This window comes from Sturnira hondurensis, unplaced genomic scaffold (assembly GCF_014824575.4).
Source record: "Sturnira hondurensis isolate 20B ecotype Veracruz unplaced genomic scaffold, ASM1482457v3 Scaffold0024400, whole genome shotgun sequence".
Taxonomy (NCBI): Eukaryota; Metazoa; Chordata; class Mammalia; order Chiroptera; family Phyllostomidae; genus Sturnira; species Sturnira hondurensis.
In genome coordinates this window covers 5,946,620-6,090,402 of record NW_028097031.1, presented here as the reverse complement: position 1 = coordinate 6,090,402, position 143,783 = coordinate 5,946,620, and the positions used below count along the sequence as shown (strand labels likewise).

General features: G+C 51.4%; 2 protein-coding genes and 1 pseudogene across 6 annotated transcripts; 2 read left to right on the top strand and 1 right to left on the bottom strand.

Annotated features, from left to right (window-relative positions):
* The first annotated feature begins 7,512 nt into the window (after window positions 1-7,512).
* ACTBL2 (actin beta like 2) lies at window positions 7,513-8,643 on the top strand. The gene has a single exon (XM_037038506.1). The coding sequence runs from the start codon at window positions 7,513-7,515 to the stop codon at window positions 8,641-8,643; it is 1,131 nt and encodes a 376-aa protein (XP_036894401.1).
* A 55,792-nt stretch (window positions 8,644-64,435) lies between these two features.
* GPBP1 (GC-rich promoter binding protein 1) lies at window positions 64,436-128,509 on the bottom strand. Of its 5 annotated transcripts, none has more exons than XM_037038539.1 (13): window positions 128,489-128,509; window positions 126,456-127,399; window positions 99,007-99,126; window positions 90,484-90,607; window positions 90,128-90,354; window positions 87,595-87,661; window positions 86,526-86,585; window positions 81,266-81,450; window positions 80,550-80,711; window positions 78,944-79,111; window positions 78,377-78,564; window positions 72,690-72,792; window positions 64,436-65,374 (listed from the first exon to the last, which is right to left on the bottom strand). In XM_037038539.1, exons 3-13 carry the CDS (start codon window positions 99,067-99,069, stop codon window positions 65,216-65,218), a joined length of 1,506 nt encoding a protein of 501 aa, XP_036894434.1. In that variant the 5' UTR covers window positions 99,070-99,126; window positions 126,456-127,399; window positions 128,489-128,509; the 3' UTR covers window positions 64,436-65,215. The 5 variants fall into 5 exon arrangements, with proteins under 5 accessions (XP_036894434.1, XP_036894433.1, XP_036894435.1 ...); XM_037038538.1 differs by lacking the exon at window positions 128,489-128,509 and adding an exon at window positions 128,204-128,290 and having other exon boundaries at window positions 64,439-65,374; XM_037038540.1 differs by lacking the exon at window positions 128,489-128,509 and adding an exon at window positions 128,204-128,290 and having other exon boundaries at window positions 64,439-65,374; window positions 80,571-80,711.
* LOC118981714 (ubiquitin-conjugating enzyme E2 N-like) lies at window positions 75,270-76,403 on the top strand (annotated as a pseudogene).
* Window positions 128,510-143,783: the final 15,274 nt, after the last annotated feature.

Sequence of the window (143,783 nt, the reverse complement as noted above, 5' to 3'; positions counted from 1 at the left end):
TCTCACGCTGTCTCAGCTGTTGGGGTTTAGCTTGCCCTGAAACACCACCTATTCACCCACCACAGAGCGTTCCCGTGAAAATCGAATGAGGTGGGTCTAAGAAAGCTCTTAAAAGTTCTTCAAGGGACACCATGCATGTTCCTAAGACGTCGCTGTGTTTTTGACACAGTAGAGCTGACCTGAAGTGGCTGGAGACACAGGGTCCGTTTTCCTGGCGCCGTGTCTCCAGGGATGCAGGTGCTGACTTCAGCAGGGAGCCGTGCTCTGGCCGGCCCTCCCCCAGGAGAGAGCAAGATTTGACCTGCGGCCAGGAGGATTTGAAACTGGAAATGCCACACCGCATTCCATACATACTTCTAATCTAACTTTGGGAAATGGTCCCGGTATTGAGTCCAAACCACGAGATGACGGGGTCTGACCGAGGGAGGGGCCCTCGAAGGTCTGCGGGAAGCTCACTCACTGTTTGTGTTTTATGTGGAACGGGGAAGGTGTTGGCGACGCACTGATATCTAAGGGAAGCAGCACACAGGATTCTGTGCGTGCAAGGTCCCGAATGTGTGAGAACATGTGTGAAAATGACGATGGGCGTGAGACGGTGAGATTAGGTACTTTTCTGCTCTAACAGGGGTCTGATACTTTTACTCTTCTGAATTTCATCCAGCTTTCCTGTGTATTTAAAAATGGCTTTCCTGCCCCACCCCCTCTCTCCTGGGGCGTTAACCCCCCCCCCCCGTGAGACGTGCGGGGCGGCTTCCTCCCCCTGTTTTCCAGCACCGACAGGGCACAGGCTCCAGGTTTTGCAGGGAGACTCATCTGCGCCTCCTGCTGGGGACGAGGCCGGCTCTTCATGCCTCTGCTCCCCGGGCCACTGTGCCCTCTGCAGATGAGGAGACCTGAGTCCCAGCAGCCAAGCGGCCCGCCCCGAGCCGCCCAGGAGGGTGGCGGAGAAGCTGGGACCCTCCGGGACGCGGGGTGCAGTCCACTGTTCTCTCCCTTCCTCCCGCTGCCCTGTTATCACGTCGGACTCAATGTTCCCCCCTCCTCCGTGACGTGACTGCACTTCTCTGCCACAGCACACGGGGTCTCACGGGTCACATAGGTCCTCGCTCTGATGGACAGCGGGGCAAGCCCCCAGTGCACATTCCGAAGTGCCCACCAGAAGCACACCATACACCACACAGAGGTGCGACCCACACAGGGGTGGCTGTGAGTGCTTCTGTGCCCGGAACTGACGCGTGAGCTCTCAGACACAGGTGAGAAAGCCCCCGGCAAGTGTGTAAAATCCAACCGCATACACCAGAACGAAACTGAGGCACGGAGAGCGGCCTGGTGAGTGGGCGTGTGACTCCTGAGCGGCCAGAACTTGTGCTTTGGAACAGGCCACGGCTGTTCCTGACACCGGCCGGCCACAGGCCACTCACCGGCAAAGAACGCCCAGGACGCGATAAATCGTTTAAAACCCACCGCGTTCTCTTGCAACCCGGCCAACCGGAACAGGAGGCAATTCCAGGAGCCAGGCCCGGCCCCCTTCACGGCAGCCGAGGAGGGTTCACGGGAGACAGCCTGCGACTGACTCCTCGGCCCGGCGATTTTCTTCCAGTTGTGCAGTTCAAGTGCCCCTCAGCGACGTGGGCCCATCCTCCGTGAAACAGCGAAGAGCAGAGCCTCCCTCCTGCCCCGCCACCCTCTAGTTTCTGTTTGGGGTTTGTTTGGTTGCTTTTTGCTATTTTCCATGATTATTTTCTCTCTTTTTTACAGTTCTGTGGCACATGGTCTATTGTAGTGTGTGTCCACCACCCCCGGTCACATCTGCCTCTGCCACCGTGTACCCCTGTACCCTCCTCCACCCCCCAGCCCCCTTCCCTCTGGTCACCGATTCCTTCCCACCCCTCGAAACTACATGCTTTTGGGGCATTTGTCATGCAGTTAAGAAACTCAGCCACGTCGGACTTCCTCTCTTGCAGACACCAAACTGTCCCCGAGTCGGGGCAGGATGACAGAACCCAGGCTCCACCCGCCGGTGCCCTGCCCCACCCCCCCAGTCACACCCCCTCAGGGTCTCCGACCCCTGGAGGGCAGGGCAGGGCGGGGACACCCCCAGGGTTGGGGCCCTGAATGAGGACGTGCACCCCCTCTACACAGCTGTGGCGAGGAATGAGGCCCCATGTTGCTGAATCTTCCTAGTTTTGCAAGAAAAGGAGGAATTTAGGCATTTATTTATTTTACAAATACTCAAAACTAACTAAAAATTAGGAGACATTTGCAGAAGGCGGGGTGTGTGGGGAACCCAATCTTCTTGCTGTGCCCCACCGAGGTTGGGCCCCCACGCTCAGCCCAAACCCTGAGTCACTGTCCCCTGCCTCCCCTGAGCCCCGCCCTCACCCTCAGCTCTGGGCCCCTCTTCCCCAAACCCCACCGCAGAGGGCCCCTGCCCACTCCTCCTTCGGTCTGCAGGTAACACGAGCCCGGCCATCAGCCCGAGGGTCACCAAGAACACCCTCTGGAGGTCTCGCTAGTCGCAGACCCGAACCAATTTCCTGGCTGGATCTCCGGGGGTCCCCAGAAAAACTGCTTCCCTTGGCTTGAAAAAGGGAAAACCGCCCCGAGTCACGTCCTGCCTGTCGGAGAGCTTCCCCCTGGAAGCTGAGTTGGCCCCCAACCGGCGGAGGGCGAAGACAGATGCGCTACGCATGGAGACGGGCGAGGGCCCGGCGGGAGTTTGAGCAGCTCGAGGCTGGTCCTGGGGGGACGCGCGCCGGCCGCGCCTCGAGGCGGCGGAGCAGCTCCCTAGTCTTGTCTTGTGTGTCTCCGTGAAACACGGGACTTGTCGCACCAGCCTGATGCACCCGCGAGGCCAGGCCGCCCCGCCCCAGGCCTTGGCCACGTCCTCCCTGGGCTGTGGCCTCTCGGTCCGTGAGCCTGTCCCCGGGCTGTGCTCCGTGCGAGGTGGCAGTTCCGGGCGCTCCCCGGATTCCGGCGCACACTGTCCCCAGCAGCCCGAGGACCGGCCACTTGGTCACCCTCAAGGTCGCCCCAGGCAGGTCACGGCGGAATCCTGGTGTCTGGGGACAAGGCGCCGGGGCCTGGAAACGGACGCGGGGGCCCCACTGCTCGGGTGCCTGCGAGTCCAGGGGCGCACCTGCCGCCTGGACGGCGTTCTCACCTTCTAACCGCCCTGCCCACCCTCCCCTCCGAAATCACTCGCATGCCAGTTCCTTCTTCTACCTCGCCTGTGCCTCTTCACGCGTGGACGGCTTTCTCCCCAGCCCGGGCCCTGCCGCGTGGTCCTTTTTCCCGGTGTCAGAGGGGGAAGGCCTGCGAACAGAGCTCTCGGAGCTGCGCCCGGTTTCTTTCTTTGGTCTCCAGCCGCCGTCCCTCCCACGGGAGCAGAGCCCACGCTCCGAACCGGTCTGCGGGGGTCGAGCCCCGACGGCGCCACCATCCCGCCGGGCAGCTCACTCAGTTTCCTGGTTACGCTTCCGGTTAATTGTCGGAGATGCGGAAGGTCGCCCGCAGGGCTGAGCAGCGGGCGCGCGTCACTGCAGCCTCGGGCGCAGAGACCCGCCCCCACCGAGCAGCCGCTCCCCACACGCCTCGTGCCGCCGCTGCACCTGCCAAGCCAGACAGCCCCAGGTGGGCGCGCCTCGCTCCTGGGCGGCGCGTCAGCAGAGGCTGAGCCGTTTCAACCGCGCGGCCCTCCACCCGGGGTCCTCTTCGCCGAATCGAGGCGTCGCCTGGCCGTGGCTGGAGTGGGGTCCACACCCCTCCTACAACCGCAGCTGTGATCGGCCAAATTGGCCCCAAGCTTGTCCCCAGCAGACTCTAAACGCTGACTTGGGAGGAGTTCCATCGCATCGGCTCCATACGACCCACGTCCTTTCAGACCCTGGGGGGTCCTGTCACCCCGAGGGGGGCCAGCAGGCCACCCAGCCAGGGTGGGGAACCGGCCACAGCCACTTCCTCTGCCCCCAGGGCTCCTTGAGGGACAGAGGGGTTGGGTTTTACTGGGGTGGGGGGAGGCTGATGCAGTTCAAATGTTTATTATTTTTACAAAGTTCTACTTATTAAAACAAGTAAAGAGGGAAAGCACAATGACCTGTCATCAGTAACTATTTCCTGCCGCTGACGGATTTATCCTAAGAAATTAGGGAAGCTGCGGGAGGGACCGTTAGAGTCCCTCAGACGTCACTGAGCCACTTTGCAGGGTGACGTATGAACACTGGATGGCACCTAACCACAAAACGAGTGAGTATTTCCACTTTCACAAAGCGGCCAGCGCTGTCTGTCGGTGGACGGGACGAGTGTGGGACGAAGCCCTCACTCCCTCCCTCGCAGGCCTTGGCTCCTTCCACGGGCCCGAGACCCACACTGAGGACGCGGCCGAGGGGCCCTCAGTGCAGCCCGAGGAAGAGCAAGTGCAGGCCGGGGAGCAGGTGCGGGGCTGGATCCCGAGCCGGTGGCAGGAAGGGCCTCACCGAAACGCTCCGTGGGCAGTTAGGTTCATGGCGACAGTGGGGGCGGGACCGTCTGGGGCCCCCGACCCCAGACGCCTGGGGGACACTGGTGTTCAGCGCTAGAGCATCCCTTTGTCGCGCCTGCCCCACACCCCCCACAAGTGCTGCCCACTCTGTTCCTGACCCGCCCGTGTGGCCGGGCTCACGCCGCAGCCCCGACCATCCTCTAAGACTCAGCCCAGGGGCCCTCTCCTGTCCCTCCGGTCACTCCCTCTGCTCTCACGTCACCGCGTGCCCCCTCTCTCTCTGTAGTCGACCCCATGGCACAACAGTCGTCTGTGTGTGAGGTTTGGGGACAGTGTCCCAACCATCCAATCACTGGGGCAGCGCAGGCCACACCCCAGCGGGACTCTGTGGGCACTGCCCTTGGCCCACAAGGCCGAGAACCCTTTAAGCCAGGGCAGTGTCCATCGCCAGTCTGTCACCAGAGCCTGGCCCTCGGGGCCAGAGAAGCCCCTCGAGCAGGCAGGGGGCAAGGAGCTCAAGGAGTGGGCGCTGCCGGAGTCGCCTGGCTGGCCGTCCTCATGCCAGGGGCCCGGCCACTGCCCAGCTCAGGGTTGGGCAGGACAGGCGGACGAGGCAGGACAGGCGGACGAGGCAGAGCGCAAAGGCAAGTGATACTCTGGGCTCCCCCGAGGCCACCATGAAAGCTCCGGGAGGTCTGAGGGGCGGCGCTGCCGTAGGGACCGAGATGCCCCGGCCCCGGCCCGGCGTCTGCGAGGTCAAGGTGCTCTACCCTGGTCGCTCAGGCCAACCCCCGATGCGGCCCAGCACTTTAAACCGGTCCCACGGGTGCTTTTTCACACGGCTGTCGAAGTTCAATCTGTCCCTCTTCGATTGTGAGTTCAGAGAACTTAAGCTTATTTTAAGAATAAATACAACTGATGACTTTCTCTTGGAACACCAAAATTAAAACAGAGACCAGAGGTCTCCCAGCAAAATCACTGCCAGCCTCACTCGGAAGGCGCCGGCTGGGCCGTGGGGACGCAGAGCCAGGTGGCCGGCCAGTCAGAGGGTGACTCCAGAGAGTGCACGAGGGCTGGGGCCTGGAGGTCGCACTGGGGCCCTGCGGACCCCAAGGACAGCCCCGCCAACCTGGCTCCGCTTTATGTCCAGACTGGAGGTCACCCGTGGGGAACGGCGCAGTGACCAGCGCTTTCTTCTCCACGGTGCTGGGTGTCCATGTAGCTCTCTGTGGGTCTGAAACGAAGAACAAGGAAGGCACCCCCGGAAGCACTGGCCCACGCACGGCAGTGAAACCACGTCTGGACCAAAAGCTCAGCAAACCGCTGGGCGCGGGGCGTGAGGGGAGCTCTCTCCTTCTGTCGAAGGGCAGGTTGACTTTTCAGTTACGGAGGAAATTGAGGGAAAGGGTGGTCCTGGTGGGAGAGAAAGCAAAACCGCGGACTTTGCAGTAAAGCACGCATTCCGCCCCGACCGCGTGTCAGCAGGTTCCAGGGGAGCGCACTGGGCACATCCAGAGGAGAGTGATTCTGGGTCACGCTGCAGACACAGAAGTCGGCGGGACACTCCGACTCCATGACGCCCAGACTCTCCGAGAGGCCTGCAGGCGAAGGCCCCGGCTGGCTCTCCCGGCCTTGGCCTGAAGGGCGCACCTCCCCTCTGGAAGTGAGTGCTGGTGACCGATGAAGGGACCCCAAAGGAAGGTCGAGTCGGAGAACTCACAAGGGCCTGGCAAATCGCTTTTCTCTGGAGGAGCTGACGGGGGCGATCACATCCTGTTTACCCAACACATGAGGAAGCAAAGCGATGAACGGTCTTAATTGCCGGTTCTCTGTAAACATCACTCACCTCCTCATATCCTCACAGCTCACTTTTATCGGGTTGTCGAAAGCACTGTATTAGAGCAAAATCCGAACAAACCCTCCCTGTGAAATGACCAGGATGTAACGAATGCCCCCCAAATCAAAGGAGAGCTAATGCTGTTCCATTTGTGCACGTTTTCGTAACGACACGGAGGTTTAAAGTTACGATTCAGTATACGACTCGTGAACATGACCATGTTTTAAAGATCAGCTCAAGTGCATGACTTTAAAATGCACCTTATCACTTAATTTTGTTCACTGTTATATGACTCAAGAGTTGTGGCAAATAAATAAAACTTTTGTAATCTCCATTTTCACCAGTAAATCGTGCGCCAGAGCTGGACACCCAGGCCCTGCGTGGTCTCGGATGCGCCCGGGCGTCCCAGCCGTGTGGGCCCTGTGCAGGCCCAGCTGGGTGACATCTAGTTGTTGCAAATTCACATCAGGAACAAAAACTCTGTGGTGCTGTTTACCACCTGGATCATTGCATTGCTTTTCCTGGATCTGGGATGGACGCAAACTACCGAATATGCCTCAGTTTGGCACCACACCCCCCCACGACCACCGCGGGACACGCCGTCCTTGCTCCCCCGCAACCTCCGTCGCTGAACCGGTTCTCTGTCCTGATGGCCTCGGGGGATGAGGGGCGTGTGGGAAAGGCAACCACAAAACAGGGAAGCACACGGCGTCCGACTTCCCGGAAGGGCAATGGACGGAGCATGAAAAGGTAAAGCTCTGCGGAGAACATGGACGGGAGGGGAGACTGTGGCGGGGTGGCTTCCTGGCGGTGTCCCCGGCCCACCAGCTCCCTTTGGTCCCCCGTCACCGCCCCCCCCGCTCCCACACTGCCCTGCGCGCCCAGAGGCCCCTCCGGAGCCTGCGGGGGTGGTCTAATTACAGTCACTGCGCTGCGGCCGGTAGGCAGCCAATTTGCTCTTGATGAGGAAGGCCTGCTAATGAGCTCCATAATCACTATCATCAGCACAAGCGCCCCAAAGGCCACGCCACCCAGAAATGCTGAGCGGGGAGGGACTGGCCGTGAAGTGGGCGGGCCAGGCCCTTAAATCCCGGGCGGCTCCTCAGCGGCCCGCCCTGTGCATCCTAGCGCGCACCAGCCTCCCCGGTCGCCGCAGTCGGCCTCCGTGTGTCTGTCGGGAAGACCCGCCAGCGCCATGATTGAGGACGAGCTGTCTGCGCTGGTGGTGGACAACGGGTCGGGGGTGTGCAAGGCCGGCTTTGGCGGGGACGACGCCCCCCGGGCTGTGTTCCCCTCCCTGGTGGGGCGTCCCCGGCACCAGGGCGTCATGGTGGGCATGGGCCAGAAGGACTGCTACGTGGGGGATGAGGCGCAGAGCAAGCGTGGCATCCTGACGCTGTACTACCCCATCGAGCACGGCATCGTCACCAACTGGGACGACATGGAGAAGATCTGGCACCACACCTTCTACAACGAGCTCCGTGTGGCGCCCGACGAGCACCCCATCCTCCTCACCGAGGCCCCCCTGAACCCCAAGATCAACCGGGAGAAGATGACTCAGATCATGTTTGAGGCCTTCAACACGCCGGCCATGTACGTGGCCATCCAGGCCGTGCTGTCCCTGTACGCCTCCGGCCGCACCACGGGCATCGTGATGGACTCGGGGGACGGGGTCACCCACACGGTGCCCATCTACGAGGGCTACGCCCTGCCCCACGCCATCCTGCGCCTGGACCTGGCCGGCCGGGACCTGACCGACTACCTAACGAAGATCCTCACGGAGCGCGGCTACAGCTTCACCACCACGGCCGAGCGGGAGATCGTGCGCGACATCAAGGAGAAGCTGTGCTACGTGGCCCTGGACTTCGAGCAGGAGATGGCTGCCGCGGCCACGGCCTCCTCCCTGGAAAGGAGCTACGAGCTGCCCGACGGGCAGGTGATCACCATTGGGAACGAGCGGTTCCGCTGCCCGGAGGCCATCTTCCAGCCCTGCTTCCTGGGCCTGGAGTCCAGGGGGATCCACGAGACGGCCTTCAACTCCATCATGAAGTGTGACGTGGACATCCGCAAGGACCTGTACGCCAACACCGTGCTGTCGGGGGGCAGCACCATGTACCCGGGCATCGCCGACCGCATGCAGAAGGAGATCACATCCCTGGCGCCCGGCAGCATGAAGATCAAGATCATCGCACCCCCCGAGCGCAAGTACTCGGTGTGGATCGGGGGCTCCATCCTGGCCTCGCTGTCCACCTTCCAGCAGATGTGGATCAGCAAGCAGGAGTACGACGAGGCCGGCCCGCCCATCGTCCACCGCAAATGCTTCTGAACGAGCCTGCCTGGCAGTGGGCACGTCTTCCCGGTCCTGGGTCGCCGGCCCACCGCTGCCGATGGGGCCGCGGGCTGCACTCCTCCTCCCCCGTACGCCCCACACTCAGTTCCACCCGGCCCGTGGCCTCCCTCCCAGCCCCCTGCATCCGGGCCTCTGTCACCCTCAGGACAACTCAGTGACAGTAAGTGACAAGGAGGGAAATCACGAGAGACATTCTGTCAGAATGGGGGACTAGAATTTCCAAGCATTAGGAACCGGTTCTTGCTGAACCAAGGTAGCCATAGCAGGCTGTATAACCCGGTAAAGATGTGTATCTACTGAGCAACTCAGTCTTGTTGATTAGCATTTGTCTTATTTGATTTCTTTGTAAAGAGATAAGGCATTATAAGGGTGGATAATGTCTACACACCCGGAAGCACCAGGAAGACAAGACATGGTAAAGCCCACCGGCGAACCTGGCCACCCGAAAAAGCAGTCGGGGCAGATCTCCGACCTTCCCAGCCGTCCCGGCCCAGCGACTCTGTGACTCACTTCCCCACAGCAATGTCCCACCAGGGTGTCTGCGCGGCCGCTGCGTGTTCAGATCGCGGCAGGGCTTGCTGGCCGGACACAGGGGCCGGTGTCCGACTTACTGGGCCCCTCCCTGCGGGCACAGCGGCACAGGTGGGTAGACGATGCCTGGCCTCCACACCAGATACCGCGACATCCGGTCAAGGTCGCTGCTCACAAGAGGGATTTCATTTCAGTGTCTCGGCGTGACAGCACGGGGCTTGAATGTCTGCGGGCCATGATCTGGGGTTTTTCTCTTACCAGGAATTTCACGGAGGGGAAATGCAGTTGCCCCATGTCTATAAATTATACATTCTACTTCCAGTGTAGTAACTGCAGTTTTATTCACAGAATGTTTTAGAATAATCGTGCCTTTTTTGTCCAGTAGCTAAATTTCTTTAGGCAGAATCTCTCTAAGATACATCTTAGAAAAGATTGCTGTGCCTTCCCTTAACGTCCAACAATGTCTAATGAATCCAAGGGCCATTTTGAACCACTTTTTAAACAATTGTGCATTTATTTTAATATGTGCTGGGGTTCCTGATTACCTGGAAATTGGAGTCATTTGTATTTTTCAGGATTCCTCCCCAAAAGTTGAAATATTTGGTGGAGCAGGTTGCTTATTAAGACATTATTAGATTCTTAAGAAGGAGAAATTTCTTCTTTTCCTTTTAGTTGGGAAACTTGTATTTAAAGCCTTACATTGGAGCTTTTCAGCATGTTTTGCATCTTTTCAAAGAATTTGACTTCTCTTACTTCCCTTTATCTGACAATACAATTTTTAAAATGAATTCAACCAAAATTAACCTCCAAAGGCACTGTATTTTATAAGACTTGGAGTTTCCTCCTCATTTAACTAATTTTAAGTAATTAAAATTGCTTTGTACTTGCATTTCTTATTATTGCCCCCCCCCAATTCTCCCCAAAGAAATGTAAGATGAGCCAGAGAGGGTCACTTTTTACATGTGTGTGTCACCGTTGTGTACCTGCTTCATGTGACCATGTAAAGGTTAGCAGGCAAGTTTTTTAGAAAAGAAAGTTCACGAGTCAATAAAGGGGATGAACTCCTTCTCAGGTTGATTTAAAAGCTGGACTTCACTGGATGAACCGGTCTCAGGTGGTCACTAGGCAGCGACGGTGGCGGCACTAATAACAGCGTCCCGGCTTTACACGCTGCCCCAGTTTCTGTTTGCGGCGTGGTTCTCACCAACACTCTGACCCGCATCCGCCAGGACAGGGGCCAACACACCTCCCCGCCCGCAGAAAACTTACGGGACAGGTACAGCGGACGTCCAAGACGGGACTGTGGAGCCCTGGCTCCTTAGAAGAGAAACACGCATCCCATAATGCAAAAGGGAGTCAGAAGTACAAGTAGGTAGTCACAGAATAGCCAGGGGATGTAAAGGACAGTGTAGGAAATACCGTAGCCAAAGAACCTGTAGGCATGGCCCAGGGTTCAGGAACAGTGGGACAGGAACAGTGGTGGGGACTGCCTGAGGGAGTGGGGGGCTGGGTGGAGGGGGCAAAGGGGTGAAAGTGGGACGCCAGTTGTAGCATAACCAATAAAATGTAATTAAATAAATACATGAAAGACTACCTCGCTTTCAAATGAAGAGAAATGTGAACCTGGGGTCTCTGGATGCCCTCCTGTTCATCAGCATAAACTGATGGACAAATTTAACATGGAATCGGCGCTGTCTGTTTAGATTATGTGATCAGCCTGTCACTCACCAGCGGTGCACCAGCCTGGCTCAACCACCACATTGCCTGGAGAGCGTCACAGAGATGTGGATGTTCTGGCCCTGGGCACAGAAACGCTGGCTCAATCGGTCCAGGCTGAGGACTGAGAATCCGAGTGTGCGGGCAGCTCAAACCCAGAGCCTCAAACCCACGGCAGACCCCACAGGCAGGGCAGGCCTGTGAGCTTGGGCCTGTGGGACGGGGTGGCAGGACGTGGCTGTCGCAGGTGGTGTTGACACTGGTGTACGTGATTCTGCTCTCCCTCCACAACCCACCTGAACAGGGAGCTAGGGCTGGGGCTGCCCCCCAGCCCCCCACGGTTCTCTCCTCGTCACAGGTAACAGGGTCCAAAACCAGCCCCTCCAGGCGTCTTCCTGAAGAGGCGTGCATTTCAGTAACAAGGTCTAGCCATGCAGGAGCCTGGCAGTCCCAATTCTGTACTAGAAAAGGGCCTGGAAACAAGCACTGCCACTCCCAGATACTCAGAGACTAACCCTCTGGGGTGACAAGGGCCTTGGCACACTTACCTACTTATTTTGCAGCTGCCACTTCAACACCCGGTGTGGACATTTCCTAGGGAAGGGCTCCAGGACCCTGGGAGTTGTCAGGATGGTAGTGGGGAACCATGTGCCATGGAAAGGCAGGAGCTGGGGGTGGCTGTCAGACTAAACACAGTCCCAGGTGTGGGGATGACTCAGCTGGGACAGGTGAAGCCGGGAGGATCAGAGGGCGGTGCGCAGAGTGGGCGGAGTCACTGAGTTCAGTCCTGAGGTCCCTGAGCTGTGCTGAACACAGCCACGCGTCTTAGATGGCCCAGCGAGGTCGTGACCCTGTTTGTCCGGGTTGGCAGGCTGTTGAAGCCTTGCTTCAAATGTTTCCATGGGACCTCGCCAGAAACCGGAAAGTACGTAACCTCCATGGCTCAGTTCTCCGGTTGCCGTCCCGCCCCCTTTCCAAGGACAGTCAGAAGCCCTTCCTCTGTGCGCCGTCGGGAACATGTGCATGTGCACTGCGTCACACCTAGGCCAGGTGTCTGTGCTCCCCCACACTCGCCCCTCAACCAGCTCCTGGCGGACAGAGGCAGGGACAGTGCACACTCACCCCTCAGCCTTCCGGGGGTTCCCCAGGGCTGGACACACAGCATGCACTGTCCGAATGAGCAACCAGCAGATTCGTGATTCCAGCGTGCACCCAGGACAGACGCCACGGCCCAGCACCAGTCATTTCTGACTCTGCTCCCAGCTCCCCGGGTGCTGGCGTCGGCCACCCTTGTCTTTCCTCTGAGGCGCATACTCTGTTTNTGCGCCGTCGGGAACATGTGCATGTGCACTGCATCACACCTAGGCCAGGTGTCTGTGCTCCCCCACGCTCGCCCCTCAACCAGCTCCTGGCGGACAGAGGCAGGGACAGTGCACACTCACCCTTCAGCCTTCCAGGGTTTCCCCAGGGCTGGACACACAGCATGCACTGTCCGAATGAGCAACCAGCAGATTCGTGATTCCAGCGTGCACCCAGGACAGACGCCACGGCCCAGCACCAGTCATTTCTGACTCTGCTCCCAGCTCCCCGGGTGCTGGCGTCGGCCACCCTTGTCTTTCCTCTGAGGCGCATACTCTGTTTTTCCTGTCTTCTTCTTCTCTTCCCTTTCCCAGCCACTGCTCCCATCCTTCTCAACATGCAGAGCTGCTAAAATGGGAAAATGGCAAAAAGGTCCCCGTTCTTCTGACTGGTCAAAGGATCAATCAACCCCATCTTTGGAGTGTGTGCTAGCTATGTGGCCATGGTAGTGTGTGTGTGTGTGTGTGTGTGTGTGTGTGTGTGTGTGTGAGAGAGAGAGATGGGGGAGAAGAAGACAAAGAGGAGGAGGGCTAAGAGGAAGGAAAAGGCAGGGAGAGGAGAGAGAGCAAGAACAAGAGTCTTTCACTGAGGACAATAGTACGCTCAAGTCCCCTAATCCATCTGCATTCTCACTGGTATTTTTTTTCCTAAGCTCCAAATTGCTCTAGAGTTGAGTTTCAGGCATCGAACTCCCTAAGAACTCAGACATAATAATATATTGAAAGTGTGTTTTTCTGGTAACTATTCATAGCTGCCTTCCAGAATTTACAAAAGGTTCCTTCCAAAAAACGTTTGAAGTGAAGGACTAAGCATGTGGTTTGCTCGATACTGCTTCCAGATGTTGATAAATATGGCTGGGCTGCCTTTAGGGACCTACACATACCTACCAGCAGAGAGACTGCTCATTAAAATTAATTAATACTTTAAGACGTGCTTTCTAACTATGAAAGGAACCGTCTGGACTATAAATGTCATTGTTTCACGAGCACCATAAGCAACAGAGAACGCAGAGCTTCCCGGAGCTGCCCGCGCCTTTTTTCATCTCAGTCCAAATCTGCCGTCCCAACCGCCGCGTCATCCCAGGCTCAGGGAGACCGCGTCCGCAGAGGCCCCAGTGCCATGTGGTGTGAGACACTGTGTCTAGACCACACCCTGACACCACGGAAACATGGAAAATCCTACTCAACTGGCTGTTCGACAGCGTGTAAGGCAAGTCACGGGCCGGCTGTTGTCTCTGGACTTGGAAGCGAGGCGTCGGCGCCCACGCACAGACCCCATGGTGCCTCGTGCACAGGAGGAGCAGACAGGGGGGCCCCTCGTGGGTGGCCTGCACCAAGAGGAGACTTTCCCGGCTGTGTCCTGGGGCGGGGCGAGCAGAGAGAGCCAGACACCAAAGGGCGTTTCAACTGCACGGCTGCTGCGTGCTCCTGCGAGCATGTTCCAGACCCAAACACCGCCCCCTCTTCTTTTAACTGAGAGATTAAATTGCTCTCCCCCAATTGATAACGGAGCAGGGGAAGCTGGTCTCCGAAGAAGATGAAGCCGGGCACACGGGCAGGGATGCGGCTGCTTCGAGGGCCACCACAGGGTTCGGGGCCCGTCCACGGAAGGTTTCTGCAGAAAGGGGGCTTTTCTAAATCCTCGGTTGCCAGAGTAATTTCAGAGCTTCTCGTATGTGGAATCTGCAGTTGCTGGGTGATGAGTGGGTGAAACGCCAGAAGAAATAGAGGACATGTCCTGTTGAATGTAAAAATGCATTAATTCAATGATGAGAATCAAAACATCACATTCTTGGCTAACCAGCCCGCTTTCTCAGGGTGGAAGCAATTACCTCCAGCAAAATGAGCACAAAATGTATAATTTTTAAATTTTGATGAACTCGGGGACACACGCCTTGGCACAGAGGATATCCAACAAAAAGGAGATAGTAGAATGACTAAAGGAATATTCTCCCCCTTTCCCTGGTCTCAGCACTACTCTACTAATGCTGGACTCCAGGTGAACCACTTAGTGATTTGACCAACCAGCCAAAATTACAAGTAATGAACGATAAAGTTGCCCGCTCTCGGGGGTGGGGTGAAGCAGGAATCGGCAAAGCTCCGGCCGCCAGGGTGTTGGGGAGAGGAGCAGTGCGGACTGTGCCCGACGTCTTCCACCGTCTCAGGTTCGAGGGGGCGTGACGTCCGTCCCCGTCACAGGGCTGAGAGCTGCGGTCTGAGGCTGGCCCCACAGAGACGGTTTTCCTCTCTCCTGGGGGCTTCTGACCAGGCAGCCACCTGTTCTCTGAGGCCACGGAGGGGCCACGGAGGCGCCACGTCCTGAGCTGCCCACAGCACTGCACCCGAACTCCAGGGAGCTGCCCCACGGTTTCCACCCCGTGCCACGACTTGGCCTCACAGCAGGTCTCTCTGCTTCCTCAAAATGTGAGTTTGCATGGTTGTTTGTTTGCTGAGATTCTAAGATGCTCCTCGAAGTGCCACGCTGGCCAGATGAAGGGTCAGAGCCCATTCGTGCCCACCTGCCCTGGGGAGGAGCCACCAGAAGCCAGATGCACTGTCAACTCACCTCTTCCTCAGCGGCTGGTCCAGCCCAGGACAAGGATCTGGGTCTGGGTGGATCGAGAGGACGTGCATACTGACTCGGAACTGAGGGACCCCGCGTGTCCCTGTCTGAGGTTTCTAAAACATGCTACAGTGGGATTATTCAGGTCACGTAGCAAATGCAGCAAGTAGAGAGAGCCGTCCAAGTCCAGGAACAGAGACTGAATCGTGTCTGCACTTAAAGATTGAAATGGTGACCTCAATCTGGTTGGGCCGCCTTCATTAAAGACTCGAGAGTCGTGTATGTATGTGGTGTCCACCCATTTTATATCATTTCCTTGGAACTCAATTTTCTTTTCAATTTGAAATGCTCGATCTGTTTTGTCATTTAAATTCAAGCCTAAGGACAAGTTGGATTATGTCTCAGTTTTATTAGATTTGGATTTTTAACAATGGGCAGCCCCATTAGGCTTTGTAGAAAGATTCTGCCTAAGAATGCTTCTTTACATCCCTTTTCTTAATTTCTGAAATAAATAAGGCTAACCGTTGTANGACTCGAGAGTCGTGTATGTATGTGGTGTCCACCTATTTTATATCATTTCCTTGGAACTCAATTTTCTTTTCAATTTGAAATGCTCAATCTGTTTTGTCATTTAAATTCAAGCCTAAGGACGAGTTGGATTATGTCTCAGTTTTATTAGATTTGGATTTTTAACAATGGGCAGCCCCATTAGGCTTTGTAGAAAGATTCTGCCTAAGAATGCTTCTTTACATCCCTTTTCTTAATTTCTGAAATAAATAAGGCTAACCGTTGTAGTTCATTATATTCGTTTTGACCATGTATAACGGGTCACTGATAAAAGAATTAAACAAAAAGTATTGGAGATACTGCAAGTTTCCCTGGGAAGAGCGTGCATCGTGGGGTGTCTGTGCCTTTAAGTCTTACTAGAATCGTCGGCACTGACACCCCCTGCAACGACCTGCTGTTTCACCCCCTTCGAAGGCATGTGTCTCCTTCCCAAAGCTCTAAGCCTTAATATCGCTGGGGCTGGAAATAAAAATTTCAAATGTCACGACTTTCTCACTTATTTTCAAAGAGAACAGACTTCACCGATGTGAGTGCTTGGTGCATTGGGGTTCCGAGCAAACGTTCGCTCTCACTGAAATTCGCTCCTTCTGCCTGGTGAGCCCCCCCGAGAAGCCCCCGGGCCTCCTGCCTCGTTGCCACCCTGCGGGGGGGCCTCCCTGCAGACCCAGGAGAGCACCCCGCTAGCCACTGCCCTACGGGGAGTCCGTCAGTGGTGCCTGGACTCCGGCCACTGTGTGTGTCCTTCTCAAGGCCAAGGCCACGGGCTCCAGGTTTCCTGGAGGGACAGAACTAGGGTGGGAAAGGGCCTGTGGTCAGTCTGCTCTGCCATTCCGCTCACGCAAAACCTTCTGATTCCTCCCTCTATGTGACAGAATTTCTAGAACCTCAGCTTCATTGGACCGGGCCACCCCTCCGTCCAGGTGCCCAGCTACGGCCGCAGCCTGCAGCCAGACGCTGTCCCAGCATGCCGTGGACCGAGCGCTCTCAAGTTCAGGCCACGCCCACGAAGGAACCCCCTACGCCTGGCGACGCCCGGGGTGCAGTGCTGCTGAGCCCTCTCTGCTGGAGCACTCGCTTCACCAGATCTCCGCACGACGGGCAGGGCTCCCCTCGTGGGCAGGTCTCCCCGGGCTCGGCCGGAAGAGCTGAGCGGAGCCCCACAGCTCCTCTTCTGCGTGTGAGCCCTCTCCTCTAGAGTCTGACCTGGGAAGTGAGTGCCCGGGCATGTCAGGACCTGACTCTGGGTCTAGAAACCACAGAGGCGACCGTGGTTGGTGGTGAGGAGAGCAGGTGTGCTGGCCATCATGTCCAGGCTGTCCTGCTGGTGCCGTGGCAGACTGGCCCCCGAGGACCACAGGACCGGGCCTCCCTGGACCCCCGCCTCTTTCAGGTTGAGACCAGTGCGAGGCAGGGCCTTGGGGGGCACGGGGACAAAGAGCCCAAGTCTGCACTTCCCCGCCTCCTTCTTTGGCCAGGGGCCTGGCTGGGACTGGGTCTGTGCCCTGTGGCCACATCGGGCAGCCCTCCTCCTGACAGCCCTTGCTGGACTCCGGTCTCCACTGCCCTCCCCTGCTCTTTGGGCCCTGAGGGAGACAAGGGCCTCCTGCTGTTGTCAGCACCGGGTCTCCACTGCTGCTAGACTTCCACAGGTGCTCTTCATTTAACTTCCCTTCGATGAAAACCTTTCAGGCACTCCCCGTGTTACCTACGAGGCCCCCACCTGATAAAATCAGCTTTTCCTTTTCAGGTGCCTCCAACCCGGTAAGGCCCCTCCATTTGCCACCAAACCACAGGCCGCATCCCATGAGGGAAAGAGGTCGCTGTGGCTACCAGAGGGGTGGGGGTGGACGGGTAGGGTCTCCCAGGTCTCAGATGCCTCCAAACGACTCCACCCTGCAATTCTTGGGGATCCTTCTTTCCCAGCATTGCTTGGTATTTAACACGAATGTCCTGGTGGATTCGTGAGGTCAATCCGGGAAGTTCGTTTTTCAGGTACATCGGCCTCATGTCTCCAATAAGAGACTCTGTTAGCTCGGTCTGTGCTCCGAGACCCGTCCAGGGACTTGAGTTTGCCATTTGCTCTTTTCAACTGGCCGGAGCCGAGGGGAGAGGCCACCCCTTCTTCCAGCCCAGGGAGCCCTGGCTGCCCCAGCCCTGCCCCCGAACGAGCTCTTCATTGGAAGGGACCCCAGGAGGTGTTTGATGAGCTGTTTCCCTGCGGTTCGTTATGACAATTTCCTGGACACTCGTGGGAGTTTTTCTGCCTTCGGCCTGAATGGGGCCAGATGTCCGTTTCCAGATTTGCCCGTTCCCTTCAGGGCCTCTCACTTGCCATTCCACTTGCTGGCCTCAAACTGTCTCAGTCAGCAGAGTTGATTTCAGGCAACAGAAATGGCCGCTGGAGAGCCGAAGCCAGAAGGGAATTGGGGGTGATGAGTAGCTCACAGATTCCATTCTCAGAAAACAGACGGAAAATGAGAGTCTAAGAAACTTAGCTAAAGTTGCGCCAAAGCCATCGTCCACCCGACCACGGACCACGTCACACGCGTCGATGGCTCTCCCGTGTCACCGAGGCTCTTAAAAAACCTCTCAACGGTTCATGCCAATCTGGGTCACTTTCCCAGGTCCCAAGGGTCAACTCCCAGAAGTGCGCATCTGCTGGGCTGCGCCCCAACTGCCGAGTGAGGGGGAGCCGGGTCTGCCCCCCCTCCACACCCAGAGAAGGGCCTCCTGGGGAACAGACGGGGGGCGGGGGGGGCCCTCGGTTGCTGGTCGGTTAGAAATCAAGATCAGAAACAAGTGAAGCCGCCGCGTCCCCCGTCCTCACCCGCTTCTGCGCCTGGTAGGAAGGACAGAGGAAAGAGCCCCCGACGCCCACAGCCATCCAACTACAGTTGCCATGAAATCCGCTCCCTGAGCAAAACGTGTTTTAATCAATCGACTCTTTTGAACCCCTGCGTGTCTTCCAGCCAATGGACCGCAGCCTGCTTTTCCTCGCCGTGCGCCCGCCAGACAGTCCCCCTCTGTCCACGCAGTGCCCTGGTCAGATGCCCCTGCCCCCCAGCATCGCCTCCTCCCTGCCATGGCCCCCCCAGCCCACAGCTGGCCCCAGCTCGGGAGCGAGCCCACACCCTTCACCTCCCGCGCCGTCTCCCCTCCTCTCCTTCCAGCCCACAGGTCCTGCTCGCATCTCGAAGCAGGACGATGCTGTGTGAGAGCCAGACACACCCACGGTGGACCCCGGCGGTGCCCGTCCCTGCTGGGTGACATTTCACACACCTCGGCCTCTTGGAGCCGGCGCGGCCTCACTCACCTCACGCACGGTGGGTTTCCTGACACTACTACAAATGTGAGTGCCTAGAATGCGCCCAACCATGGGGGACGGCCTCTTTCCAATCTTCCCTTCCTCGCCTCTGCCCCTCACCCACCAGTAACCTTTGTTCAGACCCGCCTGTGACCTCCACAAAAACGCACCACCTACCAGAGAGAGTGGGCGGCTCCCCGCAGGGAGGCATGGTCACCAAGGCTCCCGCCCCCGTGCAGTGGCAGCTGGACCTTCCTCCTCTCACTTACGAGGACACTCTGTCTCCGACCGGCGTGTTTATGCTCCACGTCTGTCCATGTTCGTGCAACACTGCTGCTTCCCTCTCCTGTTTGTTGATTCTCCAAAATGCATCTGGCTGCAGCGGCCCTCACACGGGCCCAGGGGGCGGGCACAGACCCCTTTGGCTTGGTGGGCTCAGTGCCTGGGGCGGGGCCACGAGGGGAAGAGGCTGTCGGACGGCGGTGGACTTCAAGGAGCCTTCACTTTAATACTTTCTAGGGCTCCCTCTTCACAACAAACTCCTAGCGGGTCTCCGCGAGGTGGGACGTGAGTCCCCCCCATATCCAAACCAGGAAACCAGGCACAGTGGGGGGCACCCTGTCCTGTAGCTGGAGGGCCCGCCTGTGGGTGGGGAAAGCAAGGGGACACACGACGCAGAAAAACGCCAAAAACGCCTGGACTCTCACTGGGGCCGGGCCTCTTCCACCCTTTGTGAGTATGGACAAGTGCCCCCCCCACTCTGAGCCTCGGGTACCATCTTTGAGATTATATAACACTACCCACTCTTGGTAGGGACGTGCTTAGGGCTGAAGGGAGCAACAAAAACACCTGGAACAGTTCTTGCTAAACAGCAGGCTCGCAACAAACACGAGTTCTTGTTTGTCCTTCCTTCTTGACCTTGGGAGAGACTGTAGAGGCCAAAGCCGTGTTACTCGGGAGAAAGGAGCTGCACACTGGAAGACGGTCCCATTTGGTTGGGAGCCCCCCGTGCCTGTGGCCACACAGAGGCCGTGACGTGAGGACCCTGGCTCTGGCAGCTGGACCCAGAACTGCTGCTCCTGGTCCCGGGCTGTGGCCACCACTCATGATTTCCCCAGAGCCCTTTCTTTCCTCTTGTCTGGACCCTCGACCAGAGACAACTGTAGGCAGACAGCGAGCCCCAGCAGCAAACCTCAGGAACTGTGCTGCCCAAAAAAGAGAGGCCCGCAGGCATGGCCCCCTCCTGGGGCGCCCCCTCCCATCATCTGCTCCTGTGACCTTTGCGCAGTGAGACCTGTGAGCCTCGCACCAGCTCAGCCCAGGCTGGGTGGAGGCTTCTGCAACCAGCTCCTGTCCCTCAGACCAACAAGCAATGGTTCGTCTCTGCATGAGGGACTCTCAAGACCACGAACTCGGCCTCTGAAGGGTTGGCATCCCGAGGCACAGCGCACCCCAGGGCTCTGCACACAGCCCAGGGCATCCAATGTTGCGTGGCCAACCCGCACCTGAGACGAGAAGCCAGCGACACGCAGCACCCCAGCTGCTTCCGTAGAAGCTGATCGTCCTCTGCCTCTCTCCAGCGAGCGGGCGCCAAGAACAAAAGACAAGGAGGGGTCAGAAGCGTGACCCCCTGGGGACAAGCACCTGAGCCCCCGTTGGGTGCTTCCAAGACCTGTGTCCTCAGCCCAAAACCTGATGCTGGTTTTCCCAGGCAGGGTCAGTGAAGCCTGGAAACAGAGGGGTGTCCGGCTCCGCAAACAGGTCTCGGCTGCAGGGACGCTGCCTTCCTCGGAAAACACAGCAAAAACAGCACCTGGCTCATCGGGAAGCCAGCCGGCACTCAAGCCACAAGTGGGGGGGGCTGCACTCGGCTGCCCAAGAGACCCCCCCACCCGGCGCTCACTCCGAGTCTTGTTGATCTGACCAGGGGTGAGGGTCACCCTCCCTTCGTCCGTGGCGCCCTGCAACGGTTCCAAGGAAAATAAGGTAAAAATGCAGCACAATGCAGGCTGTTTTTCTTCGGCCCTTCTGTGAAAAATAAATAACGTGGTATCGCCAGCGGAACGAGTGTCTCCAGCGATCTTGGTTACTTTGGACCGTGGGCTGCAGTCTTTCCATCCCTCAGGAAGGCCTGTGAGACTGTGGAATCGCCCGGCACGCCGTGACCGGGCCACATCCGGGACCCTGACCCACGGGCACTGGCTGGCTTCTTGGCTTCCTCCAAATGCTGAGGCCACCGCTCCCCCTCCCCGTCGTCGTCGTTCCCTGAGTGGATCGCCCCCGACTGCCTCACACCGGTCCGCCGCTCCCAGACTCCGCCGCTGACACGTTCGGACACCTCTGACCACTTCCTTCGGCCACACTCACAAACCGAATGAACCCAGGCCCCTCCTCCGCGTCCAAGGCCCAGGAAAGAGCGATGCCCTCCAACGGGCCCCCCAGGCCAGCCCGCTGCCTTCGCCACGTTCAAGGCCACCCCACCTCTCTCCCACCCCACTTCTTCTCCTCACTCCAGTCTGACCCCCACCAGGTGGGTGTGGATCTTTGGAGCAGCCCCGAATGGGGGGCTGGACTGTGCAGAGCCCTTCCTGGGGCCGCCCCCCACTGAGCTGCCGTCCGGACCCCTCAGCAGCCATCGAGACCCCGCACACCGACGCCCCGCACACCGACCCGTGCGGTGCCTGAGTCGAGCACACAGGAATCGGCCCGCATACTCCCCCAGTGTGCCAGTCACACGCCTTCCCCTCCACGGTCACGCTCGCGCTTCACCGTGACTCTGAGGAAGCGACGGTCTTCCTTTGTCACAGGAGAAAACCATGAGACCCGAAGCTCTGGCCACTTGCCCACGATGCCAACAGATGGAGGGGCCAGGACGGATCAGTCAAGCAAGAGCCACTCCGCCCGCAGAGCACCCAGCCAGGCATCCAGGGCACAGCTGCCCTCGGGCTGGGCGTCGGGACCCTCAGAGCCGGCAGGACCCCTGGGAGAGCGGAGCCGGGCCGGAGGCCGTGCCTCCTCGGAGAACCTGGACATGCCCGTCTCAGCCCAGCCAGGAGCCCCTGCTGGGCATGGGGGGCCGTGAGCGGGGAACCCCCCCTCTTTGCAGAGACCGGCCCCAGGTCCTGCCGACTGACCACGCGGCCAGAAAGGGCCCGAAACCCAGCAAGCGGAGGGAGGGAGGCAGAGAGATGGAGAGAAAACTGGGGCTTTTGTAAGTTTAAAATCATGGGCTCTAAAGATTAAATAAAAAAAGGCAAGTTCATTTCTGTAGATCTTGCATATGTTAAGGCTTTTAATTATACAATACGTTAAAATCCTATTCATAACAAAATAGACGATATCATTTCCAGTTCAAAGGACATGTGCACTCAAAGTCTGGGGGTCTCCGCATTGTTCTCCAAAGAGGTCACGTCCGCTGCTCTTCTGCCAGGCAGGCGTGTGACCCTGTTAACACGGACTGTGGCCAATATTCTTAATAAAGGTGATAAGCTGAAATTTGGAAAATAAATAAAATAAAAATTTTAAAGCTGGCTCTGGAAGACCCACTCCCCAGCAGTGCTCGTGGGGGGCCTGGTCCTTCTGGTTGAGGCCCCCCCAAAATCCCGCTCTCTATTCAGGCCAAACGCTGTTTTCCATGTTCCCTGAACTAGAACAGTCAAAGACGATAAATGTATTCGGAATAACACGCTTTCTCTGGAGTCCGCAAGCTTCCCCCAAACCAAGCTCAGTGTGCTGAGGCCTGAGGAGCCCTTGGTAGGAACTCCACGGTCTGACCTTCTCCAGGAAAGCCACCCCCAAGCGTGACTGGGGCTCTGCCCATGCAGCCACCAGGCCAGGACTCTGCCCCTAAGGGTCTGAGGGAAGAGGGGAGGAAAGGGCTTCACGGGCTCGGGGAGCAGAAGTGTCCCCAGGTCTCCGTCACCACAAGCCTGTCTGCAAAGGCGCAGAGCAGCCCAGGCCAGCTGTGCACTAGGTAGGGCCTCCAGGCTGCGATGCACAGGTCTCGGCACAGCCGGCGCCCAGCCGCAGGGTCTCACAGGCTGTGTCGTACTGAACACCCCTCACCCCGCCTCATGGCCCGTCTGCCGAGCCCGGAGTCCAGACTGCACCTTCCAGGGGAGCCCGGCTCACTGCCCTGCACCCAGGACCGGGAGGGCGGGTGGCAGGCTGTGGGTGCTCGGGGACCAGCGCTGGCTGAGTGGTGAGGGAGGCGCTCAGCACGCCCGCCTCCTGCCCCACCTCCGTTCTGTTTATCAGGGCTCAGGTTCACACCGGCACACATGGGGGTTGGGAGGAGCTTCAATGGGGGGCTCCCGTTGCTAAAACGCCCCTCCCTCTAACCAGGGGCATCCAACCTGCAGCCTGCAGGCGGCACAGGACCTGGGACGGCTGTGAATGCGGCCCAGCACAAAACCGTAAATTCACTCGAAACATGGTAAGATTTGTGTGTGATCATGTGTCGCAATGTGTTTCATGTGTGGCCCAAGACGACTCTCCTTCTCCGTGAGTGGCCCAGACACGCCCCAAGGCTGGACACCCCCACTCTAAATGCTTCGGGGGCTACCGACCCCCCCAGGACGGGCCAACGGGAAGCGAGCAGGAAAAGGGTCACGAGGGAAAGGCTGCGCGGGAAAGGAAGGGGCGGACGCAACACGGGGGCCAGACGGCGACTTGGAAGAATGGTTTATCCCAAAAACAGAAAAGGAAAAACTGAGGAGCAGTTGCTTCCCAACAAAACTAATACAGAATCCTGACTTTTACGAAGTAAAAGAGGGAGGGATTAAACATAAGAGTAAGTCATAAAAAGAAGCCTGCAGAGTCAGAGAGAGGCCGCTGTAGCCGAATCTGAATCAATCTTTCAAAAAGCAGAATTGAGAACACAGAAAAGTCAAATCGCATGTAGATGATATACGCAAGAATTTCACTCGAAGGCAGAGGAAAACGACGGAAAAAAACCTGCAGGACAAAGCACCCCGACTCGTGGACAGCTTTCTCTCAGGAAAGACCAGAACAAGTCGACCGGGCGGAATATCGTGACCAGGATGTCAGAGAAGAAACGCTCTGGGAACCGCATTAGGAAGGCTTCGCCCAAAACGGCGTGGAGGGAAGAGGCGTCCAAGGCTCTGAGAAGAGCCGTGTGCCTGCTGCCTCGTTCCACCAGGACCTTGTCTGGGAGCCGCCGCTCTGCTGGGGGGTGGAGGAACGTGAGCGACCACGTGCAGAGGCCACGTGCAGGGGCCACGTGCAGGTGTTCGGCTGAAGATCCTACTGATGTCCCAGCCACAGGCAGCCACAAATGCCAGACATGTCACAGGGCTTCAGGTGATCCCAGCCCCCGCCAGCAAGTCCCCTCCAGGCTTCCAATGCCTCCCAACAACCACACGTGGGGCCAGAGGGCAAGTTCAAGCGCAGACTCCCTGTGGGTGGCTGCTGGGAGCTGCTCTGTTTGGGGGCTGATTACACAACAGAGAACTTCAACCACTTAGAAACCTCCCGACCGAAAGGGCGCAGCCAGACTGGTGCACAGAGGCCCTTGCAATGTGGGGGAGGGGCAGGGGTTCACCTGGGGACCCACATTCATGTCCCTCCCCCACATCGTCATGGAGAAGCTGCCACCGAGAACCGTGGACCTTCAGGATGTCCCCCCAAAATGCCCGCACGGGGGTCTGGAAGACTCCCAGGCAGGAGGGGCTTCTGAGGCTCATACACACACACCACAGCCGAGTCACCCCGTGACTAACAAAGACGCCATCCAGTAACTACAGCTCGACTCCACTTCTTCCCAACAGACCTGGGGGCCACACAGCCGGGACAAACAGGAGGGCTGTCTGCTGTGTTTGTAAACCGGCCTTGAACTGGCTGCGACAGCTGCCCCGGGTGTTGGAGGAGGGGATGGGCACCCCAGGGGCCCAGTGCTCTTAGTGACCGATGGCTCCCCAAGTCCTATTCCCCATTTCCTGCAGACACAGGAAATGTGTTTCCCTGCCGCTCCTTGACCCCCACTTCTCCTCAGTCCCTACAGACGTCCCCTCAGCTGCCCCCAGACTGGAGCACTAGCTTTTTCTTCCCAAAGGTGTCAGCATAGCTTTTCAGCCTCTGCTGAATGCCTGGCTCCCCCACCCCACCCCCCACACACCCTGGTGCTGTCCGCCCAGAATCCCACCAGGCCCTCTTCCCTCGTCCCCCCCACCCAGGGGTTTCCAGCTGCCCCAGCGGCGCTGGTACACAAGCCCCTGGCCCACTCCTGTCCTCTGAGGAGGGCCACGGGGTTAGCTAGGGACACCCAGAGCCTGGGGCACTGACAGGAACGTGGCAAATCCTTCGAAGGCCAGCTAGGGTCCTGACAGAGGCCTGGGGACTCCTGTGTGGATGCGTCACGTGCTCGAGAGAAAGAGAGGGACTGGGGCTAACCAGGAACGGTGCTTTCTAGGTGCCGGGACGAGGCTGAGCCTTTACACACGTCGCTGCTTTTAGCCCTGACACGCGGCTGGTGAGGGCGTTTCAGACCCGCAGCCAGTGGTCTTCCACCCATATTCGCCCCTAGGCCCCGAAAGCCCGATGGGGAACCCCAGCTGCAGGGAAGGCTGGGAGGAGGAGATTGGCAGACCCGCAGGCAGGACGTGGTGAGGACACGAGGGCCTGTCCAGGTTCTGTCGCCAGGAGCCTGCGTGCCCCAAGGCCAGAAGTGTCCGCTCTCTGGGTCTCTGCCGTCCCAGGGTTGTTGCACAAGGAGTCCTATTAGGTTCCAACACTGAGAAACCGGGGACTGAGGGCCCGACTCCCCACCAGGGACAGGAGCAGCAGGCATCGTCTCCTGTCCAGATGCCGCGGACCCAATGCCAGAAGACTGCCGGGACCCTGCCCCTGCTGCGGAAGGCCTGACAGCCCGGGACCCCGGGGCCACGTTTTTCTGTGATGAGTGGGAGATTTGTCTGATGGGTACTTGTTTGCATTGTAGAAACAGCTCCAAAGTCAATAAGCAGAGTTACACCTTATCAGTCCCCAGAAGGGAGGACAATGAAGGATTTCGCAGGCCCGTCTGGGGCTAGCACCTGCCCACGCCCAAAGTCCAGCGAGGGCGATCGCTGCCTGGAGACGGGGCTTCTCAGCTCGCCACGGAGCCGAGCCCCCAGCCCAAGCCGCGGCCCCGGAGCCACAGCTTGGGGAGAGAGGCTACCAGAGGCCTTGGCTCTGCTTGTCACCTGCTGCCAACCCAGGCGGGCGAGGGCCTCGGGAGTGAAAGCCCATTCACGGTGTCAGGGCTCCCTGGAGTCTGGTTTCTGTCTGAGTCACATTTCAACTCACTCGCCCCTCACACTGGGGGAGGAGGGCTCGGGGCAGTGGAGGCAGGACGTGGGGCTTAGAGCCCAGAGATAAGCACAGCGAGTGCCAGGACAGGAACCTCCGTCAGGGCAGCAGGGCACGCAAGCTGGTGTCACAGTGCACAGACACCGAAGAGGGAGATTTGGGGAAACGGGGCCGGCCTCCAGCGTGTCCACCACATTGGGGACAGGAGTGGGTATGGGCGTGAGCGAGGCCAGGAGAGGAGAGTTGGCGGCGGAAGCGGGGGAGGCTGCGTTTGAGGGGAGAAGACGGAGGAGCCCAGGGTAACACAAACACTGACCTTGGGTACAAGGACAAACGGAGCCCCACTCTGGGGGAAGGGGGACAGGAAGAGTCTGAGTTCAGACCCAAGTTTGAGTGGGGGCCGGGCCTGGACACCCAGCAGAGCTGGGGGGCCAGTGTCTGGAGACTGGGGGGCCTGGGAGAAAACACAGGGTCTGCTGTGGATGAAGAGTTGGTCAGAGGTGAGACCACCGAAGCAGCCGCAGGACAGAGGGAAGGGGACTGGAGCTTAGAGGACGGGGGGGGGGGGGGGGGCAAGCCTGCTGCTGGGAAACGAGGCGGCAGGAGGGGTGACCGGAGGCTTGGTGTTCGGAGAGCCGGGCAGGGGGCTGGAGCCACGGGAGACGGTTCCAAAAACAAGAGTGCAGTGGAGCGTGAGGCAGGGAGGAAGAAACCCGAGAGGGCCTCCAAGGGTCTTCACTGGGAGGCCCCCTTGGGGGGCAGTTTTAAGGGCAGGTCAGAGCCAGTGCCAGTCCACAGGCTGGGGGTCGGAGCCGAGGCATCAGGCACCGTGCGAGGCACTCCCTGGGGTGTTAGACACGAAGGGGTGAGAGCCAAGAGGCCAGCAGCAAGGAGCACACGAGGGTGACTTTAAGGAGGAAAACCAGTCAAGTGCCCAGAATGCAGAGGGGCAGGTTGCTGGGCCCACTCTTGCCCCAGGAGGATCGGAACGAGCAGGTCCCCCACTCTGGGCCAGTGCCAGGTGACCCCCATGCAGCCCCCGCCTCGAGGCACCGCTATCAGAGCCGATTAGAGTGGAGCGTCAGGAATGTGCCTGGCTTTTCTCAGAGGGAGGGGCAACGAGGACACGAGACACTGTGATAAGCACGGGACACAGAAGTTGGTGGGCCACTCCAAGGGTAAACGCTGATCTTAGGGAAATGACTCAAATGTCCCCATGGATCTGTTGACTCTGGGCTTCCACAGTTCGGAGGTCAAAAGGCTATCAGCACAAACTTGAACTTGAGACACAGGAAACCTAAGGATAACCATGGAGTTGCCCTCCCCTCGGGTGACCCTGGACAAGCTCCTCGACCTCTGAAGCGTCCACGTGCTTGCCTGAGAAAAAGACTGTGACCTCCCTAACTGAGTCATTATGCAGGGTGACAGGAGGTGGAGATGCTCCAGAAACTGGAGGTCTCCAGAAACGTGTGTTTTGTGATTCCTCCTTGTTCTGTGGGGACAAGCAAAGCCGTTCTTTTAATGGTCTCAGAAACTTGAAACATTCGTGTGCAACCATGTGCATCGTGATGAAGCTACATGGCCATCTCCCTTCTGAAATGCTGAAGGGAAAAATTACTCATGTGGAAAGAGAGTTCTCTCCTGTCTCCACACTCGAGACTCATGATGCGAACAGCTATAGAGGAAACATTTTTAGAAGAACTTCTAAGTCTTCCTTCCAGCAACATCAAAACAAATCAGGATGCTTCCCACTGATCAGAACTTTAAATTTTTTGAAGTTTTGTCTCAAATTACTTGACATGAGGGGTTTTTTTCCCCATATTTTATGTGGGAAGGGAATTGACTAGCAAGGCACGGATTCAATCAGGCTGTTGTATTTCATGGTTCATTTGAATTTCCTGAGTGAATTATAGCTTCTTAGCTCAGTTTTTTCCATTTAAATGTCGGTGTTATTAAATACATTTCCATAGGGAAAAAATCTGCTGTTTTAAATGGGAGCACTTGGTGGCCAAAAATAGAAGAAAATCAATCTTTCTTTTTAAGTTCAAAGACTCAGCAGTCTTTGTTCCTACCAAAGAAAAAGGGGGGGTGGAGAGCAGGCAACATTAGACAGGCTCAGGTACGAAGACTGAAATAATTGATTCAATAAATTTAAATTGGAGAATAGTTAAGACTTTAAAAAACAGATACACTGTCTTCAACCACAAGAAGGGCCTGTTTAAGTGGAACACGGTGGCCAGCTCCATTAGGACCACATGTGTGGGCAAAAGTGGGTTTACCGTCACCCAATGGTTTCTTCTTGCATTATTCATTATTCTGTGTGTTTGTGTTGCGACTGTGAACCTACTTTTTCCCACCCGTGCGCATCCCAGCGCTCTGCCAGTGCCGAGAACATGGTAGGCTTTCTGTGAATATGTGGCAAACGGGAACATTTTTATTTATTTTTATGTTTGTATTTTTATTTTTAAACAACAATACGTTGTTCACTTCCAGTTGTCCCTATTCCCCTCCTACTCTCCCCTGCCCCACCCACCCACCCCCACTTCCCCCCAAACGGGACCGTTTTAAAAAGGGACCCGAACTGCTCCAGAAGGAACTGAAGTTGTACACGAAGAGCCGGCCCAGCGGATGGTGCAGCCACCTCTCAGCGAGCAAACCAGACGCCTGTGCGGGCGCCTCTCCGGGGCGGGGAGGAGAAGCCGCTCGCAGTTCTGTCGGTGCTTTGCAGGCAGTTTTCTCTGAAGACAAAACCTTTGTAGAGTAAGTTTACTCCTTACTGGGGTCTCATAAAATATCCAAAATTGAAGGGTAAGTAGATTCAGAAAGTGAAGAAATTAGGCCAGGACTTTGATCCCCATAAATATAATGTTTCGGTTTTCAAACCACCCCTTTTGCTGAGTCGGAATGCTATGGACAAGTACTGAATACAGTGCTTACAAAACTCACAATTCCAGACCGTCGCCCTGTTTACTGTGAGCCCTTTGCTTCGCCGAGGGCGGAGGCCTGGGACTCCCAGGGCCGCCCTCCTCCGCGATGGCGCTCTGCGAGCTCTCACTGGCGTGTGTTGTCTCTGTGTGTCAACTGCTGTTACATTATCCTCAAAATAACCCTGCAGGACTCAGAAATATAGACCATTCACCGCAGAACATCTAGGTGGGAATGGACAGAATCTGGGTTTATGCCCCATCCGCCTGATTCGAGGTCTAGTTTAACCCGCTCTTTGTTCGTGTGGCTACGTTTCTACGACCAGAGAATCCGAGGCCGGTGAAGTCTCCCCACCTCCGGCCCGTCCGCGTGGCAGGAGAAAGCTGCCCGGTGCCGCCCTGGGCTCCTGGGCGGGGGAGTCGCCCGCCATCCGCACCATGAGCTGGACCGAGAAGGCAAAGGCCCTACGGGAGCGACCACGGAGGCCTCTTCCCCCAGAAAGCGCGGCCCCGACAGCAGCGGGGACAAAACGAGGCATCGCCTCTTAACCCGGTCGGTCCGCTCCCCAGAAGGCTACCGACGCCGCCCGCGAAGAGCAGAGCCCGGGAGCCCGCTCAGCCTGCGCGCTCCCGCTCCCACCTCCCGGCGCGCAGGCCCGGGGGCCCCGAGGCGGGAGGGCGCACGGCGCTAACCACCACCGGGGGCACCTTCGCTGCGGCCCCTTCCGGCCCCTTCCGGCCCCGATCACCCCGGAGAGCGAGCGTGCGGAACCCCGCCCCCCACCGGCCCCCGGCGCGCTGCGTGGTTGGCTGCGCAGGGCGCCCCCGTGGGGCCGACGCCGCCAGGGGGCGGGCTTTCCCCAGGCCCCGCCCCCAGCTCGGAGCCTCCCTGCTGTGAACCCCTCGAAGGTCCAGGCGCTGTGGGCCGGTCCGACCCGGTAGGAGAGCCTCCCCTGTGGCCGGTCTGAGCTCATCGCCTCCCCGCCGCACCCGGGAAAGTCGCACCTGATGTCACGGAGTGAAGCCGCACGTCTGCCCCCCGGCTCAGCACCCGTCTCCAAGTTCCTTCCAAGACATCCATGCCCTGCCTCCTGTCCATGTTCACAATCAGAGAAAGTAACAAAACGTGACAAATTATTGTCTCACAGCGTCTCCTCAAGTGTTTCCAGGTTAAAGAGCACGTTTTCTTTATTCCCTATTACCCTTGTGAAAACCCGGGGAGTTTTATAGTTCTTTCCCAGAAAAAAAGCTGGGGTTGAGAGAATTCTTGCTCTGACCCAAGTTCACACTCTGCTGGACTCAAGTCCAGTTATCAAAAACACGCCCACTATCCCCTAATGTGTTCCCCTTCTTCATGGAGAAACAGGGCTCTCAGCTTTTGGCTGGGCGCATGGCCACCCAGAAAAAAACTTCATTTCCCAGACTGCCTTGCAGCTAGGTGGGACCATGCCACTTGTCCACTAGTACTAAAGAACAAAGTGTACACTGCTTCCAGCAGGGCCCATGATAGGTACTGTGCGGATTTCACAACCTTCTCCTTCCTACTCAGTAGAATGTGGACATGATGGCAGGAGTGGGTGCAGCTGTACTGGACCATGAGGACCATGATGAGGGCCAGGCGGTCCCGCATGGCAGAGCCACAAGCCACAAGGAGCCTGGGTACCTACGGATTCTGAGGACAAAGCAGCCATACCACCTGGACAGCCTACACCCGCCATTAACATGAGAAAGAAACACAGCCAGGTGGAAGCGCACAGTCCTGCCTTGTTCATGCTCCTGATACTTTGATCTACTACCACTCGAAACAACCTAGTGGTGCCTGAGAGCTAAACCTGAATGCGCTGTTGGATTCCTTCTCTACAACGTGGCACAGATAAATGACGAGACAGAAATGACCCGATGAGATGGGTGACACGGGAAGGCCAGCGGACTGCTGCGGCTGGCTCGAACGTCACCATTGGACAAGCTGATTAGCACTGCAACTAATTCTTCTGTCTTTGTCCTATTGGTTGGGGAAGCCACCGGGCCAATCCTCCTCCTAAACTGAACTGTCCAACCTCTTAGATGTCACCCTCTGGCCAGAGCAACCCAGTCAACAGGAGACTGTGGGGCTGATGTCACAGGCATCTCTCATTTTTTCCGCTCGCTCTGCTGTGCTGCACAGACGTTTCACACAGATGAAGGTCAGTGGCTGCCGGCACCAAGCAAGTCTGTCTGTGCCATTTTCCAGCAGGCTCAGGGGATGGTTAGCAGTTTTTAACAATGAAGTAATTTGAATTAAAGTATGTACATTGCTTTTTTAGATATAAGGCCATGGGCACTTTAAATAGACTACAGTGTAGCGTAAGCATACATTTTCTCTGTGCTGGGAAACCCAAAGATTCACGTGAGTCGAATTATTGCGACACCCAATGTGTGGCTGCGGCAGCCAAGCTCACGGCCCCTCCTGGGGTGGCCTGGGCTGCGCGGTGTGGGAGGCTGCTCGACTTCGAAGACACTCGGAGCCCCGTCCTGGCACTGAGTCACGCACCGGGAACCACGCCTGAGGCTCCGGCCCTGCCACTCTCCTTCCACACGTGCGTGCGGCCAGTGAAGGGTGTCGGCAGTCTCCCGTCCGACGTCTGCGCCGCGAGTCTGCCGGCCTCCGCCCAGCCAGCTCTGCTGTGCACTAGGTGAGCGCAGATGGCGTCTCGCCATCCTTGAGACCGGGATGTCACGGCACTGTCAGAGCGGAGGGTGCGCTTCGGCACAGGGACAAGAGCTGGCGTGAAGGGCGCGGCCCTGCCCTGTGCAGTAAAGGAGCCTCTGCTGTCTGAAGCCCTCTGGGACCCTCTGCCCAAGGTGCCTTCAGAGCCAGTTCGACAGACCCCGGAGAAGTCCACTTCCTGTCGTTCTGTCGCAGCCGAAGGTCACGGTGGTTCTGGAGGGAGAGAGAACGAACCATTCTTCTTCAAACCAAAGCTGGAAGCGATACCCCTCCTTAAAAATGACAGCTATGCACACCCACTAGGGTGGCCACTACGAACCATTTTTAAAAGGGAGGTGAGGGGTGTTGTCAGGATGTGGGAACTGAACCCCCGTGCCCTGCCGGTGGGAAGGGGAGGTGGCGCGGCCGCCATGGGAGGCAGCATGGCCCTAAAACACTGATCGCAGAATCGCCACAGCACCCGGTAACGCCACGTCCACGCCCAAAACACTGACAGCAGAGGCCAGAAGAGATGTTTGTACGCCCCACCAGCTCTGATGTGGAAGCAACTCGAATGTCCATTGTCAGGGGAAGGGACGAATGTGGTACGTTCATGTGTGAAATGGTGAGTTTTCTGTTACGCCTATTTCATGTCAATAAAAAAACTACATCTGCCCTGACTGGCGTAGCTCAGTGGATTGAGCGCGGGCCTGCGAACCAGAAAAAAACTACATCTATGAAAGCGAAGACAGGGGAACCCCAGCTGCCCCCAAACCTGCCAACTGCAAGGTGATTNCAGGGGACGCACAAAAGGCAACCATACATTGATGTTTCTCTCCCTCTCTCCTTCCCCTCTAAAGATAAATAAACAAATAAAATATTTAAAAAAAAAAAAAAAACTACATCTGCCCTGGCTGGTGTAGCTCAGTGGATTGAGCGCGGGCCTGCGAACCAGAAAAAAACTACATCTATGAAAGCGAAGACAGGGGAACCCCAGCTGCCCCCAAACCTGCCAACTGCAAGGTGATTTCTCCCCCACAAGCTGTGACACACAGAGGTTCTCAAGGACCAACCCAAACATTTGGTATTAAGTCCAGTCACCGGAGCAGATCCTGGTTTGAGTTCAGAAAAGCAACTTCTCAGGTACAAGACTCACTCCTGAGCAGGGCGGTCCGGCTGGGCCAACAAAGACACAGCACGCCCTGTCCCATTTACATTTCAGATGAACATTATTTTAGCACAAGTATGTCCTGCATGTTGCATAGGACATGCTCACACTAAAAATATCTGTTGACCACCTGAACTTCAAATTTAATTTAACCGGGTGTCTTGTACTTTACCAGGTAGCCCTAGTCCTGAATGATTCGTTTCTGGTCAACATCACCTCTCACCTTTAAACACCGGCTCAGGGCACCAACTGGCAGCTCTGCCTGAGTTGTCTGCGCCCTGCCTCCCGCCCACCCCCGACCCCTGGCCCTGAACTTGAGGACCCGCCCACAGCCAAGCACTTCCTGCTGTCCCCCCCACCACCACTGACACACACACTACACTCACACTCACAGACACACACCCACAGGTCTTGTCTCCACTCTCCTGCACATTCTCTGTGGACCACAGTCTCTGATTCCGTAAACACAGACAACCACCCGAAGCTCTGAAAACCACGGGACGTTCTCAAGAGCCCAGTTGAGAGAGCCGGCTGGGGAAGGTGCCCCCAACTCACCACCATGGTGGGCAGAGTTCTAAAGATGAGCCCGCCGTGGCTCTAACCCCTGGTTCTGCACTCAAACACCCACCCAGCCCCCACAGCGAAGGGGCTGTGCAGACGGGGTCAAGGTTACCGAGCAGCAGACTTTAAAGCAGGGAGATTATTCTGGATTTCCCAGGTGGTCCCCTGGGCTCAGCTCTGCCCCTAAAGGCAGAGGAGGGGAGGGAAGGGTATGGGGGCAACGAGGTGGAAGACGGCAGAGGCGTTGGAGGGGACGAAGAGCTCCACGGGGTGGGTGGGGGGAATGAGCCCCGGATGCAGCGGCCTGGGGAAGGAGATTGAAGGGGAGCGGGCCAAGCATGGAGGGCACAGTGTCACTGTCACCGTCACCGAGCGCTCGGACCAGCTGCGTGGTTTCCAGCCACGTGACCCGCACACCCGTGTGGTTAGTGCCGGGCGAGCAGGTCTCCCGTTCGCAACCGAATGTCCCGACTGCCACATCCCCTGCTCAGGAAAGGGCGTCTCCTTTTCTTTCCCTCTTCATTTGCTATTCACGCAGCCATGGTCGGTGGGACCGGGCCAGCACACTGATTGGGTTCACTGTGATGCGGATGCACCCAACACGAGTGACCCTGGCTGCGGTGTGTCCGTGAGCTCCGGGGGTTTCTTCGGTCCCATACTCGTTGTTCCTGTTCGTTTCGTGTGCTAGGGCACCAACCTCTCACTGCCTACGAAGCAATATTAACTTCCCCAACGGAAAACTAGACAGTACACAAAGAATAGCTGAAAACTCTTCCATTAGAATTTACTCCCAGCTGTGATGTATTCTAAATGTTTCTACGTTAATATTTTCCATCAACAGTTTTAATTCTGTAAGATAATCACACATAAGCTCCGAGATTGGATCTCCACAGAGTTTAACAAAAAAACAAATGATACTCTAAATTGTTTACTGTTTCTCAAGTTATTTTACGAAAGGGGTGAGTGTTTTCTTGGAAAGAAGGAAGCAAGGGAGGGAAAGAAGGAGGGAGGAAGGGAAGGGGACCCTCGCACCCTGGCAGGAACGGTCTCAGACATGAACTTGACCTGAGGGGGCAGAGGGCCGCCGTCTAAGGAGCTGTCCTGTGCTCAGGACTCGCTTTTAGAAAAAGTGACATTTAGATCAGTGAGGGACAGTGTTCCAGTTTGTGAAAAATAAACTTTCATTTGGTCAGAACTGCACCTCCTGAGGGACAATCAGGTTTCTCAAGGTCACCTTGGCAGAACCCCACACGCAGCCACACGCAGCCACACGCAGCCATCCTGCCCCAGGCCTGTCCTGCCCGGGAGGCAGTGCTCGGAGGAGGAAGGCTGGCCGTGCCCCGGTGTCCCCAGGAGACTGAAGGGGACGCCACGTGTCTGACAGAAGATGATTCGGCTGTTAAAAGGCTGCTACTGACCCGGAAGGGAACTGGCTGCATGTTGACTGAACACGAGTGGTGCTCAGGGCCATTGTCAACCGCATGCCAGGGTATAAACCGCACGGAAGTGGCCAGGCATCCAGAGTGGCCTTTGACCCCGGACCCCTCCTGTCCCCACGTGATGCTCACGCCCCTGGGAGCGGCTTCTCTCCACCCCTCCCCTGCCCCCTCCCGTGGCTGCTCCACAATCTCTCAGAGACCAGCCCCAGCCCCTGGTCCCCACCCTGTTCCACGACCGCCCAGCCCTGGACGGCGCCTCCTGGCGTCTGCCTGCCCCCCTCTGCCTGCCTGCCCTTCACACCCCTCCCCGAGTCCACCCGTCCCCTGCGGAATCTGGCAGACCCACCCACCCCGTCTGCTCCTCTCACGTCCTAAAAGCCCCCACAGGAGGTGGGAGGGAGGGAGGGAGTCTGAGACTCCGATTTCCCAGCTCCTTCCTGGGGGTCACAGCCAGGCTCCCGGGCCCAGCCAAAGGCCCCACTCCACTGGGGGGCTCTGTGCCTGCCACCCCTGGCTTCCCATAGACCCCCAGGCCTGGGTAAACGGCGCTGGTTTTCATCTGCATGCGCCAAGACCTCACGGATGTGTCACCTCCACGATGGCTCCGTGCCACTGCCTCAGAGGGCAGGCCCACAGACGGCCACGCCGTGTCACTTGGGGCCCTGCCGGACGTTCACAGCGCGCGTCACTCTTTGCAGTGGTGCCGAGCTCCGTGTTCAGCTCCCCGCCCCGCCCCCACAGCGTGGCCAGGCCCGTCGGCTCCACCTGCCTGGCAGTCACGGGGATGCTCAGGATTTTCACACCGTGAGGAACAGAGCTCGTTAGCGGGCCAGCACAGAACTCGGCTCTTCTGTTTCCTCCTATATTCTTCGTTTTCAGACCCTCAACCAGGGTGGGTTTGTTGATGTTTACAGAGAGGAAGGGAGAGAGAGAAACATCGATCGGTTGCCTCCAGCATGCAGCCCGACCAGGGACCGAACCCGCAACTTTCTGGTGTGTGGGACGACCCTCCAACCCACAGAGCCACCAGCCGGGGCCGACTTTTCTCCTGTTACCACTGACCGTGTCTTTGCTGGCAACCAAAGCCCTGACCGCGACTCTCGCAGCACGATCGCTGCCCCAGGTGCGGCGGCAGCGGACACACGTGTGAGCGGAGCCCAGGCCTCGGTGTCCCCTGCTCGGCCCTGGGACGGCCCAACAACCCCCCTTTGGCTCAGACTTTGGAAAAACAGCGCAGACCAAATGCGCGCGGAGAGCAGAGAGCTCTCTGGGGGACACTGTTCTTGGGGCTCCACTCGTTTCCCTTTCTGATGGGAAACGCTTTGATCTTTGTCAGAACACATGGACTCCATTAAGTTGAAGAGATCGCATTCCCTCGCTATGCCGTTTCACGGGGTCTCTCCCCAAAACCGATGTCCCTCGGCTGCTTTGAAAGTCATTTTGTTAAAAATGCCCTGTCCTAAAATGAGCGAGGGACGTGGAAGTGAAGCAACATGGAGAAACAGTCACACCTGAAACACACCGCAGCCACCGACATGGGTGACGATGGCCACAGGCGCGCCGTGGACGACAGGTCGTCCACACCCAGGGCTTCGCTGTCCCTCAGCTCGCTCGGGGCAGCCGGCCGGCCACCACGAAGGGGGCCCCCTCCAGGGCAGGTTGTTCCAGAGACGCCTGGGCTCAGCGGCTGGAGATCCCATCCAAGTGACATTGCCGTTTCAGGGCACGTCCCCCACTGCACAAGGTGCAGCAGACACGTGCCCTGAGTGACCACGCGCAGTCCCAGGTGCTGATGGGAATGCAGATCCCAGGGCTTTCACGTGGCCCAAACTCATCCTGTAGCTGAGACCTCATAAACAGTCACAAAGCGCAAACCAACGTCTTTTCTCTGACCTTTTCCTGCAGAAGCTGAGAGAACTCTCCACACACGATTCATCGAGTCCCTGTATCTTTAGAAAGAACTTTCCGGAGATGTTTACACAGATGCTCATTTGTTTTTGTGTTTGTGGGCAGAGAGATGAAGATTGTATCCATCGGCATCGAAACTGTATTACAAGTGGGATGGTCCCTTTCAAAATAGCCACTGCAAATCTAAATATTTGTGTTCCCTTAGGGACTCAGCCGAGGGGGCGACCCAGGGACTGGGGCTTCATCTGCACGATTTCTTCCTCTTCCATCGTGCGGGGCCATCTCCGGGCTCCGGAGGCAGCGCACTGCGCAGCAAGGGGGCCCAGTGCCCCAGGATCAGACGTGGGACCAGGGCAAAGGGTTGGGGCCGATTCCCAGGCTCCCTGCTCCGGCGGGCGTGGGTCCCCGGCCCAGCAGAGGGCAGGGCTGAGGTGGCCTCCAGGGTCCTGCTGGGAGACCTCCGGGACCACGCACCACTGTTGTGGAGCTCACCCCGAACCCCCAAGTACTGAAGTGAGAGGCAACGGAAGGGAGAAAGTGCGCGTTTTAGTGAAAATGTCACCCTGGTGGGCGCTGTTTCCTGGCTTTTCTGCAGCTGCAGGTCCGCAGAAGAGTGACATGTCTGGGAAGCGACACCTGAGGACGTGTCCTCTTCTGCCTTCGTTTCCCAGAAAACGTCCCTGATTAGGGCTCAGAGGTGGGACTTCGGACGGGGAATCGGAAGGTCAGGTCCTCCAACCTGCTCACCGGGTCCGGTCTCCCCGCCCCCGGGAGACAGGGCCTCCACGCCACCTGCGCAGGGAGCCCTGGCCTCCGGCCTCCCGTCTCCACCCGCTTCCCCACTTCCTCCAACTTCCTGGACTAAATACCAGGTCACGACAGGAAGCTTCCAGATGGGAAAACAGAGACTCGGCCACCACAAAGGGACAGAGGACGTTCCCTGTCCTTTAAAAGGAGCGCAACGGCCCACGGCTAATTGAAGAGGAGGCTTCCTCCGTGAGGAGAGTGAGCTGTGTGACAGTCCCGAGTGGAAAGAGACTCTGAGGGCACCATCTGCTGGCCCCGGTCACAGCCAGAGTGGGCCCTGCAGGGCGGGAGCCACGGGGATCGATGAGTCTAGAGCGGACCCCTCCACAGCGCACTCAGGACCACCCGCATCCCCAGCCAGGGCCGCCGGCAGCCTGCCGCACTCGGCCCGCCCCCACCCACCGAGGAGAAGGGGTGTGGGCGCCGAGGCGAACACGGGAGCCAGTTCCAGACGGAGTCACCGTGTCTCTCTCGCTCCTACAGATGCAACTCTATGCCTCTTGGTCAGAAACTTTATTTTCTAGATGGTTAGTCCCCAAATTTCACACCGTCCACAACATAAAAGACTTGTTTTGTTTTATTTTTTTAAGATTTTATTCATTTATCCCTAGAGGGAAAGGGAAGGAGAGAAACATCAATGTGTGGTCGCCTCTCGTGGGTCCCCCGCTGGGAGTTGGCCTGCAGGGAACCCGCCTGCAACCCAGGCATGTGCCCTGACTGGGACTCGAACCGCGACAGTGTGGCTCGAAGGCCCGCGCTCAATCCACTGAGCTACAGCAGCCAGGACTGACAGACTTGTTTTTAGCTTTAAAGACTCTATCCCTCCAAATCCTCTTTGATGTTTAAATGTTATGGCGTGCAGAGTATGTGTTTTTTGTTGACCAAATGTGAACTAAATGGTGATTGGGGTGATGTGCATGGATTGAAAAGTGAGTATTCTTTAACCCAATCATTTAAACTCAGAGACCCTAGTCCAAGAGCAGATGGACTTCGGCACAAAGATGCTCGTTACAAACTATTTCAGTGGAGAAAATAAAACTTGAAATGACAAAACAGAACAATGGAGTGTCCCTAACAGCAAATATCGAAAAGCAGCTGAAGTCGTCAGCTGGGCCGAGTCGCGGTGACGGTGAGGACACCGTCACAGGGAAGGACGGCTCGGCCACAGGCAGAGATGTGGCCGGAGTCTCCTGGGAGGAAAACGTGGGGGCCCTAGTGAGCCCCCGAACTGGGAGTGGCCGCGCTGAGGCACCGTTAACGCAGCCGAGAGGGAGGAAGGCCCACTGGTAAAAATCTTGAAATCGACCACTCGATCTCCCTCATAAAAAATGACTAAATGGCCATGTCCTCCCTCCAACCCAAACTGCCACCCCACCCCCCAGCCCCTGTGATGCAGCCAGAATGGCACCGGGGTCCGGGGGTGCCAGGCCGCAGGATCCCCACAGTCAAAGTGACAAAACCCGAAGGTCACCATCCCAGAGGGAGACGAGGTCGGAGGCCCCACACCTGTCTGAGGGACTGACTGTCACTGTTGGGCCGACAGATGGGGGCCAACAGATCGGGGCATGGCTGCCTTTGGAGAGGAGCCCGTTGGGCCCGCAGCTTCCCAGGAAGGGACACACGTGGCGCCATGGGGTCCCCCAGGGAGCCAGCAGGGCGGGTCTCGAGGTGGAGGGACAGGGAGCGTGGGCCAGCACTTGGCTGTGGGTTCCACGCGGGGGGACCAGCCCGGCAGAGGACAGGCATGGCATCGGCTGATTGAGCGCCTTCGGCAGGTGCAGGGACACAGGGCTGTCCTTGGTCATCAGGCACCTGTGTGGGGTCTGGGCAGGTGGTCAGAGGGTGGGCTTCATCGTCCATCCAGGGAGGGGAACTGACTGGCCGGGGTCAAGACCCAAAGCCAGGCCAAGACAACACCTGCAAGCTCACATCACCGCTGAGAGAGGCTGCAACATGAAGACCACTGCCTGACAGCCTCTCACGCTGCGGGGGGCAGGGGGTGGTCGTGCAAACCCTGCCCCCCATTCCTCACCCATCTCCCTCGCACACGGGGTCCGCAAGATCCCCAGGACACTTCTCCAAGCCTCCGGCTGGTCCCGTCTCTCCTTTCTCCCTCCTCCCCAGGAGGCCTGACGGGCAGGTGAAGGAGGGGCTGACCCCGGCCCCTGGGGGAGCTCCAGACACCCACGCCAGAGCAGACTCCTGACCGCACCCACGTCAGGCCCGAGTCAGCCGGCACCCTGGCGGGGCGCCAGCAGTCACCCCAGGGAACCTGGGGGTGTAGGCACACAGGATGTTCCCTTACGTCTTCTGCAGCTTCTTGTGACTATATAATTATTTAAAAATAAAAATGTAAACCAAAACATAACTCCCACACTAATAAAATCTAAAAGAGGAAATGTTTTATTTAAAAAAGGTTAACCCATCCCAGACCATTTTGATGCCATCAACAAAGCAATGTAAAGAAGAAAATTCCTGGTAATAGGAAAAATACAATTAAAAATTTTTTAAAAAGAAAGAGAAAGATTTCCCCAACAGGCAATGCACTGGACAGTCCTGGGCCTACTGGAGGACGGGGGCAGCGCTGTCCTGGGCGGCTCGGACGGTGAGCAGGGTAGAGTTGGGTGTTGCAACCAGCCTGGGGCCCCTGCAGCCTTTCTGTGAACAGCACTCACACCCACGGGGAGGAAGCTCAGCTTTGCGGAGACAGGAGACCCGGTGAGTGCCGGGTGGAGAGGGGCTCTCCCCATACAGACCCGCGTCCACCTGCTGGGTGAGGAGCAAACCGGGAAACACCCTGAGGGGTAAACTGGGGGGTGGGGGTAACGTGCCTTTGCCACTGCACTACTGCGGGGGAGGCTGATGTGGGGAGGCGTGGCCCACGTGGTCACTGACCACCCAGAACCCCCCACACACAGCCTGGGGTCTCCTGCCCGGGTCACCCTCCAGCCCAGCAGCCAGATCCCTCCTGCCCTGAGCGAGCGAGCGAGCGAGCGAACAAGGAGCAGGTGTGCAACTAGTTCAGGAGGGGCCTCGGCCCACGTGACCGGGCCAGAGTGGAGAACACGTCTGCCGCCGCTGCGCCCGTGCCCTGGGTGGTGGGCAACACAGCACAACTGAGCGCCTGATGCCACCAAGCCTGGGGGCAGCAGGGCCCCATCCCCTCCGAAGGGGCTGGGGACGGTCTCCCCTGGATCTCCCCAGCACCAGCATCCTCGGGCCCTGGGCCGGCGTCTCTGCCTCCATCACCACGCGGTGCCTCCGCTGAGCATGTCTGTGTGTTCATGGGCCCTGGGAGGAGCCAGCCCCTGGGGTCAGGGACCACCTGGTCCAGCCTGACCTCACGGTTACTAAACGCATCGGCGAGACCCTGTTTCCAGACAAGGTCGCATTGTGTGGTACTGGGTGGACATGAGTTCTGGGGGACACTGTGCAACCCAGGGCCACCGCCGCCACCAGGCACAAGTGGGCCTGTGGCCTTTCAGAAACACAGTCGTGTTTAAATAAGGCTGTAACAGGCTGAAGGCCGTCACGCAATTATTTTCTCCCCAGAAGCCCCTCCAGAGGGGAGACCTGGCCGGAAGGGCACGACCGACGGACTGAGGTAGCAGACACAAGAACCGCGCTGTGCCCTGCGGCAGAGGGAAGAACGCCGCCCTCCCGGCCCAGGTCCGGCCGGGCTGTGGGAGGGGCTCCGTGGGTTTGGGCGTGATGAAGGAAGAGGCATGCAGAGGCCCGGTGCTGTCTGTTCCGAATGCTGCTTCTGAGGAAGAGCCCTGACGGGAACCGGGCCAACGGCCACTGTGTGTGGCAGGACACAGCGCTGGACAGAGGTCCCCCCCAGGCGGCTTACGGGGGAGCCTGCGTCCTATCCAAGAGAACTAAAGGCCCGGGTCCAGTCCTGAGCAGTCACCCCCTCCCAGCCCTGCCGCCCAGGCTGCAGCCCACCGTGCCGGGTTCTCAGGCGCCCAGAACCCCAGGCCTTGGCCAGGGCTCCCGCTGGCCCCTCACAGGGAGACCTCGGGGCCTGACAGCACACTGCACACCAGGCCTGCGTGCACGTGGCCAGTGAATCATCACTCGGAAATTACTTTGTACAAAATTAAACACCAAGACTCCACCAGATGAACGGTTTGTTGAAAAGGTTTTGTACGACAGCAGCCCCTTCTCTGGCATCCCCTCCCGAAAATGGTGAGATAGGACTCGTTGGCACCGAGCGAGGCCAGTGCAACTCGGCTGCTCCAGGGCCTTCTCACAGCTCAGCCGAGGGGCCAGGCAGCCGCCGCAGCCTCCTGTCCGATCAGCTTCGCTTCAGAACCGAGGCCAAGCCCCTCCGCCCTGAGGAGGCAGCGGCCAGCTGGGTCCCTGTGCCTCTGAGACAGGGCCACAGAATCCCGCCCGGAGCAGTGACCCTGCCCCCGAGGTCAAAGTGCACGCCCTGCCTGCTGGGTGCTGGCCAGGACACACAATCTTAATAGTTTAAAGCCTACAGCTCTCTCTCCTAAAATTGAGGGCCCTTTATTCCAAATTCCAAATTCATAGTCTAATGCATCACCGGGGAATTTCTCGCCTGGTGGATGAGAATCGTGAATTACACAGAATGGGAAGCATTCGTGCTGGTGGAATTTTGGGAAAGAGGGCAAGCGAAGAAATGGTAACGAGAAGAGAGCAGGCAGGAGCCCCCTTGGGGCAGCAGCAGCTAAAGCTGACCTTGGCCTTGTGCCCTGGACAGTGCTCGGTGGCCCACACGTGCTATCCTTCCGCCGTCACCATCCGGGGGCCCTCGGGTCCCATGTGCCCACTTGTCCAGTGAGGGCGGGGCCGACTGGGACGCATGCCAGCATCGCTGGCCCGTCTCCTCCCCAGGGCCACAGCACACGGCCATCTGCAGTGGGTGGGATCACTGGCCCGTTGCTGTGCTCCCCTGAGTCCACACCCTTTGCCCAGGGACGAGGAAATTGCTCCCGCTGGAAGTGGGGCTTGGCCCCATGTGACTCGGTTTTCCGCCAAGAGCAGAGGTGACGTGCCTTGCTGCTGTGTGCTGTCCCCTAGCAGTTGGTGGAATGGTGTCCTGCAAACACTCACGTCTGCCTGGCACCGCAGAATGGGGCCATGTTTGGAAATAGGGTCTTTGCTGGCGTGGCTACGTTGAGGTCACAGTGGAGTGGAGTGGCCCCTGCACCCCCTGAGTGTCCCCCACCCCCGTAAGAGGGGACAGACAGACGAAGAGAGAAGGCCGCAGAAGGCCGAGGCAGAGACCAGGGTGACGCACCACAAGTCAGGGACACCTGCAGTCGCCATGTGTGTGTGTCGAGTGTGTGTTGTGTGTGTGCACGGGGCTGTGCACACATGTCGAGTGTGTCCCGTGTGCGCACTGGGGGGGTACGTGTGGTGAGCATGTGCGTGTCAGTGTGCCCGTCCCACGAGGACACGGGTCCTCTGGCTGCGGGAATGCTGGTGACCTGGGTCCCCTCACCGGCCCCCCAGCAGCTCCGTCCCGGCCCCTGTGGAGCCCTCACCCAATCTGCTGTTTCTCCGTCTTCTCCTTTCGTCCTCAGCGTTTTCCTCACTGGGCTCAAAGCCGGTGGGCACGTGTCCACCTGCAGGGTCTCTCCCCGGGCTCCCCACCACCATGGCCCCCAAGGTGGCTGCCCAGGCGCCGGCACTGAGTCAGGAACGGCAGCTCTGGCCCTCATCCCCAGCCCCAGCTGTGCCGGGCAGCACGGCCACCGCAGAGAGGCCGCCGCGGGGGCAGCAGGACCCAGGTCATGAGGTCACACCAGGCTTCCAGCTCTGGGCGCAGGTCACTGCCCAAATTGTTCCCTTCTGCCTGTCGAACCACAGGAAGACACAGGGTACAAAGCCACAGACATCACAACACGCGGGGGTGTTGCACTCAGACTTTTACACGCAGACTACACGCCAGGTGAGCCCTGAGGACGTCATGAGCTGGGTGCCCCGCCTCCGGGCTTCTTAATTCCTCCTCTGTCTGCGCCAGGTCACGTGGGACTTCCTCTCATTCTCAGCTGAACCAGCTCCTCGAACACGTGCTCCCTTCATAATCCAACATGCTGCAGGCACATGGGCGAGGGGCTCGGGTCCTCAGAAGGGCGGCGTGTCTGGACTCCAGGGGAACATGTCATCGCCCGGGGGACTCAGCCCACTCTGGGCAGGACTGTGTGTCCAGCAGGCGGTCGGGGGGGGGTGCGGGCAGGGAACCGGCCTTCCCGGTTCCACCTTTCCTTCAACAGGGGCTGCGCCCCACCTTCCTGCTGTGTGCACCACCACCATCAACCCCCCTGGCGCTCCGACCGGGATTTCTTCCTGCTTGTGGCTGGGAATCCGAACCCCCACTGCTCTCGCTGCAACTCGGACCACTTCCTCTTCACGGTCAGCGGAGGCAGACGTGCGGTCATGGCTGCCGCAGACAGCCCTTCCCCACAGAAGTCTCTTTCATCCGCTAGACGGGCTGGGGGTCGGGGGGGCTTGGGGCAGAACACAGTCTTCCTGAAAGCTGGTTTTGATTAGCGCATTTGTCTCTGAAAGCCAAACCCCTGACTCCAGGCAATAAGCCAATTATTTCAAAGCCAAGGTTGGGCCTTGACCTTGAAAACATTATTCAAGGATTAGCCTCTCTAAAATCAAAAAAAAAAACGCTCTTTTTTTGATACATAATTACCTCCTTCTGTTTCCCGTCAAACTCTTAAATGGCTTCGCATGACACACACATAAATTCTGCTCCTTCAGTGACATGGGATGAGTTCTCCAAATGGGCCTAAAGCTCTCTCAGACACACAGACACACACACTCACACTCTGACACAGAGACACTCACACACAGACACATACACAGACGCAGAGACCCACTCTGGCACACTCACACTGACACACTGATACTCTGACACACAGAGATGCATGCTTTGACACACCCATGCTCACACAGACATACCACACTCTGACACTCACACACACACAGACACACACAGGCACACACTCATACACAGAAACCAGCATGTTGCCTGGCACATGAACTGTTCCCCACATCTGACCATCTCCATTCTACATTTCACACCAGACATTCCCTCTCGCTCACGCCACCTCATTCAAACAATACCTGCGTCCGTGAAAACTGTGACCTTATTTCCCTCCCGTGTCCTGACGCTATTGCACGTCTTCGGTCACACACACGGGTCCTCAGGAGACGCTTCCAGAGGGGCCCGTGGGTCAAGACATGAAGCCACCACGTAACTCCCATGTCCCTGGGAGCTGTGTCTGTGGCTGCGGCCAATGCAGCGACCCCTCCTCTGACATCACTGCAAGGAATCGCTCCGGTCAGTCCACCAGGGAGCCTGGGACCCTCACAGAAGCCCAGAGGGCTGCGGTTCGGGCTGGAAGGGAGCTACCAGGCCAACACCCTGTTGGTGGAGTGTGACTCTGGGACACCTGTGTGAGGGGGACACCAGCAAATGGAGCTGCCTCTTCCTCAGCTGCCTCCCTAACTCCCCGGCCGCTAGAAACAGACTTCAATTTAGAAGGGCCTTTCCTGAGCCAATAGATGAAGCAGCCGCAGAGAACTCACCGGATGACAGGAAATGGCATGAACTCAGAAGATCCTGCCTGGCTCAGGCACGGGGAGTCCCAGGTGGCCACCCCTGTCCCAGGCCCAAGCCCACCGCCTCCTCTTTTGCTAGGGTTGGGCAGGGGCAGACCCGCTCTTGCACCTTAAACTTGACCCACTGACCCTACTCGACAGCCTGGGGCAGACAGGGCCAATGCCTCGGTGCAAGGCCCCTTAGGCCTGCCCGTCCCTGAGCCGGAAGGAAGTCGCTGGGGTTGAGTTTGAAGGCCGGCCTCAGCGCGGACACTGCAGACACACTTCAAGGCTGTTCCCCTAGAAGGCATGTTCTCGCTCATAATTCTCAAGTTATGTGCGTGAGACGGAGCAGAGCCTCTCCCTTCCTCGGGGCTGATGCCTTCCTTTTCCTTGCCTGTTTCTCTCTGCACCCTGTGGGCCCCATGCAGCTGAGGAAGCTTCTCGCCTGTTCGGGGCTGGTGAGGCTGCAGGACCCGGGTGGGAGGGGCATGGGGAGGCTCTGGATGCCCCGAGCAGGACAGGCCGCTAGCAAACCGCGCTGCCCTCCCTCGCCTCACCCGGAGCATCTCTGGCTGGATACCCGCCACGTTCACTGCTGATGAGCCTGGCAAATCCCAACAGAGAGCCCCGTCCTCCGTCCCCTGCATGCCCTCGTGGGGCGGAGATTTTCCACTGGAGGGGTGTGGGGGCTGGAGCAGGGCCAGACGAGGGTCACTGAACAGAACGCTGTTGGCAAAAGCCAGACCTGGGCTGGGATGAAAGAAGGAGGTGCAGGACACGGCAGGGCGGGGAGCCACCTCCTCCTCCCGTGGCCTCACCAGGCCCTGGGCCAACCCACCTGCCAACGCGGCTTGTCTCCAGGTGGGCTGACTGCAGATGCCCGGGCAGAACTTCCTGTTCCCGGAGGGACCCCACAGGCCAGTCTCCCCAGAGAGGAGGCCTCGACTCCTCCCGGCAGGTGGGACCCTGAGTCAGAGGGTTGAGGGGACGGCAGGATGAGACGGAGAGCGGGGCACAGAAACACGCCCAGAGGCAGCCAAGGCCCCTCCCCAAACTCCCCTTTCTCCACTGAACAGGCCGGCCCTGGCCTCACCCCCTCGCACGACCCATGGACAGCCCCCTGCAGTCCCTGTGCTGGCCCCTCCCGTGGATCCCATCCACCTTGGGCCTGCCCGGCACTGCCAGCCCGAGGGGTCCATCAGAGGTTCCACGGGCTGTGTCTGGGTCACAGCCACACAGCGGACGGGAGGGTGGACTCAGGCCTGTGGTGACCTGAGGGGAACCGTCCGGTGCGCTTGGCCTGGGCCCCCAGCAGGGCAGAGCCCCCTGTCATCTGGGCACAAAGTTGCCATTATTGACGTCTGTGACCGCACAGGGGGGCAGCCCTGGGCCTCAGGGACACGAGCTGCCCCTCGTCTCCTCTCAGTGCTGAGCCCTTGTTCGATCCTGTCTGGATGGGGAGCTGGGTCGAGGAGCTGGGTCGAGGAGCGACAGCCCCGACTGAAACAGCCCTGGGGCTGAGGCCCTCCGCCCCGAGAGCCTGGCGCTGGCTTCTCTGCTTTGCGGCCAACTCTGTGCCCCCGAGGTGTCTGTCACCCCAAAGTCCGCCTTCCACTTGGAGAGAGCCCTCAAAGAACCAGCTCCAGTGTCCGTCCAAGGTGCCCACACGCTTTCCCGCAGATGGTGCGGCCAGGTGGCCGGGGCACGCGACCCGCCGAGACGGAGCCCAGGGCCTCGCTGCAGCAGGCTCCTGGTGGACAGCAGCCTCTGCCGAGAGGCCCTCTCAGTGAGGGCCTGTTGACCACCCTGTTGACCTCAGCAGGAGGTTGGGGCCGGCAAGTGTCAGCTGTCGGGAGGCCTGTGTTTGAACGAACAGCTAACAGTGCTGAAGGAAGAAAGGGCGGCTGGTGTGCTGTTTCGTGTCTGTGCCAGCCTGTGACACAGACGGACGCTGCTCTGTTCCGGTACATTCCAGACCTTCCCGAGGGAAGGCCCTCGGTGGGAGTAACGACTGGCAGTGCTCTGCGGCCCAGACCCCCGCGCTCAGTGGGACCTCCGGAGCTCCGCCTCCACATAGGGGTCCGTGCCTCGGTGTCGGCGAGGCCGGCATGGTCGGGACCACTGTCTGCTGTGGCCGCTCTGCGCAGAGGAGGAGGTTGGCAGCCTCCCGACCTCCCCTCCTCGGGCCGGCCACCTCTCAGAAGCTGTGACCATCAAAAGTGCCTGCAGCCGGAGCCCGGTCCCCTGGGGCAGGGACAGTTGTGCCCCCTGAGCTGAGATGGCCATGCAAAGTCGAAGCAGGACACTTTCCCACAAGGAAAGGAAGAGGTGCCAGGTGGGACGTCAGGAAATTGGGGCAGCCTCCCTGTCACCCACCCAAGGTGCCCACGGGGACTCCGAGGGTCCTCATCCCTGAAACTCAGGTACACGAACTCTGAAAAGCCCTTGGGAGAGATTAGCAGAGAAATAAACACCGGCTGGTGAGGATTCCGTGAGCGCCCCGGGCCCAGCCAAAGCGGCCGACTCCGTGGGTCCTTCAAACCGTGTGTCCCATCGGCCTTGAGAAGGAAGGGAGTGCTGGCGGACTGCGGCGTGAGTGACCCGTGAGGACACTCTGCCACGTGAGAGCAGCTGGACACAAAGGAACACTCATCTTTGGACCCTGACCCCACGCATGTGAAGGACGGAGGGCAGGCAGACTCACAGAGAGGGGGCGTAGAGGGCGGCTGCAGGGTGGGGGCAGGAGGGGAGCTTTCAACAGGACGGGTCCCCATTTACAAGGTGAAGAGCCCCGGGGACGGTGCACATGGGAGAACACGCTGAACCCCACTGAGTGTGCGCCCCTAAAGGTGGATGAGGAGGCAAATTCTGTGTTATGTAGTTTTTACAGTAACAACAATAATGAAAACTAGCGATGGGGGCGAAGGAATGTCCGTGTCTCCGTCTTCTCACCGGGCCCACGGGAGTTCCGGGGGGTCTGCGGCCACTCAGGCCGAGCTGCTTCCAACCACCAGAGCCTGGAAAGCGCCTGAGGTTGGCCGGTCAGCCCCCCGGCCCCTGGCCCCCAGTCTGGAAACTCCATGGAGCCTGGCTGCTTCCCCAGGACACTGCTTTAGACTGCTTTAAACATGTGCGTTTAAAACCACGTCCCTTCCCTATTCAACCCGATTTCTGTAGGACGTTGGAGAGAAACTTGGAACATCTCAAAGCCTGGGGGTGGAGGGAAATGGATCCTTTTCCAAATCGCTGATTGGGCCCCAAAGAGTCCACAGTGGAAGTGAGGAGACACATTGGAGATGACTCACGCACACACTCACACAGACAGACAGACACGGAGAGAAACACATACACCTACTGCTTCTGATGTGAGAATCTGACTCAGCCATTTCATTATGAACTTGAGCAGGCATGGAAAAATGGTCAAAAACCCTGCTCTCAGTAAAGAATGTAAACTTTCCTTTTACCTTTACAGTATTGTTTATTTCTGATAAAAATTTTATGAACCTAGATTTGTCCCATTACATTATAAAAATTTTAGATAAAATTTATTCCTTGCAGCAACCGATTCGTATTGATTCCACATTTGCTGTTGGCTCTGGCTCCCACGCAAATTCTGTACTTCCCTTTCAGGCCTCGTCAGCTCGTCGGAACCTGAAGGGGATCTTTCGTCAAACGGGTTGAAGACCACATTTCGTGTGAACTGTGTCCTGTTGGCAGAACCACAGTCTCCACGGGGATGGGGACGGGGATGGCCGTTCTCGAACCTTGGCACAGGAGAGTGTCATCCCGGGGGCAGGAAGTCATGAACACTGCGTCCGTCATCTGAGGGCTTTCCTGTGGCATCGGCTCAGAGCCACACGACCCCAGACACCAAGACCCCAAAACCAGCGGGCACGTTGCCACCCCAGCGGGACCATTTTGATGGGGGGTGGGGATTCAATCACAGCAGCACGTGGGCAGTCAGGTCAGGATGCTGACCCGCAGGCGGGGGTCACAGAGGACCCTGGGGGTCCGGAAACGGTGCCGTGACCTGGGAAGGAGGCTCTCCTGCACAGACTTCCAGCAAGTCCCTGTCCCTGGAGCTGGTGCTGCCCCAGAAGGTGACGGCTGTGTGAGCTTCACTGGTCACCCCGAGACTTCATCACCGGTCACCCCAGGAGATTTGTCACCGTTCACCCCAAGACTTCAAGCTGAGCAGATCATCCTCTTTGGTCTTCTCGGCAGGACCTTGGAGTCGGGGTGTGTACGTGTGTGTATATGTGTGCGTGAGTGTGCACATGTGTGGGAACTGTCGGAGGTGCAGCAGCATCTCCTTAGCATCCCACCACCACGTTACAAGGAAGGGAAGCCAGACGGAGAAACTGAAGCCCAGTGAGTCTAAGAAAGTCGGTCACTAAGCAAGGCCCTGCCGTGCCCTCCAGTCCCGCAGACTCCACGAGGGGGGAAAGACAAGGCAGCCGCGCGCGGTCGCCCCCTCCCCCTCGGCCAAAGCAGCTCCACCCCCATGGGGGTCACACAGAGGCCCCTCCTCACATGTTGCCAGAGAGAGAGTGCAGCCTCTAGAACTTGGAACTTGAAAGCCACTGGACTGGAGACAACCCCGGCCTCCTTTACTGCTCAGCCTCCTGTGCTCACGTCCCTGCCGGCTCCACACGCACTTGCGCAGCGGGCTGGCCGAGCACTCTGTTTGCCGGACGCCCACCACCTGAGGGGTCGGACCACAGACAAACCCCATGGCACTGCCGGTCCATCCCCTAGTGAGGGACCACAGAAGGTGAAGTGGGGGGAAGGAGGGAGCCTGCGCCTGGGCGGAGTGGGGAGACTCGGACGGACAGGGGGTCTGGGTCAGAGTGGACGCTCGGCAGAAAGGGGATAAAGCGAACCCCGTATCTGACAGGGTCCTAGAGCCTCCATGGCTGGGATTGCAGGAGTCACTCTGGTCCTCCATCCTCACCTGCCTCTCCCTGCGTCTTCCCATATGACCGCCTTCTTGGGAGGACACGGCTGTGCTGGGTTGGGGGCCCCGCCTACTCCAGAATGACCTCCACCGCACTAGTCATGGAGGCACGACCCCGTGTCCTAACAAGGTCCCACTCCGAGGTTCAGGGGTCAGGATTTCAACGTATCTTTTTTGGAAGGCACCAGCCAACCTGTAACCACCCCCCACATAACCAGACACGGGTTTCAATGCAAAACTCCGCTTTCCCATTTGGGATGCACTCAGAACACCCCCTGCCACAAGGTCCATACAGCAGCCTGAGGGGCAATCCCAGGAGGGGAACAAAGAGACGGAGCTCAGCCCTCACGAGAGTGGGCAGTGTGGGCGGTGCCTCGTGGGAACGCCTCCCTGAGCACGAGCTCCAGCTCGGACTCCTGGTCTGTGCACCACGAGATCCGCAGGCACAGCTGCTCCCCACACGTCGGCCTCCTGCAGGCCTCGGTTCCATGGCCGCACCGTGCGTCCAGGAAACGTGAAATCGGCGACTCAGCCTTTAGCCACACCTCTGGATACGTGGCAGCTGCTATTTTGGGATCACTTCAACTTCTCCCGGGGACGCTAAATGTCCTTACTTGCAGCAAACCCAAAGCAGCCACACAGCCGAGCTCCCCGAGGGTGTGCTCAGCAGGTGAGAAAGCACACCAGGCCAGGGGTGCGGGGAGCAGGCCAGGGGAGGGGCAGACTCCCATGGGACCCCCCCCCCCCGCCTGCTGGGACACAGCAAAGACCTGAGCTCTGTCCCATATTATGAGCTGTACGATGACATCATTGTCTTCGAGCCTGGGACTGACCTTGCTACAACCTCATCTCAAATATCAGTTTTCCTTACTTTTACTAAAAAGAGAACCAGAAAAACGTGGGGAGGGCTTGGGGAGCGGTGACAGGCCAGGGGCTTCGGTTTGTGTCCCAGCGCTGACCTTTCACTGGCGCGAAGCGAGGAGCAGTAAACCGGCAGGTGCTGTCCGGCTGGACTCTCAGGGCTTAGTAAGCAGAGGAGGTCGACCGGGGACCCCCCACCCCCATCCCCACCCCACCCCCACCAAGTCACCTCTCTTAGAAGCTTGGTCCCTCTGCGCCCTCAGAGCTGCTGGGACAGTCGCTGCGGGGCCTGTGCAGAGTGCACAGTCTCGGGCTCCACCAGCTCCACCTCCCATCAGGCATCAGTGGGACTCTCGCCCCGGCCCCGCCCCCACGACCTGGGGAAGTTGGGCTGAAGGGCCTCTTCTCGCTCTCGCAGCCCTGGGTGAGACGGACCTACACTGTAGTCTGCACGGTTCCACCACGGCTCTTCAGTGCCCCAGGTCCCCCGCTCTCGCCCTGGGCCTGAGTTCCTGTTGGATTTGAGGGACAGATGCTGGGTAGCCTCTCCCCTCCACCTGCAGCAGCTAGGGACACCCAGCAGGTGGCATATCGTCATCCCCTGGTGGCGTTAACTGAGTCGATCGAAATGCCCTTCCGTCATTCTGCTGTCATGCGGTGAGACCACCTACCAGTTCACCCCAGCAGGGACCCCAGCACCAGGAGGACAGGCCAAAGTGGGGAGGAGCCCAGAGGAGGACCAGCGAGCGGCTTTGCCTGCTGCACCCCCTGCCCGCCCGCTGGGACAGGAGGCACCAGGCCCCTGCCACACCCTCAGCTCAGACACGTGGCGGCCACAGCTCTGAAGGCTCCTGCTCCCTGTCTGCTCAGCGTCCAGCTTGTTTTGCTTCTCTTCCTGGCTTCGTGCTCCTTTGTCTCAGCGATTAGATTGAGTCCAGCTGCCTGACATCCAGCAATTACGGCTGCACGGCGGCATTCACTCATCTGAGACAGGATGTTTGCTTCTCCAAGGAAGGGTGAAGGGCCACCCTCGGGGTGGGGGCTGCAGCCCCAGGAGGCTGCCTCTGTCCCAGCCGGAGGGGGCACAGCGTGCAGCTCAGTGTCCCCAGGAGCTGGCCGTGCACAGCGTCGACACCGTGAAACCCTCGGTGCAGATCCAGAAACTCCACGTGCAAAACAGCAATGACTCCTGCACTCGGTCTGCGGTGAGCAGCCCAAAGGCCCGGGCTGGCTGGGGAGGGAGACCGAGGCGGGTGGGCCAGCGTCTCTGTCCTCCAGGGGCTGCAGTCTCATTGAAGGGTGGGGTGCCTGGGGGTTCTAGGAGTGGCCCCCACACCAGCAGCATCACAGGGACACTTCTCGGGCTCCGGCCCGGACCCACCAAACCAGAAACTCGGGAGCAGGCAGCAGAGGCCTGGGTGGTACCGAGGTCTCCTAAGCTCCCACAGTCCTGATGTTCGAAAGCCAGGTGTCAACCTGTGCCAGAAGGTGTCAGATGCTCCCACAGCACACAGCCTGTGTCACCAGGCAGGGGGGATGCAGGGCTGACCTTGCGCGTGCGCCAGCTCTGAGTAGGGGAGGTTGTGCTGCTTCTTCTGGCCCGGGGTCCTCGCCTGCAGCTCAGAGGCTGGGGATGCGGGAGTGTGCGCTCGTTTCTGCCGCCGGCTTCTGCCTACACGGCCCCGGGAATGCGAAGCAGGTCACTGCCCCAGGTCCTTGGGCCAGGCACCACCTCCGCTGCTGTGGGGGTCCCTGCGGCCAGGGGCCGGGGGGCTCCGAGTCAGCTGCTGAGCGACGGGCACCAGAACAGCGACCCGCAGCCACAGGTCTCTCAGGGGGCAGGCACGGGGCAGACCGACCTGCCTGCTCCCACGTCCTGGTGCCTTTGAAGACAGAGCAGGCCCTGCAAAGCACCACCTCTGCCGAGGGCAGCTCCAGAGGCTGTGGGAGGAAGACACGGTCGTCAGGGCTGAGGAGTAAGAGAGTACAAAACTGCCTGGCCACAGCCCGGTGAAAAAAAGGGAATCTCGCCCCAGCTGGTGCTGCTCAGTGGTTGAACCAAACCGTGAACCAAAGAGTCGCCAGTTCAATTCCCAGTCAGGACACAGGCCTGGGTTGAGAACCAGGTCCCCAGTAGGGGGCGTGTGAGAGGCAACCACACGTTGATGTTTCTTTCCCTCTCTCCTTCCCTTCCTCTCTTTCTAAAAATAAATAATAAAATCTTTTTTTTAAAATGAAGATTCAGAGACCCAGGCCCCACCTCTGGGGCTGTCTTGGCCCTGAGAGGCAGGTCGAAGGCCAAGTGGTGCCTCTGACCCCTCAGGAGATAGCAGGGCAGAAGACTGAGTCTAGACCCCACCAGAAGGGGGTGCCAGCAAGCCCCCCTGGACTTGGGGTTGTCCCCAGAGCCTCACGCTAGAACTAAGTGCCAAGTGCAGGGAAGTCAGACTCATTCGCAGCCAGACTGCAGGACCTCAGGGGCCCCCAGTCTCAAGCCCTGCAGTGAGGTGAAGGTGACCCTGGGCCACACCTCTGGGCCCCAGCAGAAACAAGAAAACCCTCGCTGGGGAGAAGTCTCGTTCTGGGCCTCAAGTTTTTCCGCAAATAATGCCTTCAGTCGTGCCCCACACAGTCCAGTACAGCCAGGCCTCGGGACACAGGCACCAATGATGGGAAGGCACACACAGGTGGCCCCAGTGAGACCATAAACCAACCGTGACCACTGTGCCCCACGGGAGGAAGGCAGACACACAAGGAATGGGGAAAGGGAGAAAGTGACACCGCAGATTTGGAAAGGAGACAAGTTGAAACTCAGGAACTCAGAAGCACAGTCACCAAAATAAGAGCAAAGCACAGACAGACCTGAGAGATGCTGCAGGTTCCGTCCCCACCAGCAGGGAAGCGAGGTGTCATTTCCTGCTGGCGGGAGGAAATGCAACCTCGAGAGGAAATGCAACCTCGGCAGGCCACCGCAGCAAAGTGACAACCTGAAAGGAGGTGTCCCTATGTGGGCTCACAGGCTGTAAGGAGACGGGAGGGAGCTGCAGAGAGAACCCCTGAACAGGGAAGCAGGTCGGGAAGGAGAGGGTGCCCCGCAGAGAGGGGGTGGGAAGGAGCAGAGAGGAGACAGGCAGTGTGGGGCGGGGGGAGAGAAGGGCCGAGCAGACCCCAGCACCCGCGTCACCGGTGTCCGGATCTGCCCTGCCCCACCCCCGTCACGCCTGGGCCCGGCCCCCCACCTGCCCTCAGTGACACGGACACCAGGGCAGGAGCAGCAACCAGACCAACTGCACTGACTCATTTCAAATGCACACTTGTCGACCGGCACAGTCGCAGTGCTTCACACGTGTGAGTCCCGCCTTCACGCTAGCGGTTAGTAACCGCCGTCCCCAAAAAGGAAGCCCCGAACAGGGGGGTGGTTCTGGGGGAGTGGAAGTGAGTGAGTCCACCCAAGACATTCCAAAGGCTGCCGGAGGGGAGACAGAGAGGGCCAATGGCCCGTGCCCTGTCCCCAGGTGGGAGGGCTGCTGAGTAGGGGCCGACAGGCCCAGCAGACCACTCTGCTCCCCACGCATGACGGCAGGGCTGGCGGTGTGGCCGTCCCCGGTTCATCAGGGAACACAGCTGGGCACCTGCTTAGTCGGGACCTGGAGGAACGAACGGAGCCATCGGTGGGCCACTCGGAGCAGCACCAAGAACCCTGGGCCCAGCCTCGTGGGGACAGCGGCGGTGGCCTTGCCGAGGCACGTGGACACACAATCCTGGGGATGGAGTTCCTGACACTCACCTGCTCCTCTACACCTGGCGGGCAGGTGAGGCCTGACCATGCACGGGGAGGAGGGAATTAGCAATCACCCGGAAAGGTGAGCATGGGACTCCGTGCCCGGCAGGCTGGTTACTGTGGCTTCTTCTCTGCGTGTGTACACCTGACACAGCTGGAGATCGAGGACCCATGTGACAGATGTCCCTGCAGAGACCTGGACGTCTCAACACAAATCTTGCTCGGCCCTACTTCGCACACAAGTCAAGCCCCGTCCCATGAAAGGCGAGGCCCCAACGGAAGAGAAGACAGAGGAGAAACGGAATCGCAGTACAGACAGATACTCCCCCCTTTCCACTGTGTTCCAGGCCAGCGCAAGCCGACCACAGGGTAGCGGTCGCCGTGTTCGGGCATCTGTGTGGTGCGATTCAGCATCAGGCTGATGAGGCGATAAGAATGATCCCGCCGTTTAAAACGTTTCACTAACGCGCTCCTCCCAGATCACAGCCAAAGCGGAAACGTCACCCGAAGTGAGAGGTCTGTACTAACTGGGAAGAAAGTGCTCTTGCTCTCGCGAAAACCTGGGGTCCCAGAGGGCCAGGGACGTGGGTTCAAGGAGTCCTCCCTGGTGTTCAGTTTGGACAAAACAGTTTATTTTCCATCTAAACATCCCCAGCTGTGATGTGAGCCTAAAACGTTTGTGTATTTTAACTAGAAAGAGAAACTGACCTGCAATAATAAGGAAGATAAACACACTGGCTTCATGGAGTCAGACTCTGAGCAAAACAACAGGCAAACGAGAAAAGCAGGAGAAGCAAAGGTCTGCAGTGCAGGCTGGTCCCACGGCCCTTCCCCCAAGGCCTGTCAGCATGGGACAGGCCTGGTTCCCGGGCCCAGCACGAGGCGGGGACCCCATGTGCCACCTCACCTCTGCTGGGCCACTGTGCAGGGGTCCCAAACAGCCTCCGTCGCCAAGAGCTGACAGCCACTGGGACCAGTGACGTTTGGCCCCCATTTCAACGCCAGCAGCAAAGTCCACTTGGAGGGATCCCCACACACAACCATTTCACTCCCAGGACAACCCCAGAGATGGGTGGTCACTGCCATCCCCTGTCCTGTCCACGAGTGAGGGGCCCGGGCACAGACCCCCCCACACCTGCCACAGCGCCTCGAGCCGGCCCCGCCATGGGGCTGCTCACTCCGGGCCCGCGGGCTGAGCCAAGCACAGCTTCCCAAAGCCCAGCCACACCCCTGCCCCTGGGGACAGGTGCTCATGACAGATCCAGCTCAGGTGGCAACAGAAACTAAGTTTCTGAAACTTGACAGGAATTTGGCAAAGTGACATGATGTCTGTTAAAAATGAGTCATTTTTTAAATGGGGCTTGTGTTGGACTTTGTGATTTCATTTGTTACAAAGTAAAAATTCCTTGTCCCCAAGTCCCAGGGCAATGGACTGGGAGTGTGTCCACAGCTGCCCATCCCCCACCCCCAGGAACATGAGGAGCCAAGTGGGGCACCGGGGCCTCGGGCTCAGCGCCAGAGAAGGCCCTGACCACGCTCTGTCAGAGGCAGGCGCCTGCTCCTGGAGACGGTCCCCGGGGAGAATCAGCACCGAGGGAGTTGGGGGCGCGGAGCTCAGGGCGGCCCACCTCCAGTCTCTGGCCGTTCTGGAACTTTCTGCCACGGCAGGCCCCTAAAACTAGGAAGGGGTTGTGCTCCTGCCTCTGGCAGGGCCTCCAGGGGCCCTGAAGTTCCCCTGGGCCCCCCTGTTCCTGGGGAAGGGGACCGTGGGAGAACGGGGACTACACCCCTGGACAACCGCAGTTGCTGGGGACCCACTCCATGGGTCCATCTGGTCCCCTAGTCCCTGTCCCATAAATACAGTTGGGGGTCCCCATGTACAGGACACCATGCGCTCTAGAAGGGAGGGAGGGGCCTGAAAAGGGGGTCCCTGCAGACTCGGTGTGAACTGAGCGGCCTGGGCGCGGTCGGGGGCAGGGAGGAGCAGGGGACCTCCAGCCCTGGGCCCTCAAGACACAGGAAGTGAACCACTCAGGTTGCTCCCACCCAGCATGTCCGTCTTTGGGAGTAAGATCCCAAGGCCCTGGCAGGCCCCGAGGTGGGGTCAGCGATGGGCTTCCTGGGAGGCCTAGAGACAGCGGGACGATGCAGGGAAGGGTCGAGTGACGACGCTGCCCTTGGTGGGAGACGCTGTGACCTCCACAAATGTCACCTATTCAAGACAACAGCCCCTTGGCCCAGGCAGGTCTGCAGGGCCCTGGGACCGGCGCTGCACTGCCCCCTGGTGTTCATTTCCTTTCATTAATGAAGGTTCAACGCCACCCCACTATGACTCACTGCCGTCCTGGTCCTTTCCCTCCCCTGGCTCCACCCCCGGACTGTCCTTGCCACCACAGCAACCATGTCAAACAGCAGGCAGAGCCTTCGCGTTGCCCAGCGACCAGAGTCTGGAAGAAACACACGTCCATCCCGGTCCTTGTGCCACTAAGGGCACACATGAGATTGTGGCCACTTGAGCTGGAGGTTCGGGTGGGCAGACAATGAGGGCCCCAAGTCAAAGGTGGATGGGTGAGCACTTTATTAAGCGAGAGCATGCCCGCCAGACAGGAAGTCACCTAGACCTGCGTCTCCAACAGATGCGGTTAAACGTACTTTTGGGCAGAACTGCAGTCATTCGCTCACGTGCCGTGAGATGGAAAGCTGGAAACCGCTGGTTTGTGCTACGGCACCCTGCTCAGCCACTTAAAAGGAGAAGGCGGTGTGTTTGCATGTGCCAACAATGCCCTGGAGTGAGCAGGCATGTTGCAGGAAGAGTCGTGTAGCACGGCGGCACGTGTCTCTTCAAATGCCTCTCCACACACGGCCATGCGCGGGCACGGGCTGCATGGGGAAGGCCACACACCCAACAGATGACAAGGGCCAGGGCTGGTGCCCCCATGAGCCCGTTTACGAAACACGGGGGGTCATCAGTCACCTGAGTAATGAAAAACCAAAGGGAAGGTCCCACCTCCCGGAGGTCCCTGGCCCCCGTCCTCTGTAACTCTCCCCCTGGCTGTGCAAAGCTGCACCGATGCCCAGGGACTTGACCTTTGCATCGCCTAAAACGGGCTCCAACTGTGTGTGATGCTCAGTAGTTTTCTCTCTTCACTTAATACTTCGAAGACGCTCTTGCGGGCGATACGTGGATATAGTTCCTTCCTTCTAACAGTTTCGCTGTACTCCATAGCAGGGACGCGTCACCATTTACTCAAAGTCCTGAACGTTTTAGTTCTAACAATTTTTTGCATCAGGTTTCTCCCAAAGAAAGATGCCACCCACGGAGGGCAGGAGAGGGTGAACTGGGGAGAGGGGGAGGGTGTGTGCGGGGTGGGGGCTGTCACCACAGCCAAGGGACACTGTCTCCGACCACACCCTGCCCTTCCCCTGGAGCCAGCCACTCGGTGCCGGTGCCTGGCCGCTCACAGCCCTGGCTGACGCAGCCGGCACCGACGGAGCCCCCTGTTTGACAGGCACTGTGTGAATCCCTCCTGCACAGCGGGCTCTCTGAACCCTCGTGCCCACCCGGCAGACCAGATCGCCCTTCAGACAGTGAGGGGCCCGCGGCTCTGTGGGGTGAAGGGCGCTGCCCCGGACTGCCCAAGGCTCGTGCCGGAGTCTGTTCCATAGATGTGAGCGGAGTGTGCAGATGGAATCCAGAGCTCCCCTCCCACGCCCCTTTTCCTTTGGAACCCCCACCCCCACTTCCTGCCCTGTGCCTCCCCAGCCAGACGGCAGGGGTCTCACTGTTCCTAGCTCGGCCGGACTCCGGCCGCCCACTGTGGAGGCAGGGACCTGGGTCCCAGGGGCTTCAGGCCAGCCCCGCCCCAGGGCTCTCTGGCTGGCCCCTCCCCAGTGCCCTGTCCCCCACCCCCCCGTACATCTTCTAGAACGTCTCCAATTCGACACCCCAGGCTCCACTCTTTTTGTTCCCCCAAAGTACAGTCTCCCTTCCGAATGTGCCNCCTAGCTCGGCCGGACTCCGGCCGCCCACTGTGGAGGCAGGGACCTGGGTCCCAGGGGCTTCAGGCCGGCCCCGCCCCAGGGCTCTCTGGCTGGTCCCTCCCCAGTGCCCTGTCCGCCCACCCCCCCGTACATCTTCTAGAACGTCTCCAATTCGACACCCCAGGCTCCACTCTTTTTGTTCCCCCAAAGTACAGTCTCCCTTCCGAATGTGCCACCTTGACAGACGGCACATCTGGCCGAGCCGTGCTGACCACCCACCCCCCACCAACCACTGCTGTGGACTCTGTCTCCTTCATACCCCAACCCCGTTCCTCAGTGGCCCCACTCGTGACTGCCCCCCAGTCCTCAGTTTGCCCACGTCCAGGCTCCTCTGTGCACAGCGGCCACTGTGACCTTGCTGAGACATCCGCATCTGCTCGGTCCTCCGGCCACCGGTCCAGCTCTCTGGCCCCCACGCTTGGTCCTGGGCTCAGTCACTTCTCAGAACAAGGACCAGAACTCGGCCTGGGCACAGGGTTTCTGGCACACCCTCCCACCCCACCCCACCTTCCGCTGAGCCTCCTGGGGACCAGCCTCTGCTCCCTGTATCTGTGTCCCAACCAATGTGGATTAGATTTGTCACAAACACTCGAGCCAATGAATGAAACAAAACGTTTAAATACATGTTGTTTGTGGATGCCTCTACCCTAGACTTTCATGGGTAAAGAATTTTAGTTCTTCAACCTCTCCCGGTGATCACTTTTGGGAATCACCACACACACACACACACACACACACACACACACACACAGCCTCTGTGGGTTCTGCACATGGTGTGGACCTGACCCGACCTGGGCACCCCAAGACGCAGCATCTCAGGCCCCACCCCCTGCCCCACCGCACTGGCCCTCGGGTGACGGAGTGCTCCGAAAGCTCTTGTAACCATTTGGGTGGTAAGAAGAATTCGACGTGCCAAAGGCATGTCCACAGATTTCCCGAACTGCTGAACAGAGGCTGGGAAGACGCCCGCATCTCCCACTTCTGAGGCTTCCTGTCACTTGGGCCACTCCCACCCTCACTCTCAGCGAGCAGTGCGTGAGCCCAAAACTCCACCACATTAAAAAACTCATCAATTTTGGAAGAGGCGTATGAAGGAAAAAACTAAATCTAAATGCAGGAAAATGCAAAAACACACTGGACATCTCTAATCTGAAATGTCTGCTGTTGAAAGAAATGCAGAGTGAGGGGCGGCATGGGGACCTGAATGGAGGCCGGAGGGGGTTTAAGACCTTGGCCGAGGACACAGCTCACCCCTGCAGAGAAGTGGCCCAGCCACGGGCCGGCTCGACTCTTCTTGGCAGCAGAAATCAGAACCGTGTGGCGTGGACGACCAAGCCGGCAAGTCACCCGTGTCCACACGGTGTGGACGGGGGCAGGGAACACACCCAAGCAGTGGGTTTGACGTCTGCACGGTAATTTGGAGTGAAAGGAAAGTCCTAACCATTCACGGAAGTAGCAACCTAAGCCCAAATGGGGCTCCAGATTTTCAAATAACACCACAGGTAGTGTTTTTTTTAAGTTGCGTTGCAGCATTATGCCACCTGAGGGCACCAAAAACTTTAAAATGTTTCCACAATGTTTTCCTCGAGAATAGAAAATTCCTCAAGTGTTTTCGGTGCTCGTTTACCTGTGTCAAGGGCTGCGCGGAGGGCACGCAGCCCAACGCACTCGGTCTCTGCTTGGGGCGGGAGCTCAGGGTCAGGTGGCTGCAGCAGCCCTGCCTGGGACGGTGCCTGTTGGGATCCAGCTCCTGGGGGTCGGGGTCCGTCGGCCCACCCAACCCGGCCTGGACGGCGGCTCTGTGAGGAGGCCCAGGCTCCTGAGCTTCCGAGTGTTTTCTTTATAAAATGATGTTTTAGTCACTGGCGTGTCCCCAGGCATGGAGAGTGGCGCTCTCCCGCGACCACGAGACCCGGGACGGTGTTTCTGCTCTGCTGACTGCTGTGACGTGTGTCTGTGTGCTGTGCTCTGTAGAAGTTTCGAGGGTGGCCGGCCGGGTGAGCCTGCATTTCCACAGGTGAGGTCAGTGTGCTGTCCGGGACTCTGGGAGCCCCACCAGAAACACACTCGGGGGGCGGGGCTCACAGTACTTCGAATTCTTAAAAACCACCCTGGACGTTTCACTGTTCTCAAAAACATGATCTTATAACAGCATTTTGCACGAAGTTAACTGTGGATCTTTCCTGTGTTGAAGAACAGGTGGGAGGCTTGAAACTGGGGAGGCAGACAGGCTTTCCAACCCCCCGCTCACGGCTGCCCTCCGCCCCACCCACGCCCAGGGCTTCCTACCACGCGGGGGGCAGCCCTGCCCCGGAAGCCTGGCCAGCTGCAGGGAGGCCCTCTTCCTGCTGCCGTTGCAGCTGTCGGTGACTTGCTTCCCCGTGCCTCCGGCGGCGGAACACTGTGCAGCCATGTCCAGAGCTGCTCAGGTGGCAGGCAGCGCTGTCTCGAAGCCAGAGTCTAATAAAGAGAATAGGGTTCCAAGGAAAAGGAACCGCGTCCCGTATGGGGTTGAATAGCGTGCCCCCAAATTCCTGTCCACCCTGAACCTATGGATGTCAAGTTTGTGGAAGTGACACCTTCCAGCCGTAACTAGCCAAGGTGGCACCAGATGAGGCTGGGTGCTGACCTGGTGACGCACCCTCACAAGAAGAGAGAATAGGCACACCAGCCCAGGAGGGGCAGCGGCTGCTGAAACCACTGGCTAAGGGTGGCTCGGAAGGTCCTCCTGAGACCTGCAGGGCGGTCACGGCACCCGGGCTCCCAGCTGTGCAACAGTGGCCCCTGCGGACACCACCACTGAGACCACGGCCTTAGTGTGACAGCCGGAGGGAACGACAGGAACGTTTTAAGCATCGGTGCGGCAGGTCCCGTAAAAGCCAAATCTTGCTCATTTCCGGTTTCCCGACTCGAAGTGAAACCGTCTTCGGGCCTGTGTCCTGCGCTGGCTGGGGGAACCCATGATTTCCTGGGCTGGCACGGCAGACGTCCCACAAGGAACTCACTGACGTGACGTCCCCGACGACACCGGTCATCCATCAGATTGAAAATGTGGCTGCCCACAAGCCCGAGTCCACGGCTCATCTCCGAATTGCACTTGCCTCACCAAGGGCTGGTGCTCAGACGGGGCTGACCTGCTGGTTCATGCGTTTTCACCAGGTCTTGGCTCCGCGCCCCCCCCCCCATTGCTGCAGGACACCTTCTTGTTGCAGATGCCAACAAACACCCGGCTCACATGAAGGGCAGCCTCCCAGACCTCAGACCACGCCGACAGTCGCGTGGCCGGTGCACAGGGGCGACACTGTGGCATGCTAGTGTGAGCCCAGGAGGCAGACTGGGACAGGTTGGCCGTCGTCGCTGGGTTTCTCACCCCAGGTGCAAACGGCACCGGGGGAACCCTCACCCCACTGGAAACCGGTCACACGGAGAGGAGTGTCGCCCGTTTCCAGGCTGCAGCTCTGGGGGAGTGCCACCTGTCACACTCGGTGCAACTCGACACACGAGGCTGGGCACCCTGGCACACGTCACTCACAGACATGGGAAGTCACACCGAGAGTGTGAGGGAGATCTGGCTGGAGTTACTGATGAAAAATGGTAATTCTGGGATGAGTTCACAAACTCCATCTTCTTAAGACCTTAAAACCTTAGTCAAAAGGGCCCGTAACAGTCACCCCAAGGCAAGAAGGTGAGATTGTCCCCAAGGCAAGAAGCCCTTCACAGTATCCATGGAAACCGCCCCAGGCCCTGCTGGACACTTGCTTCCCTTCAGTGCAGTGAGCTGGCACCCCCACCCTGGGACACCCTCCGTGGCCTGGCTACACCACTGAGGCCACTGGGGCGACAGGAAGTGCCCTGAACAGGAGATCAGAAGCGCTTGTTCAGTTCAGCCCAGACTAGCTGGTGGCTTCTGGGGATTTACGAACACCTAGAGCCGTGAGAGAGAGCACTGGTCTTCAAGTGCGCTGGCGTCAGTAAGAAGCACGCTGACAACTGGCAAACGCAGTGAAACCGCGACCCGGGTGACACACAGGCCTCCGTGGAAAGACGCCTGCTGGGTCCCTCCATGGAACCACGTGGACCAACGGCGGCAGGAGCCGCTGGAGCAGAGCACAGACAGTGGCTTTACGTGTTTGCTTGGGGCCACGGGTTTTGTTTTTCAGTTCTTAGTTTTCCCCCAAATTTTGAGACAGCTCCAAAAAGTGTCTGATTTCACAGCTAAGGAGACTGGGCACACTCAAGCTGGGGGCCAACACGGACCCCAGCACCACCTAACCACCCCTGCTTCCTCAGGGTGGCTCCAACGCGACCAGCCCCCCGCCCCGCACTCCTTCTCCCCAGGAACCCTTGCACACACCTCTTTAGCTCGGGGAGCCTGGCCAGAAGGCTGGCCCGGACACCCGGGCTGGAAGCCACTGACCCGCAGGCCTTTGCTGTTGAGTCCAGCAAGGCCAGGAGCCAGGAAGGGCCGGCCACCAAGGCTGCACTGAGAACACGGGGGAATCCAGCCTTACTGCTGAATGCCCTCCACGGCCAAAGAACGGCCTGAGCAGCTATCTGCCATGGACGCTCCCATCAAGAGCCACAACTCCAAACCACCAGTCCCACTCTGGAACTTCTTCGCCGAAGCCACGTGAGACAGGGAAATGTGATCCTCACTTTTCAAACAAGCGCATGGGAGCTGAACCGCCTGAATGACTGCTGTTCCCTGCAGAGCCGCCCACGGACAGGATGGCACCAGGCAGGAGAGGTGCTTTCTGGAATTATCCTTTTGGTGAAGTCCTCCAAGGCCAGGATATTTACTTTAAATATGGTTAGTAGTAGCCCTGCTTGGCCGTAGAGAACACTCCTTAGCAAGGACCAAGGCCTCGGAAGCAGGACTGGCTCGTGGCGTGTTGTGTAGGAACCGCAAGCAGTTAACACTGTCACCCCTGAAGCTCACCTCATAAGTCCTAGGGGATGAAACTGGTTCCAATCTGTCGCCAGCACTCAGGGCAAACGAGTACGGCTTCCAAAAAAACAGGGCAGTCTACAAAGGCTGTTAACCCAGAGGCCTTCTGAGAACAGGGTTTTTTTAAGATTTTATTTATTTCAGAGAGATGATGACGGGAGGAAGAGAGGGAGTGAAACATCAGTGCATGGTTGCCCCTAGCACACCCCACACTGGGGACCTGGCCCGCAACCCAGGCATGTACCCCGACTGGGAATCGAACCGGCGATGCTTTGGTTCGAAAGCCTGCGCTCAATCCACTGAGCCACACCAGCCAGGGCCAGAACAGTTTTTTGTTTTCGGTTTGTTTTAAACCGGTGATCAGCTCAATGGGACATAGAACCTAGAACATTCGCGCTCTGGTATTACACCCTCCACAACCAGAATGCACGTAAACACAGGAGCAGGGCACTGAAGTCAACGTGGGTGAACAAACCCCCAAAACAAAGTACAAGTGTACAAAGACTAACTACTCTCTGGTCAGCAGTGAAAACAGAAATGACTTTAAAATTAATGTGCAAATGAAAACAGTTGTTTGACCTTCCTTCAGTTAACAGGCATGTTAAAGCTGTTGATAATACAAAGGCTACTCTCCAACCCGTTCCTTTTCTAACCTCAGAAAGTGACCACCATCTCTCATCAATTGTAACTGTTTTGTTCCGTGAATGAAGTGCAGCGTTTAGAGACCAGACACTACAGAGAACGACAGCACTCTGAAAATCCAGTTTATTTTCCATGTTGTGGACAGATCCAGTCAGTGTGGCCAGCTGTCTGCGCGTGTAATAATTTATCAAAGTCAGTCTTCCCACAGCACTCTGCATCACCTCTGAAAACCCTGGTCTGACAACACACCCACACAGAGCTCGTCAAAGTCACCTCGTAACAACGGGAGGGAGCGTGGCCAGTCTTCCCTGTGACGTCTACGGAACTATGGAGGGCTAGAGAGCAGAATGTATGCTGAAAGAGGTGACTTGTGCGACAGCCGGGTCAGGAAAGCCGGTGGCCACGCACTCTGCTCCAGTTTTAGCCAACATGCTACAGTGTCCTTTTGGGGGCGGGGAGCGCACAGAGCAGATTCGAGGGTTTTCCACTGCACAGAAAAGACACAGCTCTGCAAGCAAAGCAGTGTAAGCTGCCTTTTTTCTTAAGACCTGGACATTTTAAGACAGAAGCTTTGCAAAACATTACACAATTTTTTATTATTAAATGAGAAAATCTCATCTGTTACATCGTCACATTGCTAGTCAGAGAAATGCTGCAGTGATGGAGGGCCAATGCTGGGTCAGCCGGAGTCCTCACTCCTACAACAGCCACTTACAGAGAGTAATGTTCGACACAGCCCGACACAACACTCGTGGCTTTCTTCACATCGAAGTCCCCCCCAAAGTGTCTTCCTACTGGGCTGTCTCACTACGTAAGGTACCGTGCTCCATCCTGCGACCCGCCCACACCCTGGGCGAGGTGCACGCTGGCCCGCGGAGCTGCGGCTCACACGTCGTCGTCGTCCGACGTGTCGCTGCTGCTTGTCTCCGAGTCCTCGTTCTCGATCGTGGGCCTGAAAGTGCAGTTTTTCCAGGGTCCAAACTTGAAGTCACAGATCAGGCCGTTTTTCAAAATGCCATTTTTCCTCAGACCATTTTTCCGTAGCTAAAAAAAATGTCGAAGATACAAAATTAAATAATCTCCCAGAGTTACTATTAAAGCAAGAATACTGTAATTAAATGTAACCATGCATACGATAAAGGTAAACAATGAAAGTATATCTGACCCTGGAAGCCCACAGATTACGCCATCACTCCGGAAACCCAGGTGAATACAGGCGGCCCGGCCCAAGCGGCGGAACAGAGAAAAAAGCCCCTCGGGCAGGAGCTGCTGCCCTCGGGAAGGCCGCGCCCCCACCCCCCACCTGTGGGCAGCACGGCTACAACGGCTACAACCGCCCCAGACGCCGCCCACACGGGACCAGCCAGCACTCGACTCCCGGCTGTCGCTTTCTCCATCTGACCTGCCCAGGCTGACCCTCAGCATCTGCGCAGTTCGCACTCGTAGCGCACGCGGCACACACGCCGCCTGGGAGGCAGCGCTGGCAAAGACATCATCACACAGAGCTCTCGGCCTAACCACAGAGATTAAGACACTGGGGGGAAAATAGTTCCTATTTCTGAAAATGAAAAATTAAAACTAAGATGAATATGGTAATAAAAACTGGGTCCAAAGATCACCTATGGGGGGGCAGGGATTGACCCAAAACAGAAACCATGAAAAAAATATATAAAGTTAGTAATGTACAATCTACAAACTCCAGCTAAAAGAACTTTTTTCATAAAAATGTGGGCCTGAAAGCACAGTTTTTCTGGTAATTTTACACATTCTGGTAATTTTCCTCCAAATCTCCAAATACAACCTTTGTCAGACCAAATCCAGCCACTACGGCCAGCTAGCATTTGGCACTGTCCGGATGGGATACTCTGGAGGGTCCTTTTTGACCATGAGGACCAGGGTACGGCTGAAGGCAGAGGAGCCACCGCATCACAGCTCGGTTTTGACTGCTGCAGCCCCTGAGAACTGCAAACAGCGAGTCGAGGATACTGCCTCTCATGTGCCCTGTTCCCCACGCTACTGAGCCCCATTTCCCACAGCAGACTTCCCTTCCACCTAAACTCTAAAACTGAAGCTACCTCCTCTCACTTCAGGCAACGACCTCACAATCTTACTGAGAGAAACGGAAGCCATGTGTGCCCCTCCCCTGTTCTCAGTGTGATGCTTGGGAAACACGCCTGTGCACCCCTCTTCCAAAGGCACACCTTTCCCATCCCCGAAGTTCCGGTCTTGCTCCACGTGGTGTAGAGCCCATCGCCACCGAATCTTTCCAAAGCCTGAAATGATCTGAGCAGCACTGTGGTAAAAACCCAATCTGAACCTTCAGCTCTGATTTCTCTAAATGCATGCCACCCCTGGAACACCGAACCTAACGGTGTTCTCCTCCGCATCCCTGTTTACAGCACTGATTATCAGTTCTCAGGCCGCAACTTCAAAACCCTGCCGCGTCTAGCGCAGACCCTGGTCCCATCAGGGTCACTCTTCACTGTCACTTCGCTATGTGAAGCCCTCACTTGCCCTCCCCCAACCACCGCAGTGCACCCCCAGCCCATCGTCCTGACTCTCACCCTCCCAACAGCCCTTCTGATGGGCACTCCACACCCACCCGCACTTCCTCCTCACTGTGCACAGGCGACGAGCACTGCCCAGCCCCAACCAGCCCTCAGGGGCCTCCTGCGACTGAGCTGAGAGCCCAGGAAGGAGCCTGTCCCTGCGATCTCTGCAGCACGTGGGTCGGAGCGAGCGCCGAACTGAACGCAGGCTCTCAGTTGCGAGATACAGTACTCAGGGGTGGGTAGGAGTAGTTTACACACGTGAGTGTGAGCAAGAGTCTACTCTCGTGTTACTCACCATTGTGTTATTCAGTAACTTTACTTTCGCCCACTCCTGCAAACCCTTTTACAGACAGTGTCAGGCCCTAATGGTTTTTCAGAAATCTACATGTCAAATGATGTCATCCTTATATTACTATATCCATGTCCTTGTCACTGACCAGAAAACAGACAGATGTGCACGTCACTGCTTCCCAGGCACAGCGTGTGTCTGTCAGCCCCGTTTCATCACCACTGGGGTTCTATCTAGCTGCCATCCTGGTCCCCCTAGGACTGTAAAGCCTGTCACCCTGTCCAGACAGCAGGGCGCTCTCTCCTTGAAACCCCCCGTCCTGTGAATGGTGCCTGGGAACTTCTCAGGCCTTCAGTTCACATCCAAAGCAAACCCTTCAAACAGATAAACTGGTAAATGCATTCAATGGGCCACTACTCAGCAAACAAGAGTGATTTTCAAAAGCATAAGAAGAGCCAGATCTGACGCCCAGAGTGCAGGGTTCAATCATTACAACTGGGTGGAAAGGCAAAACTGCAGGCACTGAGAACACACCAGGGTGTGCCTGAGACTAGAGCTGGGAAGAGAAGAACAGAATACAAGGGGACACTGAGAAACTGTCTGGGACAATGGCCGCATGACCCAGGCTCTGTGGTCTCGCCTGTCACTCCAGGGCACAACTCTGCACAGCCTGTTCCTCTGCTGAGTGCTGCAGGCAACTTTCCCATGATTACTTCCTGTCTCGGTCGCTCCCTCGGCCCCGCGTCCTTGCAGAGGGCCCAGGTCCCCAACAGAGGGTGTGCAGCAACATGCTTGGAAGACACTCAGGGGGGTCTGAGAGGCCACTGTGCCCCCGAGCCTGCAGCACTAAGGGGACAGTTCCTCGGGGCTGTCAGCTGCGCACTCAGCCCAGAGGTGCCTCGGGGGACAGGGACCTCCTGCCAAGCCACACAGGTCCTGCTCCACTCAGAGAAAACCCTCCTGCACCACATCCCCCCGTTTGGAAAGGAAATTCGGCTCCATCAGAGTCTGATGGGACCACCCGTACACACACCCCACCGCTGGCTGGTTGCTATGAGGCTCATGACTACATTTACACTTGTCAACACCCATCTAACTGTATGCTGAAACTGAATACTGATTTTTGTATGGAAATTACACAATAAATGTGATCCAAAAATCTTCAAAATCATTATCCACCATCAGCCACACAACCGTTCTGTTCTGTAAAAAACAAAACAAAACAAAACAAAAAACAACTTGGTTCACTGAGAACATCTGAATGAAAAGTTAAAGTTGATTAGCAAGAAGGAAATATGAAATCGAAATATAAGTAAAATTAAAATTACGTTTAAAAACATGACCTTATGTCCTGGCTTGTGTGGCTCACTCAGTGGATTGAGTATAGGCTTGCGAACCAGAGGGTTTGAGGTTCGATTCCCAGTCAGGGCACAGGCCTGGGTTGCAAGCCAGGTGCCCTGTAGGGGGTGCACAAAGAAGCAACTACACACTGATGTTTCTCTCCCTCTCTCTCTCCTCTCCCCTCTCTAAAAATAAATGAATAAAATCTTTTTAAAACCCCCCAAAACAAACATGACCTTATATGTAGACAGCCCTAAAGAATCCACAAAATAGCTGACCACTAACACAGCTAAGACAGAGACACAAAAATCAATGCACAAAAATCAGTTGCATTTTTATAACAGTCCAAAAAGTAATTAAGAAAACAGTTCTATTTATAATAGCATTTAAAAGAATAAAATTAGTAATAAGTATAAGGAATAAACTTAGCCAAGGAGGTAAAAGTCTTCTCCTTCCTAATTAACTTGACAAAGAAAACACCAGTAAGTGGAAAAAGACCCCACCCTCACGGATCAGGAGACTTAACATTGTTAAGATGTGAGTACCACCCAAAGCAATCAAGATTCAGCACAATCCCTCACCAAATCCTAAAGGTTGTTTTGGGAGAAATCAAAACCCACCACCCTAAGATGCCTATGTGACCAACGTTTTCCCAGAGGCCAAAACAATGTCTGGGAAACAAAGCGGGCGTTTCACAATTCCTGATTCAAACCTTCTGCAGGACTGCCAGCATCCAAACAACAAGACGCCAACTTAAAACAGACACTGCTCAAGACTGAAAGGGCGGGGAGCCTGGAAATGAACGATGGCACACCCAGGCCAGTGGTTTCTGACAGGGGAGCCAAGACTGCTGACTGCACAAAAGCACAGGCTCCAACCAACGGCGGGAGGAGACAGCAACCAAAGCGCAAGAACGAGGTGAATCCTTACCTCACACCTTGTAATGGAAGAAAGACCTGAACTAAAGCTGTAAAACACTTAGGAGAAATCGTAGGGAAAAGCTCCATGCCATTGGATCTGGGGAGGATTTCTTCAACATGACATCAACAGCACAGACAAGCAAAGAACACCAGGTATCCTGGACCGCACCCAAACTTAAACGCTCTCCGCAGAGGACACAACAGCGGAGAGGGGGCCCGCAGAGGGGGAGAGTCCTTACAGACCACGTGTCTGGCGACAGACTACTCTGCAGAGAGAACAAAGAAGTGACCAACTCCACAGCAGCAAAACCCAATTTAAAAACAGGCAAAGGACTTGAACAGACATTTCTGCAAAGGCGACATACAGATGGCCAAGAAGCACAGAAAAAGGTGCTCAATGTAACCAACCAGTAGGGAAATGCACAACCTAAGGAAAACGACATACGGACTTCCAGCCAAGAGGGAGGTGTAGACAGACACACTGTGCCTCAATGCACAGCCAAAGGAAGACAAAAACACATTTTAAAACAAAAAACAACCAAACCGCCAAAAAATCGAACTGGACAGAAATCCAACAACCAAGGAGTTAAAGAAACGTACATCTAGACCGGCAGCTGGGGTGGAGATTGACTCGTGGCAGGGGGGTCCCACATTCGTGTGCAGATGAACCAGGATGAACAGCGGGGGGAGCGAGGCAGACCACATAACCCAGAGCTCCAGGCAAGAAATTATAAACCCTCCAAACCTCTGATGACACTGGTGGGGGTTGTGGCGTGGGGACAAACTCCCAGCCTCATAGGAGAATTTGCTGGAGACACACACAGGCTCATAGAACATACACAAACCCACCCACCCGGGAATCAGCACCAAAAGGACCCAATTTGCTTGTAGATAGTGGGGGAAGTGACTGAAAGCCGTGAAGAGCCGAGCAAGCAGCACTGTTCCCTCTTGGATGCCCCCCCACACACACACATACAGCAGCACAATGCGACCACACGGGTTGCCTCGCCCTGGCGAATACCTAAGGTTCCACCCCTTACTACATAACAGGCACGCTGAAAGCAAAAAAAAAATATGGCCCAGATGAAAGAATAGATCAAAGGTCCAGAAAAAAATACAACTAAGCGACAAAAGAGATAGCCAACCTATCAGATGCACAGTTCAAAACACTGGTTACCAGGATATTCACAGACTTGGTTGATTTTGTTCACAAAATACAGGAAAAGGTGAAGGGCTATGCCAAGTGAAATAAAAGAAAATGCACAGGGAACCAATAGTGACAGGAAGGAACCAGAACTGGAATCAGTGGTCTGGACCAGAAGGAAGAAATAAACATTCAACCACAACACCATGAAGAAACAAGACTTCAAAATAAATGAGGACAGGCTTATTAGGAACCTCTGGGACAACTTTAAACATTAACACCCAAATCATAGGAGTGCCAGAAGGAGAAGAGAAAGAGCCAGAAATTGAAAACTGATTTGAACAAATAATAAAAGAGAGCTTCCCCAATCTGGCAAATGAAATAGACTTCCAGGAAGTCCAGGCAGCTCAGAGAGTCCCAAAGAAGTTAGACACAAGAAGGAACACACCAAGGCACATCATAATTACATTACCCAAAATCAAGGTAAGAAAAGAATCTTAAAAGAAGCAAGAGAAAAGGAGACAGTTACCTACAAAGGAGTTCCCATCAAACCGTCAGCTGATTTCTCAAAAGAAACCTTGCAGGCAAGAAGGAGCTGGACAGTATTCGAAGTCATGAAAGGCAAGGACCTACATCCAAGATTACTCTATCCAGCAAAGCTTTCATTTAGAATGGAAGGGCAGATAGAGTGCTTCCCAGGTAAGGTCAAGTTAAAGGAGTTCATCATCACCAAGCCCTTATTATATGAAATGTTAAAGGGACTTATCTAAGAAAAAGAAGATAAAAGATATCAACAGTAAAATGACAACAAATTCACAACTATCAACAAATTAACCTAAAAAAAAACCCAAAACATAAACTTAGCAAACAATCAGGACAAGAACAGAATCACAGAAATGGACATCCCATGGAGGGTTATCAGTGGGGAAGGGGAGGGGAAAGAGGTGGGGAAGGTACAGGAGAGTAAAGAGCATAAATGGCAGGTAGAAAATAGACAGGGGGGAGGGCTGTTAAGAACAGTATGGGAAATGGAGAAGCCAAAGAGCTTACATGTACAACCCATGGACAGGAACTAAGGAGGATGGGCACAGGAGATGATGGTGGGAGAAGGGTACAGGGTGGAGGGGAATAATGCAGAGAAAAAATGCAAACTATAATAGCATAATCAATAAAATTTATTTAAAAAAAGAAAAACAAAATACCACTTCCCATCCACCAGGTACGTCCATCTGTGCACAGAGGCCCTGAGCACACTGTGGGGATGGAGAAGGTGCCGCCCCTGGAGAAACAAAGTGGGGGCAGTTGCTCACAGGCGCATACACACGAGCGTGCAGGACCCAGCAATCACACCTCTGGGCGCACCTCCTACAGAACTGGAATCCTGACACCTGCTCTGTGGGTGACGACCCTAAGTGACACGAGCCAGTCACACAAGGACAAACAGCATGATTTCACCACAGTGAGGTCCCTGGGGCAGCTGAGAGACAGAGAGCAGGGCCAGGGGGTCCCAGGGGCTGGCAGGGCCAGGGTGGAGTGCTGTGGGTCACCAGGGAGGGTTTCCACTGTTCGAAGAGCCACCATCTCGGCAGTGGGGCAGGGACAATGGCTGCACAACCGTGTGACCACGCTCGACGCCACAAACCTGTACATTTAACAGTGGCTAGGTGGGAAATTTCATGTTGTGTGTATTTTGCCACAAAGTTTTAAATGCTGCGAAAAAAACATTAAATTCATCCTTAAATTTTTTAAGTTGGCATGATCATCTGCATTTTATTATCAAGTAACTGATTTCCTCAAGATTTCATTAAAAATACTTCCAAGTGTAAACGTTTAACATGTCCATTTAGGAAAATCACTTCTGTGAGACCACACTTAAAAAACGGTAATGAATTTGGAAAATCGTATCAACTTTCTGACACTAGCAAACAATTCCTAATACTCTTTCTAAGAGAAAACTATGGAGACATAAAGGCAATTCTGACCCATAACGTCCAGACATAAGGTCCAACAAGTTCCTAAATGAAACTGTGTGACTGAACCCTCACCCTCCTCAAAGACACTCGGTAAGAGCCCACTGCCCCATGAAGAGTGTGCCCGACTCGGGCCTTCTCACCTGCTCGCTGATGACCCGGAACTCCCGCATCTCATCCTCAGTTAAGGGGGCACAAGTCTCGTCGTTCTCGCTGTCTTCTTGCCAGCCCATCTCCTTCAACAGCCTGGGGGGGAGAGGGGGAGTCAACACACTTAGAGCTGCACCCCAGGAAGATGACTCCATCTCTGTCATGTGCAAGCCACTACGACCGGCGGTACACAAAGTCCCCAAGATACGTGGAGAAGGGTCTCAGTTTACGCCTTGGATGTCTTTCTGGAAACGCATGACCAGGGGGGATTAAGCCCGCTGAAATGTCTTAGAGAAGACCAGAATGAGCTGTTCAACAGCTTTATTTTTGGTGCCAGAGCTTCTCCAGGCAGGAAACTCGAAGTCGCTAAATCCGTGTAGCGAAAGTAAATGCAGTTCCCTCTTCCTCCTCGGCTCTAACACCCCACAATGCATCCCCACTGCGTAGTCCGTTGGTACGCTTCCTCCTTTGAAAAGGCTGGGCTATGTGACCCCTTTCTGCATTTTACAATTTACTGACGTATTGATATTACTTCTTGTGCATGCCAGGCCTCACCCTCAATACGTAATTTAATATGAATGGGCAACTGTGTTCTACAACCACAGAAAGACGACTGTTTCAATCATCATGTTTACTTACACCAGCCAAGATCTAAGTAAAATGACCAGCACCATTATCCTCTTTGCCATCCAATTTTTGGGGTGCCTCCACCTTAGGCACAAAAGACCAGCAGTGACCCAACCACTTCTCCCAAGCTGGGCAAACCTGAGCACCTGGTCACAGTGGCCACGTAGTATTTCATACTGATCTGACGATACTCTAAAGACATGTCTTGTTTGTTACTATTTACACATATTTACCTTTCAACTTGAGCCTGCCACACATTAGCTATATTTTGCAGACTTTTTTACATTTTTAAAGCAACCCTATGGAATACTGGTGCTCAGAGACTCTCAAGTAAAACTGAACACCATTCCCACACTTCGCAGATAAGGCACTGACATCACGTAAGTAAAATTACCTGCACACCCGAGGGCGGAGAGGAAGCAGAATTCTGGTTTTGCTCCCGTTACCGCTCCTCCCCTCCCTCTTCCAGCACAAATGCCCGCCCTCCCCGGGGGCGGCAGCTCCAGCCCCGCTGCCCTCCAGTCCAGAGTGGCAGGACGATCTCACTTCCTTTGCTACTACTTGTACCTGCTTCACTGTGAGAAACTGAATCTAACAATGCAGATGGAATGAAACAAATTATTTCAACTATTAACAAAAGTCAGGTATTCCTACCTATTTTCCCCCTCAGTTCCCTTATTCCCAGACACTGCTGCTGTTACCCACTTCTAGAGCAGCTTTCAAAACAAATATTCTTGTGGGTCTCCCCTTCCCAGACACTGCTGCTGTTACCCACTTCTAGAGCAGCTTTCAAAACAAATATTCTTGTGGGTCTCCCCTTCCCAACAAGCAGGACTGTATCTTAACAAGGTCAAAGTCATCTCTAATTCCACAAAGGACCCCCCACTCTTGTCTAGATGCCCACCCACTGCCCCTGCACACAACCCTCAACACCCCTCTTCAGCACGACTGCCCAGCACCCTTGTCTGCGCTGGGCCTCACCCTCCCAGTGGACTTTGGCAGAGCAGGCAGGAAGTACTGGGGTTCTTCCATCCCTCACTCATTTACCGCATTTACACACACAGTAAATGCTCGATGCTACACAGTACTGAACAAAAGGGGCAAAATTTCTGTCCTCATGGAGCTAGGATTCTTAATACAAAGTTAAAATTAAAAATAGGCCAGCTCCCAGTGGGGGGTGATGCATGAGAGGAAACCATACCTTGATGTTTCTCTCCTTCCCTTCCTCTCTAAAAATACATAAAATCTTAAAACAAAATAAAAAATAAACAAAATAAAAAATTGGATTTTAAAACATTATTCTATAGTAGGTAAGAGCCCAGCACCCTACTATTCTAGAATTCAACAAAGAGGAGCACTGACATTAAATACAACAGAGTCAAGCCAGTTAATCAACTGGACTGTTAATGAGTCGCACCCCATGCTGAACCTGGTCCCAGAGAGTGTTAAGAATTTTTTGAGAATCAACGACCCAGTTTTACACAGAGCGATACAGAGTTATGTAAGTAGACAACAAAAGCCCTCAAGTGCTTCACGTCATCACACTGAACCACGTGGCTTACTTCGAGACCACGAGGAAGGTAAACAGATCACTTCTACAGAAACACCTGCTCTAACTATGAAATCATGGACCAAAACACAAAAGTCTACTCTAGACTTGAACACATGTCAACTCTGAGACTGAACCACTTCCAAGTTCACTATGTAAAAGATGTTTAAAATGACAGTGACAGAAGCAGAAAGTGCCCTTGAAAGTTCACAGTAAAAAATAAATCACATCTTGGGACAACCGGATGGAGAGCCACACAGAAAAGGATGAATCGGGAGCCACATCTCACAACGCAGACAAAACAAGCACAGGCGATGAAGAAAATGGGATTACGTGACTTCGTGAAAATTAGGTTTTTGTATTTCCAAAGGCACCATTTAAAAACTGAACAGGAACTTGGGATCTGACAAGATGGCCGGGCTGCCCCGCAGGATCATCAAGGAAACCCAGCGTTTGCCGGCAGAACCAGTTCCCGGCATTAAAGCAGAACCGGACGAGAGCAGCGCCCATTATTTTCATGTGGTCACTGCTGGCCCCCAGGACTCCCCCTTTGAGGGATTCCCTCACTGCTGCCGATGGCAGCACCTGAAGTACGTTTCATGACCAAAATTTATCATCCTCATGCAGACAAGTTGGGAAGAACACGTTCAGATAGTTTTAAAGATAAGTGGTCTCCAGCACTGCGGACCCGCACAGTCCTGCTACCGAGCCAGGCTGGGTCAAGGGCTCCCCATCCAGACGACCCGCTAGCCAACGATGGAGCGGAGCAGTGGAAGACCAACGAAGCCCAAGCCACAGAAACAGCTAGAGCACGGACTACGCTCTATGCCATGAGTAATATTTAAGTCGGTCTGGTCATCAGGCGGGCATCACTTCTCCTGTTCTGCCAAGACTCCTTCCTTTTTTGTTTGCATTTCATGGACACAGTCTTAGAAACATTACAGAATAAAAGCCCAACATCTTCAGTCCTTTGGTGATTAAATGCACATTAGCAGCTCTATGTCTTGTCCTGATTCACTGTTACAAAGCATGAGCAGAGGCTAGAAGTACCTGGATTGTTGCGAAACGTTTAAAAGCAGTGGCCCCTCTACTTTTATTCATTTCCCCCATCATGATTTAAGTATAAAGCACTGTGAATGGAGGTAGTAGTCAGGGTTACCTGCAGGGGGATGGGTGTTTTTCTTTATTTTATTTTATTTTTTTCAGGCAGGGGAGGTAATTTTAATTTTGTGGGCTCCTTTCCCCCTTTTTATGGTGATTTAATTGCATTGGTTAAAAGCAGCTAACCAGTTCTTTAGAATACGCTCTCTAGCCAAGTCTAACTTTATTTAGACGCTGTACATGGACAAGCTTGATTGTTTGAACCAAAATGGGAGCATTAAATAAATATTGTGGCCCTCACTAATAACATTGTGACTTTGCTGTCAAATGTAGAATCCTCCCTTCAAGAAAAAGCTTGTGACCATTTTGTATGGCTTGTCTGGAAACTTCTGTAAATGCTGTTTTAGTAAAATATTTTTTTGTTATTCTACTTTGCCTTTGTACAGTTTATTTTACTGTGTTTATTTCATTTTCCCAATGTGACAATCGTATTTAAAAATGAAAACTGATGCAAAATTCTGTCTTGGTCTTCACCATCTGAAGTCAAATGGCAAGAGATGGACTATGCCAGTTTATTTTCACTGATGCAAATCTGTGTTAATTTTTATACTCCCTATCACTGAATGAAGTTTTTTTAAGCTGGCCCTGAGCATGCTTAAAGCATCTGTATCTAACATTTTATTTCACCTCCTAGAAATCTGAATGTTTGTGTTGTCTGATTAGCTAGATGACTGTTGGTGTCTTGCCACAATGTTTCACAACTGCTGTATATGTCAGAGTCCCAGCAAAGCCGCAGTGCGGCTGACTTTGTGCAGGACTGTCACGTTGTGCCACATATGTGACCGGCATTTGAGTTATGACCATTTTCTTCGTTCTTGTATGAAAACTTCATGTGACCACTGATATGTGTTATCAGGAAACACCAATTTGACAATCATACGGGGCTTGCTGAGCCATCTGTGAGTCTTCCTCACGGATCCCGTGAACAAATCTCCAACTGCAGCTTGCGTAGTGTCATCAGGAAGGCTTCTTCATTTGAGGGCATCAGATCCTCAACTACTTACTCTCTTTTTCATCCCTCTGGTATTTGCTGTGGGAGCTCCTTTTATTCTTTATCTTGATACTCAGAAACTTTTTTCTGTGTTGACAGTTTCTCCCCCCACAAAACTGTTCTTTCCCACTCTCCGTATCTAATGGTTGTTATTTTTAAGTCATCAACGTAGCCAGTCCTAAGTATGTAAATGTTAACCTATGGGCTGGAACCCTTGTCTCTTCCAGTTTCAAGGAAATGGATATTGTAGCCCATGTCTCAATTTCCCCCACTCTTAATCTCGTTACTTTTGGAGTTTCTTCAGAATGTCGTGTATTTTATTGTGCTCCTATGTAAGATGAAGAATTATCTATTAAAATTACATTTTCAACATAAAAAAATAAAAACTGAATAGACAATTCACAGAATAGAAAACATTTACAAAATACCCATATAAGAAACCGATACCCAAAATATACAAAAAGCCCAGTAAAATCAAATAATGCAATTTAAAAATGGATGAAGAACTTCAACAGATACTTCTCCACAGATATACAAAATGCTAAGTACACATGAAAAGATGCTCCACACTGTCAGCCATTATGCAAATACACACCAAAACCCACAAAAGACACCACTTTACCTCCACTAGGATGGCTGTGAGAAAAGGTCAAAGGGCCCCAAGTTCGCAGGCAACAACCTGAGACACTGGCACCTTCACATACTGCTGCTGAGAACGTCAAGTGTGCACCCAGCCCACACGAGTGGAAAGTTCAGCAGCTTCTCACAGTGTGAGCGCCTGTCCCAGCAACTCCACTCGTAGGTGTGCACCCAGAACAAGCCAAAATGTGCACACGCCATGTTCACAGCAGCATCTTCCAGAGCACTCAAGAGTGTGAACACTACCCACCGTCCAGTCGGCCAAGTGGCGCCACGCAGCGCATGCCAGGCGACCAGAAGGACAAAGAAAGGAGCACCTGTGCTGCAGCGTCGAGGCCACGGGAAGCGTCAGGCTGAGTGGAGACGGGCAGAGCGTTCGTTGTGCGAGTCCCCTTCTACAGGACACCCAGACAAGGCAGGTCTGCAGCTACAGGAAGCAGCCTGGGCCTGCCTCCGACAGAGGGAAAGAACAGGGAACAACTGCAAATGGGCGCGGGGCTTCTCCTAGGAGCAAGGAAGGGTGGCATGTCCCCTGCAATAAAGCAGCACGACTCCGGGTGGATAAAATCACGGACCTGCAACGCACGAGGTGCACGGGACTCATGGCGTATGAGCTGCAGCTCCATAGAGCTATTAAAAAATACACCACCACATTCCTACAAGGTCCCAATCCGGGACGTTAAAAACGCAGGGAAGTAAAAGTGAGCACTAACCTGTGTTCTGCCTCAAGTGAACTTGAAAGCACATCAGTCTGAGGAAAGGTGGAGGAGCGAACGACCTGCTGGGAAACGACCACGGCGTTGCCGTTCTCCTGTGGGACGTCGTTTTCGTCAAAGTTCCGGTTTATGTCCCTCTCTTGGTGAGCACTGTTGCTGTTGTGCAGGTTAAACGGGTCGTCGTCCTGGTTTTTAGGGAGTTAAAGAAGAACGAGTTCGAGAATACCACCATTAAAAACTTGAATAGAAGCTGGTTAACTTCCGCTGATAACACAGAAATGCAACTTATAACCCTTCCATTTGACATCCTCACAGGATACAGAACTAAGCTGCGGTGGATACCCAACATTTAACTGACTCCAAGTTGCACATCTACTCAACAAAGGCAACGCACCCAAAGATGAAGGTAGGCAACATGGGAAAACAGAAAACACGTATGAACAGGAACTTCTTTAGTTGTTCTGTTGCACAGGAAATACAGAATGAGAAAAACTGTCTTTAAAAAGAAAGTCACTGAAGCTTATGCCATTCACAGCCCAGAGTCCCTGCGAGGGAGCCAGTCACCTTCTCGGGGCCAGCACGGCTCTCGTCCTCGTGCTCCTCCTCCACACGGTCCCTCTTCAGGGCCTTCAGGAACTCACTCTTCTTATCCGTGCGTGTCCGCGTCAGCTTGGTGAGACGAGGCTGCTGATTAAGTTTGTCCACAGGTGACGAGGAGTTGGAGCGATGACACTAGGGACAAGTCGGAAACATCAGTCGACGTGCGGGCAGAGAACCGGCGTTGGTGGGCAGTCCACGGCCACCAGCGCGCCCCTTCTCAGCGGTCCTCACAGCACAAGCCTGACCTCCTCCAGCCCCGTGCACTCTCTGCACCACTGCACGAGGGCACGAAAGCACTTTCTTACCCCAGAAACAGCTCTGGTCTGACAAGACCTCTCTAAATCAGGAGTTTACCGTTTTGTTTTTTTTACTATTTTCTTTTTTAGGCATAGGAGTATAGGAGGAGAAAGAGAAAAACATCACTGTGCGGTTGCCTCTTGCACGCCCCCTACTGGGGACCCAGCCCCCAACCAAGGCATGTGCCCTGACTGGGAATCAAACCCGGGACCCTCTGGTTCGCAGGCTGGCGCTCAGTCCACTGAGCCACACCAGCCGGGGTAAATACCATTTTTATAAAATAGACTAAAATAGACTTTGCTGAAACTGTGTGAGCACCTCAGCATCACACAGAAAAGCGGCATTTTAAACTGGGCTCCACCAGCTCCACCGGCAGTGCCAACAAGCCCTGGTCACCCTTATGCACACGGGGAGGCTTTCACCAGGAAGGCTCCACAGAAGGGCAAGAGGGGAGGAAACGAGGACCACGTTCTGACGTCGCGCTGCACTCAGTGTTCCGTCTGGACGGCGGGACACACACAGAACAAAAGGCGAAAGCGCCACCTCAGAGGCTTTAACCAGGGCAAAGAGCTGTGACGACACTGGACCGCTGGCACTGCCTGCGAGACCAGACCAGCGCCACACTACAGCCAGCCAGCCGAGACCGCTGGTCCTTCCACCAAAGCTCTGAAACCCTGTGCCTGAGAACCAGTGTGTGGGGGACTCTGTCTGATACTCCCACGTGGTGCCCAGGGCACTTACACTTGTGATTACAGAATCACAAGTGTCTTCTGACCACGAACTGGGCAGGGAACTCCCTGAGACGGACATTTCAGAAACCTGGAGAAATGCCCCAGGAATACCTCGCTAACCAGGCATCTGAAGTCAGCTCAGTAATACGCCTATTTCCTCTCCCTCCTCCCCTCTGTTTTCTGAATTGTTCACATTAATAAAATTTCCATCAGCCCCACAAGAAGATGAAATTATACAAATCCTCAACTGGAGTCAAGGTTCAATCATATGCCTGGCATTACTCTACTCCAACTATCAAAACTGTAATTTCCCTACTATGGTATTCTTTTCTCTGCATTTTGGGATATTTGGAAAATTAACTTTAAAAAACTTATTACTACTTAACAAACATTCAAAAGTGTTAGCAAATATAGGGGAAGTATCTGAATAAAGTTTTGAGAAAAAACTGTATCGTCTCATTTTAATCATCCATGTAATGAAACCAGGCCTCCCTTCTGCTGTCGATGAATCCAGCGGGGCTACGAAACGCCGCAGTGCTCACCAAGGGCGTTCCAGGCCGTACCTCTTTCACTGACGTCGCTGACGGGCTCAAGTTCTTGGCAGCCGATTTAAAAGCACTGAAGTTGCCAACGCTGTATGTAGATTCATGAGAGAAACCAGTGCCCACTTTATTCTCTTTAGTTTGGCTTTTCCACTGTGTAGGCTAAAAAAAACACACACACACGTTAGTGTGATCAAAAACAGAGATGACCTACAAGAGAGAAAAACACAGCGAACGGTACAAAGGTGACCACGTGGGGCTCACAGAAACAACTGTTTTTGTACTGATCTTAATCACTCCCACAGGATTCTCTGGCATTTTTTTCCTACAAATTAAAGTGGAAGTGTGGTTTTCGGATAAAAGTATCTGACTACATTGCTATTTTTTCCATTTAGAAGCCTACAGTTTAGATTTCTTTTGCCTCATGTCAAGAAGACACTAGTGGGAGTTAAGACCACACACCAAGGAAAGAGCAAATATATCACAGAGACATTTAACAAAAACGTTACAGATTCCACTCCCTACTAAAATGAGAACACATACACACACACACACACACACACACACCCATTGAAACAATGACATATAACAAACCACCTCTTTCTACTCCAAAGTCAGCACCTCACGATTTGGTGTCAACTTTCTCGCCCTATTTTCCTGAAGTGACCCCACTGACACCCATGTAAAACGTGCACTTCTAACAACGTAGGACTTACTTTTGAAGGTGGAGCAGCAGGCTTCGGGACTAGCCCTTTATAGACACTTGGACCAGCCCCGTTCTTAACTGGCTGTGACGGGAGATTCCCGACTCCTGGGAACCCAGAGAGCTGGAAGTCTTTTGAGTTCCCTTTCTTAATGACCAGCATCCTTGGAGCTCTAGACTTAGGGTTCGGAGGGTACTCTGCATAAATAAAGCACGAGCAGGAGTTACACACAGTTTACCATTTAACACAGAATGAAAGCACCCAATGCACAGCACACGCTAAGCCTCGATCACGTTTAACCACCGTCGCCTCCTGGGCAACGCGAGCTGCACTCCCACCTACGAAGCCCAGCTGACACAGGGACAGACCTCAGAGGAACTGCGCAGCGTCAGTGACCACTGGCGACTGCAGCTGCACAGTGGCCTTCAAAGACCCACATGTCCACACCAACGTGAACGCGAGTCTAACATATTTTCATTACTTTTTCAGTTGCAATTTTCATCCTAATGTAAATAAAGTATACAGTCCTTTTTTCCCTTTTGAAAGAAGTCTCATTTCTTTTCATTCTTTTAAATCTCACTTATAAAGTTGTTACCAGTAAGCAGAGAACCACAGTTCCTCTATTTCTACTTCAGTCACAACTAACGCAGGAGTTCTAGTCTCACACCATCAATCAATTCATTCCGGTATTTACTGAGCATCTAACACCCTCAAGGCATCTGCAAGCTGCAGGGCCACCGACCTGACCCCAGCGTCGGAGGTCAGCACGAGGACCGGCCGTCGCCAACAGGAAGCTTTCCTCAAGACCGTGGCAGGTGTCACAGCACCCAAACCTACTGGCAGAGTTAACCGGTTTGTGTATAATGAAAGAGATGGCACATGTGAGCGTGCTCACGATTATTACAACAGAAAGCTCTGGAAGCATCAGGCCCATGGAGTTCAGAGCACACACCGAGGAGCCCAACAGCTGAGGAGGGACAGCAGACTAAGACTGGGACACACCACGAGGCAGAAATAAAACCTTTCCAGACAAAACCCAAAACTCGGTCACTAAGCAAAGGTCCTTAACAAAGTGCATTCTAAACGATGCACCTCGGACGGAAGGAAGACAATCCCCATATAAGGCTGCAGGTACAGGAAGCAGAGAAATAGTATTCTTTTTACACATACACTATCAACGATCAAAACGAGAAGTCAAAAGAGAAGAGGAGTAAATAAGCAAGGAGGAACGTTCCTTTTAAGCCTCGATGTTGGTAGGACTACTAAGTTTACCCTCCCTACCACTGGACTCCTAGATACCCAGGAGTAAGAAACATGCTGGCTATTTCCTCCAAGAAGCCTTTGGTGTAGAGAAAGGGGAACAGGGACGCCTCCGGGACCAGTCACAGAAGAACGAGTAGCAAAGTAAACAACAGGCAAGGTGCCTGGAGGAGGGGCGAGGGGCAGGGAGGGAAGGGCAGCAGGCACAGCGCTGACGCACCGAAGTACACCCGTGCTCACACATTAGAGCACACAGTCCGGAACGTGTGGTTCTGTCCCAGGTTCACAGAATTCTGTACTTGCTCCAACCTTACTAGGTAATCTCTCATCTATAAAATGGAAAATAGTTGTCATCTCAAAGCTACTGTAGTATTTCCTTTAGTAAATCAGGAAAAAATGTCCTGAGAGGTCATCCACTACTGTATCTGCCACGAGAGGCTTCCAGTTATATTTTAAAGGTGTACTCTTTTGGGAATTTTAAGTTGATCCACAGGACTATAAAAGATGAAAAAAACTGTAACAGAAATAAACACGGTGAAGACTAACTTGGCCCTGTATATAACTATGCTGAATATCCTACGTAAATCTGCCCACTGAAGAACAAGGAAGTACGTGGAACAGCAACAACTACACAAAAGTGATGGAAAGGGTGGCAGCGGCACGCAGAGCCAAAGCTGATTTTGCATCACATGTGCCCGCCTTATGTCACTGAAGAACTGGTTTATCTGACCACACTGTTCGTACAAATTCTGACACAAACCTTCCAAGGGTTGAGGCTATCAGATTCCAACAGTATCCAATGTCTCCTACACCTTTTCCATTTACTTTGTCAACTGGAAACTATATAGTTTTTGCAAATTATATGCAAAAGATCCAAATTATTTGTTCCTTAAAAAAAAAAAAACCAATGTACTGATGAAACACTTTAGCTTAGAATTTGAAAGTTACTGACTTTGGTAAGGTGCATGTGCTGATTACCTCAAGCTCCTGAGCAGGTACTTTCATTCGAATCTAAGTTTCACACACCTGAAGGCAAACACGACTCTGGGTTTTCACCTCACTGCTCCCCTGTCCTCACAAGCCCCTGTGACCCACCAGTAACTGATGTGTCCCTTTACCATCCCGTCACTCCTGCTTTCATCACCCCTGCGACTACAACCAGCTTTATTCCTTCCATACACAGTCAAAGGGGGGGGGGGGCAGGAGCTCAGTCCTTTGGAAGAAGAGAACTGCAATGCTGCCACATGTACTTCCGAGTAAACTGGCCACATGGGTCTCGACAGCTCTGCTTTTCTTTCACTAAGCATTCTACACAGCTGCCACATAAAATTCCTTCTGATTTCAATTACTTACTACTTTATTTGCTGTATCAGTAAAAACTCTTTTTTTTCGGGGTGGGGGGGCCTTTTCATAAATCTACTAGAATCTCCCCGACTTACTGGATTTAACAACAGGATTAAACACCTGTAACAAGATCAAGGGTTTTCCACAGCGGACATAGGTGGATGGTGCTCTCCCTACACGGGTTGCTGACCCTCCTCACCCCACACGTGGGGGACCGAGCACAGTGTTCCCAAAGGCTAAATGAACAGCCCGTGAGTAAGTAAAAGACCTCATGCTGGGGCCCAGACCCGACTCTAAAGCCAGCGTGCTCAAGCACAGCATCACACCACGGGAGAACAGAGCAACTCAACCGCCGCTAGCCAGACACTCCGAAATGTTTGCCATTCCCAACTGAAAACACCCAGTCCACGCTGAACGGTCAGGGCGAGGGCCCGTAAGTGCGCACAGCCCCGGGACGCCGGGGCGCCCCTCCCTCCACTGCCACACCGCCGCTGGTTTGACCCGAGTTTCCACACCGCCGTAACACGAGGAAAGACAACTCTGCCGTGCAAACAAAAGCATACAGCCAAGTGAAGGGCAAGTGGCCGTGGAGGAAAGCTCCGCACTGTTGGGGGAAGACACTCGAGCAAGGAAGACACTGCACACAAACACCACATCCAAAGACCCTGTGTCACAGCAATTAAAACAAACTCCTACTGTGAACACTGTTTTTAACGAATGATCTAGTAAGACTGATGCTGTTTGAACGTGGCTGGTTTTGAGTTTTTAATGTACACACAAATTCGTCCTCTCTGCAGCAGCCGGAGAGTCACTGAGTGAGTCTAACCCAGACTTCACGTGCGTGGCAGGACTGGCATTTTCACTCGTGTGAAGGACGGGCTAGAAGAGACACACTCTAGGACAGAGCAAACTCACGGGATGAACGTGTGACGTGCCCTACTCTGACCACAGAGTCCACTGTGTCACGTTGTCCGACCAAACCCCACGCACTCTCCCTCCTCAACCGTGAACACGGGATGCATTACCTTTCTCTTCTTTACGCAATGAGTTTAATGTTTCCGTAAGAAAGACATTAAAGGAAAATGGAATCATTTCAGAACAAACAATTTACCAACAAAATGCTTACAAAGGAATTTGATAAAGAATTCCCTTCTCTTAATTCTACTTTCATAGTTCCTTTTTTAAAAAAAATTGGGTTTCAACATGATCTAACTCATTAAATTAAATCAGGTCTGCATGCTTCTGGCTAGTATCGTCGGAATTCTCTAGAAAACAACCCATCTTTAAGAAGTGACCACCAATTTGTTGTGCTTTCAAAGACAAAACTCTTAAAAATGAACCTTGATGTTTTCAAGTAGTAATGTGAAATATGAAAATTGTAAAAGTTCAAGTTATAAAAGAATACACACAAATATAAATGCTGAACTGAAACAAAACTAAGCTTTAAGTTAATTACTAATGACCGAAGTGTTCATTATTCAGTATCTCAAGCACTACGCGTTAGCCTCTGCTAACAAGGTACTGCTGACACGTTGTGTCGGCACAAAAATAGCCAGCAGGACCCCTGAAATCACAAAAATCAGTTACTAATTATGTTTCCAATTGCAGACAAATACATACTAAACACATGTCGCTTTATCTCTTTTTCATCCACTAAACAAATCACACAACTGCAGTATGATAAAATTCTCACAGACACACTGAAGTGCCCTGGATTTTTGTTTCAGATCGTCACGGTCATGGAAGTAAGACCAACCGAGTCGGCGTCAATTCTGTGCCCTGACCACGGTGACCCTGGTTAGGCTCAGAGCTACATCAGTCACAGACACGAGCTGCATGAAGGTGCTCCTAACAAATCTGCCCCAGTTCTGAGTAGAATTAAATTTATGTAACTGCATTTTAAATAGTGCATTACTTTCCCACAAGGTTATTTTTTAAATTGGGATATTATGTTTAGACTCTTTCTGATCTATAAAGGGACAGCTTCAGGGACAATCTTTATTTTTAATACTTATTCCATTTCCATTATTAAATTTTTACTTACCTGGAAGGAGGCAGCACTAGAAAAGCTCTACTGAAGTCTTTCCTAAATCTCTCTCATGTCTTCCTCGGGAACACAATAGCTATTTTAAATGTTGCAATGGGCATGACAATACTTGGGAACCCAGTGGGGGAAGTGAGAAAGGAATAATGAAATGCAACACAATGGAGGTTTCATTGCATTCCCATGGGAAGCACTGGGAATTAACACTTAACCACGAAGAACCATCTTTTTTTCTAAAGCAGACACACTTCTCAGTAATGAGCACATTTTCCTTTCAAACATCTTTTCCACTAATACTCAAAATCCTTACACCAACCCTGAAACAGTACAACCCAAAATCTTCATATTAATATACCACACTGTCAATATTGTCAAAGATGCATTTGCCTTTAAATCATTTCTAAAAATTATTACATTAACCAAGGATCAATACCAATATATCTATAGGAAGTTTTATATGAAAAATGTTCACTGACATTCTTGACTTTTTATTTACTTTCATTCTAATCAAATTATCCAAATCATTCCTATCTCTTAGAGATTCTATTTAAACACCTTCCAGGTGATTCTAGATTCTAATGCAATCAGCTGTTCCCAGAAAAACTGAATAATAAGGAGACATACCTAAGAGAGGAGCTGGGGAGGATTTTTTGGTTGGGAATGTGTGTGTCTGGGCGTGTAGGCCTGGGGAGAGTGGCAGAAATACTAATTTGCAATACAGAAAACACAATGCCATTCACATGGTTCTAACAAGTGTCTGACCACCCCCACCCCCACCCTAAAAAAAACAACCCTTAAATAAATCTGGAGATCAAAGAGAAACAAAATAACTGCCCAGAGCACCACCCCATAAACACAGTAAAGAGCAGCATGGGAAGTGGCAAAGTTTAAAATAATGCCTTCACTGCTGGACCATCACGCTGTCATCGCCACAATCCTTCTGTGTTGGTAAGCTGTTGACTTTCAACAGGAAAACACAGATGAACATGTGTACAAGTTCCAAAGTGAGTATACATCACTTTTGAATTTGGTATCAAATAATCCAATTTATTTTTCAGGTATCAAATCTCATTATGAATTTTCCATTATTTTAAACTTCACTTAAATCTTTAAAAAGCTAATTTATACTGAGTACAGTTTAATAGAAAAGGGAGTTATTATCAGAAAAACTGTCATTAAACTTTGACAATCAAAAAGGCAAATCATTTCAAGCACAGACTACTTCTATAGGCAAATTCATACGATTACACCTAAATACTGTCTATGTATAACCATTTTCGTAAGTAAAAAAATTTTATCTGTCACACTGTAATTAGTACTTATCTTTCCAGTTAACTAAACTTTCAACTTTGTAAAACTAAAAATTAATTTAAAGTAGGTCTTTTGATTATTGGGCTGCTCTCAAAATGACACCCATTCATTAACATTAACTTACAACCATTTTTTTAAATTCACCTGTGAATATACTTAATGGTACAAACAAGGGCAAATCAAGTATTTCTACTCAAACTCTTCTTCTATCCCCACCCAGTACCTTGTTTTGAAGGGTAAGTGCCACCTTTTCCTTAACTTAGCACATCAAACCACACTGAAATTAAATTCTAGCCCATGTATTTTAAAACCACAGAGGTGACACCTACAAACAACATTTTATGGCCCTCAAAGCCAGGCAAAAGATCAAATGGTTACTTACCCCATACACCTGCAGCTAAAGACTTATTCTGATTTGGTTCTCTCTCATACTCAGGATTTAAAGATGGCTGAAAGAAAATTGGAATCAAAATAATACAAAAAAAATATAAACTTTAAAGTAAGCTCAAAGTCATAGTGAAAAACCTCATGACATAACCCACTCAGCAATTAAAGACCAATTATAAACACAAACCTAACTTTCGGCTTAGTCTGCTAATCATGAAAATGGTCGCTACCTGTACTCACTCCCAGTAAGGAAAAACAAGGGAAATGTCAGGGAAAACATGAGAAGAGAATGTAGTTGTATTAATCTGAGAAATATCCTTTCTCAGCAGAAGGTCAAGGGCAGGGAAGAGGAAAATCAAACTGTCCCCCAATTCTTGTTTTCATTACTGGATGCTTTAGTTAAAAACACACTTATCCTCCAAGCCAAGCGCAAATTCTTATTTAAACAAGTGATGCTCAGGATACTGAGAAGAAACGGAGCCAATCACTGAACGTGAACTCCAAAGCTAATCTTTAGATACATTCAACCCTCTAAAACCCTAAATTTCCAGTAATTACAGAAGCATCTTTTTGATATCACCTAGCAATACAGCCTGCCACGCCACAAGGTGCCTAACATGTACTGAATAAAACTGACCCTAACGAAAGCATTTTAATCACCCCAGAAGTGAATCCAAAGCACTCTACGGCGTCACCACCGAACCCCGCAGAGCACCCACGCACACTGGTCCGGGTTCCTCCACACCAACTGAAGAGGACCAAAGAGACCCTGGTGGAGCGCGCACGTGTCTTTTCACAAACGCACTGCTGTGAGGTGTGAGGCTACAGGCCTGGACTGGGGTAACAGTAACAGCAGCAACTAGGTTTTAGTGAATGCTTGCCATGTGCCTGGCATTGTCTGTAAGTGACTCTAACTTGTATTACTCATTTAACCCTCTCGGCACTATGAGAGCACACCGTTATCATTCCTGGTTTCCACTGCGTCCCAACTAGCAAGTGGAAAAAACGGACTGCAGAAATGGAAAGCTCAGTGATTCTAAGGTGAATGGATGACTGGACCTATGGATAATCTTTGTTCTCTTTCCCTCGCCACTCCCCTGCCCTAAAACTAATCTATCCAATTCCTTCTCTCACTTCAACCCTCCAACCAATCCACCACCAAACTACATGAGACAGGTACCCTCACCTGTCCCAACTACCTGCCCAGCCAGGCCATCGTTTTCCTCCTGAACCACAGCCAACACCTAACTGGTCCCCCTGCTCTCACGGTAAAAGCCACTCAAGTGCTGACTTCTACTGGAATGGCCTTCAAAGAAACGAGAATCAACTCCCGGACTTCACTTCTCTCCTGAAAGGCTTCCAGCTGCATTTGAAGTTAAACTAAAGTTCTTTCCATTATAGGCAACAATCCTACTCAGACAAAACCCTTTTCTGCCTTTCTACCCTGATCTAACACTACTCTTTACCCCACACTAGCCTAACTTCTAGCCCTTAAACATGACAAGCTTGCTCCCACCTTTGGGGCCTGCCCACAGCTCTCCCCCTTTCTCCTAGTCTTAACACAGCACATGCCTTCCCGTCCCAGATTAAAGGACATTCCCTAGAGAAACCTCTCCTCATCTCCCAAACCACAATGGCCACTCAGTTACTTCCTGTCTAAAATCTCCACAAAACGCTAATTATTTTTCCTTTCTATAGTGTGAAGGTCCTCAACAGAACAGAAATTCAGTAAGAGCGGGGACCTGGCCTATCTTTCTCACCTGTGTATTTGGAAAGGTCACGAACAGCTAGACTCAGAGCCATGTACACACATGCAGAATGAAGAATGAACAAGTACACATACAGATTATCAGCAATGAATCACAAGAACTAGATAAAGACTGTACCCTAAGTCACTTTTTATGTAGCTTGAGAAACATGGTGTTTAGAAAACCAGTCACACGGTGATATTTACCCAAAGGAAAAATATTAACAAAATTTTGTTTTTAATTAGTTCATGCTTGTTTTTAGTAGTGGAACTGATATTCCTAATTATTTCTGACTTAGGCCAACAATTAGTTTGCCTTCCCTGACCACAAAAAACTCAGAGACAGTAGCTCAAAGAAAGGCGAACTATCCTGGAATTAATTTAGGAGTATACATGAATAATCAAGTGTTAAGAGAGACAATCTAAGTAAAATGTATGGGTAAAATACTCCTTCCAAATATTTAACAGATTCTTAAAGATACTATGATGCATTTGCAAACAACCCACTGAACTCAGGCACTATCTCTAAGAGAAACTGTTTACACTTCTGTAAGAAATCAAACACCACAAATGTACAAAGACCACATGGTGAGGAAGACTCAGGAGTAAGTAGGAGGAGGGGAGGAGGGGAGAGCGAAGGGAAGGGAGAATTATGAACAAAAGCCTTTAAAACAAAGCAGGCAAATGGGATCTCCACAGGGAAGGGGCTGGGCTGGTGAAACCTCCTGCTGCCCCAGCACCTGCGGAAACAGCACTTGTACTCAAATCACAAGGAACTTACGAAATCCTCAGCCTCAAACTGCCTGCGCTCCCTCTTGTCCTCTCTCCTCCCTGGGTCGCTGTCAGGGACGCTGTTTTCGTGCAGCCCTTGACTCTTCCCAGGATGGAAACCACCGCTGCGAGAACGGGAGCTGCCCCCGCCGTGGTATCCCCCCCGGTGATTTATGTTTTCGGCTCCATTTCTTCCATGCGTCCGCCATCCAGTTTTCTCTTTCCTTCCAAAGTTACCTTTTTTGATCATGGAAAGTATTATAAATTCAAAGAAGATAGTTATGCCTAAAGAACAAATCGCAATCAAAACATTCTTAAAGAACATAAACAAACCCTTAAATTCTATCATTCCTTAGCAAATTTTACCTCCGTTAGGACGTCCAATACCAGAATCAAAGCCATCTGAAGAGTTGTGTCGTCGACGATTCACATCATAACGACTCTCTGTCCAAGAAAAATTCTCAGAATGCTTCTCGAAATTCAATGAAGACTGAAACACATTATAAGCATATAGGTAAACCTACATGTGAAACCTAAATATAACCAACTTTAAAAACTAATACTCTCTGGCTTAATTTATTTCCAAGAATGACAAATGGTTAAGATGACTTTGCAGTTGTCTGTGATGTGTCTGCTGGCTGGTGACTTGCAGGGTGGGCTCTGCTGCTGGTGCCTTCTCTCCACTCGGTGAAAACAGCACCGCTCTCACTGAGCCCAACCACCTCAACCCAGCCTGAAACAGCAGCGGTGCAGTGGGGTAAGGGAAGCGAGGCAAAATACGGTGCATTTCTCTTGTAACAAAATGGGATCGTCTGTACCACACACACTGCTTGAATTAAATAACTCAAGGTTTTCTCCAATATTAGAATATTACAGCGAACAAAGCTACAGTTCTATCTTAAGTTCTCTAAATTTACTTCAAAACTCCTCCTTCCCCAAAACAAATGTTTTTTAAAAAGTATCAAAAGAATGTGTAAAAACTATTTTTAAATATTAAAACTGTGTAATAGAAACTATTTATGAAAATTGCTGGTTTTCCCCAATATTAACCCATTAACCTGGTAAAATCACAATAAAAACTTCAAACTTTTTCAAAGCCCTGATCGATTCTCTGAGCTACATTAGGCACCACTTTCCTCTAGGACAAAGAGCGGAGCTCCTCCCTGTGGGGAACCCACCACACACACCCAACTGGGCCTCCCCGGCTCACGCTGCTCCACGGGACTCCCCGGGGCAAGCTCCCTGCTTCTTCGGGCCTCATGCTGTGTGCAGGGCCGTGAAGGACAAGGTCCTTGACTGTCACATGTTGTCTCCCAACACCCAGGAAACAGTACCAGACCAGTCTGCTAAGCTCGGATATAGGATGAAAACCCAAACCCTGCACCACAAACCCTGTGTTGTAGCAACACAGACATTACGCCCACAGAGCTCACAGTGTAAAGGGAAGCCGAGGGTCCCCTGGCCCAGACCAGGCACATGAGAAGGCTCCCCAGGGTCTGCAGCAGTCGTGCTCATCCAAGTGGCACGACTTGGACCCTCTTGGCAGGGACCCTCACCTTACATGACATCTCAAGGCCCAGATATTTTGCATCTTTCTGGCTCTTGGTCTAGTGCCACTGGCCTCGCCAGCCTGTCCTTATCTGAACCACAGATTGGTAGATCAAAGACTTGATCTCTCTCGTGTGGCACTACCACTGCCTGTTGGGGTGTGACTTCTGCCAAAAGCTGGTCCACGTTGACACTAGGGACTTGCATCAAGCCTCTGACCACTTCTTGGAGAGGTCAATGGCACCTCACCTTGTCGGGACTTTCACAAGTCACAGTGTTGCTGCTACAGTCTGACTGGCTGACTCTGGTCATACTACTGTGATCCTCAAAATTAACCCATGTCGTGTTTTTGGCATCCCAGACCAGTAGCAGTCACCCCCACAGCAGGCCAGCATTCCATGCTTCCTACTACCCACTGGCACCTGGTGACATGGAGCATTCTAATCGTCTCCTCAAAAACCAGCGCAGGGCACCCTGAAAGTCGGCAGCCCTCGCCCCTCACGCACCTCAGTAAGGGAGCCACTGGTCAAAGAGCATGACCCAGCCTGGCCGCAGAGACCATCTCCTCCACCACGTCCTGAACAGCAGTCAGGAGAAGTGACGAGTTACGAGACTACCTAGACCTACTGTAGAAACTCCAGATCCTGGCCTGCTTAATAACCTGGACATGATGCTTCTGTGTTTCCCCTAAGTGCACATGCAGGCCAGGCCAGCCGTCAGGGTGATGGCCCAGGACAAAGGAACCTAAGGAATTCAGACACCCTGGCCCTGCAGGCACGAGGATCTGCATGAGCGCCGGCCCATTCTCACCAAGCCTCCCCGAGCAGTGATGCATGTGAACCAAGGTGAGGGCTAGCGTGGCTCCCTGAAAACTGTGTAAAAATGCCCTGGCCCTCCCACATCCAACTCCTTAGGATCAGAAATCCGGGGACTGTTCTTTCTCTGTGAACCCCGAGCTGCTGGAATGGGACACACAGAGATCTCGTGGGGGTAGAGGGAGTGCCTGTGATGCCAGCAGGTCCTGGGAGGGAGAGCAGGGACAGCTCTCCCTGCCCCGAGAGCCAGCACCACTGCCTGCCTCCCACAGCAGCTGGACACCACTGACCCGCCCCTACGCTCGCCGTCACGCCCACAGGCTGAGACCAAGACCTCCCATGGCTCTAATGGCTCTTAGCTACTGTGCTGCGCCTGCCCGAGAGCAACCCCAGACCGTGGAAGGACACACACACACGGTCCATCCTGCACACCATGTTTCATCCTCCAGATAAAAATGCACATGGTCCTCTTAACACCCAAATGTTCTTAACGGCTGTGATTTTCAACCAGTGTGCTACAAGAAGTGTCCAACACACCGTACCTGACTAGTCAGCGGCACTGACCCCTTTTCCCTTAGACTGTCAAATAAAACGTAACAATCGCAACACGACAACTGTTGTGCTTGAATGAATCAAAACTACACCTATGTTTGGTCAGATAGGCAAAATATGTACTTTTCTGGTATGCTGCAGAATTTCAGTAACTAGTTTGTGTGGGCCCTGAGACAAAAGGTTGAGGGTTGCTGTCCCAGCTGTGATGACATGTATGGTGACACTGTGAATGCCACTTTAAGCAAAATGATGTGATAGGGACCCAGATCAAGTTTAACATCACACCCCAAACTGCAGTGATCTGTGTCCCTTCCAGGTGACATGTTTGTGTAGAGGGAAAAATTGGCCACAGAGTGTCTTTTACTGAGGATGAGAGCTGCTATTTGGCCCATCTATTGCCTCTACAATCACAGGTAATGACACCAAAATCCAGGTCAGTTTAAACTCCCTTGAGAGGTGAACAAATAATAGGGTGGCCTTAAATCATACAACAGTGGCTAAAAAACCATCTACTGGTCCCTTTGAAACTTACTTACAGTTGGGAACAAACTCAACCTACCGCCTGGTTTCTGATTAATTCCATAAATGCCATTTATCAAGATGCAGTAAATGAATTTGGTTCTACCCTCCATTAGCTTAATCAGAGTGGCTGGCAGAGTGGTACAGTCGAGTGAAAATACAAGTCTGGCCAAGAACATGCATGGCTAATGAGCAGACTGCTGGGTGCGCAATCAGAACACTCTTAACTGCTGTGTGCCAAGAGCGCAAGGCCTGGACCGCTCTTTCTGTGTGGCCCGTTTCTCAGGGATAAGTTTGCAGCAAGCTGCATTGAGAAACAGGCCATATCCTTCTCTGGGACAAGAGCAGGCTGACGACAGAAGCGGTGGATCCACTACTCAGTGCAAGGGCAGCATCCACCCGGACACTCCACACACTCCCGAAGCTCTGGGTATGTGAAGGCCAGTGCCAGCCCCGGCCCATGCTGCCTGCTGCACCTTGAGTGACGGAGCACTCTACCTCTCACCCAGGAGTCTCCAGTCTTCCACCAGCCCTCAAGGCCAGCTTACCAGTTTGAAGGATGATAAAGTAAAATCCTAGACCCTCACACACTGACACACAGCACAGTAAAAGAGGAATAAAGAAATACAAGTAACAGGACTGAGAAGGTCGATTAAAAAAACTGAGAAGTGTTTGTGGACAACTGTTTGTCCATATTAAAAATCCCACAGACATTACAGACTAGGACTTCAGGTTGCTGCGCACATTACTAACAAGCAGTCTGTAGCAAGAACTTAAAGTTTTTTGAATAGCAGTAAGGCACTTGAATACACCTAGCCAAATACATGAAGACTAAATGAGAAAAAAAAGTAACTTTATTTGAAGAGATTAAAATGACACATATGCACATGTGCACATGTATGTCCTAAACCAGTATGAAAAAAGCAACTCAAAAGGAACAGAGAATGTGAATAGACAATTCACAGAAATGTGACCCAATGTCCAAGAAGAGTAAGATGTATCTCATAGCAAAAGAATGGCAGAAATATTAACTCTGACAATATGAAAAAACTTTAGCAACAGTATAAAGTAAATACCCCTACCCAAAATGCAGGAGTAGAACGCAGCACACCAATGGAAGAGAACGTGGCAATGTTGGAATCAAGTCCCAGCAATTCCCGTCCTACCATCATGCGCTCTGAAGTCTGGCCCACAGAAAAGACAGAGCCCGCCCCACCCAGGGAGTGCTGGAGCTGGCTAGAGCCCTCCCCTGAGGACTGCTGTCATCAGAACACGCAGGTGAACAAAGCCCCCAGGTTATATTCTGTGTATTTAAGGAGTGCTGGCCCCAAAAACACTTGTCCTTATGCACAAGGAAACCTTACAAGAGTATGCAGCGCAGTGCTCTCTGCAGTAACCCACAGCAGTCGGAACTTCAATGGACAAATGAAATGTGGTATGGAAGCACAAAGTAGAATACTGTACAGAGTTTCATACAAACATACTAAATCTGCAGGAATCAACATGAAAAGAAGAAACTCAAAGACGGAATGACTGTAAAAGCAAGATGCAGACAAATCGATGGTAATCATTTATGTAAACTTTTTAAACGTGCAGATCAAAAGTATTTATTGACATTCACATATGTAATAATAATAGAAGAACAAGCACTGAGACTACCTCTGGGGGGAATGAAGACCAAAAAAAGGACCATGGAGAAGTAAACAGTGCACTTCAACTCTACAGTGTTTTACTTCCTGTGCCAAAATGGCAAGATGTGGCTCTCATGGGGGGGTAAGTGTTCATTCCACTTTTCTTACACTTCTCCCTAGAAAAATATGTGCAATATTAATGGCAAACAAATCCCTCAATACAAAAAGAGCTATTACAAATCACTAAGAAATGGATTATATGAACAAGAGACTTCCTAACACAAAAATATGCTCAATAGACTTCCATTTTTCATTCAATTTCGCAAAGATTAAAAATGTGAAAACATCCAGTATTGCCAACACGGGGGGGACCCCATATTTTGATGGGATTATAAATTGGTACATTTGCAAAAAGCGATTGGGCACTATCTATCAAACATTTCTGCAGCTGAGTCCATTAACAGGGAACTAACCAACTGAACCACCCATGGAGACCCACCCCACAGAAGGCCATCCGGCCCCCGGGATGCGCTAGTTCCCCGCGTACTGACTGCACAGAGATGCTGGAGACCCCCATGCTCAAAGGGAAAAAGCGATTTCATGTGTTCACCCAAACCAGGACACAAATATACTCTGGCACATGTGTAAAAGCATCCTGGCATTTCACTTCTGCAAATTCGTCTACCACCTAATAATCAAGAAAGGAGATTACTAAACTGATACATTTTACAGCGAGGAACACATGGACTCCTACCCTAGCTCAAGCCCTTTGGAACAGATTACACATGTCTCTCGGCCTCATTCCCTCGTCTGTAAATGAGGGGAAAAAACAGAGTATCTACCTCTTAGGATTCCTGTGGGCCTTCGTATCACATGTTTTACAGAGTGACTGGCATGTCGTGAGGCCTCCAGAAAGATTAGATGTTACAATGAGCAAGGAAGAGACTATCTCTATCCCTTTCCCTCTTCCACATTTTAATTCCTTTTCTGGATTCCTTAGAATATCTGAATCAGTAACAAAAAATTCTACACAGTAAACAAAAGTTTGGAAACCAACCAGGCTACCAGTCTGACTGAATTGTCTGATCCTCTAATGGCTGAAAGTTTAAATAGCACACATGTCCGCTCAGGCTGACAGCGCTGTCACCACTGAAAAACACAGTATTACTAGCTGTCTTTAAAATGTCACCATGAAAGACTCCACAAAGCACTACTGCTACACTTCAGCCACACACGTAACGACAGGATACTGAATACAAATGTGAAAATGTACTGACTAATGGAGCAGAATCACACGTGTTTTTATGTTTCCTTTTCCCTCAGCCCATCTACTCCTAACGCCGCACCCCTGGCAGCCCCCTCTCCAAACAATCGCACAGTACAGGGCGCCTCTGCCCAACTGCCATCACTGCACCGAGCTTCTGAAGGCAGGTGATGGAGAGGAGAAACATCTGCACAAGGCTCGTCTAAACAGAGGTCTAAATTTTTCAGTATCTACAGCCATTTCTGTTCAATAATAAAACGTTACTTTTCAAACTAGAGGTGAGAACCTGTTAAAGAATGATGAAATTAGTAACATTTTGCATTCTTAACAGAAAAAAGAACAAAAGACCACAAAAGAAAATATTAGTGCACCACAGGTACATGTCTTTTTAGTGCCCACAAGAACGTTACATGAACTTTCCTTCCTACTGGGTCCCAAGTGAGCATCTACTCCAACAGCCAACGGATGCTCTCTGCCAGACATTACCGATGCAGTTTAACATGTCACCACACGATGGGGCTAAAATCCTACACAACTCAGGAAGCTACTGAAGTGCAGCTGGCTCTGAAAATACCCGTAAGTCCTGTATCATCCCTTCAAACAAGTGACTTTCATTAAGTTGAAATAAAGAACCCAACAATAATTATTGTTTGTTCCACATAGCATAAAAGTTAAAAGGGCTCCGAAAGAAAACAAGGGGTCAATTATAAAGGAGAATCCATGGATAGTGACTTCGAGATAAAAGGGTAAAGACAAGGTATAAGTCATATAAAATAGGTTTTTTAAAAAGGCATTACTAAAAGGTTGTTTGTGCTCTCAAAATGAATTTGGTCCTGACTGGTGTGGCTCAGTTGGGCACCGTCCCACAAAGTACAAAGCTGCTGGTTCAATTCAAGTCCCAGGTCTGGTCCTAGTCAAGGCAATAGATTGATGTTATTACTCTCTTACATCAATGTTTTTCCTGCTCTCTCTCCCCCTCCCTCAATCTCATTTTCAGAAGACAGTTTGGATAAACTATGGGTAAGAATTTAGAATAAGCAGTCCCGATTCTCAGGACCATCATCCCTGTGCAAGAGGGCCTGTGAGCAGATCCGGGGTCGGGCTCTTGACCGCAGGAGCCCGAGTGGGCAGGGTTCACCACACATAAACAGAAGTCAATCTCTGTCAACATCAAACTAGCATTTGAAAGTTATTCTCAAACTTTATAATGTTTTGCAACTAATATTCCAGGAGATGGTAATTACTATTGATCTGATTAAAAATGAAAACCAATCTTATACTTATTTCAAAGAAAAAGGATATAAAGGGGAAACAGGAAATTCATGTGTATCCAAGCTCTGAAGAAAGCCTGGGGAAAAAAGAAATGAACCCTCTAAAAAGATGGATGAGCACAGCTTAGGGAAGAAAATTAAAAAGAAAATTCCAGAAACCAACACAGAAGAGGAAGAGGGGTAAACAGCATCTGTAACTAAGAAGTGATCTCAGCGGCTTCATCAGCAGAGGTCTCCATTCCCTAACAATTTTCAAACCCTATTTCACAGTAAACAAAATGTTTAATCACCTTACAGAATGCCGAAAACTAATCCTATTGGAAGAGTAAAAATAGGAAATATATCCTGGATTCTAATCTAAACTCACACTAACTACATGACCACAGGCAAGTCAATTAACCTCCAGAGATTCCATCTGTATCTAAAAAGGTCAGCTGACATGACCATTAAGATCAACCTTCAAACATTAAATTCTATTGTCTAGGAATTCTGTCGCTCCAGTGCGGCTTTTCACCGTATTATGGGCCAAATTTATTATGATCCAACAAGCCTTCCTAAGGTAACAACCGTCCAAACTATAAAACGCCCCCTAACAGCTGCCCCCCACACTGTGCCGTGCAACACTGCCCACACTGGGTAAAGCTGTGTCAACAGGCACACTAGGGTAGGGCCCGCCCTCCAACCCTCCACATCAGGGAAGAGGACGTGGCAGACAGCTCTTCAGCCCAGCAGAGTGAGTGACCCTAACCAATTCCGAGCTCCCCCATACAAGCTATTCTGTTTGGGTATTTTAGTAAAATGAACAACTCTTAGATTAGTGAGTCCCTGTATGTAACAACTATTGCAAAGTCCTCATCACTCCTGAAACTTAAGCAATGTGCCATTCGAAATCTCATTGATCATACAAAAAAGTCGTCTTCCAGTTATATGGAAAGACTTCAAAAACCTCCGCTCAAAAAAATGTTAGAAAAGGCAAGTTATTAGAAAAATAACACAGAAAAAGGCAGGGTGCAACACTAATTCGATATGGCTTAAAACAGTGTGTGGAACTTTAATCTGTAGCAAAAGACATTTTGAAGTGAATGGTTTCACATGTTGATCCAATATTAAAAACTAACTTTTTAAATAGTAAGAACCAATAGATTAAATATAAACTAACTTACACAGCAATACAAAAAGTACTTCTCCACAAAAATATTAAACCTTTATATTAACTACACTTGTGTAGAATGTGAACAGCAGAAGCAGACAGGAAGACAAAAAGAGAAGAGAGATGCAAGAACGGGTACCTTTGTTGATGATGGTGGAGTGGGAAAATTAAGCCAGGCTGGAGCAAAGTCATGCTGCGCCATTTAGGTCCAGTCTCTCCGCCTCAATGAAACAGGGCTTCAACACCTCATGGCAAGTCCCTGTCATAAAAACGGAAGGCATTAGACCTGTAGCTCCTGACCAAAATCATCTTCTCATCTCTAGCTCCTGTAAATCACGACGACCTCACCACTTTAAAATTCCATTTGTAATGAAATTCTAGAAAAGGCGAGAATAAAGTGATAGAAACTAGACCAGTAGAGTGAGTGTAGGGCCTGTGGGGGAGGGGACCAACTGCAAAGGGCAGGAGGAAATTTCTGAGCTATCAGGTGTTTGCTGGGATTGTGGTGATGGTTACACACATGTGCACATTTGCCAGAACTCATCAAACTGTATGCTAAAAACTGGTTAATTTTACTGTAAAAAGTTTATCTCAATAAAGCTCATTTTAAAAAACGATTGTGCAACAGTCTTAGCACAAACAGAGGACACACCAAGTGTCCCGAGAAGGCAGAGAGCCATCCAGGACGCCTCCTCGCCCCCCGGCCTACATGGAGTATGAAATCTGATCGAGCCACCACTCCGCAGAAGTTCAATCCAGAGTCACCGAACGCAAGGACATTTTGAGGAAGGTGATTCAACAAATCCAGATCACAGGCTGTTCTGCAGGTAAAATGAGTTAGTTTCTTCCACAAATAAAAGGTTTGAATAGGCAGAGCAATCAAATAAAATGTGTGGGCCTTAGATACAAACAGATCCTTTACTCAAGCTAACCTACCCTTAAGAATGAAAATTATGACATAATTAAAAACTTGAACATGACTGAATATGAAATGGCATTAAGAGATTACTCACCACTTTAGGTGTCACAATGGTTAGGGAGATGACAGCACAGAAGAGAAATATACACACTGTCATGTCCTTACAGTGAACCGGACACAACTGCAATGTGCTTTACCACAAACCCAGGACTACTGACTGGATTTACACTAAAACATGGCTGTCCACACATTTACGTTGGTTCAAGGGGCTGCAGAAACACTCTTCTCTCTAGTTACATGGTTGAAATTTTCCATCATTAAAAGGTGTTTTTTTATTACAATCATCACAGTAGCTATCTTAAACACAGGGCAGGGCAAAAGTAGGTTTACAATTCTGATTATGTGAAACACTGGAGTTTATTCTCACACTGTTACTTCCTATTGCATTATTTTCCACACAAACCACTGTAAACCTGCTTTTGCCCCACCCTGTTTCTGAGCAATCACTTATCTTCCGCATTCTAAATTTAGATTTCTGGGAGCCTCTCTCAAATTGCAACAATAAGCTCTACAAGTTGCCAGCCCAATCTTAACATAGTAAATTCAGTTTTTTTAAATAAGGCCACAGCCAAGTGGGCAACTGTACTCATTTCAATATACAGCTTACACTATTAGTCAATGAATAAATCAAATTTTCTAAACATCAAAATATCCAAGTTTAATAACAAATGTCTTACACTTACAATCTCAAGTGAAAAATTTTAACAAAACGATAGATACCACGACCAATCTTCCTTTTGCAAGTCTTCTTTCAAATATAAGTGCTATGCCCCTAATTTTTAAAGTCCTATCAATATCCTAAAATACTTTTTAAAAGATTCTAAAATATTACAGAAATATTCTACTTCAAATATTCTACTTAATTAACTATATATATATATATATATATATATATATATATATATAGTTAATTCAGTGTGGTAAATGTTTAAAAAATGCTCATGAGAGCCAGGGATAGAAAAATATTGACACAATTCAAAAAACCTGACAGAATTCCAGAAAAATACTTATGAAACAAATACAAGATTTTAAGAGCATGCCTAATATCAAAATGAACTATATATAAAAAAAGAAATTCTAATTCCACTACCACCTTATGTTACTTTTTTAAGTCTTCTAAAATAAAAATGAAACCTAAAATGTTTTAGGGTGTATGAAGGATTTTCATTATCTATTCTGACATGAAGCTAAACACTAAGTATTTGTGATGTCTGTGCATTTGTGACAGACTGTTACTTTCCCAACAACTGTGTTGAAACTCTGAAGATTACATTTCTAACGCAACCTGAATGGGAAATTATAACTGCCATCAAATGAAAGTTCACAGGAAACTCCACAGAACTTAAATTAACCAGTAATTTAAAGCTAATGATTTTAAAGAGTCTCACCCAAAATAATGGTTAAGTGAGAAGTTATAAACTGAAATCACTGAGATAACCATTAATATCACCTATCCATTTCTGCAATGTCTTTATGAATTTTAATTTAAATCTAGTTCTTAAACAATAAAATATCAACAGCTAATGGCATCAGTGTTCGTGTTCTGAAAAAAGGAAAGAGCAGATACTAGGTGATATTATGGCATTTGCACAAGAGTGTGTTGACATCAGGATGTGCCACCCCAAAATATGCCACTTTGGCATAAGAATGGTTCTGAAGGCATTTGAATTCCCAAAATGCTATTCATAATAGCAGAGCCTCCCAAAACAATGATCAATCAATCCCCTAATCTTCACGAAGAAACTCCAACTTTGTCCCCTGAGATATCCCCAAGATTCTACCACAAACTATCATTTCTCCCATCAATTCTCTGAAAGATCAATCCATTTACCTACCTTTCCAAAAGTCATCTGCTCTCCCAGTAAGTTCCCTGTTCCCACCCTCCCTTTAGCCTATGAAGAGACTTGAAATTCTAACCATCTCTGATTTACTCATCTCTGGTACTCCCAGACATGAACAACAAACATCTTTGTTTTCTCTTGTAACCTATCTTTTGTCAGTCTAACATACAAGGCCCAGCCATGGAACCTTGGAGGGTGCAAGGAAAAAGAAACTGTATTTCACTGCATAAGTAAAGGCAAATGAGTTTCAAAAGCTCCACCCAAATTCATCTTAATTGTGCTTTGTGCCATCTGATTTCATTCCACCTTCCTTTCCTTGTGCAAACGTTACGGGTTCAATTGTGCCCCCAACCCCTTCAAATTCATGTGGTGAAGTTGTAACCTCTTACTGTCAGAATGTAACCATTATTTGGAGAGAAGATATTCAAAGAGATGATTAACTGAAAGGACACTGTTAAGGTCAGTCCTACTCCCCTCTCCTGTCCTTCCATCACATGCCCGTCACATGCCCTTGACCCCCATCTGTCTCCCTGGCATAGTGGAAATCTTTGACAGCCAGTGTGGGAGCCAGGATTTCAGTTCTGGAGTCAGAGGGGGGCCATGGGAGGAATGAAGAGGGGCACCTGCCTTTGTCTGGAGGGAAACATGGAGGGGAAAGCTGCTGTGCGGAGGGAACTCACCTGTACCTGTACGAACTCACCTGTACCTGTGCGGCAGAGGTCGCCCCCTGCCTGGGACCGTGGTTTACAAATGATTCAACAGCACACCCAAAGCCTGAGGGGGATGTCTAAAAGAGAATTTCTTTGGGAAATGATTCATTGCAAAGAACTCCCTTACACCAGGTAACTCAGACACGGGCACAAATGCCCAAGACAAGATGGCCACGCAGAGGAAAACCTGAAAACCCTAACTGAGCTTTCACCCCTGGATCGTCTTTCAGTTCAGCCAAAGCAAGAGCTGAAGGCTAAGGCGGAGTTCTAAAGGTGCGGCTAAGCATTACAGAAACGCCCCACAGTGAGCCAAGACAGTTGTTTTTCTTTCACTTTCTAAATCCCTTTTAGGCTCCAATCATGCATCTGCAAGAAAACATAACTGAACACAGTAAAGATGGCTCTTGTTCAAAGAACTCTGAGAACCCCAGTTCCACGCACAGCTGAAGTTAAAGCGCTATTGTGCTGCACTGGAATGACTTTCAGCAACCAGTGAATCTACAAAGTCTTATCAAAGGACGCAACCCGAGAGTAGGGGGAGATGAACGGTGACACACGGGGAACATGACTTGGGGTGAGGAACACACAGCACAATATATAGATAATGTGTTCCCGAATTGGACACTTGAAACCTATTCCATTAACCAGCATAACCCCCATAAAAAAAGTTAAAAAAAAAAGGGCCAAAACCTGTCTCCGCTGTGAGAATTTGCAAACTTGACACAAGCAATATACTGATCCTGATGTAAACTCTTATCTTTTGTTTATCATTTATTTTCCCACTTTCTCATTAAAATATTATTTTCCTTAAAAGCAATAACAAAAAAAGAACACTAGGCAACCCCAACCTATGAATCAGAGACCACCCCAGCCAAAGCACACAGACTTCACAAAAACCATGTAGGAGGGCCACTGAAGGAACCCACGACTGCAACCCACAGCGCACAGCCCTGAGGACAGGAAGGGGTCAGGGAGAGTACTCAACCCCACAGTCCACAAATGACAATACTTAAAACGCTCAATTTCCTACATAAACAAATAAACAAAAACAACACGCCAATTCACAAGAAAAAGATTAGCAGAAACTGTCTCTGATTATACACAGACCCCAACTGTCTTAAGCACAAAGAACTAAAGGAAGCCAGTGGAACAATGTTTCAACAAACAGATCAATAGACAGAGAAATTACAGAAAGGAACCAAAGAGAAATTCTGGAATCAAAGAGTACAACAACTGAGATGAAACTTCACTAGACTGTTTAAATAGCAGATTTGAGCCTGTAGAAGAATCAGACACTTGAAGATACGTCTTCAGTGGATTGAGCATGGGCCTTCAAACCAGAGGATCGCAGTTCAATTCCCAGTCATGGCACATGCCTGAGTTGCAGGCCAGTTCCCAGCAGGGGACGCACAAGAGGCAACCGTACATTGATCTTTCTCTCCCTCTCTCCTTCCCTTCCCCTCTAAAGCTAAGTAAATAAAATCTTTTAAAAAATTATAGGTGTAAGGAACAAGAAGAAAGCAAAGAGCAGAGCTGAAAAGACCTGTGGGACATCATTATGCATGCCAGCACATGCATAATGGAAGTTACAAAAGGAAAAAGGTGGAAAGAATTATCTAAGGAAATAATGGTTAAATATTGGTTTGTCCGAACGGTCAATAAAAATTAGACTTTTTCATTTTCAGCAATAACTTCACTTAACATATTCACCATTTTGTTCCACTGCGGTCTCTCGGGCAACTTCATGCTCATCTTCCCCAAACTTATCTTTTTGAGCAAAGAACTGTTCCAGGTGCCTTCTGCAGTCTTTCAGGTTATTAAAATTTTTCCCATTAAGAGTATTTTCTAAAGACCAAAATAATTAGGGACCAATCCGAAAGGGCGATGTCCAGTGGACACAGCAGAGGAAGAACTTCCCAGCCAGGCTGTGCGAAGTTTCTGCCTGGTCATCGAAGGAACATGCAGTCTTGCCTCGTCCTGATGTGTTTTCTGTCGACTAATTCCAGAGGCTTTTATGTGCTGCTTTAAACTGGTCTGATGGGGAGCAGTACTTGTTGGAATTAATCATTTGGTTTTCCGGAAAGAGTTCAATATAGAGGACTCCCTCCCAACCCCACCAGATACACAGTATTACCTTTGGATGAAGACTGGCCTTTGGTGTGACTGGTGGTGGTTCATTTCACTTGTCCCCCCAGTCTTTTCAGTTCCACATTATTGTAAAGTATCCACTTTTTACTGCCTATTAAATGTTTTAAAAACGAAACGTTTAAGTAGAGAATCACACCCAGAGATACAAAGTTTCTTTCACTTAGCTTATGTGGAACCCAGATGTCAAAGCAACTGGCGTACTAGACTGGTGCACATTATTTTCAATATTTGATTTGCATATTTTGAGTATGTTGGCTATAATCCTCCATGGAAGAATGTTGCTTATCATCAATTAATGCCTCAATGGGATCACTATCAACTTCACCTCATCTATCAACCGTGGAGCGTTGTCCAGCAAGAAATCTCCAGCACGAAACTTCACAAGCCACTTGACATGTCCCATCAGTCACCGCACCTTCTCCACACAGTGCACAAATCTTTGTTTCAGCTGCATTTGTACTTTCTTGAAATAGTGAAGCATAATATGCCAAAAATGTTGCTTATGTTCTTCCATCGTCGATACTAAAATGGCTACACAAAAATTCACCAATTTTTGTTAAGTTTTTAAAAAATGCACGCTGATATGACAGCTCTCACAATATAATCTAACAAAAGTGTTTTGAGTGAAGTTAAACTCAACTAAACGCTAACTAGAGCCAATGTACGGGAAAAACAAACAAACTTTGGCCAACCCAATACCTACCAGATTCAATAAACGCACGAATTATGTATCCAAGAAGCTAACCAAACACCAAGGAAGTCAAATGCAAAAGATTCACCTCTAGCTGCCATCCTGCATCCCCGTGTGTACAGACTTACCACTCAGTCATTTCCTCCCCAACAAGATAATCGACTGTGAACCCAAGAGACTTGCCAAACTGCAGGCACAAGTGTGCACTGGTGGGAGAGGAACCGCTCGTAGAGAAAGTGGTTCACAGACGGGTGACCGCAGGTGATGAAAACCTTCCTTCCCCTTACAGGAGGGATAAGCAGGATCTCTAGTATCAGAGAAGTGAATATGATCACAACCAGGAACAGTGATCCACTCAGACAACCCTCAGGTTCAGGCGCCGCTGGCAGTGAACACTTCCACCGTCATAGACACTGGGCGCTGACAGAGACAGGGCAGCTGATGAGAATGCTACCTAGCCTCTCCAACCACTGCCATGCAGTGGGACTGGAAAGTGGCATGATACCATACACAGAATATGCTGAAGAATCCAAGGGAAAAACTGCCAGAGCTAATTATTCACCTATGTTGCAGGATATAAGGTCAACACAGAAAACCCAGTTGTTTATCTACATGTTAGCAATGACAATCCCAAACCAACTTTAGAAATTCTATTCACAGTAACATCCAAAAGAATAAAAGATCTAGTAGTAAAGTTAACCATGAAGGTATAAAACTTCCACTAAAAACTACAAAACACTGCTAAAAGAAAATTTAAAAGACCAAATAAACACAAAGACATCCCACATTCAAGGACTGGGAAAACAGTATTAAGATATCAATACTACCCCCAAAAGTGATACTTACTGACTCAACATAATTCCTATTAAAATTCCAAAAACCTTTTCTGCAGTAACAGAAGTCATTCTCCAATTAATTTGGAACTGCAAGGGGCCCCACATAATCCAAAACAATAATGGGAAAGGAGAATACAGTTATAAGACTCAAGTTCCCTATTTCAAAACTTACTACAAAGTTACACTGACCAAACAGTGTCCTGTTAACATGAGAGACCTATAAACCAACAAAATAGAACTCAGTCCAATAACTCATACACGTATGGCCAGCTGAGTTTTAGCAAAAGTGATTAAGACCATTCTATGGAGAAAAGAGAAGTCTTTTCAACAAATAGTGCTATGACAACTGGGATTCTCAGTCACACCATATACTGAAATAAACACAAGAGCGAATCAAAGACTTAGCTAAAACTGTAAGACCATCAAAAAAAAAAAAAAGTAAAGCTTCATGACCTTGAATGTGGCAATGGATTATTAGAAATGACACAAAACACATTAACAATAGAAAAAAGAAACTGAACTTCATGAAAATTTAAAACTTCTGTGCAAAGAATATTATCTACAAAGTAAAAAGACAATTGACAGAATAGGAAAAAATAATTTGCAAATCACATGACAAGGTTATTATCCAGAATATGTGAAGAGTTTTTAAAACTCAACAATAAAAACACAACCCAATTTAAAAATGGGCAAAGGACTCAAATAGACAAACCCAACCCCTACAAGAAGAAGGAAAAAAAAGAAAGAAAAAGTGAAATGTAGGAAAAAAGAAAAAGAAAAACCAAAAATTAAAAAAAAAAAAAAGAAATACAGTAAAGAATGAGGGTTGGCAAATATGTAGAAAAACCGGTTCTGGTACATTGTTGGTAGCAAGGCAGCCACCCTCACATTCACAATGAGTGAGCACCAATTTTGCCTGAAGCTTGAACATTTCCTCCATGGAAACTATTCAGATGATTCAGAAAGTCAGGGCTACAGGCAACTGGTGATTTCCAGCTTCATCAAGACATCAGGCTCAAGTATCACAAGGCATCAGGCTCAAGTATCCCAAGACCCCTTTATAGTAGCCCAGATTTGGTACCTGCGACTTCTGGCTTCTCCCAACACTAAAATCATCTTCAAAGGGGAAGAGATTTCAAACCCTTGATGAGATTCAAAACAATACGATGGGGCAGCTGATGGCAATCGAAAGAAAGAACTGTGTGAGGTCCCAAGGTGCCTACTTTGAAGGAGACTGAGGTGTCATTGTCCTATGTACAATGTTTCTTGTGTCTTGTATCTCCTTCAATAAATGTCTCTATTTTTCACAGTAGATGGCTGGATACCTTTTGAACAAACCTCTTAAAACTTCAGTCAAAGAAGGAATGAAATACTGACATGCTATGAGGATTGAAAAGCATACTTCAAAAGCATGCTAAATGAAAGAAACCAAGTATAAAAGACTACATATTGCCAAATTCCAATTATATGAAAATTACAGAATAGGTAAATCCAGAGAGACTGATAGTTAGCAGGAACCGTTCCAAGGGAATGAGGATTAACTACAAAATGAACAGATTTTTATTTTGCGGTGATGAAAACGTTCTGGAACTTGATAGAAATGTTTGTGCCACACCACTGTGAACATACTAAATGCCACTGAATTGTACATTTTAAAATAGTTAACTTCATTTGATGTGACATTCGCCAATAAAAACACACAGTAAGAGCACTGTATTATAACCCCTTGCTGTGGGGCCGTGGCATGGAGCCGTGCTCCGGCCTCCACCCACTGGGAGCCGATGGCGGGAGATAACCTACCCCCTCATTTGGCGCGCTTTCCGTTCGGCCATTTTCATCTGTTGGTTAAGGATTTTTCAGGCTACCGCACACACGCAGTACATATTTTTAAAATCAAAAAATAAGTCATGGATTTTGGGGGTGGAAGAAAGAGAATCATCGATGTGAGAGATGAAATGCCAAGAATGCAGAGAAATATAAATGTGCACACCAAAAAAATTGAGGAAAAGTCATTATACAATTTCTAAATACCTCCCCCCCAAAATACTTACAATGCTTCTTTCCGCCCTGACCAGCACGGCTCAGCGGGCCGGAGTGCCGTCCCCTAAACAGAGGTTGGACGGGCTCAGGGCCCAGGCCTAGACCTCGAGATCCGTCTCGGGTCTGGGTCAGGGTGCGTATGGGAAGCTGCTGACCCCCGTTTCTCTCTCACATCGATGTTTCTCTCTTCCCTCCACCCCCAAAATCCATGACCTTACTTATTTTAAAAATACCTACTGCGTGTGAGCGGTAACCTGAGAAATCCTTAACCAACACATGAAAATGAACGAACGGAAAGGAAAGCGCGCCAAACGAGGGCATCGGCTCTCTCCCGCCATCGGGCTGGGGGGGGTGGGGGGGTGGGGGGGGTGCATTTCAGTCGCGTTTTTACCTTTCTTGAAATAATAAAGGGTACGATACTGAAAAAGTTGCTTAGTATCTTCCATCTTCACTATTAAAATGGCTGCACAAAAATTCGCCAACTCTGGTAGGGTTTCACAAAACGCGCGCCGATAGGATGCCATCACAATACACCTAACGAAACTGCCGTCCGCGAAGACGACGGAGCAGCACCCGGAGCCACGGTCCGGGCGGACTTTGTGGCCCACCGAATAAGCACCAAACACTGCACGGAGACAGGCGACATGTAAGGGACCACGAACACGACAAACACGAAGGAAAACACAAGAAATGAGCCAAACGAGTGACAGAGTGAAATTTCCGAACCCCCAGAATACAAGGCCGCTTCTCCAGACCAACGAGAGCACCCCCACCCCCACCCGAAGGAACAGGACCAGCCTGCGCCCAGCTCCTTAAGCGTCTCGAAGCCCTTAGGCCACCCCGTCCAGACCGTGAAAGCCGCGTTTTAGGCAATTCTTAAACCTGGAAGGAGAAAGACTAGGAAGCAACGCTTTTTAGCCAACTAAAGACAGTTACTGACCGTATACTCAGAACAAGAGAAACACGCATGAAAACACCGCCAAAGCGGCCTGGGCAGGGCGCGTCCGGAGACGTGGGTGTCCGGAGACGCGGGCGACCGCAGACTGGACCTCTCCGCCACCCACTAGCACGTCGTTCCACACTGGCTGCCACGAACACGCGGCGACGGTCTTGCCCGACTCCCTCCTCGTGACTCTACCTCAGCCTCAGAGACTCAAACAGCAGCGCATGCGCACATACATGTGTGTATATATAGGCACACGCAGGCACGCACTGGAACGTACCTACGCGCGGACGCACGCGGACGCACAGGTGCATGCGCACACGCAGTCAGTCCCGAGCCCGCGCGCCGCACTGCCCTGGGCCCCGCACAGACCATGCCTCGGAGCGCACACAGGTGCAGGCCCGGTTTCCAGCCGGACCCCAACCCTCCGCTCAGATGAGCAGGCTGCGCCGGACTCGCCCCTCTGGACTGAGGCTTCTTCGTTTTCTCCAAACACCGGCGGCGCGCCCACAGGTCTCAAAGCCTTTTGCACCTCGCTGGGGGGGGTGGGAGTCGGGGGCTTTGCAGACGGCGCAGGTGAGCGGGAAACCCGGCTACTCCACCACGGCCAGGAGTAAAAGCCAATTCAATTTTAACATGACAGGACTTGCCATCAATACAATGTTTTACTTGCACGTTTTTTTCTGATGTAATTTTCCTTGAAAGGGTCCAACTAATTTCAAGTAATTTAACTGTTTCCCAAAATAATGATGCCCAACATCAGCTCTGGGGTGTGGCTCGGTTGGGTGAAGCGACCGCGGGTCGACCCGAAGGTCTCAGGTCCAATCGCCAGTCAGCGCACACACCCAGGTCTCGGGTTCGATCCCCGGTCCAGGCACAATCGAGAAGGCAACCAATGTTTCTCTCTCATATCGATGTTCTTTTCTCACACAAACGTTTCTCTGTCTCTCCCGCTCTAAAAAAGCAATGAGAAGCAATGTCCTCAGGTGAGGATTAAAATAAAATAAAAATAAAAGCCCAACAAAGTCTAACAAAAACAACAAAATGAAATTCTTAACTCTCAGCATCCAATTGAAAACTACTTGTCACGCACCAGGAGCTGGTGTGGCTCCGCTGGGCTTCGCTCTGCCTGGCAGAAAGGTCACCAATTCTATCCCAGTGGGATCCCGGTTGGATGGGGGCACCTGCCTGGGGTTGCAGGCCAGGTCCCTGGATTGGGGCGTACAGGTTGTCTCACAAATCCCTGTTTCTCTCCCTCTCTTCCTCCTTTCCTCCCCTCTCTCTAAAAATAAATTTTTTAAGATCCTTAAAAAGAAAAAGACAGGAAATTAGTACTTCCAACAAGAAAAAAGATATCCAGGTTTGATAGGTATGAGGTAGTTAGCGGACAAGTAATATTAAACAGTTATTGTAAACAAGTTTCAGCTAAGGGAAAACAGGAACATAATGGAAGAGATGAAACACCAAACAGAACTTCCAGAGAAAATGTAGTATCTGCTATAAAAATTACACTGGGTGGGACTGACATTAGATTAGACAATGCAGAAGAAAATAATCAGCCAGTGAACTGACAGGACAGATATCAGAAATGAAAAGCATGAATGGAGACAAAGGCACACTTTACAACTAAAATGTACAATTAACAATTGAAATAATTTCTAGTATTTACATACCCGATATAGTTATACACTTTTCATAAAACAGAAAATACAGGTGAAGAAAATTTTTAAATAGAAGAAACTAATAGGACACTTGAGCACCCCTTTCTCTCAGTCCAAAACAAATCTAGCAAATAAAAAGAATATAATGACTTAAACCATACTCACATAAGTATTAACAAACTTTATACATCTAATGGTAAACTCCCAAGTAAACTGTATCTTCAAGCATTCATCTTAGGGTACAAAGAAAACTTTATAATAAATTCCAAACAAATAAACAAACAGCATTATTATTTGACCACAATTCAATTAAACTAAAAAACAAAATGAACAAACAAAGTCTCTTCTACATATAATTTAAAAACAAGCTAGAAGAAATGAATTCACAAAACCAGTAATATCAAATTAGAAAAGCAGAAGAACTTATAAGTAAATCCCAAAACTGTTCTCTGGGGGAGGGGGGAAAATCAATAGAGAGAAGCCAGTGACAGACACACAAAAATGACAAAAGAATATCTGAAATCATTAGGTTCTTTGAACTACCACTATGTAATTAAAGTCAAAAGTAAATGGAAGTTTTAAATGTATGTATTTATTTAAGTTGTCCCAGGTATAGAGAAAATCTAAACAACTTACCATTAAAAAAATTCCATTACAAAAAAAAAAAGCACAGATCAAAGTGTCCTTGAGAACTGAAGTTCTGGCAATGGAGAAAGAAAACATATTTGTGTATATTAATGACAGAAGAAAATAAATTAAAAACCCTGTCGTCCTGAACTTGAATTGGAAGTAGTGTAACCTTGGTACTGCAGGAAATATACATTAAGACTGACTTAGTACTTAAGTTCTACTTTAAATGTCAAGCATTCAAAACATTAAGTTGCCATAAAGCAACTATTTTCCTTTCTAAAATCTTCTATTGATGAATGAATAGAAGCAGGTGTTGAAGCCATTACGCTAAGTGACGTGATCAGAGAAAGACAAATATGCATAATCTCACTATATGTGAAATCTTAAATCAAAAGGAACTTCCAGTGTCAAAATAAATAGGAAAATAAGCACTAAGCATGTAAATAGAACATGACAACCATGTTTAACACTGCTGCAAGATACACGTGTTTGTGTGTACATAAATTTACAGACACAACAGTTATTAAGACAGCTAATCCTAAGAGTTAACACAAGAAAAAAATTTTGGTTTACTTTCACTTTTTCTTGTATTTATGTAAGATGACAGGTGTAACTAAACTTACTGCGGTAATCATTTCAAAATTTATTTAAGTCAAACCACTATGCAGTATACCTTAAAAAGGTGCACTGTTATGTTATCAACTATATTTCAATAGAACTGGGAAAGAAAAACATTAAAGTCATTCTAAAATTTTTTAAAGATTAAAGTGATAGGCCCTGGCGCACCAAGGTTGCTGGTTCCATCCCTGGTTGGGGCACATACAAGAATCAATTGATGACTGCATCAGTAAGTGGAACAACAAATCAACATTTCTCTTTCTCCCCCCTTCCTCTCTAAAAGCAAGCAGTAATTTTTTAAAGCAAAAACTAAAGGGGTACTAAAAATCAAAAAAAGAATGATAGGCATGCAAAAAAATCTTAACCAATTTCACCAAGTTACTTATCAAAAGATTCAGCATTTTATTTATGTGTACACACACACACACACACACACAGAATCCCATTACATGGAATTAAAACTTCCCATGCAGAAGTTTTTTATCAGAAACTTCCCATTTCTGATACATTTATGTTCTGAATGACATAAAGGTCAGTAAACATGAACAGAGTAGCGATTCCAAACACTCTCCACAAGAATACAATGCTATCATGACGAAACGAATGAGGAAGAAGGGAAAGGAGGGAGTTTGGGAGGTAGATTAGCTCCTTCTTCCCAGTACCAGAAGTGGCAATTAAAGATAAAAAAGGTGCAACAAGGGTAATGATCAGTACATACATTAGCAAAAACCAGCAGAAATCGTTGACTTTGAGGACTATAAAAGATAGAGATGGAAAACTGACAAACATTATACAGGAAGGAAGGAGCATCCTTACTGAGCACCTATGTTCAAATACCATGTTAGTGCTTTACAGATCTCAATTAATCCTCCTAGTAAGAAAAGGCCCTTAAATCCCCATTTTGCCCTGATTGGTGTGGCTCAGTGGGTGAGGCATCATCCCACAAAGCACAAGTTCATGGATTCATATCCTGGTCAGGGCACATGCCTACTTGTGGGTTCAGGGATTGGGGGCTCAGGGGTTGGGGCAACTGATAGGCATTTCTCTGTCACATCAGCGTTTCTCTCCCTCTTTCTCCCTCCCCCCTCTAAAAATAAACAAAATCTTAAAAATAAAGAAAAAAATCAATCCCCATTTTACAAATTTAAAAATCAACCTTAGCTTAAAGAGGTTGTGCCCGAGGTATATCATAGCTAATGACTTTCAGATACAAATTATGTCTTAATCCAGTCTTTTTATCTACATTATGACACTGATTTTTTTAATACAGCTTTCATAACTACTTACAACAAGATAATGGGCTTGATAATTTGCATATCAAGGGAAAATCAACCTTCTACAAGTAGGAAATTGAAAACTAAACATTAAGTACACTGTCCTAATTCCGTAGATTCCATGGCTTTCTAACACCCTCCATTTAAAAGCTATGATAATTAAGACACCATAGCATTCACACACAAATGAAAAGAAACAGTAGTAGAGAACAGGAAGTTCATACACCAAATACATACAGAAGTTTAGTATATGATAATAGTTGGGACAACTCTCCCTACCTCAAAGCTTATTAAAATAATCATCCAATGAATCAGACTCAGAGGAGAAAAAAAGTAATGTTCACTAAAGGAAAAAATGGGAAATTTTTTATGGTCTCCAGAGGGGGAAGGAAGGCCTAAGGAAGGCCACGGAAAAAAACTGCTAAAAAATATATTTACGTATATTTAAGTATATGCATAAGCACAAAAATGTTCTATGTGACAAAACACACAACCAAAATCAGAGGACACAATATATACTGGGGGGAGGGGAATGCTCGTCAAATACAGCACATAAAATGTTCCTACAAATCCACAAAAGAACTCCACAAAAAATGGGGCAAAATATAAACAATTCACACAAAACAATGCTACACATGAACATTTTTCATTCTCCTTTAAAAAACGACAAACTGCCTACCAAAAATGCCCGCTACCCCATTGGGCTGCAATCGTAGGTTGGCCCTTCTCTTCGGAAAGACAGGGCTGGCAGAGCACTCAAAGCCGCACTCAGACATCTCACCCGGGAGCGCACTCCACATCTACCAGGATAACCACTAGCACTGCTCACTCTGGTTTTTAAAAAACGTAATGCAGAGAAAGGTGTCCGGTTAAACAGACTACTTATGCAACCAATAAAAAGAATGGAGGTTTTTTTCACATACATGATTAGTATGTAATAATCTTCTAAGATATTTCCTTACCTATTAGGCCACAGAACCTAATGCTACTACTTCTGTTTGGAATAATAAGAACATAATGTGTTACAACATATACGTAATAGCTCTCAAGAAAAATACACTTAAAAAAAAACCTAACAGTGGTTTCTTGAGGTAAGAACTACTAGGCAACAGCAGCAAAAAACCCTTGCACTTTCTGTAATTTGCATGGGATGCACACATTAAAAATAATTTAAAGTTAATAATTTTAACTTTAATCGGACTCAACTTTACCATTTCCTGAATCTTTAAACTCTTAACAAAATCCTTTTTATGAAGACACGTTACGTTGAAGAGCATCCCAAAAAGCATCCCAAACAAGTTTCAACAGGCGAAGTATAAAATGACCCTGACCCTATAAACAAATCAGCTCTCAAGAGTGCTAACAGAGACAGGATCCTTGATATGAAATGGAAGATTTGGAAATTGAAATATCTTAAGGACATAAATGGTTGCAGCAAAGACAACAGCTAAAAATGTACACTGGATACAGATACACATACACACACACACACACACACACACACACGCTGGGCAATTTGCTTAGGGCTTTACAAGTACATCATTATCTCATTCCATCCTCCCAACATCCCCAGGAGGCTGATATCTCTTCCTCAAAACAAGAACAGCCCTGGCTGGTGTAGCTCAGTGGATTGAGCGCGCGCCTGCGAACCAGACAATCATGGTTCGATTCCCAGTCAGGGCACATGCCTGGGTTGCAGGCCAGTTCCCAGCAGGGGACTCATGAGAAGCAACCATACATTGATATTTCCCTCCTTCTCTCCTTCCCTTCCTCTCTAAAGATAAATAAATCTTAAAAAAAAAAAGAACAGGTTTTTATATAGATGTGAAGCACATTTCCGAGTTCCTAAAGTCACAGTAGACCAATCAGTGGCAGCTGAAATTCTTCCGCACTACACCCACGTACACATACCTTAAAGAACCCAGTATACGTCAGGTCGAGATCATTCTTAAACCTTATAAAATAGAAGCGTTCAGCTTTGCCTGTCGAGCAAGGGCGGGAGCTACAGGACTGCAGCCCACAGAAAGCATGGCTCTCACTCTGCTAGGCAGGATGAAAGCGGCAGTTCCAGCCACTGGGACCCTCACCACTGGCTTTCCATTCACTTACTTTGTCCTCAAGTAGGTCCTTGTCCTGTCATCACATTCAGTCCTGGGAAGCTTAATTTAAAAGACTACGGTGAAAACACTTTCACTCATTTTTCTCCATTTCCAAGTTTTTACAAAAGGAACTCCTATCAATGAAGATGAGACCAAAGAGTAAGTCGTGGAAAATCTGAAACTACAAGTTACAGGAAAAAACTAAGGCAATCAACCTTGCACTGAAATGCCCCTCGGACACCTTACCAGGCAAACCCACTTCTCAAGGGGTCTCTAGCAAAGCCAGTGCTCCCTGAACCGCTGACCTCGCCCCTCACCTGCCCCTCACCTGAATGACTCGCCAGAGCAGCCCGAGCAGAAACTTCCTCCAGACGAGAACTTTAGTACAGAAACCCTCCTGCAAAGGATCTAGAACACGTTCCACAGTTCAAACCTCCTCAAGGACACTCTTTACTCTGCATTCACAGGACTTCCAAACAAACTCTTTTTAAAAACAAAAGACTGAATTTATTTTTGGAGAGGGGGGAAAGGAAGGAGAGAAACATCAATGTGTGGTTCGCTCTCGCGTCCCCCCTATTGGGGACCTGGCCACCCAGGCAAGGGCACTGACTGGAAATCAAACCAAACGGGCAACCCTTTGGTTTGCAGGCCTGTGCCCAATCCACTGAGGCACGAACTCACTCCTGACACATGAATTTGGGAACCTCCCAGGGCAGCACAGTGACAGCTCGGACACCTGGCAGGCAGGCACACCTCTGCTGAGGCCAGGACACTGGCACACAGACCTGCTCTGGAGATGAGGACCCATCCCTCTAACACTGGGTCACTGGTTTTCAGTCTGAAGGTTGCCACCTCTGCACCCCAACTTCTCACTTCCAACAGAGAAGTGCTGTCATGTTTTCCAGTACACTCAAGTATAAATTAGGGAATACTAACATTTGAAGCCAATCCGAAGACTGTTCTATAAATTCAAAATGGCATTCTTTTGCAACAGGTTTCTTCACACGCCCATAAAAAGTTCACTCTTTTAATCCAAATTTCCTGTAAGTTTTTAGAAAGCAAAAAGATGCCGTTAAGTTTTAAAATAAAGCAGAAAGAAAAAATCGAAAGCTATAATCTGTATTTATCAACTACTGTTCTGTAGAAATGACACAGGACATATGTATCAACAAGAGTTCACAAATAGTTCTCACATATATGGTCACTTGATTTTCAATACAGGTATTTCAAAGTGACTCAATGAGAAACGACGTCTTTTCAACAAATGGAACTGAGACAACTGGACAACTGTATCCAAAAAAAAAAAAACCCTCAAACTGATCCTCATACTCAGATCTATGGTATAATGTGAGCTAAACTACAAAATTTCTGGAAAAAAAGGAGAAAATCCTGTGATCTTGGGTTAGGCAAAGGATACCTAGGACACAATGAAGCACATATCATGAAAGAAAAAAATTAACCACTTTTACTTCAAAATTTAAAATGTCTCTTCTTCAAAACACACAGTTAAAATTAAGACAGACCACAGACTGGGAGAAATTATTTGCAAAATGTCTGTTGATACCTTTTGTATCCAAAGTACAGACTGGGGCAAAAGTAGGTTTACAGTTGTTCTGATGGGAAGATAACACAAGAGTAAACTGTTACACATCCTCCCAACTGCACACTTTTGCCCCACCCCGTACATACTCCTTCGACTCAGTAGGACAGCTGAAATTTTTCAAATGGCAAAAGATTTGAAGAGACACCTCATCAAAGCACATGAACAGATAGATAGTCAGCATCATTATCAGGGAAATACAAATTAAAACCACAATGCAAATTCAAACTACACACCCACTAGAACGGTAAAAATTAAAAGACTAACAATATCCAATACTGGCAAGGACAGAGAACTAAAACTATATAATGTACATAGCTGGTGAGAATGCAAAATGATTCATTTTGGAAAAGAACTAAACGCACACAATTCATGTGACCCTGCAATCCCACTGCTGGATACTCAACCCGCCAACCCCCCCAAATGAAAACGTTGGTTCACAGACCTGTATGCAAATGTCTGAAAAGGCTTTACTCATTAATAGACAAACACTGTGAAAAAACCAAAATGTCTAGTAACCAGAGAACAGGTGAATAGCTGTTGTATGTCCATACAACAGAACACTACTTACTAAAAAGAATGGCGGTAACAGACCCAGCAACACACAGAAGTCTCCATCAAACAAAAGGCTACAGCGTATGGGATTCCCTGTGTGCAACTTTCTGGAAATCGAGACACACCACCAAGAACAAGAGACAGGCTGATGGTTTGGGGGGTATGGGGAGAGGTCTATCTGAACAGGACGGCAGCAAGGTAACTTTCTGGGGTGCTGAAAACGTTCTATATTCTCATTGTGGTGAGGTTACACAACTGACGTCAAAAATCTTCAAACTTTTACACTAAAAAACAGTGTATTTATAGTATGTACACCTCAAAAAACCCAATTTTAAAATGGGTTCACACCCCATTAAAAAAATTAGCAGACAGATGCTCATACAAAGTATGAAAAATGTTACTTTCCACTGTCAAAATACAGGGTTACTAGTGCTCCCAGGCACAGGCCCACCTTGGAGATACTAAAGGTTCGGTTCCAGACCACAAGAGAGTACACAGTCATGATGTGTTGCTGGTGGAGGGTCTTGCCTTCTGTTCCACATGCGCGCGCGCGCACACACACATCTGTGACGCACGATAAAGTGAAGGATACCAAAGGTATGCTGGTATTACTTTGACCCTAAAATTTATTTTTTCAACTCTGAGACTTCATAAATTAATCCTATAATTTTTCGTCTATATCAAGGGCTCACTCCGCTAACCCAAATTAGATGTTGATTCTTACGTTCAATTTACAGTAGAAGGAAACTAATAATTAACGTATTTTGCCATGCATATGCACATTTTGCCCAAATTTTTTAGGGAAAATAAGGATGTACATTATACATGGGTAGTACTAATACCGCATCTATGTAAATGTTTTTAATTCTCTTACTTATGTTTACACATTAAAAGTGTACCTCTAGAAAGCAGTAACAATATCCATATGCAAAGTAATGCCCTGGAATATGATAATCAATTTTGCTTCTAAATATAAATAAATAGATAATTGGATTAGAGAATTAAAACAAGACTTTCCTGAAAAAGCACGTGGGTGCCAAAAACACGGGCACGCATTACACGTGGCAGCACATGACACAAAGCAAAATACGGTGCTTTCCTTCTGATCGTTTCCAGGAATACAGGAATACACCACAGGACAGCGTTAATGTTGGCTAACTCCCTATTCAACTATACTGACAATAAATATTAGACAAATAAAGGAAAAGTATTCTAATTAACAATTATATTATTAATCAGCCTAAGATACTTTTCTTCCATTAAGAAGTACTTAAGCACACTAGATCACTGATTTCTTTCATGGGGGGGGGGCAAATGATGTGTGGGGGGAGGTGTGTTTGTCTTCTAGAATGCTCGTAACTATGCCGTTCCATATTGAAATCCCTTTCCTTTCATCTGTTCTATTACAGCTCGGCTTGACTGTGACCTCACACGTCTGGGACAGCACTTGACTCCAGGACAGTGACAGGAGCTGGAAACAGTGCTTGCTATGGCTCTGACATGACTGAGCCACAGATCTAGAGCTGTGCTGTCTGTTACAGCAGCCAGTCGCCACATCTGCCAGTGTAAATAAAACTTAAAGCTCAGATCCTCATCTGCACCTGTGGAGTGTCACATGCTCCATGCTGGCTAGAGATCCCCAGTGACAAGCGCAGACACCAAGTCCTTCTGTGGCCTCACCCAACTGCAGGGCAGCAAACTCTAGGAAGACAACTGGAACTGCAGAACACAGGTAACAATTCAAATTCTGGCTCTGTCACTCACTGAGGACCTTGGGTAAATTATTTAATCTCAGACTGAGTTTCTTGGAAACTCAAACCATGGAATGGAAGTAGCACTTATTTCACATGTTAATTGGAAAAAGTACTTCCTAATTGAAATACTATACAAACACTAGTTATAAAATAATCCAAAAGGAAAATATTCCTGAATGAGATCAAACTCATTTGAAGGGTGTATTAGAGACAAGTCACAACTGTAACATCATAAGGAAAGTAAAATACAGGGTCCAGCACAAATAACACCCCTTCTTTATTATAAATTCTTATTACAAAATCACAAGCATGTAATTTTGCAATGTAACAATATCACACTCAAGCACACCATATGACATTTTAGGTGAAAAGTTCAAATTAAAACTATAAATTATTACACCCATGTTACCACCCAACCGACTACCCTCAAGCAGGCGCTCCTTCTTCAGGATGCTGTGTTTCCTAAGTTCCTGAAACAATAACATCCCCTCTTCTCCCACCACCACCTTAAAAACCACATGTGTAAGCACAATGGCTGGGCATCTGGACTTTGGATACAGAACACATGCACTTACTGATTGTGTGACCTTGGCAAGCAACTTAAAATCTGCCCCCTCTCTCATCTGTAACATGAGGACAACATGAGGACCTTCTCACATGCAGTGTACATGAGACAAATAGTTAATATACTTACGAGGCTTAGAACGCTGCCTGGAACATAATGAGCAATTGATAAACACTAGGTATTAAGATCTACTCATTAATATAGGTGTTGATAGCCAGAATATAAAGAACTCCTACAACTCAACAACAAAAACAATTGGATTTTAAAAATGGGCCAACGACTTGAACAAACATTTCTCCAAAGAAGGTCAATAAGCCCATGAAAAGACATCACTGATCATCAGGAATCATTAAGGAAATGCAATCGAAATCACAATAAAATTACCACTTCAAACCCAATAGGATGGCTGTTATGAAAAAACACGGAAAATAATAAATGTTGGCGAAGATGCAAAGAAACTGAATATTTGTTAACTGCTGACAGAAATAAAAAATGGTACAGCTGCTATGAAAAACACGGTGGTTCCTCACAGAATTAAACAGAGTGACCACATGATCCTGCAGCAATTCCACTTCTGAGTATATAACCAAAAGAATTAAAAGTAGGGGTTAAAACAGTAAACTAGGTATTTGCACACCCGTGTTCACAGCAGCGCTATTCACAAGAGCCAACAGGTGGAAGCAACCCAAGTGTCCCCACCAACAGATGACATACATCCAAAGGATTACTGTCTCAAAAGACGGAAATTTCTGGCAGAGAAATTGTTGGAGCCGGCCGCCTAAGAATGGTGAGAGACCTTGTGGTTCGCCTCTGAGGGTTCTGAGCGGAGTTGGGGGTCAAACGGAATTTCCCAGACTGCCTCCAGGGACGACCCCGTCCCCAGGTTTGGGGCCCTGCTCCGGCAGCACCCTGAAAATCCACGCATGCGTACGCCGGACAGGGCTAGAATCAAGTCCGAGGTATTGTGCATGCGTAAAGGTGGTTTGTGGAAGGTGGGGTAAGAACCGGCCCGCAGAATTGGTACCCTCTTCCCCTGCCACCAGCCCATGGGGCTTAACCAAGGCTGCGAGACCATTGGGGTTCTCCCAACGCTCTGCTTCTGGGTTTCACCACCATTCCTATCCCGACCCGCTAAAACAGACCCGCTAAAACAGACCTGGTCTGACCACCCCCACCTTGGTGTGCACTTCAGGGAGAATAAACCAAGGGCCGGGGAAAGAAGGGGACGCAGACCCCACCTCGGTCAGCCGTAGACTCGGGGCCCTTCGCCCATTTCCCCAGGAGCCAAGATTCCCAGCAGTATTCTACCGGGCGGTGCAAGGAACACACCTGGGGACAGGGCTGGAACGCTGGGAAAACAGCAAGCAACCCTGGGCAGGAGGAGCTGGGTCTGCGAGCAGGGCGCCTGCGCCCGAGTGCTGCGGGGTTTAGGAGCTCCTCATGGGTGTGGGTGGGTGTGTGGGGGAGTGATATTAGGGCAGTTTCCAAACCTTGTGGTTTTTTTTTTAGTTTTACCAAGTTACCATCCATTGACTCTTCCACTAAACATGCAAATGGGGGGTGGGGGGAGAGACTGGCTGGAATTCTATACTTTTCCCTTCTTTGGCCTGGAAGTAAAAGAGGTGCTGCTGCTGAGCTGAGTAACCAGCCAATGGAAAGAAAAAGTGAGCAAAGAACCCGTGGTTTCCTGCTACTTTGTACCAAGGCCATCAAGCTATGGGCTATGAGTGGAATTACTGGGGTCCCTGAACTCCCTGAATGGCATATGTTTGTACATTTTTCTAGAGTCCATAGGTTTTACCATATTCTCAAAGATGTCAGTGGCCTTCAAAAGGCTGATTTATCAGGGTCACATTGATGAAATAAAGGCTTGAGTCTCTCTTGTGTCTTCCCTAGCTTATGGGACCTGGGGGGACCTGCTGCAGTGTAAGGAAGTGAGGCTGGCCAGATGGAATTGTGAGCCTCAGGGAGCCTTATTTCTCCTTTCCAGAATCTCCTCTCAGCCTCTAAGCTTACCTGGTCAGAATCCTTGGATGAGCCTGTGGTACCAAAAAAAAAAAAAAAAAAGTTGGGGGAGGACTCTGACACCTGCTATAACATGCATGAACCTGGAGGACATCATACTGAATGAAATAAGACAGTCACAAAAGACCCAATAGTGCACAACTCCACCCTCATGAGACACCTAGAGGAGTGCAGTTCCAGCGGGGACAGCTGAGGACCGGGGAGTTCATGCTCCCCAGGTACCGTTTCAGCCCGTTAAGGTGAAGAAGTTCTGGAGGTGGATGGTGGGGATGACTCCACAGCAGCGTGAATGGACTCAATGCCTCAGACTTAACAGTGAGAAGTGACCAGGTGCGCACTCCCTCCTGGGGGGCAAGCTCACTCGCTCGCCCTCCCGCCCTCCTCCCTTCCCTCCCTCTCAGGCTGTACCTCCTCCACTCTAAGGGCCCATCCCAGGCTCACCCCGGAACCTGGCTCCACAGCCCCTCTTCTCTCACTGCCCAGGGAGCCAAAGCAGCCCCACCTGGGCTCACTCCTGCTGCTACTTCTGTCCTAAGCCCTTCCTTGTTTCACTGTCCCCAGCTTTAATACAAGATAAAATTTAAGTGGCTAAAGTAGTAGATGGTATGTTTATTTCCTCTCATACACTGATTAAGAAATTAGTACAACAGGGGGAGGGACCTTGCCTCCACATCTCATACATTAGCTAAAAAGATACAAAGATCTAAACGTTCTAAATTCATTTAAATTTAGAACACACTTTCTTCTCTAAACTTGCAATGACACAACTTCCTATTTGCAGGGTGAAAACTTGGGCTAATTACGGTGACAACTACTGGTTGGGGAGGATGGTCTCCTACTGTGGTTTTTGATACGTCCACAAATTCTCTTGACACAAGGGAGTCGAGCGCCACTGCCCTCAACTGCCATCTAGAGTTGACGACTTGCTTCCAGCGAGGAGACAGTGACTTCTGAGAACAGGCAGGTCAGGAAGGCACTGACCTCTTTTCTCCACCACTTGCTCTGGGAGATGCAGCTGCCACACAGCAAAGAAAGGCAGGCAGCTTGATGGAGGGGCCCTCGGGGTCAGGAGCTACGCAGGCAGCACCGGCAGGCCAGCCAGTGAGGACACCTGGAGGGAGGTTCTCAGACCGGCAGGCTTTCCACTGAATGCAGACCTGGCCAATGTCCTGAGAGTTGATCAAAGACCTGGAGGGAACCAGAGCCACTCAGCTGAACTACGCCCAAACTTCGTACCCACAAAAACATGAAATATTATTTTTAAAGCTCACTCAATAAAAGGATATACGTTTATGTTCACTGAAAAGCAAACTAATTTCTTTTACTAGTATGCACATGTAAAGGTAACTTGTTCCAAAGAATTTTTTAAGAATCTTTAAAAACCTATTTGCAAATTCTGAATTCAAAGGAAACAACCTGTTTGACTAGGATGTTAACTCTTTGTTCTTGCAGAAAATAAAAAAAGCATAAGAAATCTCTTAAATATGATTTAAAAAAATACAGTCTCAAAACTGAATTGAAGGGCAGAAAAAAAAAGAGCAGAAACACTGCACTCCCCGGGCTGTCAACAGAAAGATGACTGACAAACAAGACACTGAGTGGGACATCTTGTATAAAAAAGAGGCAGGAACCAGCAACTACGTGAAGGGACAGAGCAAAAGCCCGTAAATACTGGGTGCAGCAGTGGACAAAAAGGAAAAAAGCAAGCAGTAAAAGTGGGGGGAAAAAAAGACCCAACCACTCAAGGTTTATCAGTAATTGCAACATTTTGTTTCTTGTGAGAGTCCTACTAAAAGTAATGGAGCTGATCCCCAGAAAAATACGTAAGTACCCCTAAAACTGTCCACTTTGGAGAACTGTCAAACTGTACTGTCTCCCTCCCACACCCACTCATGCCGCCAAAAAGAATTCAGGTTAGGAACCCAGCACACAAAACACAGGGGTTGGGGGGAGACACGTCTCCTTCCCAGCTCACTCCCACTAAGTGTGCCAGACACACAACCAGGGTTGCTTAGAGCTACAAAACCAAGTGCTGGACTTGAGACAGACAGACTGGCCACAGGAGAGGTTATGGGTAGAAGAGAATGGAGCTAAAGGCAAAAAGGCAAGCTAACAAGGTGACTTTCTTAGCTAAGAACCAAGCTAAAGTGCAACCGGACACGGGAAGACAGCGCATGAATGGTATTGCTGGTGATGCATTAACAGAAACAAGAGAGAAAAAAACAAAGTCAGAGACTATGATAAATACTGACTTGATATTAAATAGAATCTTGAAATATCCGAATAAAACTACTTATGTTACACTCTAGTTAACAAAAAATTCAAATGCATTCACTATTTCCATCAGTTTTATGAAGAACTAGGGCCAAAAAGAGGTTACATGAATATACAAGGTCACATGGGCCCTTTTCCAGATATTCCAAACCCTAAACCAAAAATATTTCTAACCCCCAGACATTCCCTATTTTCTACATCACACAGCAAGTACCTGAGATCTAAATGGTCACCTAAATACTGTCGTTAGGAACTGAACAGAAAAGGTGGTTGCATCAAAGACAATTAAATAATCTGGCCTGGGTTAGCCTTCTATCCTCATTTGCTAATTTTACTTACAGCCTAGAAATTCCCATTCTTACTTCCTTCTACTGTAACTCTCTGATTCTTATTTTCTTCTTTAGGCCCTTATTTTCTTCCTGTTCTTTCCCTATTACTTTTCATTGCTCTTATTTTCCTACTATTCCCCCCTTCCTTGATTCTATCAGCAGCTTTAGGCACAAAACTCCACGCAGAAAACCAGAGAAAAGAAAGCCAACATGCGCTGAGCTCCAAGCCTGTGCAGACAGCACAGGTGAAGAAGCTCGAGGTAACCTGACACCAGGGTTTCTGCCCATCTTCACTTTCCCACCTGTGCCACTGTTAACAGCGCTCCCTCCTAGGAGGGGGGGTAAGAATGAACACATACCACATCAAGTACACAGCAAAACACACGGCACAACCGCCATCTATAAATGCTAGTTGTTCTGTTTGCTATTTTTACACCTGTAGTTTAGACACAGGAAGAAAAAGAGAAGGGAAGACAAAGAGAAGAAGAGAGGTACTTCTACAGAGACCAGCGGCAGCAAGTCACGGTCCCAACTACAAGTGGTTCTGTGTATTCCAATGCCAAGAAAATAAAATACAATAAAATATCTATCAAGACATCCTTGAACAACTGCTGTAAGCAAAGACTACAAATGTTCTCTTCAAGGATTAAATTGTTAAAAATACTATCTGGGGGAACAACATCAACAGGAATAATTTAAAGGAAAGTAACCACAAATATTATGTTATTTGACTCTTTTCTGAGAATAAAGACCATTCTTTTCCAATTCCTAACCACGTTAAGACGCATATTCTCAGGCAAGTAACTTGAAAAGCCATTAAATTGAGGAAAGCATAAAACCCAAGCTCCCTGAAGCAAGGGACAAGGGAGAATGTTCTCATCACATTTCTTATAAATCAAGGTGGAAACTCAATTAAAAACACTATACAGCCTTCTGACAGAGAAAACAAAAACCACCTGGTCTAGGTTAACAGCGAGAAGTACTGAACTCCAACCTCAATGTCAGATCAGAAAGCAAACGCTGCACGTGCACACCTAAACACCCACACTCTTTGGACCCTACCACCTCTGCTGATCTAAATACCTAAAGAGGTTCAACAGTATGGCAAAAAAATTGTTGTTACAAAAATAAATGACCGACTGACAAGTTATAGACCATCTTATTTAGCCAAGTGTTCAAAAATTAGTCTTTTATCTCAGAAAGATAATTACATGAAACAAACTCTAACTTTAGCTACATTGATGTGTTCACTAATAGAAATTGCTTTAAAAAGTTTGATGATTTAAAAACATTTCAATTGAATGTCTAAGGTTCACTAAAAAAAAGTAGTAACTCATGGTAACTAAAAACGCCATTCAATCCTGTGAAATTATATTAAAAGATAATTCATTCACCAAAAGGCTTTCTATCACGGCAGTTAATATCACTTTTCCTTAAAAGGCTTTATCAACTTCAACCAGCATAATGGTTCTAGGAGAAAAAAATGACATGCTCATTTTTAAAGCTTTTCTAAAAGTTCTCAACACCTCTACCTCAGTCCCTCTCCCTTTCTGTTCCCGGTAACGACTTGACTTTTTGAAACTGAGATCTTAATAATCTGAAATACAACCACTGCAACTGTTTCAAAAACTTAATTTCTAACAAGCTGGTTCGTGAAATATCAGATTAAAAACCAATTCCCGCATTATAGGGTTTTAAACATGAAATAATTTGTCAAGTTTTTTCCTACCACTCTGTGAATCCTACGAAGCCTAAGGTGGATAACGACCATGTGGACTTCGTCTTTCACTTTTAGAAACACAAAAACTTAAACTTCGGACTGTTAGATCCGAACTATTCTTGATCTTAACTCTTTCTGCATTTAAATTTACTAACAGTTGTTTTCAAACTGTCCCGAAATCTTAAGTCAAAGCAGTTTTCGCGAGAAACTGAAAGGCTCCAAAGAGCCGCGGGCTAACCTGGACCCTCCTCACATCACAGGAAGGGTCGTTCGACCTGCTCCCCGGTGGTACTCACAAATTCCAGCAGGACTGCACAGGAAGGTGTTGGCGTTTTCTCTGTTATCTTTGTGTTTTCCAGTTTGTTTTTTTATTTTGTATCCTCTGAAATAAAATCCGAGTTCTCTGAAGACACTTGACCTACGACTATCTGACATAGAGTTACTCCTTCAAGTCAGCTGCCCATGCTTCCGCTGTCGAGGGTTCTTGTGGCTTTCTCCGCAACCAGCCACGTCCTTGGATGCGGGAGTGTAAGGGCTTCTTGATTATTCCATGTACTTGTCACTGCGGTACTTATCCACTCGAGATGAAATATCCAATTTATGAGCCAAAAAGCAAAAACGAAAAGAAAACGTCACATCTGAAGAGCATTCCTGAACATCGGCACTCGAGACACAGCTATCTCGACACTACCATGCTGCTGGGAAACGGCAACATCTTAAATTTCCTCGTAAATAAAAGATAAAAGGAAAAAAACTCTGCGCTCTTTCGAAGTCTTCATTTAGAAAAGCTGTCCCATTATGCCATGAAAGGGGTGGAGGTCGAAAATTCCTAAAAGTTTTAATTGGGGTAAAAATAAACTGCCGTGGAACTTCAGCAATATTTAAACAGGAACTGGAAACTTCCGAAACCACTCCGCGCACAAATCAAACATATCTTACAGTTTGGGCTGAAGACACAAGGGGGTGGGGGGGCGGGGATCACCAGCAGCTGAAACACTTCAACCGGTTATGTAATTCGTTTGAACCAAACACTGAAGAAGCCGGGTTTCTGTTCAAGTAGCTTGTGGAGGTTCTCACTGCTATCAATTCACTTCAGAGACGACTCTCGCCAATAATCCTAATAAACTTCTGGGGCAAAACTGTCCAAAAACATTGTAATTCCAATATGGCCACTTGAAATATCCGGGGCCTTTTTCACAACACCTAGAAGATGATCTTCATAGCCGAATAACCCGATCACCTGTAAAAGTTACCACAAAAAAAAAAAAACTTATTCGAATTACAGGCTTCTGACGTGGAACTAGAAATTAACCCCGAGTTCAAGCGCGGACCTGCGGAGGCGCCGCCGGGGTCTGGAAGCGGCGCGCAGGGTCCGAGCGGCCGCGGCTGGAGAATGGAGGCGGGGGGCCGGGGGGACAGCACCGACCCCGGCGAGAAGGGGCGCGGGCACCACGCGGGCTTACATAAGGAGCCTCACACTCTCCGGGCAAACGTCGCCACCGCGAGAGCAGCAGCCTGACCGAGCATCTCGCCTGCGTTCTCCATCACGGGCACAGAGACAAGGCACCGACAGGTGTGGGGCCGAGCTCTCGCGCATGCAAGTCGGGGAAAGCCGCTCCCGCGGGGCTGCAAGGACCGAGGGCCGCCCAGGTGGACCCCGAGGGCGACACCAAGCCCGCACCGGCCTCCGAGGGCGGCCGCCGGGCGAAACGCGGGTACCAGCTCTCTCCACGCAGGAAGCGGCTTCCCCGACGCGTCCACCACGAAGCGCCGCTCAGACCCAGAGCGCCCGGCACCCCGGCGGAGGCCCCGACCTCACGCCCTGACCGCCGGCCCAGGAGCCCGAGGGGGCGGCAGCGCGCGGAAGGGAACGGCCCCAGCCCCGCCGCCGCCGGGCCACGCTACCCCCGAAGCCCCCGCACCGGCCTGCTCTCGGCTCCCGCACCCCTCCGCGGGCACCGCGCGCCGCCAACGCCGACCGACCCCGGCCCCGACGCCCACACGGCAGCCCCGACTCTGGCGCCGGCACCGAGCACCGCGTTACCTTCTGCCACCCCGCAGGTGTCCCCGGCCTGGGGTGCCCGCTCTCGGTCCCGGGACGAAGATCTTGGTACTTTGAATAATCCCCTTTTGCCGCTTTTCCCTCCCCCACAACCAGTCTCCGTCCCAAAATGGCGCCGACCCGATCCGCAATGTTCTGGGCCAAGTCTCGCGAGATGGGGGAAGGTGGCGAGGCGGGGAAGGAACTAGAGGGCAGAGGAGATGGGAGGGAAAGGCGGGGCGCGGACAATTGGGGAGACAGGGCGTGGAGGAAGCGCCGCGAACGAACCTACTGGGCGGGGCAGCAGGAGGAGCGCCTCCACCACAGAACCTTCTGGCCCGAGCTCCGGCTCACGCCCCAGCCGAGGACGCTCCGCCCTCTACGTTGAGCCGCTGGGGTTGGGGCCGGGGCGTGGCTACGCCTGGGGCGGGGGCTCCGCGCGGTGACGTCAGCAGCAGCTGGAGTCGGGGATTACCCCCTGCTGCTGACGTGCTGCCCCGGAACAATCGGGAACGTTCTGAAGAAGGGGAATTCCCCGCCGCTCCCGCCGGCGCCCCCTCCTCCCGCTCTGGCCCCGCCCGGGGCCGTCGGGGGCCTAAATGGTGGGGCTGCTCGGAGGACGAGACAGAAACGTTCCACCGGAGGTGGCCGGCGGCAGGATGCGGGGGCACACGCGGCGCGCCACTCACGGGTCGGGCTCTGGGCCCGGCGGCGCAGGTCACGTGCGCGCGATGGGCGCGGGCGGCCGGGCGTCCTGGAGCCGGGGTGCACTCGCGCTTGGCCCGCGGGAGCGGGTGCTGAGGCCTCGCTACTCGCTCCCGGGGAACTAGGCTCCGACTCCCCAGGGGTCAGTACGGCTAGCGGACACGGTCGGCCAGCCGGTTGTCAGGTTTACTGTGCTGAAGCCACACCGCCCGCGCGATTTCTTAAATGATCGTCGTGTGATCACTTGGAGTAACAAGCGAAGCCCCTCCCCCCTCCCATTTAAGTCAGCCTGTCGAGAAGAACCACCTGTGGGCCTGGGGGAACGTGGGGAAAGGAAAACCCAGAAAATCACGAGCTCACCCTCTGCAAGCCACAAAGGTTTTCTGCACGGAAACCTTATCCTCCCTTTATACACATCCCCTGGTTTAGTGGACTGCTGAACGCCTGGAAGAGTGGTTGAATGCAAATTCACCCGAATTACAGCGCCCACTCTTTCAGCCTTCATGGGGAAGCTGGACGCGGTGGCAATTTTACCTCCAACTGAGTGAAAAGAAAAAGAATTAACACTTGCTGGGTTCCTCTTCCTCGTTTTGTAGGTAAGGAAACTGGTTTATGTCAACTGTGCTTAAAGTTACGGAGTTCGGAGCTGGGCGCCGCAACCTCGCTATGCGAGCCAAACTCAAGTCCGTTTGGCTCTTAATTCTCCTCCTTTCCACCACACCGTGCTGCTCCCATACAAGTGACTCGCGTATTAGGACAGGTCCCATTTCGAGAAAGAGGTAAATATTGATCATTTGAACACACACAGACTGTGCTTTTCATATGGCAAAAGACGTTACAAAGAAAACAATGTAGTGAAAGGTAGAAATGATTATTATGTATGACAGTTTAATATTTAATTGTATATACTCGGTTATTCCTTGCATCTGTTTAATTTACAAATATATGAAGAACTCTTACAAATCATTAATGAAAATAAAACCAACGCTTTTAAAACGTAAAAGGATATGAACAAGCTAGTCATATATGCGTCAATAACTATAAGAAAAAAGTTCTTTCTCACTAGAAATAAAACTAAGTGGTTGAACCCTGAGAAAAAAGAGACCACACCCACTAAGGCTACTGGTGTCTACCAGGGCTCAAGTGCTAAAATTAAAAAATAGAAAAAAAAACAGGACCCAGCACCCATTTCTGCACGGGACCTCTCTGCAGACCACACTTCAGGAAGAAGCCTGCACTGTGTTTCTGCCCCCTTGAGACAGCCCGTATAAAGGAGTTTCTGACCTCCCATTTCAACCAATAGGACCAAGGTTTTCCTCATCCAATCAGAGGGCAGCTATATTCATCAGCTTCTTCACTGACCAATCAATCAGAGAGACCCCATTCTGCCTAATCAGGACAATGCCTTTTGGTCCAATCAGACTGCTAGGATTTGGAGTCCTCATTTGCATGATAACAGGCCAATCGAGGATGGGTGGGGGAAGGGGACTGGCCCTCCGTCTATATAAGTCAGCTTGTCCCCGGGGTGGAAGGAGGGTGCTCTCCTTTTCTGATATCTTCACGTGGGGCAGGTGTTCAAGACCTTGTTTTATTGTTGCTCCTGCTCCTATTGCAGGAGGTTCCAGTGGCCAGTTCCTCATCTGCCTCTACCACTGGATTCAGAGATCCCTGAGCACAGCGAAAAGGTCTTCGTATTTATTCGTAGCCCCTAATACAGTTTCAATCATGTGTAAATTCTCCAGTATTTGTTACATGTATGACTTCCCCACCTTTAACGTTGTTTTACTCATGTTACCTGTTCTCAGAATTTTCCTTGTATTGAACATTCTGTACGAATGTTATTCCCTTTAATTATAGATTGCTTTTGCCCTCCCCACTCTCTACTTGGCAATTTTTTATTCTTATTCCTAGAGACCCTGTTTAAATAACACTCAGGTAAGCAACTATCGGGTAAAGCTCAGAACTTCCCTCTCTGTTCTCTCATGTGAGTATATACTCACGTTTATCATTATTTGCCAGTTTTTGAAAATACATCTATTGATTTTACAGAGAGGAAGGGGAAAACAGAAACATCGAGGTGAGAAACACGGACTGGCTGCCTTCCAAATGAACTCACACTTGGGTCCGGTTCCTGAGCAGGAATCAAACCCCCAACCTTTGCGTGCATGGGACGGCACTCCAACCAACTGAGCCTTCTTCTGTGCCCTTTCTGGATAGTGAGACCCTGGTCAGCAGCACTTCTTGTCATCCCCTCCCCCTAAACCAAAGCTCAGCCCGAAGAAGGCTGGAGGGACGCCTGAAGCGCCCAGAACTAACTGGGCTCCTGTCCCCAGGCGCCAGCGTAGTCCAACTGGCCTCTGCAGTCCCTGTCCAGGCGTGGGTCCCCCCGCATTCCTTGCTCACTGTCGGTTGTGGTCCTGCTCTTGTTCCACAGACAGTCGGAAAGGAGGCTTCGACGTCCCCCCCGGGAAGATCGGAAACACGCAGCCTTTCTCCTTGGTGTAAATGGGAGTATGCCTCCCTTTCTTTCTTTCACAGTTTGGGCTGGTCCTCCTCAGTGGGTTTCAGAAGGGCTGGTTCCATGCCCTATTTGTCCTCTGCTGTGTCCCCAGCACCTGGCACAATGCTGGACACAGAGCAGGCATTACATAAATACTACCTGGGTGAACAGAGGGCTGAACGATGAGAGTAAAAGCATTTTGAAGAGAAATGTTTAAAAAGAACGCTACTCTAAAAGAAATAGTTTCTTTTAAATTAAAAAAAAGTGTTATGAAAAGTGACAGAGTATAATTTTAACTTTGTAAAAATCTGTGTCACCCTGGCCCAGTGTGGCTCAGTGGATTGAGTGCCTGTGAACCAAAAGGCAGCCAGTTGGATTCCTGGTCAGGACACAGGCCGGGGTTGCGACCCCATCCCCAGTAGGGGGTGTGTGAGAGGCAACAGGTAGATGTTTGTCTCTCACATCAATGTTTCTCTCCCTCGCTTTTCTTACCCTCTCTCCAAAAAATAAACAAACTCTTGAAAAGATCTGGGTCATCTTTAATTATGACATCTGATGATAAGTTGGATCAATATTTCCACTTTTAAGCATAAAAGTAGTATGTACTTGTTGGAGAAAGCCTGACAGACACAGACAAGCACACACAAATTTACCACCCAGAAATGATGGCTCTCGTGTATGAACGTGTCCCTTCCACACGGTCTCTGCATGTCACAGCTGCATCGTAGCTTTACACCCGTTTCCCAGTTCAGTTTCTCAAATTCCCCATTTTTCTATTTTTTTTAAATTTTGTGTCCCACTTTTTAAATTAACATTTTAGTTCTTAATTGAAGAACATTTCACACTAATCTTTACGATCTCTTTATTTTTTTTTAAATTTCATTTATTTATCTTTAGAGGGGAAGGGAATGAGAGAAATATCAATGTATGGTTGCCTCTCATGAGTCCCCTGCTGGGAACTGGCCTGCAACCCAGGCATGTGCCCTGACTGGGAATCGAACCATGATCGTCTGGTTCGCAGGCCCACGCTCAATCCACTGAGCTACACCAGCCAGGGCTCGATCTCTTTATTTTGACACAGTAAGGGTGGTTACTACTTTAAGCCCCTTTTCTAAACTGCCTTCCACAAGGAAAGGTTCCTGATCTATGAAAGTACTCAGAATTTAATTCCTGGTTATCAACTACTAAGCGCGGTCCCCCTTTTGAGGAGTTTTTAAATTGTACATAGAACTAATTATGATGGATGGGTTGGTTGGCAAACATTCCTCTGGGCTCCAGCTCTGGGGGGCCCAGCTGCCCTACCTGGCCCAGCTCCGTGCCCCCTCTGCTGGGGCACGTGGAGGAAACCCACCAGCATGAGCACCACTGACAGCAGACGCTTTTCAACGTCCCTTCCCATGTGTGGCTTCCAAAACACAGCCTCCTCTGGCGTGGCATTTGCAGTCTAAACCTGCAGCAGAGATACGTGCACTGCTGTCGGTAAGGTGGAGTCCCTTTTGTGGGTGCGTGCTCTGTGTCAGCCTGTGGTGCGCTCTGTCATCTCTGGGAAAGGCACTCGAGGAGCCGGGAGCTGTGACTGCCACAACCCCTGCACCTCGTTCCTGACCAGGTAACGTGGGGGGAACCTGAGTCCAGAGCTCGGCTTCTGGGTACAATAAACACGAGGGACAGTGCTTAGAAATCTCTCTGTGGTGGGATTTCCTCTTCTCTTAGGATTCCAAGGGAATGTTGGGGCAGCAGCCACCACTTTGTGAGAAGAAGTCCGTCCTGGGCCAGGCACTCCTCGGAGCCCTCCTAGCCCCTCCCAGGCAGGAACGCCTCTCCCAACTCTGAGCGAGGCCCGGTCGGTGGCAGGTGGGAGGGACAGGTGCAGAGGCTACACAATCAGACCCAAACAGAGGACACCAGACATGGAAGTAAAACTGAAGATTTCTCATTTTGATACCTAGACTGAGTCTGCAAGTCTCAGAATTACAGTAATCATAGATCACTTCTGTTACCGACCGGGGAGCCCAGAGGTGGGGCTCCCCCTCCTCCACTCCTGCCTCACCCCCAAGGGGAGGATCAGGCGACAGACAACAGGCAGGGCGGAAATGAAGTAGCAAGTTTATTGAGGGAGTACCAGTGAGCACGAAGCTGCAGGGAGGCACCCAGCCACTCTGGATCTGAGGGGCTTTAAGCTTGCAGCTGGCTCCTAGGTCCCCCCTCCCGCCTTGCCCACCCCTCCCCCTCCCCCAGACCTTGGGAGGAGCACACAGTTTCAAAGGCTTTCTTCCCCAGGTTCTGGAAAAGATACACACGGGTTTTCAAGGGCTCCCTCCTCTGGTGTTATCAGGGCTTCCCTTCTGACATTGGGAACACCTGGCAATCTGATCCCCCAGGGCTCAGTGGCTGAGTCAGCGGGGAGACCCGTCTCCTCCCCCACCCCATGCCCCTCCCTCTGTTTGCTGCCTGCCCCGCCTAACACTGACTTCTTCACTGAGACGAGAAGCTGTGTTCATACCCACCGGCTTTTATCACAATTCATAGGAATTAATATGGTAACAGAATAGTTTGTTATAAGAGCATTCTGATTACATTTTCATCTTTTTAATTATAAAAACAATACAAGCTCTTTATTAAAAATGCAAACCAGATGAGCATACATAAATTAGATAGAAGTCCTGCTACACCTCCAGAGTCAAGCTTTTGTGATCCTTGTAGATTTTTTCCTATGCCTTCATGTGTCACACACACACACCCGCTGTAATAAAATTGATCTGCACATTCAGTGACATACAGACACCTCCCCATGTCAGTACACTCAGGGCTAACCTGTCATTTTTAACAATCGCGCATTAACCCTTGGGAAGCATTCACTCCTTTAGTCTCACCCAAACCTTCTGGAAGAACTTTTAGGTTGCATCCAGTTTTTCTTCTATAAACCATGAAAGTTTGTGAATCCAGAGTGTGTTAGGAAAGGAAGGGGCGGGGAGCGCGGGGGGGGGGGGGGGGGGGGGGGGGGGGCGAATTGTGGTGGTGTGTCCGTGGGTGAATCGTCGCAGCAAGGACGCTTGTTTAAAAGGAAGATTTGGCAAAACCGTGAGCGTTATCCACTGAGCACTTACGACGAACCAGGCCCTAGGTAGACGTGAGTCAGGCACCATTTCTCTTAATAGTCTTACTGTTTTTGCATCAACGCACTCAGATCGGTCTGGACGCCACAGAGCGCTGGAGAGAGCGCAGGCTCCGGCGTCAGACCCGGGCGGGAGCGCTGGCTCGGGTGGATGCGCTCATTGCAAGCCTGGTGCTGTGCGCGGAGGCTGTGGAGAAGGTTGCGCACGGTCTGTGCTCTGGATTCTCACACTGTCCATTTTGTTCAGTGCTGCGCCCTCCAGCGCCCAGAGCAGCAGCCGCCACTCGGTATGTGCCCAGGGCGTGGGTTTCAAAGCCGCCTGCTGAGCGCTACCTTGGAGGCGAGCGCAGCAGCTCTGCACTGTCTTTCTGAGAAGCAGCCTTTCGAAACCGCAGCAGGAACCAGACAGGGCGCCAGGAGGGAGGGACCTTCGAGCTAGAAGTGGTAGCACCCGGGAAGGGGCAAGGACTGCCACCCCCAGGCTGCTGGGAGCTGCGACGTGACAGCGGAAGGACACAGATACCCGTCCCAGGGGCCTTGACCCCTGTGCGGGGGCGGCAGTATCTGTCCTGACCGCTTTGGAGAGACATGATTGGATTCATGTCTTCAATCCCTGCCCTTTGGTTGGGGCAAAGGGCCTCCCGTGGTCCTCTGGAGAGGAAGTTAGGAATACAGGACCCCAGGGAGGGAAGAGGCTGAGAGGCGGGTGCCCTTTCCAGTGCAGGACCACAGCAGCCGAGGCCACACTGGCCGTCTTTCGGTGCTGCCTGCGCAGCACAGTTGTCCTCCGTGATTCCAGCCACAGTTCGGGCACAGCCTGATGTCCCTCCCCTCTGTCGGGCCTGGCTGTACACCAACCAGGTGTCTGCAGGGGCTGGACCTCGAGAGGGACCAGATGAACGGGTGAGTGGCAGATAGGGACACGACCAGATTCAGGGGTCGATACAGAGCGCGTTACGTCTAAATGTTTTTGAGGACCAGGCAAGAAAACGCTGGCGGTAAGTCGGTCCCGTGGGGGGCATGTGGCCCTCGGGAAGATGGTGGAGGCACAAGCCCAGGGCAGGACTGGAGCAGGCACCAACCTCAGGCGCAAACTCAAGCGGGAGGAGATACAACGCAGCCAAGTCTCCGGTGTGACCCTGCGTCCTCAGCGCTCACCCCAGGGACTCGGTTGGAAGCTACTGAGAGCGCTGGGCAAGGAAGGCCTGCTGGTGCCTCCTGTCTGGTGAGATGGCCACTCTGCGCCCCTGACCCCACCTGCTCTCAGGGAAGGCCGGGCCAGTTGTGTGACTTGGCTGTCTTGTAAACTGGGAACTCTACACCAAAAAATATTGAAACAAAAAAGAATAAAACAAAAAGACAGAAAAAGAAACGCGCACTTCACTCTTGGTGTCACTGTCATGTATTTTAGTTGTTTGTTGTGTCTTTTCCCCCTCGGTATTCTTTCCTTTTACTTTCTAACTTTCTCTCTTTCCAAGCCATCAAGTCACCAAAGCAAAGCTGTCACAGCTGTTTGACAAGTCTACCAAGAGTCCCACAGAATTAGATGTGCCCGTAAATCAGAACGTGAAAGCTGGTCGCTGGAAATGATGACGCGAGCCCTGGCCCGTGTGGCTCCCTTGGCTGAGTAACCTGCAGCAAAGCCAGGCATCCCCAGCGCACAAGCCCTGGTCCCGGTCGGGCCTCCTAGGGGAGGCAGCTGATCGATGTTTCTCTCTCACGTCCATGTCTTTCTCCTTCTCTGTCTCCCTCCCTTCCCCTTTGCTAAAAATAAATACATTTTTTAAAAGAAAGAGATGACTTTTAGTAGAAAAAATGCATTAAATATTGGAACAGATAATTTGAGAAATGGCCACCTTTAAACCCTTAAACTTGGGAGTTTAAAGTGGAGACCTTGTTTTTAAATCGGGCACTTCCTTCTCCCCCTTTTTCCGATTTGCCGGTTTCCCGAGGGAACCCGTTCTGTGTGGTCTGAGTGGGGCCAGCCCCAACCCGTGAATCTGTTCCTGTTGTGGCCATGGGTCCCAGGCCTGCCCGGGAGGCATGCTGTCGCCATGGCCGCGGGGTGGACAAGGGGCGCCTGCCTGGCCCCAGCCGGCAGAACCTTCTCCGAGACTGTGCTGCATGTGTACCCACTCCCCCTCTGCCGCAGGCGCTGAAATTGAAAGGGCTAGTCAGTCACCCTTGAGGGCCCATGGGTGTCTGGTCTCAGAACTGACCGGCATAAACCACCAGTGGGGGAAGGGCGGCCGTTCTGTTTTTCTCTCTTTTTGTGTCAACACTACAGCTTGCCCAATGCAGAATCAAATTCACCCTTCTATCTAGAAATAAGTCTCCCTGTAAAGCCGGATCCCTTTTGTGGAAACTAAATAGAAAAGGAAGCAATTTACTCCGTCCAATTTTCCTCTGTCAGCTGGGGCACAAGCTCTTTTCACTTCGGCAGAATGGAAGGGAACCCGAGAGAGCCTGGGAAGCGTCCTTCCCGTCAACATCCCTTTCTGTGCCGGGATGAGTTCAGCCGAACTCCTAGAGGCATAAAAGGGCACAGGCAAAAGAAGGAAACCACTTTGGTGGAAAAGCTGGTGACTCAGAGTGAGAGAGAAGTAAAATTGGAATGAGAAAATAGACACGGATAAGAGAGAAAGTCACCTAAAACATACTCAGAATTTTCTTTGTTGTTCTTTGCTTTAACTTACACGCAAGAAAAAAATTATTTACCTATCGCATAATCATTCATTCATTTAAAAAATTGCGAAAGTCCACTCTGAGGCGCCGGGCTCAATGCTGAGGACGCAGCAAGGAGTAAGGTGCCTGTGACTCCATCTGCATCTATAAAAGGGAAACTGTGGGCGTGGGTGGAAAGGAACACGGGGATCAAACACCCACTACACTGTGGCAAGGGACAGGGACAAAATGGACAAACACCCGGCACACAGGGGAGGGGGCTCAGGCCATCCTTAGCACAGGATACCCGACCCAGGCCCCAACGGCTCCGTGACGACCGTTCCTGACACCACAGCTGACCGCGCAGACTGCGCTGGGAATGGCCGGCACCCACAGTCAGGTGGGACAGATGGCCCACAAGCCAGATGCGGCCTTAATGAAGGCAGCTGGACTTGGCTTAGGAAGGACACCTGGAAGGGTGTGGTGAGTCCAGCAGAGAGGTGAGTCTCCAAAAACTGTCAAAGACAAACAGGGCTGGACAGAAGCGGGAAGGACAGACTACAGTCCCTGGTGTCCTGCTCCAGTGGGGGAGACTCTGGGGGCGAAGCCACCAAATGTCCATTTATACAGAGGGGACTGGGCGTCTTAGAGGGAGCGTGACGAACTAGGGAGGGGGGGAGGCTCAGCCGAGTCAGGGAAATGAAAAATGACAAACGTCAGCTCTTCCTCGGCACTGCCTACGCAGGTGGCCGCCACTGCTGACCGGCGCCACGGCTGCCCTTGGACCACTCAAGGAAGCCTGAGATTGTCAGGAAGGGGACCAAGACATTCACGCGGCACCAGTCAGAGCGACAGGTCAGGATTAAGCAGATTTGGCGAAACCCAGAGGCACAGACGATAGTGTGTGCAGAAGATTCAAGGGCCGGATCTCAGGGCCCAGCACAGTCATGGACCAAGGAAAGGAAGCCCGTGCCGCCGAGGGGCTTCTGGAAGTTCCTGGTCCACAGCATCAAGGGGCTTGAAGCGCTGCTGGTGGGCAGCCAGGCTCACTGGGCTGCCACTGCTCACTGCATCTCCTCGAAGGACCACAAAGCCACCATGGACAGAGCAGCCCAGTGGGCCATCAGGGTCAGCAGTCCCAGTGCCAGGAGGCACGGCGAGGAAAAGGAATAGATAGAGTGTGTACACATTGTATCTGTATTAATTAAACCATAACGTTCTGCCATCTGGCAAAAAAAAAAAAATTACAAAAACCGGGACGGGGGCTGGTCCACAGGAAACCGATGGGTGTGTGCTAACTGCCCTTGTCAAAGCGAGAAGCGAGACCCCTGGCTCCCCCAGAGCCGGGGGACGGGCACCATGTCAAGGCCGGCCAGAACCAAGCATCAGTCCTTGTGGCGCCTGGACTCTCCCATGCAGGCGGAAAGTCACCCCAGGGTGCAGCCTTGACCTGCTGGAGGCTTTGTGTTTGTCCGGGTCTTTATCAGCCAAGGCGGAGGCTGGGTCGGGGGAGAACTCAGAGGCGCCTGGCTAGAGGCTGGTCCGGGAGAGAATCTCTGTCACACAGGGCCAGCTTGAGGGGCCAGCAGGAGCCCACAAATGTGGTTTTCAAGGTTAGGCATCTCCCGAGTGGGAAGGGTTTCCGAAGCATCTGGAAGCTGTCTAATCCAGAGAGCACAACAGCAGCCCTCGCGCCCGTATCCGTGGTCCCTCTCCCCACACCCCTCCGAATAAACCAAATAAACTAGGAACAAGCAGTGCAGCCTCACCCTCCCGGCCGGGGGGAGTGGGAAACAGAGAACAAATGGACCTTGCCCCTCCCCCATCAAAGGTTTAAAACCTGAAAAGAATGAGCAGGAAGGAGGAAAGAACTTGAATTGGGGAGAGCTTAGAACATAGGTCATCGGACTGGCCTGGCCTCTTTATTTTTGTCTGACAGTGACAGTGAAAACGACATGGAACGTGCTCACGAGTTCGCCCTGAGACAGACAGAAGGGATTCCAGGGGTTCCAGAGACGGGGCTTCCCTGCCCCAGACTGGGAAGAAGGCGCTTTCTGTGTGCGCGTCCCGGCTGCCTGTCAGACTGCTCACACACCCACCTCTGAGACGGGAGACAGTCGGGAGGAAACTCTTGGGGCCCCCCAGGCTGAGACAAAGGACATCCACACAGGACGGAGACCCTGTTCTAAGACGGTTGTTCCCACTTTCCGGAAAAGCGCTGAATCATGGCGCATCACGTAGCAGCTCCGAAGAAGACGCTGCGTGACCCCTGCTTCATGACAACAGTGTTATGATAACTTAGCGTTATGGGAACCCTCGCCCCTCGTGCGCAGTCAAGGAAAATCATGGGAGGACCACATGTACCGTAGTTTTAAAGTAACACAGCTGTCACAGGTGGGCACGGGTAACCAGGTTCTTGGTGATCGGGACAAAAATTTGAACTGAACACCCAGAGTTTATAGCAGAGAACATGGGAGCGGGCCCACTCCAAGCAGAGGTGGACCTCATGGGCTGGCGGGACTCTAATCTCAGGGCGATCCTTCCCGGATAGTTTCGGCGGCTCTTACTGCGCATGTGCAAGCGGTTGTATTCCTTTACAGCTTCTGCACCTGTGGTCTCCCATGACTTTACCTGATTGTCCAGCAGACAAGGGGTTGCACAATGTTACCAAATGGACCCCCCTTCTCCTGGGTCCTCTGAACTAGGTTCACCTTGCCTACTGCCAGGGAATTACTGCTCTCAAGGTCAGATTGGTGAAAAGGAAAGGAATTATTTATTGAAAAGTTATAAGTACAATGACTTAGTGTCTTCATTAAATCCCAAAGTCCCTTAACACACCCACAAACACACACAGTCCTTCCTTCCCCGCTTTGCCAGGTCTGGGGTACCACATCTCAGGAAAAGTAAGAAGTCCATGGCTCAGGTGGCCCCCGGTCCTTCCCAGTGATCCGTGCTCAATGGTCAGGCTTCCTGAGGTTCCCAGCACCAACAGCTGTGTCACCTCCGAAATCTCCAGTTCTTAATCCAAACCCGCGTGGCACCTTCTCCTGGCCCACCAGCAACAGTCCTTTCACCCCTTTCCTTCCCACAGCGTCTCTCCTGCTTCCTCCAAACTGTTAAGACAGAGCTCTGCAGGGCTGCTACATTTGCTTTCCAGCTCCCGAAACTGCGTGGCAAAGGGAGCCCCAAAGCTGCATGGTTCTCCCCTGCTAAGGCCGCAGGGTTCCTCTTGTCATGGCTGCTGTGCCTGGGTTTAAATCCTGGCCTCAGTCTTCCTCCACCTCCCCATTGCCAACTCCTCCCACAGTTGGCTATACCTGCCAGCATTCCTGTATTTCTCCAGCTTTCCTGGGCTTCCATAGTAAGTCTGGGCAGGTGTGGCTCCGTGGCACGGGGCCAATCATCTTCAAGCTCTCATGCAGGTATTTTTAGGACCCCAAGATGCATCTAGGTTTTAGAGGAGGAAAATAGGAAAAAATGTGTGAAGCAAAAAATGTGGTAACATATTTACTAGCCCGTGACCCTGCTTCACCGGGGCCTGCCCCCACCCCCAGGGAGCCAGGTAAGCTACATTCAGACTATAAGATGCACCCCATGCCCCCAAATTTGGGAGGTGCGTCTTATAGTCCAAAAATACAGTATATATTTAGTATATTCATGACACCAGTTAAAGGTTGTAGATATGTTCAATGACCGTTCTAGAGGTTATCTGCGAACTGTTGCTGTGCAAAACAATTCTCAGTGGCCCTGCTCCATGAATCCCATCCCTCCCGCTCAGACGTGTGGGGATGAGGACATTCCATATTTTTAATATTTCCTGGACTCCTTGTAGGAGGGTGCAGCCAGGGGGCCCCCAAAAGAAGGATTTGTAATAGGATCCAGAACTCAGGATGTCCAAGAAATACTAAAAATATGGGATGTCCTCATCCCATATTGGCCAGAATGGGGACTCCCACAGCCGTGTGACAGAGAATCACCATGTAGCTTTAGCAGAGAGAGCCACTCGGCTTTGGCCAGAGTCGGGGGACCACCTTCCTCTCCCCCCACCCCCCACAGCCATGAGAAGAATCATCATGCAACTTTGGCAGAGAACCACCACGCGTTTTCTATTTCTTTTCCTGAGACATGGTACCTTGGACTGGGCAAAGAGGGAAAGAAGGACTGTGTGTGTTTTGGGCGTCTTAAGGGACTTTGGGATTTGGATGAAGACATTAAGTCATTACTCTTAAGTCTGTAAAACTTGAATGAATACTTCCTTTCCTCTTCACCAATCTCTAACGTGGAGAGCTATAACTCTCTGGCGAAGGGAAAGGCGAACCTAGTCCAGGGGGACCCCGGGAAAAGGGGGGTCAACTAGGTAACATTGTGGAAGCCCCTTCCCTGGCGGCCAATCCGGGAAAACCCTGGGAGACCCCATGTGCAGTAGCTTTACAACTACCTGTCCCAGTAAAAGCTGCCAAAACCAGCCGGGAAGGACGCGGCCTGTAAGAACAGAGTCCCTCCAGCCCATGAGGTCAGTCTCTGCTCAGAGTTGGCCTGCTCCCGTGTTCTCTGCTATAAACTGTGTGTTCAGTTCGATTCTTTGTCCCGATCACCAAGAACCTGGTTACCTGTGCCCGCCTGTGACACCCTGAGTTCTGGACCCCATTACAAATCCTTTGGGGGCCCTTTGGCTGTACCCACTGACACAATTACTTGTACAGACGCAATAAAAGCCCACCCAAACCATAACTACTTGTATGCAGGCAATGAAACGCCACCAAAACTAGCCAGGAAATGTCCACCCTACAAGAACAGAATTCCTCCAGCCCATAAGGTCAATCTCTGCTTGGAGTCGGCCTGTTCCCGTGTTCTGCAGAGTGTACTATGGCTTAGTAAACCTGCTCTCTCTCTCTCTCTGCTGTAAACTCGGTGTGTTCGGTTCAGCTCTTCCACCGTGACCAGCAAGAACTCGGTCACCTGTGCCCACCTGTGCCACCTCCATCACCTCATCTTCCAGATGCCCCCTAAGAAGGAGTCCACGTGCACTGAACCCCGTTCCTCCGGCAGTTCCCGCTCGGGTGAGGACCGGAGCTCTCCCCGCTCTCCTTGGGGTCTGAAAAGGACCTGTTGATCCCGAGGTGAAAAGCCCTTACACCAGCACCCGTGGGTCCTGGCTCTACAAACACACACTCTCCTCCCTTTTTTAACGATAACCCTTTCACGTTGCCCCTTCACTGCAATGGATGGGAAGTCATCTGTAACGAAATGCACAGCGCAGCATGTAAATGCTGAGTCACTGGAACGTGTAGTGGAGCAGTAGGGTCTGTGCCGCTCGCTGAGAGCAAGCTGACAGGCCCAAGGAGGGCTGGCCCATGCCAAGTCCCCACGTCACCAAGCCATGACTTAACTTTGCTATAGTCTTGGCTCCCCCAGGACCAGACCCTCACACCAGCCCATCAGGAACCCCCTGGTCAGCACTAGTGGGGGGCTCTTGTGGGAGGCTTGGTCCTTCTGGCCGACGCAGGACAGAATTATAGATCAGCAGGCCGTTAGCACATAAGCAAGGGTCTTTGGTGATATGTTCCCAGAGAAGAGACCCAGCCTGGCGGAGATGCAGGGGACAAGGCACAGGCCCTGGGTCTCTCGGGGCTGAGGAATTACGGAACCTGTGGGGTGGAGGAGGGAGAGACACACCCATTCCGTGGGCGAAGGTGGGGCACCCATCTCCAGGGGAGAGCGAGCCCTCCTCAGCACAGCTAGGGGTGGGGGCGGATTAACTCAGATTTCTCTCCTGCTCCACACCAACATTGTTATCCTGTTAGAAACTGGCCGGAGGCTGTTACCAACGGCCTTAATTAGCTGTTTCTGCCAGTACGATGACCCCTCCCACCTCGCTCCTTGTCCTCCACTTCCACCTACGAGTCACCTGCCTGGCAGACCCTCCCATCCCCTGAGGAACAGGTCCTTCCCGGCAACCAACCGTTTTGTTTTGTTTTGCTTTGATCCGGGGTAACTTCCTCTTCCCACTCCCTTGTCTACAAATTCTCATTTTCTACAGCTCCCCAGGGCAGCTCTCCAGCTGCTGGATGGAGAGGCAGCGGACTCTGGTCAGTGTTTGCTCAGATAAACTCCCCAAATTTCAAACACGCCCCAGCCTGTCTTTCAGAGCACCCACTGCGCGGGGTCTGGCTGCCAGAACCACAGACGTGGACAGCGCGCCCACTGATTTAAATGGATGAGGTTGGCGGGCTTGTGACAGCATCCTTTTCTGACGTTCTGGGTGTTTCCTGGTAACGCTTTCCATAAAAGGCTGAGTACGATTTTCCTTCACTTTATTTAGTACTTGCTTTCCCAGCAAACAACGTGTCCCTCAAAGCCAAGCAAGAAATCCTTGGCCGCCATCTTTCAAAAGAAGGTAGGTCAGCTAAATGTGAATTGATGAGACGCCATCTTTGTAACAATCAAAACACCCTCCCAGTTCCCAGACCACGGCTGGTGAAGGTCGTCTCCAACTTCTCCACCAGGCCGCTGGTCTCCCGACGCATAGCGCCCCGTCCCCTCCTGAAGGGGACTTCCTGGACACAGTAGGTACTTTTCCTTCAGAAATGCCAATGACG

What these genes read in the sequence shown, in the direction of transcription:
- ACTBL2 (XM_037038506.1), top strand. Translation starts at nt 7,513, where the DNA reads ATGATTGAGGACGAGCTGTCTGCGCTGGTGGTGGACAACGGGTCGGGG.
- GPBP1 (XM_037038539.1), bottom strand. Translation starts at nt 99,069, where the DNA reads ATGGCGCAGCATGACTTTGCTCCAGCCTGGCTTAATTTTCCCACTCCA. An exon ending in CTCCACCATCATCAACAAAG is followed by an intron (nt 90,608 to 99,006) that starts GTACCCGTTCTT and finishes AATGTGTTTCAG; the next exon opens with TCTTCATTGAATTTCGAGAA. An exon ending in CTCCCCAGCTCCTCTCTTAG is followed by an intron (nt 81,451 to 86,525) that starts GTATGTCTCCTT and finishes TTATTTATGCAG; the next exon opens with AGTACCCTCCGAACCCTAAG.